The 121,896-nt window shown below is 47.2% G+C and overlaps 1 protein-coding gene across 6 annotated transcripts; it reads left to right on the forward strand.

Moving 5' to 3' along the window:
* Positions 1-58,190: 58,190 nt before the first annotated feature.
* On the forward strand, positions 58,191-110,687 carry HNF1B (HNF1 homeobox B). Of its 6 annotated transcripts, none has more exons than XM_082859986.1 (9): positions 58,191-58,552; positions 63,149-63,348; positions 68,012-68,276; positions 69,735-69,970; positions 89,368-89,528; positions 94,454-94,589; positions 98,243-98,437; positions 100,876-100,994; positions 109,861-109,993. In XM_082859986.1, exons 1-9 carry the CDS (start codon positions 58,209-58,211, stop codon positions 109,879-109,881), a joined length of 1,677 nt encoding a protein of 558 aa, XP_082716112.1. In that variant the 5' UTR covers positions 58,191-58,208; the 3' UTR covers positions 109,882-109,993. The 6 variants fall into 6 exon arrangements, with proteins under 6 accessions (XP_082716112.1, XP_082716113.1, XP_082716115.1 ...); XM_082859987.1 differs by having other exon boundaries at positions 94,457-94,589; XM_082859989.1 differs by having other exon boundaries at positions 68,090-68,276.
* Positions 110,688-121,896: the final 11,209 nt, after the last annotated feature.

Here is a 121,896-nt window from a genome sequence, read left to right on the forward strand (position 1 = left end):
TCCCATTCATGAGCACTCTTCCCCCATGACCTAATCACCTCCTAACGGCCCCACCTCTAAACACCATCAAACTGGGGGATTAGGTTTCAACATATGAATTTTGGGGAGACACAAACATTCAGACCATAGCACTTACCAAAATGGCTAAAATGAAAAAGCGAAATGATACCAAATGTGGGCAAGTGTGTGGAGTTTCTCAGGCTCTCATAGTCTGGGGTGGTTATGTATACTTATCAACCCCTTTGTAAATAGCCACTAAAGCTAAGCACATGCATATCCTTTGACTTAGCAATTTCACTCCTGGGTAAATACCCAGGGGAATTGTGTATATATGTCCTTTTGATGATGTTCATCAAAACATATTTACCAAAAGAATGCTCACAGCAGAACTATTAGTAATAGCCTAAAATGGGAAACTACCAAAATATCCCTCAACAGTAGAATGGATAAATAAACGGTGACATAGTCATAAAATGGAATACTATTTAGCAATAAAATGTGAAAATTAATAAAGGGAAACCTCACAAAAGTGGAGTCAGGAAGCCAGAAGGGGAGGCTTCACCTACATACCTCTCCACGTCAATACAGATCCCAAAGGGAAGGGGTGTATTTTGTATCTTCAGCAGGAAGTTGACACTAATTTACTACCACCAGCAGGAGAAGGAAAGATTTTCTCCTTGACTGGCAACAGCTCTGCCAGTGAGAGATTGTCACAGCCCAGCCAATGAAAAGCCATTATACTTTGAACTACCAGTTTCCTCCAATGGACTTTTTGTTTATAACAGACCCCTCCCAGCTTCCCCCTTTTCCTCTATAAAAGAGTTTCCTCTGCTTTATTGGACTTGCATGTGGTTTGCCATAGTTACATGTCCCAAACTGCAATTCTTTGCTGCTCTTGAATAAACCTGTTTTGCTGGTAAAATAACTAGCTGTTTTATTGTTTTACGTTAACAGAGAATAAATGAACTATTGTTATGTGTGAAACATGAATGAACCTCTTAAACATATACTTAGTAAAAGAAGCAATACACCAAAGATTTTACATTCTATGATTCCCTTTATAAAAAATTCAAAAACAGGCAAAATATATTAGTTATCATTGCTTTCTATTGGGGTGGGTGGATAGTAAGGGACTGGATAAAACTGGGAGAGGGCGCCGAGGGGATTCCTGGGATGCTGGTAATGTTTTAGCTTTTGATCTAGGTGCTGGTTACATAGCTGTATTCACTTTGTAAAAATTCACCAATCTGTACATTTATGATTTGTTCCGTTTCCTCTATATATGTTATATTTCAATTAAAACTTTGCTAAAGAATTGTTGTAGGGATTAGATAAGATAATAAATTAAAGAACTCAGTTCAGTGCCTATGACATGCACCCATTAATTTTTTTTTTAATTAGCAGTAATCTATTTATTTATTTATTTTGGCTGTGTTGGGTCTTCGTTGCTGTGCGCTCGCTTTCTCTAGTTGCAGTGAGCAGAGGCTACTCTTGGCTGCGGTGCGCGGGCTTCTCATTGCAGTGGCTTCTCTTGTTGCAGAGCACGGGCTATAGGCACACGGGCTTCAGTAGTTGTGGTGCACGGGCTCAGTAGTAGTGGCTCACGGTCTCTAGAGCTCAGGCTCAGTAGTTGTGGCGCATGGGCTTAGTTGCTCCGTGGCACGTAGGATCTTCCTGGACCAGGAATCGAACCCGTGTCCCCTGCATTGGCAGGCGGATTCTAACCACTGTGCCACCAGGGAAGTCCCCACCCATTAAATGTTAATTGTTAAATTTCATATATAAATAGTGACCAGTGACCATGATGAACCAAAGTGAGACACTCATTTAGCAGTACAGAAAGTAAAATTTTAAAAAATGGGCTCTACCCATTAAGATGGCCATAATCAAAAACAAATACAAACAAAGCTAGAAGATAAGTGTTGGCAAGGATATGGAGAAATTGTAAACCTTGTGCAGTGCTGGTGGGAATGTGAAATGGTGTAGCTACTGTGGAAAATGGATGGCAGTTCCTCAAAAAATCAAACATAAAATTAGCATATGATCCAGCAAGGCCACTTCAGAGTATACACTCAAAAGAATTGAAAGCTGGAACTTGAACAGATATTTGTACACTGAAGTTCAAAGCAGCATTATTCATAATACCCAAAAGGTGGAAACAACCCAGTATCCATCAACAGATGAATGGATAAACAAAATGTGGTAATACACACAGTGGAATATTATTCAGCCTTAAGAAGGAATGAAGATAACAAAAGAACAAATATTGTTACTAAAAAATAAAATCCTCTCCCCACTGCTCTGCAATATTATCTTTGTCATAACTTAGTAAATTAAGTGACCTATATGTGTTGGTCTGGTTTTAGACTATTCTATTATATTAGTCTATTTGTCTATCCTTGGGCCAAAATGCCACACTGTCTGAGTTACTGTAGATTTACAATCGGGCATGTTACATGGTAGTGTGATCCTTCCTGCTCTGTTCTTCTTCAAGATTGTCTTAGCTATTCTTGGCTCTTTGTATTCCATATATATTTCAGACTCACTCTGCTTATCAATTTCCATTTTAAAATGCTGGCTGGAATTCTGATTGGAATTGCATTGAATGTATTAATCAATGAGAGAATAGCAACCCTTTGAACTAGGAACTATTATTATCCCCATTATAGAGATGAGAAAACTGAGGTTTGGAGAGCTTAAGTAACTTGCCCAAGATCACATGGCCGGAATTTAAACTGAATGCTGCACTTTTCCATGTCTGACTTAAGAGCCTTCACATTGAACCATTCCTTCCAAGTAGACTGAAGTATTTCTACTACTTGTATCACCACACATATATTAAGCCTCTGAGGACAGAGATTGTATCATCCATGTTTGTATCTCCTTAGCTCCTAGACAGTGCCCAGGACTAAGAAACTGCTCAGTAAATATCTATTAAGTGATTTGTTAAATGAGTGAATAAGTAAGAGAGTGAATCACTAGCTTCTGAGAGCATAATTATATGCTGACAGCTAAATACATTTGTATTTGTCCCTTAGATACAAACATCTGAAATAAACAAATAAACATCAATCGAAGCAAATTTTTTTTGTTACATTTTAACCCCTGAGAGCCTGAGTCTTACCACAATAACTCAGATCCAATGTAGAATTTTATCCCTGAAGATGACATCAAAGGATAAGTGTTGGTTGGGAGCAGTCATGTTCCTTGACATTCACCTAACTGCCATTTGATTTCCTCTAAGCCTCTGTCCAACTTGTTCTCATTTTGATCCAACTGTTATGACTGAATTGGAATAACAGCTGCAGTGCCATATGATTGACGTTGCTAGGTACAAGGGGAGCTTGTTGGATTTGGACTGCTCTGCATCACTTCTCTTCCCTAACATCACCCTAGTTTCCTTTATTGGAATCATCTCTTCTGCACCAAGCGTAGTTTGGTGGGTCCTACCTACTCCTAGCTATGAGGTGAGCAGGTGACCCAAGCTTGACCGATCTGATGTTTTTTCCCTGGGATTGGAATTTTCAGCAGAGAGCAAATAAGCAGGGAATGGCTGCAGCACCATCTCCACCTTGGCCGGCACTGACTGGGCAGCTCCTCCGAGGGGGTCACTGCTGATGTTTCCCAGCCATGATTCCCAGTCTCCTTCAAATTTCTTTTCTGCTTAAGTTGGTTTGAGCTTCAACAAAAAGATTTCTAACTGATACAGAATCTAATGCCAGAAGTGGGATATTGCAAGGCTACAGGGAGATATTTGGGTGAAGGGAAAGAGTTGATATGAGAATTTAGTAATTCTTTTTTATGTCCATAGTAAACTATGTAACCCGTTGCCTATTAAGCCTTGAGATTCAGACTGTGTGCTTCCTGAGGCTTCAACGTTAAGAATACTGTAAGAAAATTTCAGATTTGGAGTGCTCTGATAACCTCTTCAGCAAGATCTTCCAAGAAAGATCAGATTAATCCACCCACAAGTAAAAGAGGGAATATCTCTAACTGTCGCTACTATCCATGGCATTAGCCAAAAGCAAATAAACCGGAATCCCATTAACTTTTAAAAAAATTTTTATTGAAATATAGTTGATTTACAATGTTGTGTTAGTTTCAGTGTACAAAAAAAGTGATTCAGTTAGACATATATATTCTTTTTTAGATTCTTTTCCATTTTAGGTCATTACAAGATATTGAATATAGTTCCCTGTGCTATACAGTAGATCCTTGTTGTTTATCTATTTTATATATAGTAGTGTGTATCTGTTAATGCCAAACTCCTAATTTATCCCTCCCCCGCCCCTTTCCCTTTGGTAACCATAAGTTTGTTTTCTATGTCTGTGAGTCTCTTTCTGTTTTGTAAGTAAGTTCATTTGTATCATTTTTTTAGATTCCACATGTAAGTGATATCATATGATATTTGTCTTTCCCTGGTTTACTTCACTTAGTATGTTGATCTCTAAGTCCATCCATGTTGCTGCAAATAACGTTATTTCATTCTTTTTTATGGCTGAGTAATATTCCATTGTGTATATATACCACATCTTCTTTATCCACTTATCTGTTGATGGATACTTAGGTTGCTTCCATTCTTGGCTATTGTAATAGTGCTGCAGTGAGTATTAGGGTGTGTGTATCTTTCCAAATTATGTTTTTCTCCAGATATATATGCCTAGGAGTGGGATTGCTGGATCATATGCTTACTCTATTTTTAGTTTTTTAAGGAAACTTCATACTGTTCTCCATAGTGGCTGCACCAATTTACATTCCCACCAACAGTGTAGGAGGGTTCCCTTTTCTCCACACCCTCTCCAGCATTTATTATTTGTAGACTTGATGATGGCCATTCTGACTGGTGTGAGGTGATATCTCATTGTAGTTTTGATTTGCATTTCTGTAATAATTAGCGATGTTGAGCATCTTTTCATGTGCCTGTTGGTCATCTGTATGTCTTCTTTGGAGAAATGTCTATTTAAATCTTCTGCGCATTTTTTGATTGGGTTGGGTTTGTTTGTTTGTTTGATATTGAGCTGTATGAGCTATTTGTACATTTTGGAAGTTAAAATCCCTTGTTAGTAACATGATTTGTAAATATTTTGTTCCATTCTGTAGGTTGTCTTTTCATTTTGTTAATGGTTTCCTTTGCTGTGCAAAGGCTTTTAAGTTTAATTAGGTCTGATTTCTTTATTTTTGTTTTTATTTCCATTACTCTAGGAAATATTGCTGCGATTTATGTCAAAGAGTGCTCTGTCTGTTTTCCTCTAGGAGTTTTATGGTATCTGGTCTTACATTTAGGTCTTTAATCCATTTTGAGTTTATTTTTGTATTTGGTGTTAGAGAATGTTCTAATTTCATTCTTTTAAGTGTAGCTGTCCAGTGTTCCCAGCACCACTTGTTGAAAAGACTGTCTTGTTTCCATTGTATATTCTTGCCTCCTTTGTCATAGATAAATTGACCATAAGTGTGTGGGTTTATTTCTGGGCTTTCTATCCTGTTCTATTGATCAATATGTCTGTTTTTGTGCCAGGACCATACTGTTTTGATGACTGTAGCTTTGTAGTATAGCCTGAAGTCAGGGAGCCTGATTCCTCCAGCTCCATTCTTCTTTCTCAAGATTGCTTTGGCTATTGGGGGTATTTTGTGTTTCCAAACAAATTTTAAAATTTTTTGTTCTAGTTCTGTAAAAAATGCCATTGGTAATTTGATAGGGATTGCATTGAATCTATAGATTGCCTTGGGTAGTACAGTCATTTTAACAATATTGAGTCTTCTAATCTAAGAACACAGTATATCTTTCCATCTGTTTATGTCATCTTCAATTTCTTTCATCACTGTCTTATAGTTTTCAGACTATTAACTTTTTAAGGGCATCATTTTGCCAAAGAAACCTCAAAGCTGGCCTACAGTGGTCTGTGAGAGTTATCTCCAGGCCCCCAAACTCACATCACAGGAAGAGAGCTGCTAAAACAGTGCAGCCCCCAGAAGAGGCATCCTCCATGATGTACGTGTCATATGGTCCATGAAGGACAATTCACGGAAGAGACAAGCAGGAGCCACAGAGGGCAAAGGGGAGCCTTCCAGAGGGAAGAACTGGGGAAGATATATACTTGCTGCTGGAGCAGGTCGTCCATGTAGTTTCTGGCAGAATATGACATGTACTATGTATGGACAGATGACCATTGAGAGTTGTTTCCTGTTCTTTTCTTTTCCAAATGAGAGTTTTTAACTGCAATTACCCTGTCTCTCTCCATTACAGTTTACTGAGTGCATAACAGTGATTAAATTTACCATTTAGCCTCAATGGACCACATATGACCAAAAGAGCTCCATTTACGAGGTTCTATTCCAGAGAACCAGACTGGGTAAAACTGTAGCTTGTCATTTTGGGAAAAGAGGTTGCCCGTGTTTATGTAGAGTGGGTATTTTTTTTTTTTTTTTTTTGCGGTACGCGGCCCTCTCACTGTTGTGGCCTCTCCCATTGCGGAGCACAGGCTCTGGATGTGCAGGCTCAGTGGCCATGGCTCACGGGCCCAGCCGCTCCGCGGCATGTGGGATCTTCCCTGACCAGGGCACGAACCCGTGTCCCCCGCATCGGCAGGCGGACTCTCAACCACTGCGCCACCAGGGAAGCCCGATAGTGGGTATTTTTGAAGGTATATTTATGGGGATATAGATGAGAGTGGATATTGAGTAGGTAAAGGGGATGGACTGTACTGGATAGATGTTGTTTATGCAACTCAGTATCTACTCACTTTTTTTCTGATAAAATAACTCCTTCATAAAGCAATTATACTCCAATAAAGATGTAAAACAAAAAAAAAAAAAAGGAAAAAACCTCCTTCAAATGTGGTTTGGTTGGCATCATGATCCTGCCCCCCACATCTAGAGACGGGCCTTGATCCTCTTCGGCCAGTGTGTCTTATCCCCTGGCTATATAAAGAGAGCCAATGAAATGTGATACCTATGCTAAGTCTGGAAAGAGAAGAGCCCCTCACTGTTCTCTCTCCATCTCTCTTCAACAGAAGTTACTGGAAAGAGGACCTGCCTTCCTCTGGATGGCATCTTAAGATGTGAGGCTTGTGGTCACTGGGGGAGATGGGGAGGAGCTGGCCCTTGGTGACATTGTTAGAATCTAATCTTCACCTGAATCAATCCTACCTCAGACCTTTTCAGTTATGAAAGTTGAGAAATAGCCCCATGTGGTTTAAACCAATTTGAGTTAGGTTCTCTGTCACTTGCAGTGTACGAAGTTCTATCAGGTACACTAGCTGGATTGGTGCTTTTATCTTTTAATAATAAAACCTGTTGTTTATCAAGAGCTTTATGGTTTACAAAGCATTTGCATAGACAGACCTCTTGATCTTGTCACCTCTCTTGTAGGGCAGTCAGACCTTACGGTATCATCCTCTTTTTACTAGATAAGGAAACTGGGATGAGATTCTACTTTGCCCAAAGACACCCAGCCAGAAATTAGAGGAGCTGGAGCTGGGACCCAGGTCTGACTCCAGGAAAAAGTTCCCCGTTGCAGCAGAGGTTGCTCAGAAGCCATCACAAAATGTAGCAAGTAAAACAAGATAGACAAGCACCCAACCCACCTGATTTCCTCTTCACCTCAAATTCTCCACAGCAGAGCCTGGATATCAGTTCCTGAGCCCCAGCACACTTGCTTCTGCGGGAGGGGAAATGACTCCATTTAAGATATCTCTGGTGCAGTCAAGCGGGAGGTCATTTTCCCTTGTGGTTTCATTGATTTTATGACAAGGGCGTCTGTGATCTTAGTTGGAAGTATTTATGCATCAAGGAGAGAAACTCGGGGGACTCGGTCGTGTCTGTAGGCCAGTCACTCCCAGGGACCTCCTTAATTTAGGGATTCCTCTCCCCCGGCCCCCCTTCCTCTCTCCATCTTCCTTTACACAGGGCAGGGCTGCGTGGGTGATGTATTTTTGAGACTGGAGCTCCAGAGCCCACGTGGAGGAGTAAATTACAAGTGAATGCACCTCCAGGATGGGGCAGCCTCCCTTGCCCTGGCGGCACTTCAAAGCTTCTTGAAAATTCTCCAAGGAGAACAGTCTTGGCGGGGCTTCGTGCAAACCTCTCATGGCTCTGCCGGACACCTGCGCAAGGATTCTCCGTGATATGCAGGCTTTCACCCATTTGTTTCTCAGGCATTTAGCCACGCCCCTTGGCAGAAGGAGGCACTGAGACACAGGGAGGCCGAGGCTGTAAACTGCAGATGTCCGTGCGGGATTCCGTCTGCCCATCTACAAACGGCCAGGATCGTGTCTTGTCTATCTTTGAATTCTCATCTCTAGCACAAATTATGGCAATAACTGGGACCCAGTACCTTTCTGTGGAAAGAGTGGACTATTTTGTTATCCTGGTCTTTATGCCAAGTTTGATTAAAGTCCAATTTGAATTTCCAATTCCATTAGGCCACAGAGAACAAAGAATTCAAGATGTTCATAGACATGGGGTAGTGTCCAAACTGGCTCCTCAGTAACTTCCAGACGTCCAAATAAAACACTTTACATTAGTAAAATTGCTTACAATTTACAAAGCCCCTTTACTTATATCCTGCCGTTAATCTCTACAACCCATGAGGCTGGCATAGCGATGCCCATCTCAGAGATGAGGAAACTGAGACACAGAGAGGTTGGGTAATTTGCCAAAGTCACACAGCTGGTAAGTGACAAAGTCAGGACTCAAACCCAGGTCTTTTCATTCTGAGTCCAGTGTTCTTTCCACTGCATCATAACAAGGGGTGTATTTTTGTCCCTGCCTTCTGAAGGTCCCTGGAGGGTCTACTGGAGAAGGAGGAAGATGAAATCAAGGATGAGAAGTCCCTGACTTCCTGGAGCAATGGAGAGGGAAGATGAGGGTTGTCTCCACACTTCTCCCATTTCCTGAGCACCTAGTACATGCCAGTCTTCCGGCTACACGCATACCTGCTTCTAGGGGAAGATTTACAGGGAAGCTAAAGCTTTAAGGCCCTCCCTTGTGCAGACCCCTCTAATGGCCCTGGGTCATGGGTGCCATCAGTTCACTACACAGGACACCTTGAGATACCCTGAGCTCCTCTGTAGAAGAAACGTGATAGAAGTTTTCCAAATTTGACAACAACCCAGAAGAAGTGCCTGATGTTACGAACAATGAGTTGTGAAGCTGAATAATAAAAACCAAATTTTAATCAGCCATGCTAAGGAAAGACTGAATTATCATTGTCTTCTGACTATATAAAATATTACAAAATCTTTGTCATGCTGAGGAGTGATCAAAAATGTGCAGTCAAAATGTAGGAAAGACAGGGTTTTTTAAAAAATTAATTTTATTGGAGTATAATTGCTTTACAGTGTTGTTAGTTTCTACTGTACAGCAAAGTGAATCAGTTATACATATACATGTATTCACTCTTTTTTTTTTAAGATTCTTTTCCCATATGGGCCATGCAGAGTATTGAGTAGAGTTCCCTGTGCTATACAGTAGGTACTCATTAGTTATCTATTTTATATATGGTGGTGTGTATATGTCAATCCCGATCTCCCAATTTATGCCTCGCCGCCTTTTCCCCTGGAAACCATAAGTTTGTTTTTTACATCTGTGACTCTATTTCTGTTTTGTAAATAAGTTCACTTGTACCCCTTTTTTTAGATTCCACATATAAGCAATATCATGATATTTGTCTTTCTGTGTATGACTTACTTTACTCAGTATGACAATCTCTAAGTCCATACACGTTGCTGCAAATGGCAATATTTTGTTATTTTTTATTGCTTAGTAATATCCCATTATATATATGTACCACATCATCTTTATCCATTCCTCTGTTGATGGACATTTAGGTTGCTTCCATGTCCTGGCTATTGTAAATAGTGCTGCAATGAACATTGGGGTGCATGTGTCTTTTTGAATTATGGTTTTCTCTGGGTATATGCCCAGTAGTGGGATTGATGGGTCATATGGTAGTTCTATTTTTAGTTTTTTAAGGAACCTCCATACTGTTCTCCATAGTGGCTGTATCAATTTACATTCCTACCAACAGTGCAAGAGGGTTCCCTTTTCTCCACACCTTCTCCAGCATTTCTTGTTTGTAGATTATTTAATGATGGCCATTCTGACCAGTGTATGGTGGTACCTCATTGTAGTATTGATTTGCATTTCTCTAATGATTAGTGATGTCGAGCATCTTTTCATGTGTTTGTTGGCAATCTGTATATCTTCTATGCAGAAATGTCTATTTAGGTCTTCGGCCCAGTTTTTGGATTTGGGTTGTTTGTTCTTTTGATATTGAGCTGCATGAGCATGATACAAAATTAATACACAGAAATCTCTTGCATTCCTATACACTAACAATGAAAGGAGGTATTTTAAAGAGTATGTTTAGGTAGTTAAATTTTTTAATTGTCATTTTTTTCTGGGTTTTTTGGTATTTATCAGCTTTTAAAATGTGGGGGTTTTTGGTCATTTCTAATTCTACGTAAATGTTCATTTTGTACCTAACTTCTGATTGTAATTTTGCACTCTCTTTTCTTAAAAGGGCCCTGTCAATTCATAAAAGCATGGTGCCCAGTACAATTTGGATCTGTCCCTTCATAGGTCATCTCATTTCATTATCATAGTAACTCAGTGAAAGAATTACTATTGTTATCTTCATTTTACAGATAAAGAAACTAAGGGTTTAGAGATGATAATTTTGCCCCAGATCCCACAAACTGGAAAGAAGCAAAGCCTTGTATCAGACTCAGATTTGACTTGAAGCCTGTGCTTTTCCTACTATGTTACTACCAGAACCAACGTTTGTGGGAATTCCTCCATGGTCCAGCCCTTTAATGTTTGGGAAAACAGTGGTTTTTAACTGTGTACACAAATCCTTTGATATTCTTCCCTCCCTAATTCCCCTCCCCTTGAGTGGGGCTGGACTTCGTGACTTTCTTCCAACAAATAGAATATGGAGGAAATGATGGTGCATGATTGGGTCTTAAAAGGCACTGTGGCTTCCCTCTTGCTTTCTCTCTCTTGGATCACTCACTTTGGGGGAAGCTAATTATGCCAGGCAGCCTTACGAAGAGATGTTATGCTGAGGAACTTAGGCCTCTAGCCAACAGCCACATGGTCCTGAAAGCAGACCCTCTGGCCCTGGTCAAGCCTTCAGATGATGCAGCCCTGCCAACATCTTGACTGCAATTTCATGAGACACCCTGACCCATAGAACGAGCGCTGCAGCCTCAGGAATCCAACCTCGGAGCCAAACATCCCCAATCCTGATGGGCCCTTACACTCACCCACAAGGTGCAGAAATAGGCTGTGCCATGTTCTCTGTGACCAGAAACTCGATCTGTACGCAGTGGGCCAATTCCAGCAGGTCTGAGGACACCAGAAAAACAGCAAAAGACACTTGGTCTGAGGGAAAGGGACGCACACAGAGGCTTGGGGCAGCCACTGCATGTGTCCTGAGGGGAACTGCCATGCCTGGGTTACTCTTGCATGTGGACAAACCACAGGGCTCTGCACAGGCAAACAGGCTTGACAGTGACTTGGAGATGTGGGAACTGTTCTATGCAGTGGCTGGGATTCATTGAGGGGTCGAGAGCCTGACAAAAACGAGGGACTTTATGGGAAGGATGCCAAGATGAGGCTTGCAGCCTTGTCCTGTGGCCCCATTTGAAACAGTCTTCTCTCTGCCCTCCCATTTCCTCAACGTCAAGGCAGGCAGGCTGCATCTTCCTTTGCAGGGTCTCCAGGGCCAGGCTTGCCAATACTCAGCAGAGTGGAAAGTGCCCCCAGGGGATCAGTTTTGTTTTTCCTCTGTGAGGTGAGCTCTTCTGATTTGAAACTAGTAAATTTCCTTGCTCATTTAAAAAAAAAAAAATCTGCAGACACTCCCTTGGGCTGACAAGTCCACCTGATTTGTCATTGGCATTTAGGGATTATCTGGGACATTTAGAGAATTTTTGTTTGTCTGGGACTGAGAGGGTTTCCCGGGCTATGAAGATTTCAGTGTTAAAACTCATACAATCTGGGCAAAGAAGACAGTTTGTCACCTATTGGCAGTTAGATAAGTGTGAAGCCAGGTAAATACAGATAGGTTTTTTTAAAATAAAAAATTAATGATAATATCTAACACTCACCTTCAGGAGAGCATATCTTTTTTATTTATTTATTTAATTTATTTATTTTTGGCTACATTGGGTCTTCGTTGCTGTGCGCAGACTTCCTCTAGTTGTGGCGAGCGGGGGCTACTCTTCATTGTGGTGTGCGGGCTTCTCGTTGTGTTGGCTTCTCTTGTTGCGGAGCATGGGCTCTATGTGTGTGGGCTTCAGTAGTTGTGGCACGCGGGCTTAGTTGTGGAATCTTCCTGGACCAGGGCTGGAACCTGTGTCCCCTGCATTAGCAGGTGGATTCTTAACCACTGTGCCACCAGAGAAGCCCAGGAGAGCATATCTTAACAAGAAATAAAACCCTTGGTACTGAATTTCTTCAGGAAAGTTCAGCGCTCTTTTGGGGGGGAAGGACAGAGTTCTGTTTCCTAGACTTGACCTCTTTGCCTTAAAGTTCTGTTAGCAGCACATGCAGACGATAACTCACCTGGAGGACCGTGCTTTTTCTAGAAAGACAAGTACGGTGAGAGGTAGGTTGCTCTGTGAGTAGACATACCTGCGAGGGAGAAAGCTGTTTAATTGAGATGGTAGCAGGGCTCTCCGAGGGACACCTGACTTTCACAGGCTTGCGTTCTTCTTGAATATGATTATCAGGCTACAAAATTCATTGTGCAAGAAAAATAACTTTTTTTTAAGCACTTAGCTTCATTTCCATTAGGAGTATTAGAAGTCTCCATTGTACTGTGATGGTGGGAACTTGATCTTAGCCAATTCTGGAGTCCTACTCTTTTCTTCAAGGTTGTGTATAAGTTCAGGGTGGCATTGGGGGTGAGGGTGGGGTGCTAAGGTGCAGGGCAAGGGTGGGGCAGTGGCGTCTGTTACTGAGAGCAAATACTCCTCGAGCCCTTGTGCTACACTAGACCCTAAGTGCTTCAGATGCATTCTCTCTGTTCATCTCAGATCAGCATTGATCTGCACTATTTTTATCCCCATTTTACACATGAGGCACAGAGAGGGGAAGAGACTTACGCCAGGATGGCATGACTAGTAAAAGGCAGAGCTGAGGTTTGAAACCCAGCAGACTGATTTTAGAGGCAGCCCACCCAAGGGCATCCGTTTAACGAATGTTTATGGATCGCTGTTACCTGACCCAGGCCCTCAGGATGGAACAGTAAGCAAAGCAAACAGAGCCCCCTGCCCTCGAGGAGCCCCCATCCCGGCCTCTGTAACCACTGCCTCTTTTCAGCAGCCATGAGACATCCACTCCTCACTTGGTCCTGGGGGAGCATTTCCCCCGGTTCCCACTCTAGAGGGCTCTGGGTCCAGCGACCCTCTTTTTCCTTCCACACTTCTCCTAGGAAGACAGACACTCGCTCTGCTCTGTACACTGTGCTGGCCAGAGGGACCCTTGCAGGGCTAAGACTTCTTCCAACTGCTCTCGAGCCCAGGGCACCGTTGCTCCCGCCACGTCAGTGCCCAGGGAATGCCTGCACAGGAGCCATCAGGCACATCTAACTTGCACACCAGCCACTTCTGGTCCGGGGCCTAATGCCCAGGACCCGCTGGATATCTGGCTCAGGTGGGCACAGGGGCTAGTGCTCCACTTCCCAGGGGGTCCATACCTGCCTCTTTCCCCCTCCCCCTCTCCTCTTCCCGGCAGGCAGGAAACTGGCTCTAACTCACCCGCTTTATTCCATGTCCTGAGTTATTTCACAGCCACGGATTTTGAGTTTCAAAAACTAAGGCCTTCTCTGCTCACTCCAGAAAAGCCCTTCCCTCCAACCGGACGTGTGTGGCTGATTCCAAGAGGCACAGGGTCAAGCGAGGAATAACTGCGATATCAGGTGGACAAAATCAGTGTTGATACCGCAGCATAGCAGCCTGTCCTCATCTCGACGTCTCAGGCCCCGAAAACAAGCACTATTCATGTATTATTAATGTTCACGGTACTTCTTTGGCATACACCCCTCTCTGTGCCTCGGTTTACTCACTTGTAAAGTAGATAAATAATAATAGTACTCACCTCGAAGATGGTTGGGAAGATTAAAATGAGTTCAAAGGTTTCAAGTGCTCAGAACAATTTCTGGCCAAGTGTGGGTGCCATGTTAGCCGTTATCATCATCGTGATAATTTCGTGTCCTTTTTGTCTTTCCCTTTACATATATGCCAAGGTAAGGACAATGTTTTAAAAGTTTAGTTCTGGGCTTCCCTGGTGGCGCAGTGGTTGAGAGTCCGCCTGCCGATGCAGGGGACACGGGTTCGTGCCCTGGTCTGGGAAGATCCCACATGCCGCGGAGCGGCTGGGCCCGTGAGCCATGGCCGCTGAGCTTGCGCGTCTGGAGCCTGTGCTCCGCAACGGGAGAGGCCACAACAGTGAGAGGCCCGCGTACCGTACCGCAAAAAAACCCAAAAAGTTTAGTTCTGTATCCTCAGCACACACCAGGGTCTGGCACATAGTAGGTATTCAGTATATATTGAATTTTAATTGAATGAACAAACTGTTGTATCTCATTCTCTGTCTCAAAAAAAGCAGATTCGATGCAGTAAAGTCACTTGACTTCTCCCCACACTCCATCCTCTCCCATTCCTTTCAGAAGATGATGTTCCTTAGAATGTCAGAGCTGGAAAGGACCTGGGAGGTCGTGTGGTCTAACCTCAATTTACAGAGAAGGGTTATGAGCCCCTGGAAGGGGAAGTGAGGTGCCTGTGGTTACCTGGTTATAATGCAGCAAAGGAAGGATCTGCAATCCAGCAGACAGGGGCAGTTTCCTCACTTCTTTTGCACCGCCATTCACCGAGAAACAAAGCTCATCCCTTCCTTGTACTCATCACTCACTGACGACACTTCACAAATACTCCAGGCTCCGGGGTGGGAATAGTACAGACCATGATGCTAGATAGATCAGGGTTCAGACCCCAGTTCCCCCACTCAGTGGTTGTGTGCCCTTGGATAAATGAAGCCTCACTTTACTTGCTTATAAAATGGGGACAATAAACCAGAGTCTGCAGGAGTTTCGCGGGGATTAGATGAAGGAATGTGTGACTTTCTAGCACAAAGTAGACATGCTTGTCTCCTCCCCGCCTCCCCCACCCTCCTGCTTTGGTAGCAAAGCAGAGAAATAGAAGACAGGACCAGGACCCTTATTCTCCAGGAGATGATAATCCAAGATATAACTGAACATCTTTCTAAGGATGAAGCAGCTTGAGCAGAGATGTGCTGAAGGGAATGTCACTGGAGAGGGAAAGTGAACTGGGGAGGTTTTATGGAAGAGGCAATCCCAGTTTTGAAGGAGAGAAAGCAGATAGATCCTCACCAGGGTGGATGGAGCACGAAGCTTTTCCGAAGGGCTTTTTAGAGGCCCGCTCCCCCCAAAAAAGTAGCTTCCCCCCCTCTATCCCCCTCTCCCAGCTTGGCTTATTCGTGGCGCTTACACCACTGACACACACTTGTCTTTCTATAATTGTTTCTCCAACGAGAATGTCTGCTCCACAGTGTTCAGTGCTATAGCTCCCCTTCCTAGAACAATGTCTGGCACATAAGAGTTGTCCAGAAAATATTTGTTGAACGAATAAGGCGTGACAAGGTGCAAAGGTAGAAACTGGGTTATCTTGGGAAGAAAGGGATAGTCTGACTAAGGAGAGAGTCTATGTTTAAAATATTGAGGAATGCAGTGGATAGGGCTAAGGTACAAAGGCTGAGATTTGATCCTTTCCAACAGCAGAGAGAAGAGCTCAGCTGTGGAGCTGGTGCGGTGGCTTCCCTCTCCAGAAGGCCCACATTCCTGACCTTTGGCCCCTTTTACTCTCATACCAGCCGGTGAAGCTTGAGAGACAACCTCCACCCACCCAAGACTCCAGGTGCCTTTAGGTCAGCCCTTTACACAGGGACCATCTGTAGTCACAAGTCATTCTCAATTGCATTTGACTCTGGTGAGTGTTGGTCCAAAGAGAGTGAAGTGTTAGAAAAATCGGACCCTCAGAGCCCACAAAGAACTTGGTTGAATCACCAAGCATCTTGTTTGTGTTAGAGGGTGAAGTAACCTCTAGGATCCTTCATCCATAAAACTGTCTGCAGTATTGAAAACATGCTGCAGAAAAACTCCCTGGTGACCAGGAATGTCCCTTCCAACGTGGGACGGGACTGGATTCTGAAAACCTGAACGACCACTAGGGTTGCCTAGGATTGCCTAGGGTTGCTTCTGTCCAGTAGGGGGCGCCATTGGTACAAATTGTGTCAGCTACACATTGACTCCATTATTCTGATTACGGTCTGGCTGTGTTTACAGCTTTGCAGACACTTGGCCCTGGTTTTTAACACTGAATAGGGGACAGGTGTGCCAGGAGAAGAATGTAGCTTTGCTCAAACACTGAAGGATAACGCTTTCCTGGTTGGCACCCTATTGACTGTAACTAGTTCTCTTCCTACAAAAACTTTTTTGTGGTTTCCAGTTCTCACCATGTCAGATTGGCTTTTCTCCTAAAGAGGTTATTTATGTGACTTATCCCAAGGATCAATGTTTGGTGTCCCCAGAATCACTGTATTAGAGGAATGTGGAGCTGTCTGAATTGAGGGAACCCAAGCGCCATCCACTGGCTTGAGGAAAATCTAGATGAAGTAGGGTCAAGCCCAAGAGATGAACTTACCAGGACTGCAAGGGCGGTTATTTTGGAAAACTGCTCTTGGGTTCCCCTGTAAGCGATACACAGTCATTTGAAGAAGAAAGCTTCACCCTAGAAATCCCAAAGAGGGGTGCACGAGAACTTCCGAATGCCAGATATCGTGTGGGTGTTTACCCCCTTAGGCATGGAGTGGTAGATTTGCATCTCTGGAAGCTCTGGGCTCACAGAATAAGAGATGAATAAAGGGTGCCCTCCTTACCTCCAACCCTTCACCCCTTTCTAAGCAACAAGCCCCCACGGCTGGCTCAGCTCCACCAGATCCTGCTTGGGCCACCTTGGGATGCCCAAGTAACTACATGGGTCAGGAAAGCACCAAGACTCTTGGGAACATGCAGATACTCTGATCTTTTCTGGAGTCTCGGACCTTCGCTGTCCCCGACAAGCTGGCTTCTGGTTCTTCTAGCAAAGGAGGGCAGTGAATTCCCCAAAAGTTCCGGTGCTCCTCGTGGCTTGAGGACTTTGAGATCAGGCATCCAGGCTGACTCGGTGTCTTAGGACGGCCAGGAAGTCCCTTCTGGCCCCTCAACTCCCTCACCCTCCCTCCACTCAACTCCAGCAGATGGAGGTACCAGAGAGAGGCTGGGAAACAAAGGTGGCTTTCACCCAGACCCAGCTGAGAGGGGATGACCGTGGCGGGGTCTGCAGCCCCGAAGCAGGGTGCCGTCCTGTGACTCTGAGCTCAAAAATGTGTGAAATTTCTTTTTGCTGGGTATTCTACATCAAGCGGAACCTGTTCTCAGAGAAACATTCCATTTCACAGACCCTAATGGCTTTCCTCTGTGCCGATGCATTAATGAGGCTCCGGCTCGTTCTAATCAGAAGGAAGCCATGCAGATAATTGCCTGAATTTTTAATTCAGGGTTATGATAGGGGAATCAAAGTCACACTGCAGTTGCTGAGGCTGCCTCTTGTTCCAGGCCATTGACTTTTGCAATTTTCTTTGATTTCCCCCCTCCGTCTCTTTCTCCCCCACCCCCACTTTCTCTCTGTCTCTCTGTCTCTCTCTCTCTCACTCTTTCTCTCTCTCTCTCTCTCTTGCTGAGACTTGGTGGAGACTGACAGTTTCGGGATGGGGCAGGGTTGGAGGAATAGGGGCAGCCTTGGGGTCTCCTACACAGTCTTTCTTTTTCCTCCTTCTCTTTTTAACCACCCCCGCCCTGCCATGAAAGGGTGGATGCTGCCTGCACCTGTCACCCCAGGGCTGGTTCTAGAAGAGTGCCCGGCACTGGCCTCCCCACTCAGGGTCTCTGTGCCCATAAGCCAAGACAGGAAATTTGCCCCAGGAGAGGATCTCCTTTGGCTGTTTACCTCTCATTTCATATCAGTTCCTTGGGGCAAGGGAGAGAAACGGAAAGGCCAAGGGGAAAGAAATCAGGTGATCAGGGCAGCTCAGTGACTTGCTCTAGATGTGCTGGGACCCAGGGCAGGTGGGAAGCTGGAGGAATCCAAGCCTGGGTCTTTCCTGAATTAACTCACGTAACAATCACTGAGTGCTAGAATTCTGAAGAACTTACAGATCTCTGAGAACTTATAGGTGGTGGAAAGAGGTACATGCAAACTGGTTGGATTGTATGCCACCAACCAGCAAGGACCAAGAGGCTGGTAGAGAAGGAGGCTCCCTGACGTTGGGCAGTCTTCCCAGAGTATCCGGGACCTTGGAGTGATAGAGAATTTGCTAGGGTGAGACAGCCTTTCTGGCTCAACTCCAACCAGGCAAGCTGGCTTTTCCAGGAGAGTGACTATTCCTACAAGGAACGTTTCTTCTCCCAGCATCCTCCAGGGCTGACTATACAACACTACCAGCAAATGTTTTCACTGGAAACCAGGAGTCAGCAGAGTGACTCTGTCCCTTCCAGACAGGGCTACTGAATCCCTGGGTACTGGTCACATGGCCTTAAGAGCAGAATTTATTTCCACATCTCTGTTTCTGTATAGGTTCAGTATTCTTGAGAGAGAGAGAGAGAGAGAGAGAGAGAGAGAGAGAGAGAGAGAGAGAGAGAGAGGGAGCGGAAATGTCTGCACCATGACTGAGCATCTTCTAGGTAACAAGGCCCTTTTGCCATTATTCCATTTAATCCGGACAAGTGCCTTGTGAAGAAAAGATGACTGCCTCTACTTTGCAGATCAGGAAAATCAGATTCACCAGAAAGAAACAAAAATTTTGCCAACACCTGCACCTCACCCTCCAGTGGAAGTTTTCTTCTGTGGAATCTTCTGTTCTCTTTAAAGTTGTGTTCTCAAGGTTTGGTAATGCTACTACTAACAGTCTTTTCAACTGCAGGCTGCAGGCTTTCAGAAATTATAAGCAGCAGTTAGCTTTATTATGCTGGTGGAATTTGCCCTCTATGGGGCTTTTGTTTCCTCAATAAAATGTCACCTCATGCTTGAAGAGCACCCCTCTCCCATGCGTGCCCAAGCAACCTTCAGTATGCCCTGCTGTCATCCAAACACTAAAGGAGAAAGAGGAGAAGACTCATCTCCATCCCATTTAGACCAGTGGACCTCATCTTGGCTCTATGATGTTTTAAGACACCACAGAACATCTCAAGAGATGTTCGTGAACCTCTGTTGAACTCTTTATGCAAAATCACTCTTCATTTCTTTTAATTAAAAAAAAAAAGGCATGTGCTTTGGAATACCTTTATGCAGAGTTAGGGTCTCATTTATTCAACCATTCAGCAAACATTTAATGAGCACCTACCACTTGCCATGCTGTGCCAAGCACCAAGGGTGCTAAGATAAAAGACTGAGTCCTGCCCGAGGGTGCTGAGATAAAAGACTGAGGTCACAGTTTATCGGGGTAGATGGATGAGTAAAGACTTACCATGCAGGGTAAGGGCTGAGGTAGAGGCAAGTACGATATATTGTGAACATTGACAGGGATCCTGAAATCAAGCTAACAACATGATGGGTAAACTCCAACAAAATTGAGAGGAACAGCAAGAGCCCTTATTCCTGAGCCCAGGGTATAGATCCAGTCAGGAACAAAAGACCCCATTCTAAACTTGGGTCCCTTCCCATCTCAAGAGCCATCTTTCCTTAGCTCCCTGGAGACCCGGACTGCTCCCCAGGTCCTGTGCATTCCAGCTCCAGCCCTGTGAATTTGGAGTTAATGATTAAACTGGGCATCGGTGCCGTGGCTTCCTTGGGGTGAGTTGGGCTGCTCAGCTCTGGAAACTGCCAAGCTCCTGGCTCTACCCCAGCCCAGGATAGGCCAGAGACACAGCCAGCACCCATACCCAAAGGCAGCTCTTTTTCAAAGTCGGCTGGCGTCTCAGTGACATGCAGTCCCCAAACCTCCTGCTACACATCTAAGACACCGTGGTACAGTAGAAAGGGGGTGTATGAGGAGGTGGGAGTCTTGGGTCCAAATCCTGGTTCTGTTACTAATCAGCTGGGTGACCTTGGGATAGTCTCTTTACCTTTTCTGAGGTTCAGTTTCCTCATCCATAACAAAAGAAGGTTGGACCAGAACGTGCCATGCTCTCTCATACTTCTGTGCCTTGGCATATGCTGTTACCTTTGCCTGGTACACCCCTCCTATCCCCTGTGCCTTCTTACTCATCCTTCAGGATGCAGCTGAAGGGTCACCATCTTCAGGAAATCTTCGCCAACCCTCTCCCTAAAGGCTGAGTTAGGTGCCCCTCCTTTTAGCCCCACAGCACTCTGTGTTCCCCTTTATCGTAACACTTAGTCCATTGTTATTATTGCTTCATTTGTCCCCACACCCACACCCACCAGACTGTGAGCTTCTTGAAGACAGAAGCTGTAGTTTATCTATTTTCATATCACCAGTGCATAGAACAGTGCCTGGCATCAAGTGTGTGTTCAGAAATTTTAAGTTTCATCCAATTAGAGTCATTATGATTACCGATATTTGTGAACTTATTTCTACCATTTTGTTTTGTGTTTTCTTTTGATCTTTTTTTTTTTTTTTTTTTTGCATTCTACCAAATTGACTATATTTTCTTTTGTTTGGTTTGGAAGTTTTGTATTTTATTTCCATTCTTTTGGTAGGAACCTTTAAAATTTTAACATAAATTCTTCTCTTACTGACTATAAAGTTAACCAGTATCTCCCCCAATAGAAAAACTTTAGAATACTTTACTTTGTTCTTCCTAAATCCTGTACCTTGCTATTTTAGTTTCATTTTATTTTTAAACTCACTCAAATTACTTTTAAAAAATTTTACAGCCGATGATTATTTAGATATAGCAGTATGCTTACATGTATACTTTATTTTTGCTCATATTGCTTCTTGCAATACCACTCCTTCTATCTGGACTCAGTCCTCTTCTTCTTGAAGTGCATCCTTTAGTAGTCCTTTCAGTGAGGGTTTGTGATGATAAACTCTGTCTTTGCCTGAAAATATCATTATTTTGCCATCTCTCTCAAACAATACTTCAGCTGGTTATAAATTTCTACACCAATGGTTATTCTTCCTTTGCTCTTTGAAGATTATTTCCACTGTGTTCTGGTACCTTTGGTGGCTGATGAGAGATCTTGTTTCAGTCTAACTGACATTCCTGTATAGGAAATGTGTTTGTATTTATCTCTGGTAGCTTTTAACATTTTTATGTTCTGTTTTGTTTTGGTCTGTATTATTTTCACAGCTTCATTATGCTGATGTGCCTAAGTGTATAGTTGCTTTTACTTATCCTGCATGGGACTCAGTATACTCCCTTAACCCAAGGACTCATATCTTTTTTTCAAATTTGGAAGCCAGTGTCTCTCTAAATATTGCCATTTCTACATTTTCTCTAGACTCTCTTTTAGAATCTCTATTAAGAGTATGTTGGACCTTCTCATTCTATATTTCATGTCTCTTAACCTCCTTCCATAACATACATCTCTTTACTTATCCATTTTTCATTTTGGGTAACTTCTTTAGATCCATATTTAATATCACTGATTTTCTTTTCATTTGTAGCTGTTCTATCATCTAGCCAATCCATTAAGTTTTTGGTTTCAATGACCTATATTTTTCATTTTTAAAAATTCAACTTTTTCAGATATCCTGATTATTTCTTAGTATCCCATTCTTAGCCTTTTACCTCTTTAAATTTTTTTTTTTTTTTTTTTCGGTACGCAGGCCTCTCACTGCTGTGGCCCCTCCCGTTGCGGAGCACAGGCTCCGGACGCGCAGGCTCAGCGGCCATGGCTCACGGGCCCAGCCGCTCCGTGGCATGTGGGATCCTCCCGGATCGGGGCACGAACCCACGTCCCCCGCATCGGCAGGCGGACTCTCAACCACTGCGCCACCAGGGAAGCCCTTACCTCTTTAAATATTTTAAACACACACATTTTATAATCTTTTCAGAATGTTCTATTATTGATAGTTTTGTGGATACAAATGCTCCTACTTACTGTCTCTGTTAACTCTCACTCATGTTGCTTTGGTTCCTTGTGTAATTTGTAAGTTTTTATCATGGGCTCTTTTTCAGCAGAAATTATCTTTTGTGAAGTCTCACATAGGCCTCTTGTAGGGCCCTAGTGGTTGTACTGGTTTGAACTGGTTCTTACACTGCCCCACCTGGATATTATAGATTCAAACTCCACACTGACATATGACACAGGCTTTGGTTTACAATTTCTCATGAGTGTCTATTCTTCCATCCAGAGTCCCAGGTGGGTATTAAGATTCCTTGTAAATTCCCTAGGCTGGTGAGCAGCTCTCCAGTTCCCATTCGTATACAGGGGAGCCCTTAGAATTCACCCCACTTCCTCACCTCTCCTTATCCTCAGGGTTTCTTTTCTATGCCTTCACTTAATATTGAAACTTAGACTCTCCAGAACCTAAAACCTATCTCTGAATCTGAGACCCTGGTCAAGCATCCTGGTCTCGGTGCCCACTTGCTACTCTAGCTTTGAACCCTTCTCTTTATTTATTTCTTACAAGCTCAACAATGTATTTGGGGAAAAAAATTTTTTTGTTCTACTTAATCCAGATTTTCTATGAATTTGTAGAGAAGCAAGCCCATGTCAGTCAGTCTGTCTCATTAACCAGATGTCTCCAGAAATTTCTTTATGATGAATGAATGAATGATATCCAAGATTCCAGGTTATAAAGTCTGTAGTTTTAAATGTACTCAAGGGCTTCCCTGGTGGCGCAGTGGTTGAGAGTCAGCCTGCCGATGCAGGGGATGTGGGTTCGTGCCCCGATCCGGGAGGATCCCACATGCCACGGAGCGGCTGGGCCCGTGAGCCATGGCCGCTGAGCCTATGCATCCGGAGCCTGTTCCCCGCAACGGGAGAGGCCACAACAGTGAGAGGCCCGCGTACTGCAAAAAAAATAAATAAATAAAAGTAAATAAATAAATAAATGTACTCAAAGGAGAAACTTGACATCAGAAATAGAAATCCAAGAACCTTGTCTATCTTTCCTCTCTCTTTCTATGGAAATAGACACAGGGTCCAGTGACTCCAGAGGATACATGTTTTAACCCGTAAACCAAAGTTCTATCTCAGTTATATTTGGTGACAATGAACAGAAAATATGCCTAGCTTCTTTGTTATTTAAAATGGAAGCAATTCTATTGACCCAACTGTGGAATATTAGAAGAGCTAAAGAATTGTTCTAAAGAGCTTTCTGTGTATTGAGATTTATTCCCATCAATGCTAACAGTCAAATGTCAAGGCACATCACTGATAAGCTCTTCTTCATGGGCATTAGAAATGCACAAGGCTTATTGGAAGAAGACTGAAACATGGTCCTCAGAAAATTCCCACTCAAGCCTGAGCAACTAAAGGAAATACTTTCTACAGTCTGCCTTTCTAGAATGAAGACAGGATAATAACTTGCTACACTGCAGGATTTTGTTCACACTGCCTTGAAACCACCCAAGAGAAGACTGTGTTCCTCCATCCCAAAGGTGTGTTCGTCTTGCCCATGAAAATCATTGCAGTTCAGTTCAGTCCTATAAATGTTTATCGAGCTCTCACTGTGGCTCACACACTGTGCTACACCCTGGGGACACAGAGAAAAATAGGACGAGGCCCCTGATCTCTAAATCTCACAGTCTGGGTGATATTGAACATGGATGGGAAATAGAAACTTTTCTGTGGTTTTTTCTTATTTTTCTTTTTATTTTCATTTATTCTCCTACTTAGAATCTTTGACATTCCTCCTAAACAATTCCCCTTCCTCCTGAACAGTGGCAGCAGCGTTTGTGGACCTTACTTCACAGCAGCTTGTAAAGTGTGAGGTGTCTCAACCAGCCCTTCCACATCAAATTCATTTTTCCTTTGAAGCCACAGAAGGGCAGAATTGTAGAACGAGCTAGCAGGAGCCTCCTCTTTCTCTGAAGCCCAGAGCCCCTTCTCTGTACTTCTCTCGGGACACCTGCCACTTTTCACCCTGTATTATCACTACTTGCATATTTGTCTCATCTCCATCACTGGAATCGAAACCTCTTGAGGGCAAGGCTCATGCCTGGTTCATCTTATAGTTCTGTGAAGTTCTGCTTAAAACATTGCTTTTGTCTGATTTGATCTAGTCCAAAGGCTGTTGAGGCCCAAGTCTGTTAAACTGCTTGCTAAAAATTGCACACCAGTGGGGGAATTCCCTGGTGGTCCAGTGGTTAAGATTCCACAGCACTTCCAGTGCAGGGGGCACGGGTTTGATATCTGGTTAGGGAACTAGGATCCCGCATGCCACACAGCATGCGCCAGCCATTAAGAAAAAAAAAAAAAAACACCAAGAGAGTGGCAAAGAGAGTGACAGCAACACCATGTCATCATTATACACTCAGCAAACACCTGTTCTCTAATTCAGTGCTTCTCAGACTTTAATGCACCAGAAATCACTCAGGGAGATTTTTTAAACGCAGGTCCTAATTAAGGAGGTCTAGCGTGGGGCCTGAGGTTCTGCTTTTTTTTTTTTTTTTCCCTTCTTTTTTGCGCTTCGCGAGCCTCTCACTGTTGTGGCCTCTCCCGTTGTGGAGCACAGGCTCCGGACGCGCAGGCTCAGCGGCCATGGCTCACGGGCCCAGCCGCTCCGCGGCATGTGGGATCTTCCTGGGCCGGGGCACGAACCCGCGTCCCCTGCATCGGCAGGTGGACTCTCAACCACTGTGCCATCAGGGAAGCCCATGAGGTTCTGCATTTTTAACAGACTCCCCAGTGACGCCAGTGCTGCTGGTCCACAGACTACCACTGACTAGCAAAGGTCTAATGCAAGACAGATACTGTGCTATGGACACAGGCCATGTGGGTTGGTGGTAAGAGGTTGGAAAAGAGCAACAAAGTTTAAAAAAGAAAGACCCAGACTGTCAAAGCTTAGAGCTCAAAGGCTACAGGAAAATACAGACAGGAAATATGTGTGGTTATGGTGAAAGTCTGTTCATAGTATCCTAGGTGACGGGAGAAGGAAGAACCAACTATTTCCCTGGGTTAACCACAGGAAACGTCAATGTATTTCCTTGCAGGGCAGTCACTTCCCTCTCTAGTGACTAATGCCAACAATATTTTTTTTCTGAGTCTTCAAGCATAAGTGTACCAAGGCAGCCTCCTTCAGGCATGCATACTCATGGGCCCAGGGACCCCATCCTCTCCAGTACCCCCAGTGCTGCTGCAGTACTGGGGCCATAACTAGACCAGATGGGCCATTAACCAGATGGTTAATCAGATTATATTGACCCAGACTTCAGCCTCTCTGGGTCATCTGAGCCCACCTGGTTTTGAGAAACCATCCTAGACAGGCTGTGAACGCCTGACTTCTTAGTATGATGGTAGGAAGAGGGGGGAATTGTGACAATAAAGGGTGGCCATCTGCCTATTCGTTTTCATATGTGTGTAGCTGGCGTTGTTCTAGAGTGAGAGGCCCTTAACTCTGCTACTCTGACTCCATGAACCTGCTGGGGTTTTTTTCTTAAAGAAGGAAAAACACAAAAGCAAAAAAAAAAACCTTGTTCCAGTAATAATCTCATTTACATTTAATTACATTGCCCTGGGCATTTTTCTTTCACTGGCAATGATTGTGGCCAATAAACAGTGTCTAGGGCCCTCAGGCCATAATCACTTCCTGCAAGAGAAACTGAGATGGGGTCCCCTGAGCCAGCCCAGAGCTGCATGGGTACCCAGAGTCTGTCCCGTTCCCCATGGGGATGGGCATGCCAAATCTGACAGCAAGTTCTCCAAAGGGTTCTTTGAAATAGGCTGGGAAAGAGAAAAAAGATGAGGAAGTAAGTTCCTCGAAGGGGCCACCCAAGTGTTGTTGCCAAGAAAGATGTAAAGGGCCCAGCTCTCCAATTCTGTGTATTTAATCCTTTCTTTCTTAAAGATTAACAGGGGAAAGGGAGCTAAACTGAGCAGAATGCCTCAAAGTCCACAGACCCCAAGCACATGTTCAGAGGCAGAGCACAAGGATGGTGGCAAGCCTCAACATTAGCATGGGATGGGAGTGGGGTAGCTCTTTCCAGGACACTGGAATTTTGGAGAGGGAGGGGCCTGAGCAGTTGCCTAAATCAGCCCCTTTGTTTAAAAATGGGGAAACCAAGGCCCAGTCAGGGGAAGAGTTGCCCCAAATCACTATGCAAATACCCCTAGGGTATTTTATAGTTTGTTTGTTTGAATAAATTTATTTATTTATTTATTTTTGGCTGCATTGGATCTTCTTGCTGCACACAGGCTTTCTCTAGTTGCAGCGAGCAAGGGCTACTCTTCTTTGTGGTGTGCGGGCTTCTTATTGCGGTGGCTTCTTTTGTTGCAGAGCATGGGCTCTAGACGCGCTAGCTTCAGTAGTTGTGGCACGTGTGCTCAGTAGTTGTGGCTCACGGGCTCTAGGGTGCAGGCTCAGTCATTGTGGCGCACGCGCTTAGTTGTTCCGTGGCCTGTGGGATCTTCCCGGACCAGGGATCGAACCCGTGTTCCCTTCATTGGCAAGTGGATTCTTTTTTTTTTTTTTTTGCGGTACGTGGGCCTCTCACTGTTGTGGCCTCTCCCGTTACGGAGCACAGGCTCCGGACGCGCAGGCTCAGCGACCACAGCTCACGGGCCCAGCCGCTCCGCAGCATGTGGGATCTTCCCAGACCGGGGCACGAACCCACGTCCCCTACATCGGCAGGTGGACTCTCAACCACTGCGCCACCAGGAAAGTCCCCCTCTAGGGTATCTTATTTTATTATTATTTCCCCCCCCAGGGTATTTTAAATGAATTTATTAAAATATAGGGATAAGTTCTTTTATTAAAATTCCCTTGGCCTATTGTCATAGAGAACTTCAGAACTGACTTATGAAAACTCAAAAGCTGTAAAGCAAACTCAACCATCCTTAACTTTCTTCTTGATATTATTAGGATTCTCTGGATTCACTTGGGGGAAAAAAAAGCATGAAATTCATGAAAAATATATGTGACCATGTGAGTCAGGGGTGGGAAAACTACAGCCCCCTGTTTTGAATACCCATGCATTGAGAATGGTTTGTACATTTTTGAATGGTTGAAAAGAAAACAAACAAAAAATTACATTTCATGACATGCGAAAATTATATGAGATTCAAATTTCAGTGTCGATAAGTAAAATCTTGTTGGTACACAGCCACATTAGTTTGTTTACATATTAACCATGGCCACTTTTATACTACAATGGCTGAGTCCAGCAGTTGGACAGACTATATGGTACTCAGAGCCAAAAGTATTTACCATCTTGCCCTTTACAGAAAAAGCTTGCAGGCCCTTCACGTAGAGAATAAAGGTTTGGAGTAGGATGTTGGAAGTGATCCCAGGCTTTGCCATGTAAAGCTAGAAATTTCCAAGGGGGGGTGGGGGCGAGACACATCACTCATGAAGAAAATTCTCTACAGGCTTACAGGGGACCATGTGTGGAGAGGGCAAGGATTAATTCCCTGTGCGGAGAGAGTCAGAACCATGTCTTTGTGAGCTATCTCTGTCACTTCTGGGCCTTCCATGCATTCAGCAACCTACATTAGCCCTGAATGTCCCTCCATTAGAGCCTTTGGTGGTCCCCTCCACATGTCCCTTTAAGACCACTGCAGTTCCTGTGTAGGTGTCACAGGTATACCTACAATCTGAGACCCTGTGTCTGCTATAGGTATAGTCAGAGATTAGAAATAAAGGTATCCAAATCAGGAACCTGTACTTTGATCTGGTATTAACAGTGTCAGAAAATACGATGAATGAAAAAGCCTCTAGAATTTCCTCCTCTGACTCCCTTGGGAAGACTTAGAGACAGCTACCTCTGAGCCCCTTTGAACCTTGAGCAGCATTTAGCATCATACTGCAATTAATATATTGTGTTTTAAGTACTTATTTGTGTATCTGTCTCCAGGAAGACAGGGGCCTGATCTTTTCACCTCTGGATCCCCCAGGACCTAGGAACAAATGTGGCACATAGTAGTGTATAAGTTTGCTAGAGCTTTTAACAAAATATCCCTGAGTGGCTTAAGCAACAGAAATTTATTTTCTCACAGTTCTGGAGGCTGGAAGTCCAAGATCAAGATATCAGCAGGTTTGGTTTCTCCTGAGGCCTCCCTCCTTGACTTGTAGATGGCCACCTTCTCACTATGTCTTCACAAGGCCTTTTCTCTGTATGTGTATACCCCTGGTTTCTCTTCGTCATCTTAAAAGGACACCAATTATACTGGATTAGGGCTCCACTCTTATGACCTCATTTAATTTTAATTATCTCTTTAAAGTTCATATCTCCAATTACAGTCCTATTGGGTGTTAGAACTTCAGCATGTGAATTTGAGGGGGACATAATTCAGTCCACAACACTGAGTGCCTAATAAGTGGGGTTTTTTTGGGGGGGACGGGGGAAGAAGGAAAGAAGGATGGATCCTATGCGCTAAAATATTTACAAATGGCAGAGCATGTTACAAATGTAAATACTTTACTGTCAGGCAGTAGAGTAAACCATCCCCCTCTTTAACTTCCCCTCTCCTCCTGAAACTAACTCACGAGCCACCAGACATTAATTCCGTTGAGTTTCAGGCAGCAGACATGAGAAAGGGGCCTTTGCTATTCTGGTTTCCCCATGGGTATTGACCTCAAAGCCAAAGACTCTCCGGCCCTATGCAGTCACCTTAGGTCCTCAGGGCAGTAAGATACATGTTTTACATTATCATCTGATGTGTATACTTCACAAAACAATGCCATTACTCTGCCATACAATCAGATTCTTTTAAAATTAACTGCTTTTGGGCTTCCCTGGTGGCGCAGTGGTTGAGAGTCCGCCTGCCGATGCAGGGGACATGGGTGCGTGCCCCGGTCTGGGAGGATCCCACATGCTACGGAGCAGCTGGGCCCGTGAGCCATGGCCACTGAGCCTGCGCGTCCCGAGCCTGTGCTCCGCAACGGGAGAGGCCACAACAGTGAGAGGCCCACGTACCACAAAAAAAATAAAATAAAATAACTGCTTTCTGTTTGTGAACCAATAAATTGATTTTATAACCCATTAAATGGGTCAGGACCCATGGTTTGAAAAATCTTGCTCTATTCCTTCAAATGAAAGCAGAGAAGCACCCCTTCCCTTTTTTCTCCCAGTTATTAGCCTCCCCTATTAAACTTAACATTTTACAGAAGAGTTCTACAGACGTTGTCTCATTTGATTTTACAGCAACCCTGAGAAGTACATTTTATGGCCCAGATGAAACTGACAGAAATATGAGTTAATTATGCCCAAGGTCATTCAGCCAGAATTCTATTGGGATTTGAACCCATGTTCTCTGACTCATATTCAAAACAGTTTTTGTTTTTTTGTTTTTCTGGTTTTTTGTGTTACACGGGCCTCTCACTGTTGCGGCCTCTCCCGTTGCGGAGCACAGGCTCCGGAAGCGCAGGCTCAGCGGCCATGGCTCACGGGCCCAGCCGCTCTGCGGCATGTGGGATCTTCCCGGACCGGGGCACGAACCCGTGTCCCTTGCATCGGCAGGCGGGCTCTCAACCACTGCGCCACCAGGGAAGCCCAAAACACTTTTATATATCATGCTGAGTAGTTTTATTTTTGTAAAAAGCAGGAAATTTTGCCCGTTTTTCTCATTCGCATTTTTATTTTAATGTCATAATTGACTGTTCTGACCTTACTTTTTCAAAAATTAATTAATTAATTTTATTTATTTATTTTTGGCTGTGCTGGGTCTTCCTTGCTGCATGCGTGCTTTCTCTAGTTGCGGCGAACGGGGGCTACTCTTCGTTGCAGTGCATGGGCTTCTTATTGCGTTGGCTTCTCTTGTTGAGGAGCACGGGCTCTAGGCGCGTGGGCTTCAGTAGCTGTGGTGCAAGGGCTCAGTAGTTGTGGCTCACGGGCTTCGTTGCTCCGCGGCATGTGGGAACTTCCCGGACCAGGGCTTGAACCCTTGTCGCCTGCACTGGCAGGAGGATTCTTAACCACTGCGCCACCAGGGAAGCCCTGACCTTACTTTCTAATACTAGAAAGTTTTAAACCTTGGGGTAATTTGATTCCTGGTTAGATTAAAGTAGTCTCAAAAATTTTATAACACCTGAGTAAAATTTTTTTCTGGTTATTAAAAAAATAGAAATAAATTATATAAAATTTGGTAAAATATAGAAAAGTTGAAAAAATAAAATCATTCAAAATCTGAATACCCAGAAAAAAATCATTATAGGCACTTTGGATATTTCCTTCCAGTTTTTGTTTTTCCTCTACACAGCCATGTTTTTAGTACTTAGTTGATGTCATACTTGATTTTATTAACTGAACATTATCCCAGAAGTCTTTTTCCATGTTCTTTCAAACTCATATTTTTAATGGCCCCCAAAACATTGCATGATGTGAATATGCCACAGTTTGCTTAACCATCCCCTCGTGTTGGACATTAGGTTTGTTTCCAGTTATCACCTTTGTAAATCAAACTTAAGAAAAGGAATAATGACCTTAGTACTTTTCATTGCCCAAGTGTTTTTCCTGGGTCAATTCCAACATTTTCTAAATCTTTTTTGGAAATAAGGGCTAGATGGAGACCTTCAATATTACCTAGTTCAGTGTCTTCAATTTAAAGGTGTGAATTCTTGCAGCAGTTCCCATGGGGCTGTAGAACATTATAGGTGGATGATGGACAGGTCAGAGTCAAGGAAACCATGCCCTTGAACTTAGGAATTCAGATCATCTTAACACTTAGAAATGAAAAATAATTTTATTCATTTATTTGGCCGCACTGCACCGGCATGTGGGATCTTAGTTCCCCCACCAGGGATCGAACCCACGCCCCCTGCACTGGAAGCACAGAGTCTTAACCACTGGACCACCAGGGAAGTCCCAGAAATGAAAAATAATTTAAGGAGACTCTGGTCGAAGGGCTATATTCCCACCAGTCACCTGTAACATGGCCCCCACAGCAGGGAGTCTCCATGGAAGGAAGCATCAGAATTTGGGGAAGAGGAAGTGATTGCCCCAAATTACACTATAGGTAATGAGAGAACAGGGCCCTGAACCCGGATCAAACAATTCTGAACTCAGTGCTCTCTCCACCCCACTGAAGAGGTATAGTGTTAAGTCATAAAGCATAAATGAAAATATCATAGCACTGACCTTCCCACCCCACAAATGGGAAAACAGTATTTGTGCACTGAGGTTTACAGTCTAGCTAAGTTGGAATATAAAAACCAGCAAAGCAATAGCTCCAATGTATTATAAAAATCAAGAATAGATAAATGGAGCAATTTCTATTTAACAGGTTAATTAACTCCCCATGGAAAGAACTAGAGATGCAGCAATTAGAGGAAGAGAGTTAACCATAAAGGCAAGATTTAAGCAGAAATTTTGTTTAGGCTTTACGCCAGAAATATATTTGGTAAGAGTCACGTTTTAATATCAAAGACTTGAGCCCTACTGGAGTACCTGCTTTAACAAACACCCAGAAAATAAATATCTGCCTTTGGTTGGTCTGTAACTATGCCCAGCCTAACTTCCACGACCTCCACACTGCCTTGCCAACTGCTGGCTTCCAGCACAAAAGTTTCACTAACTGCTGCATCTTGGTTCCTAAAGAACCTGCCTATTGTTGAGCTACATTACTAACGTTACTAGTCCCCGCACCTTCCTTTGCTGCTAGCTTTGCATCAAATGCAGGTTACACTGCCAACTCTGTGAATTGGTATCAGCTTTCTAGAAGGCAAACTGACATTGCATATCAAAAGCCACAAAGATGTCTGTACCCTTGGGCCAAATAAAAGAAAAGTCAAAAGGAAAAGAAAATTTATTAAAGATGTCCATCGTGGTGTTGCTTAGAGCTATCCAACAACAGGTGAACCACGGCACATCTCTATTAAGAGCTACCATTTGTTGAAGCAGTTCTCTGATAGGTCTGGATATGCTTCAAAACCTCACAGCAGCTCTGTCACAGATGTGGAAACCAAGGCTCGGAGCACTAGGCAGTCACGAAATGGCTAGTATGGCAGAACCAAGGCTTGAACCAAAGACTTTATTCCACTCATCCCTAGGATTGCTTAGGACCAAGACACTGGAGCGAGCGAGTGAGTCTCAGGAATGAAGCTGGACACCACAGCCTCCGCGATGAGTGTGAAGATGTTGCAGCAAATGCAGAAGAATCCCTCCTGAAAGGACATTAAGAGACCAGAGAAGGACTGCAAATTAAACCCACAGCTTGATTATAAAGTTCATAAAGTTATGTGAAAAACTGAAAGCAGTCTCAGAGGAAACTAGCTGGGCTCGCATTTGGGGGAGGAAATGGGTGCATGCTTTATTCTATTTATATGTCCTGAAATGTTATGCCAGAGTCTTAACAGCAAGCCTTAAAAAAAAAAAAGAAAAACCTGCCTCGGCCACTGGCCACTGACTGGAGATTTATAAATCACGTGGGTGTTTTTCTCTGTCGCCTACCTTTGAGTAACTTCTCCACCCTGCCAGTTCTCTCGGTTTCATAATGCCTGCACCTTGTTGAAACCACAACCTCCCCTCTGGGGATTGCTGAGCACTCAGCAGGGAATCACGCGGAGGGCTTTTTCAGTAGAGGTGAGAGGATATTGGAATATGACATCACTATTCAAATAGTGAAGGAGAGAGGGAGAGCACCAAACACACTCACATGCCAAGGAGAAAACCAGTGGGCTTTTATGGCTCTGTTTATGGGAAGCGCTCCACCGGCTGAAAGGTCAGGAGCTGACGTGTCCAATGGCACTGGAGCATTACATGAAATTGCAAAAATAGAACCTTATAAAAATTCATAAGCTCATGAAGCACCCACTTGACTCATGGGTCAGGGGTATGGTGGCCAGGATGTTGTCAGGCTCTGGAAAAAAGGAAGCAGAGTCGCTGCATCCTGAGGACTTAGCACTGTCCTACAACCTTCTAGTAAAAGAATGCTGATAACTAGTGATACTCACTGGCTGCTTACCATATACATGCATTTGCTGGAGCTCCTCTTGTATTAACTGATTTAATCCTATGGTTACTACTGGTTTACCTTGTACTTTACAGATGAGCAAACTGAGGCTTAAAGAGGTTAAAAAAAACCTTGCCCAGCTGAGATTCAAGCCCAGGTCTGCCTGACAGCAACCGCTGTTCTCTGTAGCCTCTCACTATGCCACACTGCCCGATGGCCTTGACCTCTTCCTGTCAATGACCCTGTGTGGCACCAGGTACTGCCTCCTTCATATGGAAGACACTGCCATTCCTTTAGATCACAGGAAACACTGCCTCAGACCCCCTCCCCTGAGCTATCAGATCTGAGTGAGAAAGTTCACTGAGCTTCCTGCCTTTTCAGTAAAAGAAAGAGGCAATGTGTCCTATGATGGAAAGAGTGTGGCCTTTGGAACGAAATGGATCCAGGTTTGCATGCTGACTCCCCCATTCAGTAACTTGAATTCAAGTGACTGAACGTCTGTAAGCCTCCATGTTCTCATCTGTGAAGTGGGGGCCCACTCACAAGTGGTTAGGATTGGAGTCCAGTCCAGTGCCTGGCCGGGGATGGGAGTATTTTCACCTGGTTAGTAATCTGTCCCTTACTGATTCTACAGGAACCTCTACTGTCTCAGGGGCCCCTCTTCAGTGAAACTGCTAGGAGAGAAGAGTTGGTTACTATCCTCAATAATAAGGCAGCAATCACCTGGCATGCACCTCCAGGCTTCTACCTTTGGCCCCTTCCTTTCCCTTCACAAACTTTGCCTGATCCATCCACCAGTGGAATTTCTCTTTCCTTTGATGGGAGTTCTCTCCCTTTCAGCTCTCTATTCCCCATTTGTTGATTTATCTGTTATCTATGATTTATCTATTAAGATAAACGTCTTAAGACGTTTATCTTAATCTTCACTGTGATGTCCTCTTCATCTTGATGGTCTTATTTTACCTATCTTTCCCAACCCACCAGCATCTATGTGCCTTGCCAGTCCACACTGTCCTTTGCGTACCCTGGAGTCTGTACAGAGAAAATTCCACTAGGGTATGGGCTGCAAGGGCAGTGACTATATCTCCTTTCCTCACCTTCTTATCCCCCATGGCCTGAGCACTGTACCTGGCATACAGTAGGTGCTCAATAATTGTGTGATAAATGAGTGAATGAATGAATGAAAGAATGAATGATTAACGTGTAGTCTGTATGGCCTGAGTGGAGAGTGAGTCATTCTGCAGACGTTTGCAGAGGACCTGTTGTTGGCTGTGGGAGGAGAGTCACAGACAGAAGGTCTCTTAGGCTCCCTGGGAGTCAGGGTAGATTATGTGCAGCTTCTCTGTTATGTGTTTTATATACATCCTCTCATTTAATCCTCAAAAGAACTCTATACGTGTCAGTGAAAGCCCCATTTTACAGATAAGACTAACTTGCCTGTTACCCAGCTAAGTGGGGCGTCTAACCCAGGCCGCCCTGACTCCAAAGCCAATGTCACCTCCTTACATGGCAGACCACTGAGCATAGGGGTTAAGTGCATGGGCTCTGAAAGTCAGACAATTTGGATTCAGAGCCTGACTCGACTCTTAGCAGCAGTGGAAATTCTGACAACTCATGGGTCTCTTCAAGGCTTAGTTAGCTTATCTGTAAAATAGGGATGGGAGTATTTCCCACCTCAAGGATTGTTGTGAGAATGGAATGAGACAATTTAAGTAAAATACCATGAGCCAAGCACACAGCAAGTCGTTTGCGGCAGCAGCAGCAGCCGTAGCAGGGGCAATAGTAGTAATTGTAGTAGTAGTGGAGGTACTAATGGTGGTAGTAGTGGTAGTGATGGCAGTAGGAGGAGGAGTAGTGGTGGTGCTGGTATTAATAGTGGTTGTAGCTATAGCAACTAGTGATAGTGGTAGTAGTAGCAGTGCTAACAGAGACAATAGTGATAGTATAGTAGTAATAGTAATAGTGGCAGTAGCTGTAGTGGTGATAGTGGTAGTAGTGGTAGTACTAATAGTGGTAGTAACAGCAGTGGTAGTAGTAGTAGCAGTCATGGTAGTAGTAATGGTAATAGTAGTAATGGTGATAGTAGTAGTGGCAGTAGTAGTAGTAGGGGTAGTGGTAGCAGAAGTAGTAGTGGTGGTGGTGGTGGTGGTAGCAGTAGTAGTAGTAGTAATGCTGATAGTAGTGGTAATGGTGATAGTAGTAGTAGTAGTAATATCAGGGTGATTTTAATTTCAGTGTACCCAGAAGCCAAGGCAGTAATTTGAGGAGGTCAAATGGGTTTGTCAACTTGGTGTACTTCCACATTAACCTGGAGACTGAGTGAGTACAGGAGTGGGAGAGGGTGGAATTGAAACCCAGCACCTAGGGACTTCCCTGGTGGTCCAGTGGTTAAGACTCTGTGCTTCCACCGCAGGGAGTGTGGGTTTGATCCCTGGTCGGGGAACCGAAAACCCACATGCCGCGCACGGCTCAGCCAAAAAACAATAAAGAAAGAAAGAAACCCAGCACCTAAACACTGGAGGCCCTGAGAATGGAATAGGAGAGCTGCAGTTCCCAGGCACAACCATAGAGGGGAGCAGTGACTCAGGACCCACAGTGTCTGAACCCCCCAGGGAAACACACGTGGGTTAGGAACAGAGACCATTTTAGAGACAATTTTATTCCTAGCATTTAAGGCAGACTTCACGAGAGCAAGCCTGCACAGAGGAAAGCAGGAAGGGCAGGGGCAAAGCGGGAACACAGCAGGAGGGGTGATGTTCCACCTGACAGGTAACACTGGGACAGTGTTCGCTCGCGCCCCTCACTGCCAGCTGGGGTGGAAGCAAGGGGGCCCCAGGTTATGAGCAGTTCCCATTTCTTTCTCACTCGTCTGGACCCTAATATGGGAGTTTGAGAACCAGTGGTGTGGAAAGACATGGTGGCCAGAGGATGAGGAGAGGGTTTAAAAGGTCTCAGAGTCATATTTAAAGAAGCCACACACACAGAGAGGCGTAAAGTATGTGCTGAAGGCTGAGTACTTGCTGTGGGTGTCAACACCAACCGAGAAGGTGGCTTTGGAGCAAGATGGATCTGGGTTCAAATTCTAGCTTCATCCCGGAGCTATGAGACCTCAGACGAGGGGGGTAACATTAGTACTAAACTGGTAGTGTTGCTGTACAGATTAGATGAGACAATGTCTGTAAGGTGCAGATGGTAACTCCAGTGACTGCTCAGAGAAAGGCAGCTATTATTATTACTATGATTACTATTCCATAAGCACAATGATAGAGAAATTGCTTTTACGTCCACTCCCCCAGTCCTATCAGTTATGTGGTCTTACGTGGGAACTGTCTTATATTTCGCTCAATTTGTGTCACGTGTGACAGAACTGACTTCTGGACAAGATTTCCAGGCCCTGAGGGTAAGAATAAAAACACACATATCTCTCTTGACTATTGCCCAATTCTGAGTATAATTCTGCACATAGAGTATTTGGGTGATCAGTGAACTCATCTATTGGTCAGTTGTGAAACTGATAGCTTACAAGTTTTCCACCATGGCATCTAACAAGGCATTCCAACAATCGTCTGTAAGCATCTGCTGTATGCCCAGAATACTGGGGTAGTCCACTCTGGGGAGACTGTCCTAGGTGTCCTTCTTTCCTCATTGCTAAGCGATGGCTCTGGGGGGTCCATTGTAACTCCTTCCCCTGTTGTGACCAAACCGACCCCACTTCTGGACAGAAACACTGACATGGAACAGAAGGGACAGTACAAGAGACTAACTTGGTCCAGTGAATTTAGGCATTTGTTTTTCAAGTTCAAGACCATTTCTTCGGGGACTAGACAGAATTGATGTATCAGTTACTCTGACACTGAAGGACAGAAAGAACTGCAAGTCCTGCTTACATAAACTCAGGAGAACCCAAAGGGGCAAAGGTCCATTTTAAATATCCTCCTCGGCCTCACTGCTCTTTCTGCCTTACTGGTCTCTGTTTCATCATCTGGAAAATGAGGGTATGAGACCAGCTGGTCACCAAGGTCATTTGAGGACCCTGGACGTGGCTCCATGTGGAGCCTGAAGGTAGCAGAATTCTGGCTCCTCTCCAGTTATGAACTCCCCGTGTGACCAGGACCCAGAGTCATCCTCTCTGCCCCCCAGCTTCTACATGGGCAAATGACCTCTAAGGTTGCTCTAGGGACCATTCCAGCTGGGTCTCTGATGTCACTTCTAAGGTTCTTCCCAGCCCTGCCTTCTCTGCTGCCACCCCTGACTCCACACTGTGGGGGAGCTTGAGTAGGGAGTTTCACTTCTCCCTCTTTCTCTCACTGCTGGGTAATTTCATAATGACACACCCCCTCCAGAGCCAGTCTGGGGCACTTCAGGTAGATGGAGGCAAATACAACTGTCCCTTGATGTCTGTTTCCTCATTCACAAAATGGTAGCACATGCTTCATTTTCAATCGGCAATGTTACCCTGATAGAAACTTTGAATGGCAACTCCATCATTCAATATCTCAAGCAGAAACTTGCATAACTGACTCCTTTTTCACAAATTACAAAATGAATAGCCTTGCCTCTCCTCCTGTGCGCCTGCCCTCTCTTCCTTCCAGAAACACAGGGGCTCTTTCGAGGGCATTTACCCCTTTAGAGAGGGGGGAAAAAGATGGGTATTAATATGAGCTTTCTTTCTCTCCCTGATTCACCCTCATGTCATTGCTGGCTGAACATTTCCCATACGACCAGGCACATTTGAATAATTAATATTCAATAAGCTGAATGGTTGACCTTCAGCAGCTGAGTGACTCCTAAAAATGAGAGTGTTGTAGGAGAAGGCAGCATCTCATGGAGGAGTCTAGGACGGCACCTGAGTCCATGTCCCTTGTTAAAGTCACAGAACGTGGATTAGGTCAGAAACTCCCTTGACTGCGGCGCGTCACCCAAGTCTCTTCGGAGAGCTTCTTGGGTAGGAGCTGGGCTCAGGTGAAGAGGCAGTGATAAATGAACCATACCTTGGAAGTGGCCATGTGACTGAGATAAAAATGATCTGCTCTGCAGATCATGAAAAGATGAGACCCAGCAGGGCTGAAATTCAAACACCAGGGGAATTCCATTCATTCATTCAAAAAACACTTATTGGGAACCAATAAGTGCCAGGCATTGTTCTAGATTCTGGGATTATGGCAGTGAATGAACCAGACCGTGCTGCCCCCCACCCCCAAAATAGAAGCCCTGCCTTGCTGGGGCTTATAGCTAGTTGAGGAAACAGACAATAAACAGAATTAAGTTGTTCAATACGTAGGTTGTCAGGTGATGATTAATGCTTTGAAGAAGAAGAGAAAAGGCAAGGGAATAGGGCTCAAGAATATCAAGCAGGGGGTGGGCTACAGTTTTAATAAAGGTGGGCAGGAAAAACCTCACGGAGAAGATGACAAATTAGTAGAGACTTGAGGGAGATATCTGGGGAGAAGTGCCCCAGGGCAGGGAAACAGCAAGTGCAAAGGCCCTGAGGCAGGAATGTGTCTGGTGGGTTCCAGGAACAGCAAGGAGGCCCTATGGCTGGAGTCAAGTACCTCACAGCAGGCTTTTGCTCTGAGTGAGATGGGACACCACCAGGATATTTACAAGCAGAGAAGAACACGATCTGACTTTAGATTTAACAAAATCCCTCTGGCTGTTCTGTAGAGAATAGACTCTAGGGAGCAAGGGCAGAAGCAGAGGGACAAGATTAGGCAATAGGAAAGATGCCTGGGGTGACTGAGAGGATGTTGATGGAGGTGCCAAGAAGTGGTCAGATTCTGGGTTTATTTTGAAGGAAGATCCAGCAGGGTTTGCTGAAGGGTTAGATACAGGTATAAGCGAAAGGGATGCCTCCTTGTTTGGAGGCACAAGGAGGTAGAAAGATGGGTTTGTCATTTACAGAATTGGGAGAGACTGCAGGAAAAGCAGGTTTGAGGAAGGAAATAGGAAGCTGTGTATAAACAGTAGGAAGGGGGAGATACACGTGGCATGCCTGCCCCACCTGAAGGGGGTGGTTCAAAAAATCTTACAAAAGCAAGTCAGCCAGAGAATGCTGCACAAGCAATGTTGCAAGGTGGGGAAAGTTCTGGTTTTCTGAGTCAGAACACCTGGTTTCGAGTCCCGTATTTGCCCCTCTCTAGCCGAGGGATTTGGGGCATGTTACTTACGCTCTCTATGCTTGAATCTGCTTACCTTCAAAATTTGCAGAGATATGTATACACATGCGCACGCGTGTGTGTGTGCACGCACACACACACACACACACACACACATATATATGTAAAATGCAAAATATTACTTTGTAAAATGCAAAATATTACACCCAAAGCTAGAGGTACAGGGCTAGGAGACCAGACTCTGGAACCACAAAGAACTGGATGTGAAGCCTCTTACTATAAATAAGAGGTTGGGCTAGTTTCTCAACCTCTTAAAAGCCTTGGTTTCCTCGTGTGTAAAGTGGAGATGACACAGCCTACCTTACAAGATTGTCATGAGGATTCTTGAGATAAAAATGTTAAAGCATCTAGCAAAGAGCTTGGTACACAGTAGGTGCTCAATAAATTATGGCCATTATTACACATAAATGTAACTGTTATTATAGGTCTACTTATTTATATGTTGGCCTTCTGAGTGTGTGGTCACCTGTACAAAAATTCAGGGTGGCCAGACAATATTATTTCAGGGAAACAGACAATATTATTTCAACATGCATTGTAATATATTAATAAATAATTTATTATGTGCCTGTGGCCACCCTGTGTATACTCTCTGAGATTGTGAGCTTCCAGGAAACTGCTGGGAGCTGAGAAATAATAAAAGAGGTTAAACATCCAGTCAAAACTTCTTGAGACAAAGGATCTTATCTTATTTTTCTTTGTATCCGCCACTGCCGGACTGGTCCAATGACTACACCGAAGAGGTACTTTATAGAGAGGTAGGATCAAACAAAGGGATCTTAGAGCTCATTTTGCTCAATCATCTCCTTTTAAAATTAAGAAAATCAGAACCCAGAGAGGGCCAGTGACTTGCCAAAGTGGCCCAGCAAGTGAGTAGCAGATCGAGGGCTGGTGTTCAGTGTTCCTGACTGTGAGGTCAATGGCTTTCCACTGTACCTCTCATAAATGTGGAATGATCAAATCCAGCGGTGGCTAAATCAGGGGCATCTCATGACGTGAACCCACATAAGTCTCTTCAGTGGGCTCATTCAGTCTGACAAAGATTCAGAGGGTTTCCTCGTAGGGACAATAGGACGGAGCAGGGGTTCTGGAATGGTCCTCTGAGCCTCCTGGATTTCTCTGGGGCCGGCAGTATTTGCACTGGCCTAGACATTTTCCACCAAACCTCCCCGCAAATATTTGAAGGCCTTGATACAATGCCACACAAATAACCGTATCTAAAGCTCTCCCGTGTAAACAGCCTCGAGTCCTTAGTCAGCAGTGACCACAGGAAAAAAGCAAAACCAAAACTTAGATCCTTGAAATCGTTTTCAAAAGGTAAACCTCAAAGACCACCTAAAAGGTGACACATCTTTGTTGTGGTTAAAGTCACAAATGTTATTTACACTATTCATTGAAAACTGGGAGAGGAGTGTGTGTGTGTATGTTTTCCGTGATACAGAAGAAATTCCCTGTGGTAGCAAATGCTGTTTTAAAAAGTAACTTTTAAACTTCAAAAAAACATCTGCCTCTCATTGTATCCCAGGCATTGCATGTACCACATGTTAATAACCCCTATCTGATAGGGATAGGGGAAAGACTTTAGAATTAGATTAAATGGAAAAAAACATGTTCTGTTCTGGACTTATGAGATGGTTCCTGTAACAAGTTTCCCATCTTTGGCAGAGGGAAGAAAAGTGCTTTTCCCTCACACATTAGCAAGTCTGGCAATAGCAGTAAAGAAGCTTTGGACAGGGAGATGGGAAGAAAGTCACATGAAATCTCAGTAATAGTAGTTAAAGTTTAGACCAAAGAAGCCACAGTGGTAACCACATATTAGAAGTCCCAGGACCATTGCCTAGCCTGACTACCTACCAGTTACCATCTGTCACTCCCTGACCTTCAAATAGTCTTCCTACAATCATCCTTACTTCTGCTCTACCTTCAAACGTTGTAAACTAAGAATCCTAGTTCATCTACTTTGTTTATCTCAGCTGATCATGGATTCGTCAGATCAACTACTCAATTGTCATCAGAAGCCAGGGACAAAATAACCATAATGTAGTATTATTGACAATAAGAGCAACCAACATTTACTGAAGGCTCAGTCTGTGACAACACTGTGCATTCTCTAATCTTCACCAAAACTATGAATTTACACTATGTTATCTCCATTTTTACCCATGTAGAACCTAGGTCCTAACTAGTACATTATTCTAATTTAAATACATGAAGACTCTTTTTAAATGATTGGTAGCATTTCCAGATTATACAAGTCTTAAAAGATTGTATGATCTTAGTTAGTAACTTGCATGTTTCTTCCCATCACTGATACTTGATTGGGAGTAATTCATAAGCCATAACTAGGATCATACTATAAAAATGTTTGAAACCTTTTCCTCATTTAATATATTGAAATCTCTTTAAATAAATAAAGATTTCAAAGTGTCAACAGCAGCTGCGATTAAGGAAAATTGCACTTTCTCATTTTGCTTTAATTTTTTACAATGACTATATATTACTGAGAACAAAAAACAAGAAAGTTACTTTCATTTTTAAAAAATAAAAAAAGATTTTGGTACTGCACAGGCCTGTGTGGCAGGAAACTGACACAAATTCATTGTCACAAAAAGTCAGAAATAATCATTTGCATCAGCTTAGCACTTTATGGTTTGAAAAGCACTTTTGCATACTATATCCCTTTAATCCTCACAGTAATCCTATATGATACGAAATATGATGCCCACTTTCTGGGCAAGGAAACTGAGGCTTGCAAAGTTTATAGTATGTATGACTCAAGGTTATATGTTCCTATAAGGTAGAACTTGAACTTGGGCATCTTGACTCCAAGTGTTTCACGTAATCCACTACCCCAAGTATCTTCCTAAAATTACCAATCCACGTGCTCCGGGTCCTAAATATTTTCTGAATTCTGCTCTATCACCTCTTCTTAAAGTTTACATTTTGAGTTTTCACTCCAGGGATCTACTGTTTTGAAAAGGATATCTGTATTGTAACAGCTGCTCTCAATTGCTAGAAAGACAAAGATAACTTGTTCCTAGCTAGACCCTCTGCAGAAAGATGAAACACGTGTTGCAAGTATGCGCATGCCACCTCCTAGAAGGTCCTCCCTCCCCTCCCTGGCTGCAGACTTCCCTGAACCCTGATTGATCGCAGAGCCCAGGTCAAGGAAGAAACTTCCAGAGAACAACAACCACACTCAGCCCTCACCGTATGTTTCCCACGTGCCAAGCTTCTGCCACTTTCCTTTTTATTAAGTCCCAATAATAATAGTGTACCCATTTTCAGATGCAGAAACTGAGATCTAGAGAGGTTAAGTCACTAGCCCCTGGTGTCAGTCGGTAAGGGATGGAATGGAAATTCAGACCCAGCAATCTGTCCCACTGCCGTGGGCTTCCAACGGAAAAGAAGGAACCAGGGATCCTGTTTTGGTTTTTTAAAGTACAACACACACACACACACACACACACACACACACACACACACACACACACAGCTGTGTGGGCATACAGGAAGGAAACAGATAAACTGAGTAGCAAATGCTTAGAGAAAGAGGCAGTTGGGGATAGGGAAGCAGGTAGTAAATAGGTGAGAAAGGAGACACTTTACTTTATCCAGTTTTGATCATTTTAATTTTTTGTAAAGTTTGTTAGGTTTTTTAAAATTGTAGTAAAACAAACATAAAATTTACCATCTTAATCATTCTTAAATGTACACTTCAGTGGTATTAAGCGCAGTCACAGTGTGGTGCAACCATCACCACTATCTTTCTCTAGAACTTTTCTCATCTGGCAAAACCGAAACTCTGCACCCATTAAACAATAACTCCCCATTCCCCACTCCCCCTGCCCGTCAACCATCACTCTACTTTCTCTTATATAAATTTGATTGTTCTCAGTATCTCATGTAAGTGGAATCGTACAGTATTTGTCCTTTTGTGACTGACTTCTTTCACTTAGCATAATGTCCTCAAGGTTCATCCATGTTGTAGCATTTGCTGGAGTTTCCTTCCTTTCTTAAAGCTGAAAAATATTCCACTGTCTGTAGAGATCACATTTTGCTTATCCATCTGTGGACACTTGAGTTGCTGTGGACACTTGGGTTGTGGACACTTGGGCTGCTTCCACACCTGAGCTATTGTGAATAGTGCTGCTGTGAACATTTGTGTGCAAATATCCCTGCTTTCAGTTCTTTGGGGTATGTACCAAAAAGTGGAATTGCTGGATCATGGTGATGTTTATTAGTTTTGTAACTTAGAACACAAAAGCTTTTTGAAGTGAATACTCCCATAGATTAGAAAAATGTTTAATAATGAGACATGGGAGACAATGGTGAAAATGACATGCTTCAGGATCAGTGGGGTTGTCGTGGGCACCAGGAACACCTGTCGGGCGGTGCCATTCCTGAGGGCACGGTCAGTTTGGCAGCCTAATCCTCCATCCCAGCCCGTGCCCAGCACCATACCTGTCTTCTTGTAGGTGGTCAGTATAGATGCTCTAAATCCCATTGCCCTCGAGGGATGACTTCACCAGAGCATCTGGGCAAGTGGCAGATCTCGAAGGAAACAAAAGGACTGCTTGGAAAAGGTGCCCCCATGACAGTGGAGGACAGGACTTTGCCACCTGCTTCCTCACTGTGTGACCTTGGGCGCTTAACTTCTTGAGCCTCAGTCTCCTCAGTTTACCTGAAGACGTTACACACCTTGAATCATCACAGGATTATCATGAAAATTCACCATTCATTTATTCATCCATTCAACAAATATCACATGCCTGCTGGCCCAGGGTTAGATCAAATTTGAAATAGGGACATTTCTTTCAACAAACAATGCTTGAGTTTTCCTCTTGAATAATTTTGTATAGTATTTTTGTATTCTTTTGTTTTATATTCTCTAATTAGTTCTACATTGAAGCACCCTAGTCTCATTCCTTTTTTTTTTTCCTAAACTTTTATTGTGGTAAAGCATACATAACTTAAAATTTACAATCTTAATCATTTTTTTAGTTGTTATAAAATATATGCCAGATTCCCTGTGTTGTACAATATTCTTATTATTAATTTATACCTAATAGTTTGTTCCTCAATCCCCTACCTATTTAGTGCCCCTCCCCCCTTCCCTCTCTCCACCGGTAACCACTAGTTTGTTCTCTGTATCAGTGAATCTGCTTCTTTTTTGTTACATTCACTAGTTTGTTGTTGTATGTTTTAGATCTGTTCCTTTGTTTTTAAAGCAAGTCTCTAAAAAGAAAAAAAAAGTGCTCAGGTTTCTCTAAGAGCTGCAAACGTGGCTTTCTTCCAACGTCTCTATAACCCAGAGGATTGTCTCCCATGACTTACAGGAGAGAACACGTGGGTCAGGAACTTCTGGGAAACTGTAGGTCCCTCTGCTCTCTGAAGAGCTTGCCGGCTTTTCTAATCCATAATGGTCACCTCCAGCTGCAAGGAGAGGTTAATGAGCTGTGCGGGACAGTGATGGGAAACGGTCAGCCTCTACATCACTCCTGACACCACTGCTAAGCGAGGGCCACGGAGGGGAACTAGCCATAGGGTGAGAGAGGTGGACCAGAAAACAATATCCACTTCATTAGCCGGTGATTCTGAATGCGTGGAAAGAGGCCAAGGTCCAGCCTACAGACTGTGACGGAACACTCTCACAACGCTGTGAGGTCTGGGCAAAGGCCGGCAGGGAGAATGCACACTGCCTCAGTTCAGGGGAATCTTGGGGACATTTCCCCTTACTCTTTGCCTCTCTCTCTGTCCCTTTCTCTCTTTCTCCCTCTCTCTCACCCTTTCTCCCTTCCTATCTTTCATCTCTTTTTCCTTCCTTCTTTCCTTCCCTTTTATCTTTCTTCCTTTCCTTTTAAAATTTTATTAATCTTATCTCTTTTTCTCATTATTCCCCTTTTCTTTTCTTCCTTTTTTCCTTTCTCTCATCCTACACCTCCAATCAATTTCCTCTTTTTTCCAAATCTTAATTCCGGAGAGGCAGATATCTGCTGACCTGTAGCCAGTTTCCTGCTTATCAAAAAATAAAATAAGATGGACTGCTTTCATACGTTAGAGCACGGGTCCCAAAGGGGAGTGTGCAAGGTGATATATTGTGGGTACAGGATGAAAATACTGGATCTGACTTTTACATTTATGTTAACTCCATGGCCTTTTAATTTTCGTCTTTGGTTTATTATTTTTTTTATTTATTTTCATCTTTGGTTTATAATGAGCATGAAATATCGGTACAGTAGCACATGTGGTAAGTTAGTTACTTAATAGAAATAATGGTATTGAGGGGCTTAAACTTTTTTCCTTTTTAACTGAGAGGAGAAATTGGGGGAAACATTTACAGATTACAGTTTTATAGAAAAGACCCTTAAAATTTAATAATACCTGTTTCAGCACATCCCTATGTACAGTCAGTGCCTTGACTACACTCAGAGGGGGGCTTCCAGGCACACACAGGGCCTGAGCTGTGAGGAGGGCTGAGGCTTGACATCCCGAGAAGTAGCTGTCACCAGACCACATGGAGTCTGAGTCTCAGCCCTATGTCACTGATTTGGAAAGTCTTCCCTGGGAAGACTCCTCACTTACAAGTGTCCCCCTACTCCCTTTCACCTTCCCCGCCCTATGATTTTTCTCCATGGCACCCTGTCACCCGACATACGATATACTCCCTCGTTCATTGGTTTGGTTGTCTGTCCCCAGCCCTCGCTGCAGTGAAAGCTCTGTGAAGACAGGGCCTTCGTCTGTTTCGTTTGCTGCTGTATCTCCAGTATCGAGAATCGTGCCTGACACAGATAAGTACTCAATGAGCCAAGAAACCAAGGGCTGCAAATGACTGAGTTAGGGGCTTCCCTGGTGGCGCAGTGGTTGAGAATCCGCCTGCCAATGCAGGGGACACGGGTTCGAGCCCTGGTCTGGGAAGATCCCACATGCCGCGGAGCAACTGGGCCCGTGAGCCACAACTACTGAGCCTGCGCGTCTGGAGCCTGTGCTCCACAACAAGAGAGGCCGCGACAGTGAGAGGGCTGCGCACCGTGATGAAGAGTGGCCCCCGCTTGCCACAACTAGAGAAAGCCCTCGCACAGAAACGAAGACCCAACACAGCCAAAAATAAATTAATTAATTAAAAAAAAAAAGAATAATGTTAAAAAAAAAAAAAATGACTGAGTTAGACCAAACATGGCTTAAGGGGATTCCTTGGAAATGGGGTCACTGGATCTTCTCTTTTTTCTTTTTTTGAAAAATGGCATTTTATTTTTTTTTAATATTTATTTATTTATTTGGCTGCTTTCAGTCTTAGTTGCCACACACAGGATCTTCGTTGCCGCGTGTGGGATGTTTAGTTGCGGCATGTGGGATCTAGTTCCCTGACCAGGGATCAAACCCAGGCCCCCTGCATTGGGAGCACAGAGTTTTATCCACTGGACCACCAGGGAAGTCCCTGGATCTTCTCTTTTTTATCCTTTGCCTTCCAAAGGCTAATTTCATTGCCACCGTGATGCTTAATTATGCTGAGTTAAAATACCCTCTGACTCCCTGGCCTGACTGAACTTCTTGAGGGTAGGAATTGTATCTTTAACATCTGTAAATCCCAAGCATGTCACATATGGTAAATGCTTAATAGATGTTTGTTGAATGAATGAGTAAGTGAGTGTCTTCTGGGCCTTGGACATGCAGAAAGATGGAGGGAGCACCGAGCACATGGAGTTACTAAGCAAGCACTTACAGAGTGCCTGTGGCCTGCTGTGTACTGTTCTAAGCACCACTGAGCAAAACAGAAAATGTGGAAAGTTTATTTCCTGTGCTGTAGAGATTTACAATCCACTTAGGGGAGAGAAAACATACAATCGCATAATGATTTAGAATAGCTATAAGTGGATTCGTGCTTCCAACAGACACAAAATAATAGGTTAAAATGTGATCAGGTAGGTTTGTAGGCCCTGCCAGCCGGTCCCGCCCGTGAATATTGAGGACCTACTCTGTGCCGACGCTGCATGTGGTCCTGAAAACACAAAGATTAATGAACATGCGGCCCTGCTTTGGAGGGGCTTCTGGTCTAGACAGATGGTGAGGTCATTTCAACAACACGGGCAAAGAGCTGGGGCAGAGATGAGCACAGAGGATGCTGGGAGCAGAAAGGAAGAACAAATAGCCTGGGTTTCTCAAGCTCGGCCCTACTGACACTTTGGACCAGATCTTTCTCTGTTCTCTGGGGAATATCCTGTGCATTGTAGGACCTTTAGCAGCATCCCTGGCCTCTACCCACTGGATGCTGTAACCACCCCCAGCCATGACGACACACAGTGTCTCCAGACGTTAGGAGCAACTACATAAGTTGTGAGGCCCAGTGTAAAATGAAAATGTGAGGCTCCCTTATTCAAAAACCAGGAAAAGAAGTGTCATTAAAGATCTAAAATACAAAGATTTTTCATTTCTTTTGTGGTCTATCCTCCCTCTCTTGTTTTCTCTCCCTCTCTCTCTCTTCCTCTCCCTGTTTTAAAATTTTCTATTTAATGCTGCATTCCCTGGGGAATGGAGATACTAACAGGGTTAGTGTCTGGGGACCCCGCCCTGTGATTCAGTACACACATGGGCACCCAGCCCACCAGCTGCCAGTTTCCCCCTTGACCAGCCACTGGACCAATGCATTGTGCCCCAGCTGAGGGCATGGAAGTCAGGTCAGGCATCTCCCCTTCCCAGGGCTGCTGCTCCAACCCATGGCAGACAGACACTTCCAGCTTGGATCGGGGATGGCCACCGTCATGTCCCTGAGATGCCATGGGACTCCAGCACCCTATCCCAAGCTCCCTGTGCCCACACCAGACCCCTTAAGGGTGCAGAGGGCAGCAGTGGTGGCTGGATGGGAGTTAGGGAGAAACAGGCCTGGCGGGGCCAGGAGCTGGAGCCCCAAACCCACCCCAGAAAGTCAAGGAGGCAGCGGGAGGCGGGGCCTCTTGAGCTGAGGGGCCAAGCCCCCCACGCATGCTCCATTTTCCCATCAGGCTGCCCTGATGAACAAAAGTGCAAAAATAAATTATTAAGAATTCAAGATGGCAACTACAGAGCATTAAACTCCAAGCGCACCCATGAAGCTAGTCCCGCCAGTCATTGGCAAGTCTCCCCAAGGGGCCAAACCACCCTCAGCTGAGAACCTCTGAGCTCAACCTGGGGTTGAGTGGGGCCTTCCTAAGGGGAGTTGAACCCTCAGCTGATCCCAGAAGGTCACAGGGGAAAATAATTATTAGAAGGGACAGAAGTAATCAGGAAAGAGTCCTGTAGCTCATGAATTTTAAACCAAGTTTTCAGGGAAGTGTGTAGAATCTGGTTTGGCTGGAAGGCACCCTTCCAGGTAGAGGAAACGGCAGGTGAGAAGGTACAGAAGTGGAAATTAACAAGGTACTGGCAGGGTAAGGGGGTTGAGGATGGGGGTGTCTCAATCTTACTCTGATTATTTCTGAACTTTCCCTTTGCTCCACTGTGGCTTCTGGTAAGATGCTGGACTTCTTGGCCTCCTCCTGTGTGCTGTGTGGTGCCTGGCCCCTCCTGAGGCCCCGGGGGATGGATGCTTGGGTGGAGGCACCATTAGCATCTTTGAAGAGGCTCCTTCTATGGCAACCCTCCTCGGTGCCCTGGTTTCTATCCCCTCTGCTCCTGCCCCACTACAGACCATCACTCACCTGCCTGGAGAAGGGCAAAGGCTCCCTGAAGGGAATCCATCGGGGAACACACAGGGCAGCGTTCTCCCTAGGTGTGTCACTTTGGACGATAATAATCATCACAGCTAAGAATTATCGAGAGCTATTGACAGCTACTCCTTTTCTAAGCGCTTTACATGTGTTGACTCATTTACTCTTTACAGCTTCCCCGTTGGGTAGATGTCATCTCTATCCCCATTTTAAAGATGGGAACACTGAGGCACGGGGAGGTTTAGGAATCTGCCCGTGGGCACACAGTTTGTGAGTTGTGAACTCAGAATCTGAATCCTGGCACTCTGGCTCCAGAGCCTCATATTTAATTAGTTCACTCAATTAATTGTCTTATCTGTAAAATGGAGGTAATGAGAGTAACCTCAGATAATTGTGACGATTATACGGTACAATAGTGGAAATCATTTAGCACAGTGAGGTAGGCACTTAATAAATAGCAGTACTACTGTTGTTGTTATAAGCATTCTAAACAAGAAATTATCAATAAATAACGGCGCGCACACACACACACACACACACCCCCCTTTGAAAACTTTCCAAGACTCCTCATTGCCTAAGGAGAGAAGTTCAGAGTCCCAGGCCTGGCATCCAATGTTTGCTCATGATCAGCCCTGAGCTAACTTCCCAGCATCATCATGAGCAAGATCCCTCCATGGTCCAGACACCTCAGCTTGCCCTCTGCCCCCATCACCTCCTCACCTACTTTCATGCCTCCAAGCCTCTGCTCAATGCTTTTTTCTGCCTGAAATGTTCTCTGAGTTCTTGTTGTCAAAATTCTACTTACCCTTCAAGGCATCTGAGCCCCCATAGAACGTGGCTGGTTCCGCTGCTATTATTAGCACATGCTTCTAATTATTTATTGTGCCAGGCGATTTACATATATTATCTTTCCTGCCAAATTCTACACTGTTTTCCTTTTTACCACTGAAGAAATTGACATTCAGAGTGGGAAGTTGCCCAAGGTCACATCTAGGAAGCAGCAGAGACGGGTCGCAAACCCAGATCGTCCTGACTCCAGGTCCCACACTGAGTCCCCTGTCATTTCCGCCTCTCGCCAGGAACAGAAAATGTTTGAAGCCAGACAGCACTAAATCTCAATGTAAATCTTGAGCTTTCTGAGCATAAATTAAGAAAACTACAAGTAGAATAATAGTACTGTCTCATGGGGCTGTTATGAATAAATGAGACGCTTTATGTGAAGCAGTCAGCACCGCGCTTATTGTAAAGGCTGCTCCATCCTGTCTAGCAATAGAAGTGAGTGTGTATGTGTCTATCTCTCCCCCTCCAAAACCAGCTCCTTCAGAGCAGGAATTAAATCACATTCATCCCAGCAGTGCTAGACACCTACCGCAGTGCCTAGCACCCAGTAGGTGCTCAGTAAATGTTTGCTGCTTTGTCTCAGCAGCCCTGCACGCTCTTCACCCCCAGGGCTGGGAGCAGGGTCTGTGTCTAGTCACCAGAGCATTAAAGAAGACCTTGGTCCTCCCTTACCTGAGGCCCAGGGGCCACTCTCACGCCCAAGTGCATGTCACAGACGGCACTCCTGACCAGACAGCACTAAGCAGAGCAGGGGCGGGTCCACCATAAGAGGAGAGGAGATGCAGGTGGGGAGGCACAGGGTGACACCAAGTGGGCAATGGTTCCTAACTCGTGGAGTGGACCCAATTTCTTTCCTGGCATCTTTCCAGCTATCCATTCCTTGAGCATGACCTTGGGACTAGAATTGGGGTATATTATTTTGTCTAATTCTTAGATATTGTATCTGTTCCTGGGCTGTGCCTTGTACTAATCTTGTTATTGTACAAACACAATATTGTAGAGAGGACAGTGGAGTACAGCTTCAGAAGACTTGGGTCAGTAGAGGGTGGTTCTGGGGCTTCCCTGGTGGCACAGTGGTTAAGAATCCGCCTGCCAATGCAGGGGACATGGGTTCGACCCCTGGTCCGGGAAGATCCCACATGCCACAGAGCAACTCAGCCCGGGCGCCACAACTACTGAGCCTGCGCTCTAGAGCCCATGAGCCACAACTACTGAAGCCCACGTGCCGCAACTACTGAAGCCCACGCACCTAGAGACCGTGCTCCGCAACAAGAGAAGCCACCACAATGAGAAGCCTGCGCACCACAACGAAGAGTAGACCCCGCTCACGGCAACTGGAGAAAGCCTGTGCGCAGCAACGAAGACCCAACGCAGCCAAAAATAAAATTAAATAAATAAATAAGTTTATTTTTTTATTTTTTGTGGTACGCGGGCCTCTCACTGTTGTGGCCTCTCCCGTTGCGGAGCACAGGCTCCGGACGCGCAGGCTCAGCGGCCATGGCTCACGGGCCCAGCCGCTCCGCGGCATGTGGGATCTTCCCAGACCGGGGCACGAACCCGTGTCCCCTGCATCGGCAGGCGGACTCTCAACCACTGTGCCACCAGGGAAGCCCAATAAGTTTATTTTTAAAAAAATAGAGGGTGGTTCTGGAATCTTCAGTGGGTCCTTTTTCCTTTCTGAATCTCAGTTTCCTCGTCTGTGAAATGTGAATACTAACGCCTGCCTTGCCTTCTTTGCAAGATTATTCTGAGGATCAAACGAGGAGGAAGCTCTTTGCACATCATAAAATGCTGTGCAAATGTTATAGCTTTTTACGTGGTTGGTATGTCCTCAGACAGGAAAGAAGACTTTGATCTCTCTCTCTCTCTGTCTCTCTCTGTCTCTCTCTCTCTCTCTGTCTCTCTCTCACACACACACACACACACACACACACACACGCACACACAGAGACACATGCACACAATCACGAGATTTCTCTGCACTGAGACTGTTCAGGGTGCTTCTATATGCTCCCCCTTCTCTTTGGGTTTGGAAGATGCAAAAGAGCCAGAAGGAAGGCACTTAATATGGAATTAGGGGTCTTCAGTTCAAGGCCAAGGTCCACTCCTTAACTGTTTGTGGGTCCTTGGGCCAATCCTTACGCTTTTAGAGCCTCTATTTCATCATCATTAAAGCGGGGCTGACGCTGCCCAGCTCACAGGTTTGTGGGAGGTATACAGGGGAGAGTATAGCAAAGACACCTCGCTAACACTTCTTTGAATGTTAATCCGAAAGCAGAGCCCAGGAAATCTTAGTAAAGAGTATGGCTTTTCTTTCTTTTCTGAACACTAGCCTGGCCCGTATCGTTGATTCAATAAACACTTATGGAGCCCCTGGTGTATGCTGGGCCCCTGCCAATCTCACTTTTCGTGTGTGTAGTAGTAGAAGGGCTAGATTATTGCTCCAGAGTGAAGGCTGTCTATGCCAGGTGTAGTATTTATTAGTTTAATATCATACTAGGTCTCTCATTTTTAATTTAATCTTTTACAAGCTCCTGGGAACACCCTATTTCTAAAACTGAACCGGCAGAAGGAGGTAGGTTGTTGAATCAAAATGAGAGAAATCTCCTCTACCCTTAGGAGTTTTCCTGGCAAAGATCATCTGATAGCAGCTTGTTTGGGAAATAAAAGCACAGAGCTGGAAGGGATTTCTAGAAAGGAAGTTGAGGGCTGGGGTGGTAGTACTTGAGATCTTCCTGTATCCATTTGTCACAAGCTTGTAGCTATCCCTGAAGGGCTTCACAGGTAGTACACACCCAGTGGTGTTTGTCAGTGAACTTACACCAGAAGTCTTGCCTTTAGGAGGAGGGAAGGAAGGGAGGCGGCAGGGAGCCCGTGAGCCGTGTGCTATGATTGAGAAAGCACTTGATTTGAAACCAAGTCCAGCTTGTGCCAGCCCCCCTACAAGGTGTTTTGCTGCGTTATCTAATTTAATCCTTCCAATAACCCTAGGAGGTAGAAATTCCATTATTATCACCATTGACGCATGGTGATAATATAAAGACTCAAATTAAGTAACTTGCCCAAAGCCACACCCACAAACAACTGCTCTATTTGACTCCAAAGCCAGGATCTCCCCAGTGCCCTGTGCTAATATTGATATCTCTTGGGAAAGTCATTTCTCCTCCCTGAATCTGCTTCTTCATCCCAACGATGAAGAAGTGAAGTGAGATGCCCCTCAGGTCTCTTTCAGGTATATGGATCTCTACCTACACCGGTGCTTTATCCAAGGGTTGACAAACGGTGGCCCACAGGCCAAATCCAGCCACGCAGCTGTTTTTAAAAATGGTTTTATTGGCACACAGCCATACGAATCATTTACGTATTGTCTGTGAGAGCAGAGTTGAGTACTTGTGACAGAGTATAAGCCCACAAAGCCTACAATACTATCTAGCCCTTCGTAAAAAAAGTTTGCCCACCCCTGGAATATGCTGGTCTATAAGTTTCAATGGTGATAAACTACACATGGAGAATGGGAAAGAATGTACAGGGCCACACATCAACTGTAAACAGAGGGGGCAGTAAGGAGGTGGCTGCCAATGTTTACACTTTGGAATTGCTTATTTACTTTTTACTAAGTTATCATTTACAGCAACATGCACAAATCCTAAATGTGTAGCCTGATGATGTATCCACCATTCTGATCAAGATATAGAACTTTTTCAGCACCCCAGAAAGCTCCCTCATTACCCATCCCTGTGAATACATCCCCCAATAACCTCAAATTTACCCTCTATCACCATGGATTAGTTTTTCCTGCTTTTTAACTTCCTATAAATGGAATCACACAGTGTATACCCTTTTGTGTCTGGGAAAGGTATTTAAACTACAACTTCATTGCTGACAACTTGGAAAATTAAGAAGTATAAATAAGGACACAAAAATCACCCTTAGGGCTTCCCTGGTGGCCCAGTAGTTGAGAGTCCGCCTGCCGATGCAGGGGACACGGGTTCGTGCCCCGGTCCGGGAAGATCCCACATGCCGCGGAGTGGCTGGGCCCGTGAGCCACGGCCACTGAGCCTGTGCGTTCAGAGCCTGTGCTCCACAACGGAACAGGCCACAGCAGTGAGAGGGGCCCACGTACCACACACACACACAAAAATCACCCTTAATGGCATCATGCAGGGATGATCACTTTTTCATTTATTCAACAAGGGTTTCACTGAGCATCTCTTATGGATCAGGCACCTCTCCGGGCATTGAGGACTAAGGCATGAGATGGTCCCTGCCTTCTTGGAGCTTACTGTCTGTGGTGTCTTTTCTCACAGGCTAGTCAACAGTCCCATGTCTGGCACTACCCAGAGTTCTGGCCTGAGCTCATGGATCATCAGCCCAAAGGCCTGGCAATGGACACCCTGGTAATTCCGGAATTTCAAATCATAGAAAAGTTAGGGAACTTAAATGGTCATCCAGACCAACCGGCCATTTTTCAAAAGCAGAATCAGAAAAGGTGCCCAGCCGAGCCTTTGGAGGTGAAGAGTTATCCCGGAAAGAGTGTTGTATCCAGAGCTGGAAACTCAGGCTCTAACACCACAGCCTAAAACGTTCTCTAGGCTGCAACACTGCTCTCTAACAGTAAGACTCCCAGCCTCCTTCAGACTAGGATAGGGCAGTATTCATGTTTTCCTCTAGAGACGATTTCATTTTGAGGCCTTCTAGAGACTCTCCCGAATCAATGTGAAAGCCTTGGAGAGTAGAGCAGCAGAGAACGGAGGGGACCAGGCTCTCCCTGCTATAAGCAAATCAGGGTAAGCCTGGAAAGTAGGGGGAAGATTGTGTGCACAAGAGCAGGAAAGAAATATCCTTTATGCCGTGAAGTTACAGGAGAGACTGAGTCCATGGCAGTCACACTTGCCATTCTGTGAAACTTCCAAGATGGTGGCCAGAAAACCTTTATACAGTAATGAGCCATCTGGATTTTAACTTATCTTGGATCAGGGACCACATTTCCCATAGAAAATCTTGGGATTTGAGCAGCGAATTCATTGTTTGAGTAGAAGAACCTAATGCGGTCTCTTCGAATTCAGTAACCCTTAAAAGAACAAGCTGGGAATAAAAGAGACCAAAGAGATCGGCCGCCTCTCTTCTTGGCGTGTTTTCATGATGTGCTGCCTCTTTCTAAACATGTGATATCCAGGAACCTGCATCTACTAACTCATTTAATCTCCACAAAAACACAGTCGAGTATTATCATTATTTTCCACCTAAGGAAACTGAGGCTCAGAAGGATTATATAGTGTGCCCAAGTGGCACAGCTGGCTAAGCAGATTGGAGAACCCAAATTTAGGTCTGTTTGACTCCAACATCTGCTCTCTATTCTCTGCCGTGGAATCACAGCAGAATTCCCCCTTTTAACTTCCCATCTCCCAAAGCAGTGAAACTGGAGCCCTTCCTCTTTCATCCTAAAGCCCTGCTCAAGAGTCCTGAGCCCTTCCATTAACTTATTACGGTAGCTCCAAGCCACCTCCTTAAAATGTCCTATGTCTTCTTTTCCCATTTCTTTAAAATGGGGCTACTATATCAGCCCGTCACTACTTTATCCTGCGTGAAGCATAAACAAGGGTTTTTCAGCTGTACTCTGGCTTCCTCTGTTTAGGGGAAGCTTAACCAAAGGGTTTATTGCGATAGCTCATTTGGTTAGCATTTGTGACCCACATCCTTAAAAAGAGAAGTGGGATACTTACACTTTTCTTTTTAAATTTCCTATGAAGGGGTAGATATTGGATCTGCTCACAGATCCATAGTTGCAGTTACTTGGTTGGTGAGCACCCACATTGCATCAGGTGGTATATACAAGGTAGATCTGGACAGGAGGGTTACAGGAAGTTGCTGGATATTAATAGCCAGATTATCTGGACACGCATAGGAAGTTTCCCTGTACTCTGTGCAACTTCCTGTACATTCCCATAGTTGGCTTGGGGGTAGGGGGAAGAATGGGTTTTCTGACACCTGAATTTTGAGAGGTAAGGAAGCTTGAGAGTCGGACGGGGCACACAGCAGTTGGAACTACAAATCAAAGCTTTGTTGTTAAAAGGGAAGTGATGGCTGGTTTTTTAATGGGTTTTCCAGCTAAACACAGAAACTGATCTTCATTACACTTGACTGCTTCTATCCTGATAGTCAGTGAGAGACAGAGAAAAAGCGATTGTTCTCCAGGGACATTTACTCTGAACACTTCATTATCCCTGTTGAGGGGAGCTGGGTTGGCAGAAAGTGTTCTCCCATTGGGCTGAATTGTGAGGGGCAAGGATCTGCCGTATGTCACAACAAACTAGAAGACAATAAGGTGAAATGAAGAGCCCTCGTTTCTATGAACTTATTACCCCTTTCTCCGGGAAAGACACTGAGATGGTGTAAAGGTCCCCCAGAGCTCTGTGCATACAACCACCCCTTTCTCATGGGTGGCCCAGGCGAGTGGAGCAGTCCCCGTATTTAAGAGGCAGCCTAGCTCCTTAGCAGCCTGACATCTGGAGTTTCAGCCCTCACACACCTGGGAGATTTGATCCGGAAACAAGCAGACAGGGCTGCAGACCCTCCCCACCCCAACCCGTGCTGAAATTACCCCTTCCTCCTAATTGTCTTTTAAAGGTGGGAAGGGAGGAGAATTTGCTTAGAAGCTCCTTTGCAAATTCCCTGCTCATTCTGAATCTCCCGGTCCCTCCAACCCCAGCACTGGATCTGCCTGATTCTGAGAATCCTAAACCTCCAGAGGGGCTAGATTTTACTACTGGAAACTGGCTTCCTACCTTCCCGGAAGGAAAAGCGTGAACACTATTGTTAGACCACGGGGTTTCACAGGTGGTCTCATTCATTGCGTACAATGCCCCATCCCCTGCACTTTAGGTTTCAGTATTGCACAGATGATGAACCTGAGGCCTAGAGAGGGGAAGGGGTTGTTCTCTGCCCCAGGAACTATGGGACTGTGAGCGATGGATCCTAAAAAGCCCCTGTTCTTCTGCAGGTCCAGTCCAGCCTGTAGGTCTGGGTGCGACTCCTGCATCCTTCCTTCCCCTGGGCGCCTCAGGGAGAGGCAGGCGAAACTCCAATAGTGCTGAAAGGTTCCCGGCTTCCTTCCTGGGCCAGGCCGGCGTGGAAAAATACTTCTTTCCCCCGGCGGCTTAGTCCGCGCCTTCCCAACTTGGCGTGGGAGACGCCTGCCAGGGCCACCTTGACCTTGCCTCTGCAGAACACCGCCCCTGGCCCCGGGAACCGCTGTGTCCTGGAGCTGCGAATAAACCAGAAATCAGTGGGCCCAGAGAACGTGCAGCTCCAACTGTCCATCCAGCTGCAGGCCAAGCTTTGCTTTCACTGCCAGAAAGGAGGCCCAGCAATCCTAGTTTTGCCCCGAAAGCGGAGGCGCTTTGATAGTCCTGGTTTAAACCGGGGAACCCAGTGGCCCAGGCGTCCAGCTTTCCGCGGCTCGGCCAGGCTGGGTGCTGGTGCAGCCCCGCTGCTGGCTACTCCCTCTGGTCATAAATTAGTCGGTGCCTCCTCCCAAGTGTTCTCCGGACCTCCTTCCCGCTGGCCTACGCTCTCGGGCCGGCAGTTGTGCAAATCCAAACCGCTAGACCCAGCTGGTGAGGGCCTGGGGTCCGCAGAGCGGTAACTCAGGTAGAAGTAAATGGGACCACCGCCCCCGCAATCCACACTCACCCCACCTAATACGCCCCATTTCCCCCAGGTCTCCGCGTCCATTCCCCTGCGGTCAGTTTATCCTCCGCCCGCCTGGCCCTCCCGGCCCATCGCCTGCGTCGGTTGGGACGCGTCGGAGGGTCTCTGCTCTTCGCATCCTCCTCCATCTCCTTCTTCCAAGAGCGCCCCAGCTTCCTCCAGCTCTCACCTGAACCCCCGAAGCGCAGTTTCTTCTTCTCTCCGGACTAAAACCGGACCCGCAGCCAGTGGAAAAGTCCCGGAGCCTTCCACACTAGGCTGCAAGCTACTTGTTTAACAAGTCCAAAGGTCAGCTAAAGTTTGGCTGATAAACAGAACCAGGACAAGAATCTCTTCGGCCCCCTGGCGTGAGTACAATGGACCCTGGCAGCCCCGCTCCCGGCCCGGGTCTCTTGCTCTCCCCGTCTGCCCCTCACGCTCTCCCTCTCTCGGTTTTCCCCCCTCCCCACGACCATTTGCATCGGGCCGAAAGCCGGGCCCTCCCCGCTAATTTGCATATCTTATATGGCCTAATGGTGGCGATCATGGCAAGTTAGAAGTTTTCTGACTCCTCTCGGAGGAGACTCCGGACCCCGGGGAGTAACAGGTGTTTGGAGGCTGAAGGGTGGGGGGGTTCCTGGACTTGGGGTTCGCTTGTGAAACTCCCCTCCACCCTCCTCTCTCGCACCCACCCACCCCCTCACCCCCTCACCCCCTTCTTTTTCTGTCCTTGGAAAATGGTGTCCAAGCTCACGTCGCTCCAGCAAGAACTCCTGAGCGCCTTGCTGAGCTCCGGGGTCACCAAGGAGGTGCTGGTCCAGGCCTTGGAGGAGTTGCTGCCATCCCCGAGTTTCGGGGTGAAGCTGGAGACGCTGCCCCTGTCCCCTGGGAGCGGGGCCGAGCCGGACACCAAGCCGGTCTTCCATACTCTCACGAACGGCCACGCCAAGGGCCGTCTGTCCGGGGACGAGGGCTCCGAGGACGGGGACGACTATGACACCCCTCCCATCCTCAAGGAGCTGCAAGCCCTCAACACCGAGGAGGCGGCGGAGCAGCGGGCAGAGGTGGACCGGATGCTCAGGTAGGCGCGGACCGAGGTGCGGAGTGTGCGCCCGAGCCCCTTGAGCCCCCGGCCTTGTGCCTGAGCGACACTGCGCGCGACCGCTCTTGCCAAGCCTGGTTCCCACCAGAGAAGTCCCCCGGGGGGCGCTCCGCTTCTCTCCCAACACCTGGAACCCTCCAAGTCCCTCAACTGGACGGCCCGAGCCCCGAGGCTTCAGGAACGCCTGCCCAGGCCAGCGCCCGGGACCCGCGGGGCCCTCCCGGCCGGGCTGGGGCTCGGCCTGGGAGAACCCGAGCTGCGGGGCCCTTTGCCCGGAGGTTTGCCCACGCGGCGGAAGGTGCGAGTGGGCGCAGTGAAACCGCTGCGATTCCCAGGAGACCAGGCTCGGGCCCGCATCAGCCCCAGGCCAAGCCTTTCTCCGAGGTGCCAACTCCGCGGTCCGGGGAAACGCCGCCGGCCTGGGACACGGCGTCGTGCCGCTCTTGGCAGAGGGACAGGCGGCACCCGGGCCGGGATCTGGGGGGCGACTTATCTGGAGTGCGCTCCCATTTACAGCGCCCGTGCAAGACCCCAGGGCTATCCGGAATCCCCAAAGCCCGTTTAGATTCGCGAAAGGAAATGTTTGCACGTTGTCAGGTTAGGGTGGATCCTCAAGCGGCAAAAGAAACCACGTCACTAAGCAAGCGAGGGGAAAATGCGGCCAAGACCCCAGTTCGCAGCGGATTTGGTGGGAGAAAGGAGGGCGTTTCCGGATCTCGCCGCCGACACCCCGGCGTCCCTGGGGAATCCGAGCAGGCTGGCGGGAGGTCTATCTCCCGGCCCCGGGTCTTTTGCTAAAACTCCCCGAGCGGCCCAGGGCTTTGACAGCTGGTTACTAATTATCCAAGGAGCCGAGCGGTCCCCTTAGACCTCACGTCGCTCCCGGTCACTCTGCTTTAGGACCAAGCCCCTCGCTTGGCCTCGGACCCTTCAGAGCCGCGGTCCCTAGACAGGGCCAGGACCAAAGTCGCGCCAGGGACTCGGGCAGCCTCGGTCACCCGTCCGCAGTGACAGTTTGGGATGGGATATGACCTTGCATTTGAATTTGCTACCTGGGGACCCAGCGGCTTACTCTCTAGCAAAACAGTCAGGGGAATTTCTAGATTTTTTTTACTTCCGGAAATTATGTTGCTACAGTTCTGAGGTTTGAGGTTCTTCCCTCGCGGTTTCGCCCGTGGCGGCGGTTTCTCCCCAGCCGGGGTTAGGGTGCAGGAAGGTGAGAGGGGTCTGAAGAGGAGCGGCTGGGGCGCCAGGGCGGCCCGGAGGTTGACCCGGGCCCGGCGGACCGACCGATCTCCCGCCGCCCACCGGCGGGCCCACCCCCACCCCGGCCCCGGTACCTAGGCCCATCTGCCTGGCCGCAGGCGCCCGCCTTCCAGCTGGGATTTGGAAGGACGTGGGAAGCCCGAGGCGACCTGGGGCGCCCCTCGGCACCCAGCCCCACGCCGGTCTGGACGCGGCAGAGATGTAATATAAACTGCAGCACGTGGAGTTCGGGTGTTATTAATTTATTTCTATAAATCATCAACAGAAAGATACACAAAAAGTCGTGATTAGGTTGAACGGAGAGGCGGGTTATTCATTGGTGAAGTTGTAAACGCGGCGGCTTCGAGGGGGAAGGAAAGCAGAACGCGGACGCGGGGCCGCTCGCTGCTGCCCGAGCACACGCACCGCGCTGCCGGGCCCTCCCAGCCGAGCCCCCGCGCCGCCCGGAGACCCGGCGCCAGACCCGGGCTGCCCCAGGGCCGCCGACGCCGCAGGCCCGGCGGGCAGAGAGCCAGGCCCGGCCCGGAGCCCTGGACCTCAGCGCTCTTCGCTGAGCAGAGCCCCCGGCTCCAGGGGGCGGGGAGCGAGACTAGGGGGCCCGAGACCCCCGCTGAGGCGGGGGAACGCAGGACAGACCCCAAGGTTTCGCTCCCTTTCCCCAGCGGTTGCTGCCTTCCCTCCCCCAACTTCGGGAGTGGCCAGACTTGATTAAAGTAATTTTTCAAGAAATCGCTAGCGATCCCCAGGTCACTGCACAGTCGGCTGCTGACCGCCAGACGCACGCACTCCCTTTTTGGCCCACCTCTCTCCCCTAAGGCGGAAAGAAAAGAACGGGGCAAGTCACTCTGGGGAGCGCCCGGCCGCTCTTTCCATCTCCTGGAAGAGAAAGGCGAGAAAAGCAGGCCGGGGGCTGCGCGCTGCCGGGTCCCCGGCCCCAGCTCTAGGCTGGCGCGCGGTGGAAAGTTGGAAAGTTGGTTGCTCCCAAGAGGCCGGGCTTGAGGCTTCTTAAAGAAGAATCACAGCGATCTGAGACGGGGTCCAGGACCTCTCTGCTTGTGGGCGGCCGAGGCATTGTTTGGAAAGGAGCGTGCTGGGCTGGCCAGGCGGGCGCCGAGGTCGGGCGCTTGACACCTGCGTCCTGAGCACAATGCCCGGGCGCGCTTCTCCCGTTTTGTGTGTTTATCGGGGTTGGGAACCCCTGATCACGGGCTGTATTTTCAAATTTCAAAACGTAACCGACTCTCGGGGCTCTATCCGGTGAATGCATGAGAATTCTGTGGTCAGTGCTGTAAAGGTGTAACTACGCCATCTTATCCCCAACTCTGGTCCTTCAATGCGTGCTGAAAGATTTGCTATGGTTTATAAGGTCTTACTGGTTTGGTTTTTTTTTTTAAACCTTCCCAATTGTTAAACTAATTCACTCTTAACAACGGAATCATTCGCTTTTAGAACATTACACAATTTCAGTTAGGTTTCTTAGACACACGAAATAAATACAAGTAAAAAAATATTAAGCAAAACTAAAAAAGTCAAAGAATCTGTCGAAGCAGCATTAACTTTTAAAATCCAAATACTTTTTCTAACTTTTGAAGCTATTGTTTGTATCCGTTGAAGGTGTTTTTCTACCCTGAAAATATCTGTGGAAATATTCACCAGAAATAAGATTTTAAATGAGCTCTGATGTTTACACGGGTATGTGCAAAATGTTACATTACTTTCCTCTTACTCAAGGTGAATTCTCCATGCTTGAAACTGGGACGCAGTTCCTCATTTTTTGTTCCTGTTGTTAGTTCATTATTTTGTGTTACATGGAAGTACCTTTATAAATACTTGAGAAATATATTAAGCTATATGTAATTAATCTTTTGTTTGTATTTCTCAAAACATGTCTATCAAAGCCTGTGTTTTCATAAATTTAATATTAAAGGCTTGCTAAAATGATCACAATTTTTCAAATGCTTACAAAAATCTCAGTTTAATTACTGGATTTTTAAAACTTCATTACACAAACATAACTTTAGTTGACATGTTATAGATACCATTTAGAAATAAATCGGTTATTTCATTTGCAACACTGTAAACGTTGCTTTTCAGCATTGTGTTTTATTACCTCTGAAACTACTTTTTCCCTTCACTTTTTTTCATGTTCTGTCAGGCTATTATATACATCAACATACAGTAAAGGGATGCTGGGTTTTTTTTAAGTTAAATATGTAGCTGCATTAAACAAATACTATATGTGGATGTATAGTTTCTTGAATATTTTTGTTCTATACTGTGCACTGTTTTCTTAATTTCTGTTTTCAATTATATCTCTCACTTTTAAGTCACCTATTCAATAAGCAAGAAAAGATATTGGCAAAGTTGAAAACATTTGGAATCAATTCAAAGGCACTAATACAGTGTTCTAAAGAAGCTTTTTGCACTACCTGTGTTTATGAGAAATGTAAGCTCTTATCCCAAGCTTAAAATTTATGAGAAAGATTAACTTCCAGACACTCTTACCCTGTCAGAGGAGAAATGTAAGAATACAGGAAAACATGGCATTTGGAATCATTCATATCTTATTCAGAAATTGAAATTATTCTCCCTCCTTTTGGGCTTATTTGAGAGGCGGGGCTGTGAAGATTTTTTTTTTTTTTTTTTAACTTTACTGGCCTCACCTCAGTGCAGTGATTCTTCAGCCCCAGGGAGGAACATCATTTCTTAAAACTTTTCTGAAACTCTGAAAACTGTTTAACATTTGGCTAAGAAGTCCTCCTTGCTTCTCAGGAGGTGGACACAAAAATTTTACTCCTGTTTTAGAAGACAAGAAACGGAGACACCCATTCTGAAGGAAAATAATGGGGGGGCAGTCCAGGTGAATTTAGAGATTCTGCCCTCTGTCATTGTCGGATCAGCCAGCCCAGCCCCAAGCTAATGGCACCTGCACTGTCCAGTGGGCCTCTTGCCTTTGTTTAAGTCTCTCACATTCCAGAAAAGTGAAGGAAAGCAAGATAAAGCAGGAACTTCTCTTTCTGCTTCCCCAGAGACAGTGCTGGGGTGCTTTCCCATTCCTGAAGCAGGGAAATCATCTTTCTCTTTGCCCTCCTAATCTCAGATGAAAGGGATGGAGTACACTATATAGGAGCTTTCATCTCCTCTTTTGTTTAGGTTCTATTTTGGCCTCTCCCCAGGATGTAACTGGGACAGGAGGAGAAACAGGGGAAGGTCAGAGTTTTCCACAGAGTTTAGGTAAAACCTCTAGAAAGAGGGTATTTCTCCCCGACCTCTTCTACCAGCATCCTAACCATCTGCTTATCTGTCTAGCGAGGACCCTTGGAGGGCTGCCAAAATGATCAAGGGCTACATGCAGCAACATAACATCCCCCAGAGGGAGGTGGTCGATGTCACCGGCCTGAACCAGTCACACCTCTCCCAGCATCTCAACAAGGGCACCCCTATGAAGACCCAGAAGCGCGCCGCCCTGTACACCTGGTACGTCCGAAAGCAACGGGAGATCCTCCGACGTAAGTGCTTTCATCCTGCCTCTGCCTCAACCAGGAGTGACCTTTGCCCTAACTCTGACCCCTGTGGAATGCCTCAGTTTCCTCTTCATCAACAAGGTCTGCGTAGCGCTTGGCAAATATAAGGAAGCTGGCATGTGGATTTGGCCTTCAGCGCTGCTGTACAATGGGTCGACTTATATCATTTTCTTCTCCCACGATCCCCTAGTACCCAGCCAGTTGCTTTGACAAGCCCTTCAGTGTGTGCAGTGCACCTTGAATATTTTGGTCCCTGCTTCCAACATCTTTCTCTTTGAAAGCGAGTAGGTAACAGTGGAGTATCGTCCCCAAAGTAAGCCAAGCATCTCCCCTTGATACCTGACCATGGGTCAGTTTCCAAGGAAGACATTTAGTAGCAAGCAATAACATTGATCACTATTATCGTTATTTTCCTCCTCTCTGAAAAGAGTATAAAAATTAGAAGGCATTTGTATATATAGATATATTCAGAACCCGATCCTGTTATTTGGGGGGGTTGGGTAGGGGGGTGCAACTGAGTTCTGAAGCAACTTAAAATGCTTGCTCACATTTACCAAAATCGGTGGAGTTTTGAGACCCCCCAGCCGGTGAGCCTATCGGAAGGAGGAAGAAGTTGCTTCTGGCTAAAGCAGGACACACTAAAAGCATCTGCATTTGCAACTCTGACCCATGAATTCTTGTCATTCCCATTGTCATTCCCCAATTTCCTTTTGGTCCCAAGATTTCTTCTACCCAATAACACAAAGATTTTTGTTTTGAAGTCTAGGGAAGTTTGAACTGCCTTTCAATGATAAGAGTATCAGTGACCTACTGTTTTTACTTTAGGAAGGTATACTTTTACATTACACTTTGATTATTTCGATCCAGCCCTTTTTCTAGGAAAAATTTATATGAGCTTTCACTCCTCCCACACACTATCCTCTGGGCGGTGGGCTTCTCTGTCAAGTTATGAGTTTCTACCACTTTCTGGGCTGGGTTTTTCCCCTCTCACTGGAGGCCTACTTTTTAAAATCACTCTTGTTTTCTGTCACACACTGACCTGAAGTGATTGTTTCAGTATTTATTGTCTCAATGTCTGTGGGCTGGAAAGGACTTCAAGGTGGAGGGAAAGGGTTTAAGGGTTCATCTCTTATTGTCGTGGTTTGCTCTTTTGTTGGAAGCATTAGATGGGTAGGTTAGAAGAAGCAAAGTGAGAGCTCTTTGCTACTGAGGGGAAGAGGCCCCTTTTAAACTCTGGGGTGATCCACCATCCATGGTGACTAGGTCTTTAAGAATTTGTGTGTCTGACATGAAGCAACTCCCTGTAATTCCTGGAAAGCCTAAGAAAAATTTTTCAGGAGCCATAGTCTCCAAAGGCCAGAGAACCCTTGGGACACGGCCTCCCTCCAATACAAGCCTCAGGCAGCATCTCCAGTTTGAGCTTCCTCTCTGCGTGCCATGGGATTTCCCTCAGAAAGGAGGAGGACAGCCGGAAGCTTCTAAAGAGACAAAAGTCCCCAAAAGTTTCTCAAGATGCTTGAGAATGACATTTTGCAAAAATGTATGACAGTCTCTGCAAAGGATTTTAAAATTATTATTATTGTTTTAAAGTCCCATGAGACATAAAGCTTACGAAGCATCCCTTCATTCTGTAAATATTATATGAGCACCTATGAGGTGCCAAGCACTTGCTGGGCTGTGAGATACACACGTCCTTTTCTCCAGGGATTTACAAGCTAATGAGGGAGATGAGATGTTTGAAAAAATAATGACAGCTGCTTTCTAAGAGTTGTTATAAAAGTATACACAAGGGGCAGCAGAGGAATTGCTAAATTGCCTAGAGACATCACGGAGGGCTTCCTAGAGGAGGCGACATTTCAACCAATTCTTAAAGGATGAATATAAGACATGCACGCATGGGATAAAATATAGGACGTGAGATGAATAAAAGAGGGACACAAGTGAACGTCGCAAGTGGTGAGAGTGGGGAAGATAAAAAAAGATGACACGTGGTAAATTTTCTTGAGAAACTAAAAATAATAAATGGTAATATTCATGAACCCATCTATGCAGATAGAATCTCCTTGTCCAGGCTGGCTCCTGAGCCTGTAAAGAGGTTGCCAAAGCCAACTGCTTCAAGTTAATTTTTATGGGCAATGAACATTTTCTGTGCCCCTCCCCCAGTTAATCTGGAAGGAAGTGGGGGAGAGTTGGTGGTGGATGGAGGACATGGGGGAGTCTAGTTCTTCAAAACAGGCAGCCAGCAGCCAGAGGCAGCCCCCACAGCGTGGGCAACTGCGGGCATGTCTCGCACCCACCACAGGCAGAACTTCAGGAGTCAGTTCAGTTACCTCCACCCGAGGCCGATTGGAAGGTTTTGTGGGTGTGTTGTTTGGGTTTTGTTTCAAGCGAGAGGTGACGCATATGGTGCATCCCCATGCATATGCATGTGATGCAATGGTTATGAGTTTAGCGCCTACAGGTTGGGTTCACGTCCTGGCTCCCACCCCAAGCCCATGAAACTTTAACTGGTCTGAACCTTAATTTCTTCATCTGTAAAATGGGGATAACAATACTTCTTGCACAGAGAGGTGTGAGAATTAGATGAAGGGATACATTTGGAGGATTTTGTATAATACCTCACTGTAGAAATGGTTCAGTAAATGTTCCCTGTGACGACATCTGTTCACATCCAATGAGGAACCTCATACTGATCCTGGGCCCTTGGGATCACCCATACTGGCTTTGGCTGTTATTCATGGTAACTCCACAGGGCCACAGGGAGGAGAGGAGTCACTGAGACAGACACCCACTGAGCAGGGGACTTCCTTCTCCCACTAGGATCCTCCCCACAGTCACTGTACTTAGATGGCTGCTATGAAGACCAAATAATACAGGACGTGTAAAAGCACTTTGAAAAGTGTAACTTCCGTAGGAACTTGGGTGATCGTCATTATCATCGCCGTTATCCTGACTAGGGGCAGATGTTCTAAAAGACTATTTAGTGCCTGTAGGTCTTCACCCAGTCCCATTCCACAGGCGGGAAAGCTGAGGGACCAGGAATTAAGGAACTTGGTTGGGGCCCTACATTATTTCATTGAGTCAGTAACTTCCTGCCAGTAAATTTGACAGAGACATTCTCAGGTATCTAAAGGGACTGTTGGGAACCAGTGAAAACAGAGCCCTAAGTGGCCTGAGAATCATCCAAAGTGGGCGGGGCCCAAATCAAAGGTCCCAGTGACACGTTCAGTCCATCTACCTGGGAGACAGCTCGTTAACTTGGCCGATCGGCAACTGGTTAAACAAAGGCCAACACCACCTGCGTCTGGGGTACAGGCTTGTTAGGGGCCCACTGCTCCTTGTGATGGACCAAAATGGAAGTGGATCCTTAGATGGTAGTGAGTTTCGCATTGCTGGAGGTGGATGGGCTGGAAGGCCACGTGGTAGGGTGTTGTGGACGGGATTCAAGCACTAAGTAGTGGCCTGACTTTGGACCTTGAGGATTTTCTGAGACCTGTGGGGATGACTCCAGGAAACAAGAAAGAAAAACATCAAGGTCCAGAACCCAGGGACCAGGAGTTAGGAGATGAATCTGTTACGTGTCCTTGTTCAGCAGGGTCCTTGGCCTCTATGCTTGTTCATCTGTAAAATGGAATTAATCACCCTGATGAACCCTTTTTCACGCACATGTGAGGAAGAGGACAACGAGGCTGCCTCTTCCATGAGTAAATATCAAATCTCATTGCAACCATAAAGGCTAGGAAATCACCACCAGGCGAACTGCCGTCTTCCATTCATTCATTCAACCAAAATATATTGAGGGTCACAGTGTGCCTGGGTCCTGGGAATTGGACTGACAAGGGGCATCATGCCATCTATATTTACCTTTCTCCAACTCATTAAATGCCACTCCCAGGAAGGTCCTGTGTTTGCTATCCTGCATTTCCCATCTTTCAAATGTGAGGGCAGGTCTGTAAGACCTTTCCCTCTTGGGCTGTTTCCCTCCTAAATGGACCCCTGGACACACACACACACACACACACACACACACACACACACACACCATTGCCTCCGAAATGATCTGAGCTCTAAAGAGCTTCTTCTCTTTCCAACACAAAGGTCCAGTTATATTTATTTCAAAGCAGTAGTCAAAAGATTTGGGGTTTGGGGTTTTTCAAAGAGCATAACATTATAATGTTGATCCCTAGGAATTATGAGGAGAGCGGTGGGGGGAGCTATTTTCAGCCTCTAAACACTTTGTCTAAGTGCAGATTGTACTTTTGAGCATTTTTTCCCCTAGACCTGAGACTTGATGGAGTTCAGCTCCTTGACATCAAAACACAAGAGTTCAGGATTCAGAGTGTTGCTTCATGTCTGAGAGCCAGTGAGCCAATGAAATAATAATAATAATAAATTGTCCCGCAAACAATGGTCGGCCACGTTTGAGCTCCTCCAGAGAAAGGAAAGGGGTGGCTTTGGTGGGGCCATCAGAAGTGGGCAGTGGGGGGCCTGAGCCGAGCCTACCCCCTGCGCCCCCATCCGCAGTAACAGCAGATCCCAAAGCTCAGGGGAGAGGAATAAAGGTGTTTGTTTCCGTTGGTCTATCTGTCTGTGTGTCTGCTGAGTGAAGGCTACAGACCCTATCAAATCTACTCCTTTCTCTTTTCAGAATTCAACCAGACAGTCCAGAGTTCTGGAAATTTGACAGACAAAAGCAGTCAGGATCAGCTGCTGTTTCTCTTTCCAGAGTTCAGTCAACAGAGCCAGGGGCCTGGGCAGTCCGATGACGCCTGCTCTGAGCCCACCAACAAGAAGATGCGTCGCAACCGGTTCAAATGGGGGCCCGCATCCCAGCAAATCTTGTACCAGGCCTACGACCGGCAAAAGAACCCCAGCAAGGAAGAGAGGGAGGCCTTAGTGGAGGAGTGCAACAGGTAACACCACCAGAAGCTCACCCGAGCAGGCAGGCAAGCACATGGACCCGAGCTCCATCCCCTCAGTCCTGGAATGTTGAGACATTAGTTATCCAGATAAGGGGCCAAGTCACGGTTTCCCAAAGTATGTTCCACAGAACCCTCATTTCAAGCCATTAATAAATCAGTTTGAGAAGCATCATTCTGCATACTTCCTCTTAGGGAGTTACGACATACATTAATATTTTAAAGGCTGCTCTGAGAAGTCCTGCAGTCAAGAAACCCACTTCACTTTGCTGAATTGGTTGTTAACCATGGGAGGTCTCTCTGTGGTATACCCCTATGAACTATATTATCCCAGAGAATGCTGGAGAATGCTGGTCTAAAATATAATGCCAATGAAGGGAGAATCATGTGTTTGACCTCCCTTACAGACCAGGGAAAAGCTATCCCTTAGCCACAGACTGGCTTTGGCCTTGACCAAATGTTACACACATTGGTTCAAAGGAAACTTAGCAGGAGAGCAAGAATTACTCAGATCTTCCCTCCACTCTGCCCACACTGATCAGAGTCCTTTGTGTAGAGTTCATTTGTTCTTAATGACATGGAATTTTAAAGAAAACTATTAGAAATCCTCAAGATATCTTTTTGCTTCATTCCTGCCCCATCCGCCCTGACTCCAACCTTGACTTTTAAAAAATCTGCTCTTTGCTCTGGTTAAGACCTCTCTCTGGGCTGGACTGGCTCTGGCAGTGGGAGGATACAGCCAGGGAGGTCAGGCTGGGGAGTGGGGAGGCGAAACGATCCGCCCATACATGTCACAGTGTCCTCAGCTGTGCTCTGGCCCCCTGCTGATGAGAAGGACCCCCCAGTATCCACTGGTGTCTAAGAATCTCTCTCACGCCTGGCACTGGGGTTTCATCAGCAGTTGATAAAACTAGAGACCAGCCGTCTTTTGCGTGGCTTCATTTATACCTCACCTAGCCTGCCCCTTGGAGGGGGTTCTGCTGTGTGAATAAGGAATCTCGCTTCCCTGGTACCTGTGTGGGATGTCCAAACCCCAGAAGACCAGAAGTCGTTTCAGGGTGCTTTGGAAGGGCTTAGGCAGAGCCGGGAGCTTGCCTTTTGTAGGGTGGGAAGAATAACCACATCAGGAGGAGTCAGGAGGCCCACCTGGACCTTCTCCCTGAGCTGCCTGCCCCACGGCTTCCTCTCTTTTTCGGGAGCCACACCAGAGGCTGCACCCCTGACTCCCGGGGCAGCGAGCCTGCTCCATACCTGTGTTCCGCCCCACTCCTGCCGTCTCATCAGATAGCTACACAGGCTGGCCTTTTCTCAGGACAGGCTTTCCCCCACTCTATCCGTGGCCTCTTCGCCCTCCTTGCCAAGGCCCCCTGTGATTGTGCGTCTGGGGCAAGACGCCGGCGGGCCGGCCCCGGGCCGCCCTTGCTCACCACCTCCCCTCCCTCCCGTTCTCAGGGCGGAATGTTTGCAGCGGGGTGTCTCCCCCTCCAAGGCCCACGGCCTGGGCTCCAACCTGGTCACTGAGGTCCGCGTCTACAACTGGTTCGCAAACCGCAGGAAGGAGGAGGCATTCCGGCAGAAGCTGGCCATGGACGCCTACAGCTCCAGCCAGACGCACGGCCTGAACCCGCTGCTCTCCCACGGCTCCCCGCCCCACCAGCCCAGCACCTCCCCTCCCAACAAGCTGCCAGGTAAGCCGGGCCCCAACGCCTCGGCGACCAGACCCTCCGGCTTCTCCCCACGGCTCTCAGGGTGTCTCAGAGGAGGCAGTGCTTTTGGATGGTCCTAGGGCTGGCCTCCTCCTGCTGCTGGAATATTCTCGTGAGAAGAGCGTGTGGCTCTAGTTGGGTTTGCTCTAACTCCTCGCTCGGCCTCCTGGGAGCCCTCCGCCCGCCTCGTTCTGCTGCAGGCTCCTCTCTCCTGCCCTTGCGGCTGCTGACTCAGCGGGTCAGGGCCGCCACCGGATGAGACGGAGCAGGCTGCCTCGCGGGTGTGCCCGGTCCACGCCGCAGGCAGAGGGGTCGCCCCTCCGCCTCATCCAGGTGCACCCCCAGGGCTCTGTGCAGCTGCAGCGGGAGGAGCCCAGGGCCCTCTGGGGAAGGGCCACTCTGCTTGCTGGCGTCTGTGCTCCGCCAGAGCTAGGGCGGGGCGGGTCACTTGGAATCTTGGCGGTGATGAGTTGGCCAAAATTGGTTGAGTACCTGTGTGTGCTGCCGTGTGCCAGGCCCCCGGCCGGGATTAGGTGCCTCTGCTCTGGGCTGTGGGCTTGTCAGGATGGAATCCTACACCTTCCTGGTGGGAAAGCACCCCCCTAGGCTGAGGGCTGCCTCGGGCATAGGCTGGGGATGGGATGAGTACGTCTTCCCCTGGGGCTTCGTCCTCCCAGGAAAGCCGGCTTCCCGGAGTGGATGTGTTTACTGAGGTCAGTTTGGTGCCTGTGTAGACAGACTGCGGCACAGCCTGCTGCCTGCTCTGGGGAAGGGTTTGCAGAAGGAGAGCCGAGCACCATTTCTAACTCGGGGGACGGCTCTGAAACTGCTCATCCCCTCCCCTGCTGGTTGCCCTTCTGATGGGAGAGGCCTGAGACCTGGGCGCTGACCTAAGTGCTGGGGGCACAGGCTCAGAGCCAGCAGCTGGGCCGTCTCCAAGCATCTGTTCCACACTGCACCCCATCCGCCCAGCATGACTCCTTCAAGTGTCTCTGGGAGCCTGCTACTGTCCAGCGCGAAGCCTGGGGGGCCAGGGAGGGGAGCTTCTCTGGGTCCCGTTGCCACGGAAGGGGAGGGCTCAGCCACACAAGAAGAAAGTTGGGGTCACTCTTGAGAGGGAGACAAACCTCCAGATGAACACTGGCCTGACACTGGCAAAGTAACTACCCCTGTGCAGTAGTAATCCCTGGATCTGGAGCGGGGAGCTCCCGGGGGGCGTGGCTGGGGTTAGGGGCGTTACTGAGAAGACAATGGCTATTGTGCTGGGACCTGTGATCTCCACACCAAAGTCAGGGAGCCTGCAAGCCAAACAAAGGCCCGGCAGCTTTCTGACAAGCTGGGGTTGTGGTGAGGTCACCAGGCGGTTGTTGGCTTAGGCATTCTGTATGGTGACAGGAGACCCAGAGAGGCGGGGCTGGAGGGGCTGGAGCAGGTACTAGGGACAGGGCAGGGGTCGGGCGGGAAACACGGCCCTGAGACACCACCGAGCCCTCTGAGGAGGCGTATCCCACTGGAAGTGGATTCTCTAGGGTCCCTGGAAGTCGCAACCTTTTTATAAATCAGTGAATATTAGAACCGGGAGGAACTTGGAAGAAGGAAACTGAGGCCCAGAAAGAGGTAGTGACTTTGCAGAGTTCCACAGGGCGACGGTAGCAAAACAAGGGCTAGAACCCAGGCCTGCCGATTCCCACCCTGTACTTTCCCGCAGCACAGACAGGCGCTGAGTCTGGGCACCACGTTGGTGATGAGTAAGACACGCACGTGTCTCTGCCCCTGGGGGCTTATGGTCTAGTTGGGAAGACCTCCTGCTGGCGTAGAGTCCCTAGAACTGGCTGGGGATCAAGGTTATCTTTGGGGAGTTTGTGCGTCTTTCTAGCTATTTATGGAGCAATAATTATGGGCCACTGTGTATTTTCAGTGGCTACCTTCCCTTCTCCCTTAATTTTCATTCAGGGTTCATCAAAATAGTCCAGGGACTGATTCTCTGGACTTAGTTGTGAATCCTGATTCTAACCTGGTTCTAATTCCCATAACTGCAGTGTGGTCAATTCACGTAACTTCTCTGAGTCTGAGTTTCCTGTCTGTAAAATGGAGATATAGTACCTACCTCATAGGGGCCATGTGAGAATTAAATGAGAGAGTGTGTAAACACCGTCTTTCCCCATAAACCATAACTACTATTATCATTATTATTATCACAGAAGGCTAAACAAGCGGCGGTGGAAAGAGTGACGGGCAGTAGAAATCTATTTCCTTTTCAATTTCATACACGGGCGTTGTTCCTAAGAGGCAGTGAGGTGTGTTCTGGGGCTGGGGTGCAAATGCCGGGATCAGGCCCTGGCCCCCTTGCAGACTGCTGGTGGAGGCAGCACATGGGTTGTGACAGGCTCCTAGGGAGTGCACCCAGGGCCAGCCTGACGGCAGGGAAGGTTTGATCTGAACTTCTCACGATATATTTCCCATCACGGTCCCTACAACCAAGGTATGGTCTCTAACCAAGCCCCAAACCTACCTGGATGCAGAAAAGGGCTCTGCGGTGGCCGAGGAGAAACCAACAACCTGAGTCAGCACTAGCAGCCCCTAAGGCTGAGCTGGGGAGATGAGGTCCCCACCCCCTCCCCGCTTTCCCCTCCAAACACCAGTCTCTGAGCCAGGAGGACAGGAGGCACCTTTGAGACAAATCTTTCCCTTGACCCCTCTTCCTGGAGAGGAGAGCATCCCTTCTGTACCTGAGCCCCTTCCCTCCCGGCCACGCTTACGGTGCTGTGGCCCACTTGCCCACGGTGACCACAGTGTGACCCTGGTCCTGGAATGTCCAGCACAATAGGAGTGGCAGAAGGAGCCCTTTGCCTCTGTCAGCAGAGGCTGATTGGTTACAAGGTGCCCTACAAACACACGGTCAGCAGAATCAGCTGTTTCCAGCGTCGCCCCTCCCGCCTTTACAATCACACGCCAGCATGCAGCCCCGGGTTGTCATGGCTTTGTCTTCCTCATGCATGCTTAATTGACAATTAAGTTGAGTCTTTGAACCAGCCTGGCTGCCTCTGATGGGGCTTCATCTTTCCAGTGAGTGTCACAGGGGCACCCTTTGTTTGCTCTTCTTGGGGGCCTGGAGTTACTGTAGCAGGCTGCGGGCAGCCATTTATCTTCAGCCAGGAAGGCCTTTATCTGTACCCCCCATCCCAGCTCTCGCCAGCAGGAGCTGTCCCTGGTTATAGGCCCTGTGACAGCCTATTCTGAGGCCATTGAGCAGGCCCGGAGTGATGGCCCCGACCTCCATTCTGGAGCGGAATCAAGAGAAAGGCCCCCCAAAGGTCAGAGAGCAGGGCTGTGGCCAGGAAGCAGACTGGTTGGAGACTGGTGCCTGTATTGATCAGCCCGAGGAGGAGGAAGTTGGCGTGGGATGGAAGCTGGGCTAGCCTTGGCCCAAGCCCTGGGATCGGCTGCACGATCTGCGGTGGCCTTGCGTACTGCCCCCTTTGCTCCAGTCTGTGGCAAACTCGCCTGGTCGCCTCCAGCAAACTCACCTGGCCGCCTTGCGACAGCAAGAGAGGGGCAGAGGTCTTCATCAGCCTTCATTCACCCCACACCTAATGTCCTCCCTCTTGTATCATCTTTCGAGAAGGAGATAGAGGCTCATTCTCCTAGTAAGAAAGTGAGGCCCAGAGGCGAGAACAAGCCCCACCAGGGTAACCTTTGGATGTCCTGAGCCACGCAGCCTCTTTACCCAAGTAGAGGAGACGTTTATTTCTGTGGCTGCTTTCTCCTCACTCCCTTCAGATTCTACTCCTGCCTCTCCAAGCCCAGGGGCTGCGATTGCCCCCATGGTCAGATCAGAGCTTGAGGACCTGAGAATCCAGCCTCCTGCCTCCCCCCGAGCCCCTCTTACATCTCCTCCTAACTTGCCTGCAGAAATCAAATCCTGGGTCTTAGACAAACCAGACTCTGGGCCAGGATATCATGTGGTCGCTGTGGTTTTCCCTGACACTGAAACCTGCAGAACCCAAGGAAATCTCAAAAGTGCCCAGTGGCGGGGTCGTGAGTAAATCTGAACAATGAGAACAGCTAGTGCTGATCGAGCGCTTCCTGGGTACCAGGCCCTGGGCTGAGTACATGCGTCATCTTATTTAATCCTCACAACTTTGTAGGGTAGACACCATCCATAACCTTACCCCTTATTTTACAATCAAGGAAGGTGAGATATTTCGTATGTCAGTAATTTGCCCAAGTTCATATAGTTTGTAAGTGGCAGGGACAGGTTTTGAGCTGTTACACACTGACTTTCACTTTGCTTTATGCAGATGCCAAGGACTTTCAGGCATGGAAATCAACACACACACACACACACACACACACACACACACACACACACACACAATCCTCCCACAGTTCCTTCTTCTCCTATATTCTTACTGTTCCCCTCTGAATGACAAAGGGGCTTTGCGAGGTGGGTTAAGGGTGGGGTCTCCCAGTCTGGCTAGTTTGCTGCTTCCGCCTCCCTCTCAGCCTCCCCCCACCCCGCCACCAACTGTTGCCCCTGACCAAGGTGGATTCTGTGCCCTGCCCAGGGAAGAAATCAAAGCCCCCTCTTTCACAACTCCATCCCCATCTGGGTGGGGATTTGAACTGCCCTTGCAGTCGGCACCGTCTGGGGCACTAAATGCCTTAACAACTTAATGGGGCTTCTGAGACAGTGCAGGCACCTCAGCTCACCTCTGGAGCCCCGCCCACTCCCTGGGCAGCAGACGAGTGGAGGGGGTTTATGAGGGCAGTTGTAAAAATATTCATCTCCGCAGCAAAGATCCCCACAGTAAATAAGCCCCATTGTCCCTAAGTAGTAGGTTCTTTGAGTTCAGAAGAGAAACAGATCCTGCCTTGAGTCATCTGCTATTGTAGAAAACACATTTATACTGATGTGGAGTTCCGTGGCGGCCACGGCTCCAATGTTCTCCTTGTAGGGCCTTTATCTGACTGCCATTTTATCTGTTGAATTCGAAGGTCATTTTATCTTGCGGGTACCACCCCATCGGCTGCCACTAGATTGGGCAAGACAATCAGGATACTAATGAGCTTAAGAGGCCCAGCCTTCAGAGCATTCTGCTGGCAGCCTCCCCCTGATAGCGGACCAACCCTGGTCTGCATACAAAGAACCCCGGCTGCCCGGGCTGGTGGGACTCCAGCCTCCTCACAAAGGGGCCAAGGAGATACCGGTGTTCTATCACTGAAGGCAGCCCTACCTGCGTGCCTAATCCCCCTGAAGGACCCTTAGAGAATTCAAGGACTCCTTGATGCCTCCTGTCCGATCCGAGGAGGAAGGAAGCTGCCCGCAAGCACATTGCCCCAGCCCGCAAGTTATGGGAGAAGTGTCCTTGGAGTCTGTTTGTTGAAGGTTTGATGGAAACTGACAAGAACTGGGAGAGAATTAAGCAGAGGGAGAGAGGCAGAGAGCTATGCAAGGGTCTATGAAGCTAACTGCTGGCCGGGAAGCCACAAGATCAAACACAAACGGGGAGAGGGGAAAAAAATATGTATATATGAAACATAAAAATAAATATATATGAAACATATACATATATGAAACCTAGCCCCAAAATAAAGTCAAATACATTCAATCCTGGTTATCATCCTAGCTGTGCATAAGAACTGTAGTACAGGGGATGGCAAACTTTCTGTAAAGAGCAAGATAGTGACTATTTTAGGCTTTTCAGGCCATACTGTCTCAGTCGCAGCTACTCAGCTCTGCCTTTGGAGAACACACCAGCCATGGACCGTATGTGAACGAATGCACGTGGCTGTCTTCTAGTAAACTTCATTGATGGGGATTGAAATTTGAATTTCCTATGATTTTTGCATATCACAAAATATTCTTTTTTTATTTTTAAAAACTATTTAAAAATGTGAAAACCATTCTGAGCTCGTGGGTCATACAAAAACAGGCTGCTTGGCCTGCAGCTCACAGTTTGCTGACCCGTGCTCTAGGACAACGGTTCCTAAATCTCGCCACGTCTTAGAATCAACTGGGAGACTTCCAAAAATCCCAGTGCCTGGGCTGTACCATAGACGCCTGACCGTCAACAATACCGACATTTAATATATGCTAAAGATACTCTGGAGAAATGCTGTTATAAATCCAAGTGGGCGTAGCGACAAAGTCATGGGTATGGAGGTCGACATGAATCCCAACCTCAGCTTGGCCACTGATCAGCTGTGTGACTCTGGACTCTGAGCCTCAGTTTCTCAGTGCATAAAATGGAGACACCCGCTCATGCAGATGTGGGAAGGATTAAATGAGATAACATATGCAAAGCACCCCAGATGTGGCAGGCTCTCATAAATGGTACCTATTACCATACCTTGCGGAGCCCAGTGGTTTGGGTTTCTTTTTCCTCTTTCCCTCTGTTCCTCTTATAGGTTTATTTCAACCTCAATTTTGAGACAATTTGAGTAGGTCTACTAGATACTCATCTTGGTGTTTGCAGTAGACTCAGGCTGGCTTCTTGTAGTAACTTAGTCTCAGGCAGGCTCTCATGCTTCCAGGAAGGACGGCTCTGTGACATCCAGAAGGCATTTACAAGTGCCATGTCCAGCGCCACAGGCTTTCAGTGCAAAGACACTAAACAGTGAGAGAAAGCTGGGAGGAACCGTGGATGGTGGAGGGGATGGCAGGTCATGACCGTGTAGCAAGGTCAGGTACGTAAGATGACCCTGAATTTCCTGTACCTAATAAGGCATTTCTCTCCTTTAATGAAAGGAGGTGTGAGTACCCCTGCTCGTCGGTAGTTAGCCCTGGGAACCTGCCACTTAGAGAAGGTATGGTACTTTCCTGGTGGAGGCCAAATCTGAGAAGCTTCATGACCTTTGTTCTTGGAAGGAAGCTCCCCCAAACTTCACGCAAAAGAGCAGGAAGAAGGGGTGGGGTAGACACGATTCCCGCAGTGAACGCAGGAAACCTCAGATGCTCCTGAGGGCTGATTTTCTGGAAGCGACATTCCTGTACCTGAGAGCAGGCATCTGCTTAAGATACCTCCCCAGTACCCTCTGTTCTGGCTTCAGCAGCCCCGTCCAAAGCACACCTGTGTGAGTTCAGCCACGGAGGAGCTGACCAGCGAGGCTCAGTCTCTCTAGTGCTCTCAGGAAGTCAAGACATTTCTCAGGACGTGTATACTGCATGTCCCTCCCAAGCTGGAGACACACCATGCATGCAGACGATCTTGAGCATTTAATGACTTTCCCAAGGGAAATCCACATCCCCCAGGCGAGCTGGTCACAGGCAGTCCATTGCCAGGACCGCACTCAGATGGGTGTGTCTGGGTAGCAAGGTGTAGCACCCCAAGCAGGCTTGGGCTTGAATTGTGGTTCTGTCCCTGTCTGGCAGTGTGGCCTCAAACAAGTTACTTAGCCTCTTTGAGCCTCAGTTCCTTCATCCATAAAGTAGGGATCGTAATTCCTATCTCCTTCAGACTACGGAGGGTCTTAAAGGTGGTAAAGTGCACCCGGTGCCCCACACAGTGCCTGACCCAGAAGGGGTTACTAGGTTGACTCAGGAACCCTCAGGGCGTCCAGAGAGAGGAAGAGCTTTGGTTCTCCCTGGGTTCTTGACAGGGCTGTGGTTTGCAGTTTCACCCTGGAAGAGTTACCCTTTTTATGAACCCTGCTTTTCATTTGAGACATCAGGATCAGTGAAACCCAAGTATTGACAAGATCTGCGGTTCTCAGGTCTCCTTCCCAGGCCACATGTAAGGCATCTGGGGAGTTTATTAAAAGTACCCATGTCTCCCCCATCCACACCTTTTAGAATCAGGATTTGGAACAAGGGGTCAGGCATGGGAAGTTTCAACAAACTCCCTAAGAGATGTGGATATACAATCAGGGCTGGACATCATAGGCTAGATGAGAGAAGGCTAGAGTCTCAAGGGGTTGGCGACAGTCGTGAGGGTCCCCTGCTGAAGTAGAAGAGATGAGGCAGCTGGGCTGAGGGCCCCAGACTCGGATCCAGGAGCCCTGAGGCACTGAGGGGCAGGGGTGACCTTGGGCAAATCACTTAATTTCTCCGGGCGTCTGGCAAATGAGACCTTTCAGCTCTGGCCTTTCAGCTCTGACAGGTTATTATTTGGACACTGGGGCCCAGGGCTCTGCTGTTTGAAGTAGCAGAGGGAGCTTTGCCATTGTGATACTTTATTGTTAAGCTCATCATCTGTCTCTCTCCCTCCTGGTCTCCCTCACTCCCTCACTTCTTCCCCATTTCAGGAACTGTGTGCCTTCCACCTTTATTAGGGACCATTAGAGCTTTACAGCACCAGCAGATTGGGTGGGGCCAGTCACAATAAACAGATTTAAAATGGGTATAAACGAGGCACCTATAACTGCTGGAGGTTAACACTTTCGGGGCCTTTGAGTGGCAGCCTGACTGCCCAGGCCTGCCCACCACAGGGTGCCTCTCTCCAGTCGGCACCTGTTGGATCAGTCTGGCAACGAAGTCCAGTGAGTCCTTGCTCAGCAAGGATGGGAAACCTCTCAACAGCATCTCCCATTTGGAGAACATCAGTTTGCATGGTGAGCACAAAATAGGTGCTTAATTTATCTCAAGGTGTCTTACGGAAGGAAACAGAAATGAGCCTTCTCCTCCGTCGTCTTGAGAATCCCACTGCCAGGTAGAGCATAGGGTTTGCATCCCTACCTGTCAAAGACAGAGAAAAAAAACCAAGAAAGTCTTATTCTCACCATGAAAAAGGTAGTCCCTGAAGTCTCTACAAATCCAGCTCCCTATGACTTTTTTTTTTTTTGGCTTTTTTCACCACTGAGTCTCTAGCCCAAAGCCCTGTACCTGGCACGTGGTAGACCTTTCATACATTTGTGGAATGACAACCTCTCTTGTAGAGGGCTTCCTGTCCAAAAGCTTCATGCATAAATCCCCTGCTTTATAAGTGTGTTATTCACTTTCAAGCTGAGCATGGAATTCGTTTCATTCTACATAACGTATGTGCATATTATTATGTAAAGCATATTCTCCCCTTTCTAGAAACAAGTCATTCAGTTCCACCTCCCTGAATACTGCTTAACTAAAGTATACAGTTCACCAAAAAGTCCCTCAGCGTTAAATGCTACCAGGAGGTTTTCAAGGAACATGTTATTATTTTTTCTGCCTTGTGTTCTACTCATTTAGCTTCTCCTTGTTTAGTGTATTAGCTGAGTTTAGATTATCGTTCAGTTCAGTTCTACTAGATTACTTCCTTTTTTAGAAAAAGTTTTTATTGGAGTATGGTTGATTTACAATGTTGTGTTAGTTTCAGGTGTACAGCAAAGTGAGTCAGTTATATATACACATATATCCACTCTTTTTAGATTCTTTTCCTATATAGGCCATTATGGAGTATTGAGTAGAGTTCCCTGTGCTATACAGTAGGTCCTTATTAGTTATCTATTCTATATAGTACTGTGTATATGTCAATCCCAATCTCCCAATTTATCCCTCCTCTCCCTCCCTTACCCCCTGGTGACCATAAGTTTGTCTTCTACCTAAGTTTTGTCTCTTATCTGTTTTGTAGATAAGTTCATTTGTACCCTTTCTTTAGATTCCACACCTAAGTGATATCATATGATATTTGTCCTTCTCTGTCTGCCTTACTTCACTCTAGATTACTTCCTTTTATAATCTCTTACCAGCATCCCTTGGGCAAGCAAAGAGCAAGAATTACTCTTCCTGAGTTTCTATTGAGCAACTGAGAACTAGAAAAGGGATTGGACTTATTGCAAATCAGTCATTTGGAGAAACGGGAAGGAAACTCCCCAGCTCTGGGCTGCCACCAGGTCTCTGGGGGGACCCCTAAGCACGTTACTGGTGCTCCTGGTCAATGGAAGCCAGTGGTCATCCACCTTCCAAGGTATCAGTGCCCAACACCTGCTGCTCCCTGCGGCCAGCATCCCTAAGCCTGCCGGGTGATCAGTGGCTATCTGTCATGCTGATGGTGATGATGATGATGATAATGATGCTGGAGCTGCCCTCCACGACGGTGATGAAGAGGCTGAGGTGTGGCCGGGCAAGCGCCCGTAATGAGCTCTGACACTTGCCGGAACTCCAAGGATCTTCTCCCCGGGTACCACTTCCCAGTAGGGTCCTGCTGATGAATAGGTCGCAGTGGAAAACCTCTCTCTTCTAAGGCAATTTTATTAGCCCTTCAGTCACAATACAGATGTCTGTTTATGGGACCTCACTTTTATGTGGACACCCAGTGGCTCAGTCTGCTGATGACTTTATGGCCTCCCCCGTTCCCCAGACCCACTAGGAGCGTCGTCATTCTCCTCGTCAGCCAGGCCTAGGGGCCTTTGTTGCAGCCGCATTCCCCCTGCCTGCAAAGGCAGCCCCTCAGAAAAGACACCCCAGGAGCCAGACGGTGGCAGGGCTGTGTCTGCCTGCACAGACTTTCAGCCTAACGATGTCCATCATTAACCCTTCTTAGTTTCACCCTAGATTCCTTTGGAGAAAGGCGTTTGAGTTACTCAGGTTGCCACAGTAAATCCCCAGCAATTGATCCTACTGACCCCCAAATAAACCCAAGGGGCCTAAAACTGGGTTCTGACACGGCAAGTCTAAATTTGGGGCTCCCACCAGCAGCCCAAACCCTTTAGAAATGGTCAGCCCATCAGGACCCTAGGTAACAGGTATGTTCTTAGGCCTCAAGATGTAGGGAATGGGTAGGTCCTTGCAGGCATCCCACGGGCCCTTTGCACTCTGGATAAAGCACTGTCCAAGGTGTCCGGTGTGGAAAGGAAGAGCTGCGACGTCATACTTACTCCTCAGCACCCCCACCTCGTACCTTCCAACATGAAGTTGCTGAAATGCATCCATGCTATCTCTTCATTTTGATTAGATGTTAATCTCTCTTTCCCCTCTCTCCGTCTCTGCTACTCCTCCTTAAAAATACCTGCCTCCCGTCAACCTCAGAAAACCCGGGGGATCAGCGAATAAATTATACCATTGTCACTTCTCCACTGCTCAGTCAGAGTTGAAGTGCAGGCCATTCATTCATTCATTCATCACATGCTCTTATCGAGGGGGCAGAGCATAGTCTGTACAAGGTGCTGAGGAAGGAGATCATGGAGAAGACAGATGAGGTCCTGCCCTCACTGGGCTTACATTCCAGTGAGAGATGCCGCCAAGAAAACAAATGAAATCATTTCAAACTATTAGTGCATCACGATGGGAGGCTCAGGATATGTGGAGTCAATGCAGGGCTATCGGGGAAGAGCGAGAGGGGCCAGCTTCGGGATACTACTGCTTCGCTGGGAGACGCTTAGCAAGAGATGGTGGAAATGACTTCTTCCTCTCTGAACCTCAGTGTTCCACTCTGTCAAATGGGCATCTGGGACACGTTGAGAAGCAGACTGTGTAAAACACTTACAGAGGTGAGGCCCTCTCAGGTACTCGAGGGTTGGCTGGGTTTCTTTCACGTGTAGCAGCATCTCCCGGATGAAGTGTTCATCGCAAACCCTCTCTTGTTTGCCTGCAGAAACCAGCTCTCTGCTAAGGAGCAGGCATGGTAGCCGAGATGGGCTTAGCGGGAAGGACAGGCAGCCCTTTCTACCTCCCCACGTGTGCCATTTTTTCAGGTGCACATTCATTTCTGTTCTCAGCCGAGATGCTTTTGATGGAAGCCTTTGTCTTTTCTTGGTTACATTTGCTTTGATTTTTATAAGAAAACCAGTTTGTGGGCTTCCCTCAAGTATCACTCAACTTTCACTCCTTGAGTTCAAGAGTGTTTACCGTCCCCGCAGGCCTGTCTGTGTTTCTCCTCTTATGAATTGGGCTCCTAACTAAGCCACCTCGGGTAGAAAGAGATCTGGAATTGAAACCAGCCCCATGTTTAAACTGCTTTCATCTTGCTTCAGATTTTTCCTCCCAGACTTTCAGATTTTTAATCTCCTCAACTCTTGGCAAACATTCATCTTTATCCTCAGAGAGAAGGAAATATTAATAAGAACCGGCAATAGTCCTGTGTGACCAATGAGGAAACTGAGGCAGCAGTGCCAGCTTATTTGAAAGCTTTCATTTTTGGAGTTCCCAGTTTCACGCTGGGGGAATTGTTCACATTCTTTTATCCTAAATGAGTATCTTAAGAAGTTCACTAGACTGAATCACATGCGTCTCTGCCTCTCTCCTCAAGAAAGTGACTCGTTTTGGGGAAAAGGGGGAGTGGGTTTATAAGGATGCAGTGCTGGACCCATCAAGACTGGCCTAATTCCTCCTGGTGCCCCTACCCCCAAACCTCTGTTTTGGCTTCATAAGAAAGACAGCTCTGTCTACTTATAATTGATGGACACGGTTGTTTCCTTTTTGGAAGAGCTTTCTCCTCTGCACTCTCCCTCCTGCCTGATTTTAAATTCCCAGTTTCCAGACCCAACAGTGCTGGGCTGCACTCTGCGTGAGGTTAGGAACACAGGGGAAGAATGTGTGTGACAGAGCCCTGGCCGGTTGAGTAATGTTTACTCTGTTGGTGGCTGGGACGCTCACTCGAGCTGGCAGCGGTCCACCAGCCAGAGGAACATTCCTGCATTATCAGGGATGGGAGATTGGCTTTGAAATGTCAAGAGTGAAAGGCAGCCCACCAGATTCTGGGTGCAGCTCACAGACCCCAGTGAAAGGGACCCCCAGGCTTCAGGCTCAAAGGCCACGTGAGGTCAAGCTGAGCCTCCCACTGCCCAGGAGACCCCCACCTCCCTCTTTGCTTCTTTCTAAAAGAGCAATTCTGGTCATGCTTTCTGGGCTGACGCTGCTGTTCTGTTTGCCCAGCATTTTCTTTCTCAGGAGAACCCAGTGCTTCTCTAACCTTATTTTATTCATTCATTATTCTGGCTTCCGAGGAAGGGAGATCTGTATGCCCATTTTACAGATAAAAATGCCAAGGCCCAGAAGTTGACTGGCCCAGAATCATCAGAGAGTCAAAGCAGAGAGATGAGAGAGTATGAATTTAAAGTGGCTGGACACTGGTGCCCAGTTGATTTCTGGAGTTGTGGAATTGGGGTCTCAGCTGGTTGTTTGTTTTTTTTTTAGCCGCACCACATGGCTTGCGGGATCTTAGCTCACCAACCAGGGAATGAACCTGGGCCACGGCAGTGAAAGCACCAAGTCCTAACCACTGGACCGCCAGGGAACTCCCTCAGCTGTTTTTTTTAAACCATTTTTTAAAATTGAAGTGTAGTTAATTTACAATGTTGTGTTAGTTTCAGGTGTACAGCAAAGTGATTCGGTTATACATATATATTCTTTTTCAGATTCTTTTCCCTTATAAGTTATTACAAAATATTGAGTATAGTTCCCTGTGCTATACAATAGGTCCTTGTTGTTTATCTCTTTTATATATAGTAGTGTGTATTTTTTTAAAAATATTTATTTATTTATTTGGCTGCACCGGGTCTCAGATGCGGCACATGGGATCTTCATTGCCTCGTGCGGGATTTTTAGTTGCGGCACGCGAACTCTTAGTTGCGGCATGTGGGATCTAGTTCCCTGACCAGGGATCCAACCCGGGCCCCCTGCATTGGAAATGTGGAGTCTTAGCCACTGGACCACCAGGGAAGTCCCATAATAGTGTGTATATGTTAATCCCAAACTCCTAAACTGATTTTTGAAGCTCGTAGAGAGCCGGATTAGATATCCAAGGCTCTATGGGGTAGTCCAAGCCCCTGAAGCACAGGTTTATGAAAAGTTTCTGTAGTTAATTACACCCTGGACAGCTCCTCTCTGGGATCCTCCTGGGAGGCAGTTGCTTCCACCTTTGAACACATGGGCAAAGTCAGTCCTATAGAACCCAACATACCCATCATAAAAACCACCGTGCTTTGCAAGGTCACACAATAAAAACCACAGGGCTTATGGGAAAAAAATGGGGTTAAGGGCACAAGACTCAAAAGCTTTGTCGTTGACACCTTTTAAAAAAGATAAGAATCTAATAAAAACATTAGCAGAGTTTTACACCTGTTAAATGCCTAAGAAATACATAAACACTGTACAACAATAAATATGGCTCTTTACCTTGAAAAAGGCCTAAAGTTTGCCCATTGAAGTGAGCATCGGAAGGGCTGCAGCTGGTGAGTTATTGTGAGGTGGGGGACGGATGTGGCTTACAGTACATGCAGTGAACTAATGGTAGCTGGTAGATGTTTGAAGAGTGTGAGAGAGAGAGAGTGTGTGTGTGTGTGTGTGTGTGTGTGTGTGTGTGTGTGTGTGTGTGCATTTAGTGTATTCCTATGTGAATGGATAAACAAGTTCCTACTGTATAGCACAGGGAACTATATTCAATATCCTGGGATAAACCATAATGGAAAAGAATATAAAGAAGAATGTATATATGTGTATAAATGAACCACTTTGCTGTACAGCAGAAACTAACACAATGCTGTAAATCAACTATACTTCAATTTTTTAAAAAACAAAAAAACAAACAAACAAAAAAGCAATTGTAGTTATTCCTATGTGGCTCCATTCAGCTGGGTGCAGATTTCTGAATCCCTCAAATATGAAATTCATGTTGTACTCAAGTTATTCCCTAATATATCAATAGAATTGGAACCAATCCACACTGTTAATACCAATATGACCGCAGAACTGACTGTATTTTCTCCTTCTGCCAGAAGGGATGCTCCCTTGTTCTCTGGGGCAAGGATCCTCAAAGCACCTGAGGGCTTATTCCCTCATTCAATGAATATTCACACATCAGCCCCTCTGCTAGGCTCTGAGGATGCGCTAATGAGTAAAAAGCCATCTCTTTAAGAGGGAGAGAGAAGGAAACATATCCTCAGGGCATTTTAGTGCAGGGCGACCAGCTCCTGCTGTAAGAGTCTCTACTGTATGTTAAATACAAAGGATGGAACAGATAACTACCAGGATGAATCAAAGAGAGCTTCACAGAAGAGGTGACATTTAGCCCTTTTAAATGATGGGACATAGAGAAGAAGGGAAGAGCTCTCCAGGCACAGGGAACAGCATAAGCAAAGGCACAGAGGCAGGAGATGGCAGGGTCTGGCTGAGGAGTGGCAGGGCTCTGACATGGCTGTATGGGATGTGGTGACAGATGATACCAATAAGGCAGACTGGAGTCACAACAGCCCAATTCTGCCATTGAGGTGTTGGGGCTTTTCCAGAAGGCAGTGAGGAGCAGCATTAGGTTTCCAAAGAGTGCAGTGACATGGTGCAATTTTGTTCTAGAAAGAAATCCCAGCCTGCAGTAGTGTGAAGAGTGCCCTGGATTGGGTGCTGTTACAGGAAGGCAGCGTATGGAGTGGCCGGCTTCTGGAACCGTAAGCTTCCTTCATGTTTTGTCACTTCTGACCAGTCATGTTGGATAGAAACCAAATGATTTGTCTCTGTCCCACATGCTGTCAGGAGTTCAGAAATGGCGTCATCACCCATGGTGCTGAGGCCTGGGAACAGGTGAGAGTAGACATCTCCTCTCCAAGGCCTCAGGGCTGTCTCTAGATTCCAGCTAAGATGCCTTTGCTGCTGGACATACTTGCTGTGGTTCTTAGGGCTGCTGATAGGATGTGGCCAATTAGTGACTTGAGCCAGGAAGTGAGTGGAAAGTACATGACCACCTTCTGGCTTTGTCACTTCTCCTGCGGGACCTCTGTGGCTATTAGCCTGGCATCTTCGGTCAGTCACTATTAAACCAGAGCCCTTGTCGTATGTTCATTTTCAGAGCCTGCAATGGTGAAGGGAGAAGGGAAGATGCCATTCCACTTCTTACAGGCTCCCTGCCACAATGCCTGGCACAGGATAGGTGCTCAATGAAGTTTTGTGAACTCACCCTTCCTAAAAATGTCTTTTAAACAAAGACAATCCCCAAATAGGAGGAACAGATGTGTCTCGAGTAACTGTTGTGTGCCAAGCGTGGCCTGGGTAATTTCACGCCCATAACTCATCCAATGACCAAAGGGATGGAAATCATTAATAATAAAGAAACTGAAGCTCAGGGAGGTTAAGTAATTCCCCCAAGGTCACACAGCTATTATGTGGTAGAGCCAGGATTTAAACCCATGTCACCTGGCACCAGAGCTTATTCTACTTTGGTTCTCCTTTCAAGCGCTCTTCTGAGTTTGTGAAATACACAAGGACCTGGCCTCTCCTTCCTCTAACGAGAACACCGATTTCTGGTCTCGTCGGCAGAGATCTTGTGATACACCCTCCACCTCCGCACCCCCTTTTAAGGCGGCTGGCTGATTACAGCCACCCTCTCAGGAGCCTGAGTGATTGCCAAATTCCTGGTGAGAGGAGTGTCAGTGGGAAAAGCTGCAGGTGCACCTGGAGCGGATGAGCAGCCTCGTGCCCAGCTCTCACCACACTCTGTTGAGAGTAGTGTGGTGATGATCGCCCCCTCCCCACAGTAGGCACTCCTCTGGCTGAGAGATGAGGGAGCTAGAGCTCCCCCAATACACTGATGGCAGAGCTGAGTTCAAAACAGGGCTCCCTTAATCCCCAGCCAGATGCTATCTCTCAACCAGAGGTCCTTCAAGGGAGGTGCAGAGGTCTAGGCCCATCTGTCTTTGAAGAGAGCAGCTCCATCATTATATTTCTCATATAATGAAGTTCCGCTGGGGGAGAAAACAAGGTTTACAAAGCACAGCAGCCTTGGGCTATGCTGCCGGGATTCTAACAAATGGCTCTTGCCTCCCTCCTGCCAGGCTCCCTTGTGAAGAAGGCTTTTGTTTCCTGCGGATATCTTTGGTTAATTATTTTTAAATAAATAATTATGTAGCCTGGGGTAGGGGAGAAGTCTCCCCACGACCCGTATTAGATCACCAGAGGACTGGCCCTCTTCCTTCAGCCAAATTAAATAGGCGAAAACGAGCGTCTGTTTGACTTGAGACTGAATCAATGATGGGGACAAGCTGGGAGGTGAAAACACACCTGACTCCCAGCGTTATCACTGCTCTCTCAGGAGCAGAGCATCTTGGGGAGGTAAATAGCTGGTCAGGGAGTCAGAGGAAGCAGGAGAAAAACAGGGTGAAGTCCAGTTTCTCCAAAAGGAAAGAACAAGAGGGCCAGGGGCCAGGCCTCCCTCCCAAGTTGCTTCCAGGACAAAGCATCAGTGGTTGCAGCAGAGTTGGATTCTTTGGAAATGATTCTCCGTGGAAAGGTAATTCCATTCAGTACTTAGAACCTACTGTTCATTGTCCAGAATTCTAGAGTCTCAGGGCAAATATCTTGGGCTCCATCCCTACACCAGCTCCCTTCCTGCAGCATCGCTAGCGGTGTTTGCCGTTTATCTGGCATTCTGCTGAGAGCTTTATAGATGTTATCTCTAATCCAAACTAGCCCTATTAAGGAAGCGTCCTCTTCACTTTATGAGAGGAAACAGCCACAGAGGGAGAGAGTGATTTTTCCCAAGATCACGCATCTGTTAAGAGCAAAGTCAGGATTGGAACCCGAGTTTGTCCAGCTCCAGAGCACACAATCTTCCCGTTAGCCCTCCTTGTTAGAAAATCCTTCGTTTAATTGATCTGAAATCTGTCTCCCCCTTTCCTACTGGACCCAGCTGCCTTCTGAGCTCACAAGTTCCAGATCTCTCTTCTCCTAAATAAGCATCTTGCTGGGAACCTGGTGGCAAATATGAGTGGAGAAAAAGGACCTAATTTAACCAACGGGATGGAGTAGAGGGTGGTAAAGAGGAGACCTAGGGGCTACAGGTAGGTGCAGAGGAAGACAGACAGGACTGGGCAGGCAGTGTGGGCTTGGAGACGTGGAAGTCTTTCTTCCTCTTAGTTTCATGGTTCCTGTTCACCACCACCACCAAAATATAGTGCTCCAGACCTATCCCTACCAAACTCCAGTGCCAGCCGTCTGCCAACACCCCCACCCCCAGCAGCCCCTTGAATCCAAAGATGGGGAAACAACCAATAGAAGAAGCCCACAGAGCATGCATCAAGCCACTTCATAGTCAAACAAGCTGCTCCTGAAGGTTAGAACCCTGCCCTAGCGTTTGTTTGTTTTCTCCCCAGCCCTCTTAAGCTCTAGGTCATATCAGCCTTGGGGAACGTCCTTTGCACAATTCAAGGAAAACCAGCTTGGATCTCCTCTTGGCAAGCTTTGTCTTCGCGAATAAGAGGCTGCTGGTTAGGGCAGCTTGCCTGGCTCCCGGGGGTGCGGAGGGGGACTTCTGTAGGCTCCTCGAGCAGGTGGGGCTCCAGGTGGGGCAGGAGGCAGGGCAGGGGGCAAGCGGACCGACAGAACTCGGATATTGATACAGTGATGTTTGATCCTGGGGAACTGGGCAAAAGGGAAAACGAAGGAGAAGTTGGTCCTCCTCTCCAAATAACTCCATGCCTAAGGCATTTGGTCTCCATCCCTTGCAGGTAGGAACAGGGTCCCCCGAACCTTTCTGTCCAATCCAAAGCATAAACCAGAACACTGTCTTTCTCAGCTTTGAGCTGAGGGTGAGATGCCCCAGCTACCCCTGGCTTCGTCTTTGGCTGTTTCACGGGCACATCAAGCAGGACTTGGACTCTGCACACTGGGCCCAGGTTCTCTTCCCCCTTCAGCTCCCTTCAGCCGCCTGGTCTCTGCCCAGCACTGTCCCTTTCCTGAGCACAGACCTGCGCTTTGGTTCCCGAGCGAGAGGGAGGGTCAGAGCAGTGACGTTGCACACATGCTTGGTTCTCCCCTCCCTTGCAGACCAAACTGCAGTGGTTTACTAGGCATCCGCCTCCTGCCTGTGCTTGCTGCCCGCCCCACCTCCTAGCAGACACGCCTTCCCCTGGGCCCTGGAAGTCAGCCAAATGGGACCCCACCAAAGGAATGTGAGTTCCAGAACCGAAGACTCCTAGCTTCAGCCCCATCCTGACCCTGCTCCGCCTGTGTCCCCCTGGCCTCTTGGGCTTGGCCAAAATGGTGGTGCACAGAGTCTGGTGCATTTTGTTGTGGCCCTTATAAGGGTTGCTGGGCCAGTCCCTCTCTGTAAAATCCATCAACTCATGCTTTGAAGCCCTACTTGGCCAAGCGATGCCAGGGAAACATTTCTAGAAGGCATTTTGAAGAACAAAAGAAATACGCCAGCCAGAAAGAGGAGCCCCTAAATCCTAAACGAACTATGCTGAAGCAACAAGAATCAGAATCCATTCATTTGTTCATTCGTTCGTTCATTCATTTGGCAGGTATTTATTGAGTGGCTACCGAGGGAATACAGCCATGAACAAAACAAAACAGATAAAAACATCCTGCCCTCATGGAGATTACATTCTAGAATTCAAGCAGAGGCCATGCAACCTCTACCCTAGAGAAAGACAGCGGATAGAAGGCAGCTTTTCTTCCTTGTCATCCACCCTAGAAAACAAGCGTTCTCGGGTCAGGTGGCACTAATATTCGCTGTTGGGTCTGCCTTGTTTTGCAGGAGTGCGCTACAGCCAGCAGGGAAACAATGAGGTCACTTCCTCCTCAACAATCAGTCACCATGGCAACAGCGCCATGGTGACTAGCCAGTCTGTTTTACAGCAAGTCTCTCCAGCCAGCCTGGACCCGGGCCACAATCTCCTCTCACCTGATGGTAAAATGGTGAGTACACCTGGGCCATTGTAGCTCTGGAGCTGATAAGATAAGAGGCAAAACAAACACAACTTCTCACAAGGCCTGCCTCAAACAATGAACCATTGTAGCCCCACAGGGGAAAATGGGGGCCGTCCAGAGTTGGAACGGAAAGGTAGAGCCGGTGACCCAGCCTTTGGCGGGTGGAAGAGGTGTTCGGTTTGAACCCAGCCAATAAATCTGACAGAGCCCTGCTCTCGTTTTATTGATTGAATGCCTCATAAAGGAGCAAAGCGGGTGGGACACTGTTTGTTTTGGGGTTGCCAGTGACATTTGAGTTGATAAAATGCTCATTCATCCCCCCCAACCCAGGGCCTCCAAAGCCAGTTTTTTAACCCAGAGAGCACCTCACTTTGAAACAAGCCCCCTCTCCCTCTTCACACACCCCTGGTCCTGACAAGGAGGGTAGTTAAGTCAGGATTGAGTGGATGGCGGGAGGTGGGGAAGCTTCTGGCACGGGGGTTTTGAAGGACACTGGACGGCAGTGAAGATCATAGCACAAAATGGCAGGTGGGGTGGGGCGGTGCTTGCAGGGTGAGTGGGAAACACCAACTTTGAAGTTACAGTGACCCGGGTTCAAATCCCAGCTCGGCATTTAATAGCTGTGTAGCCTTGGGCAGGTTCTAGCTCTTTCTTTCTCATCTATAAAAAGTAATAACACTAGGGTTGTTGGCGGAACAAAGGTGATAACACGAGAGGCACGGTGTTGGGGACGGTAAATATTCAATGAACGACAATGCGGTTGTTGTTAGGTGAATGTCAGTATTATTCTCCCTAAATGAAGTTGTCTATACCCATAACTACAGCCCAGCCCCAGATGTCAGTTGAGCAGCCCCGCCCGGTGAGGAATAGACTAGTTGATGTTGAATTTTCGACGTTCTAATCCTCAAGCAACACAAGTGCAGCAGGGGAGGGCGGCTTCCAAGAGAACACAGCATGACGACACTAGGAAGGGTAGAACGTGGAAAACTTGATTCTTTGGGTCATGCTCTGTGTTTCACAGGAGGGAGGAGCCGTGGGTTCCTGGCTTCCAAGCTCAAGGTGGAGCCGTATGCCTTCCTTCAAGGTGTCTGACCTAGAGGCGGGGGTGGGGGGGGGGTTGGGGGGGTGGGGGGTGGCGGGCAGGGAGCCGATGCCATTCTAGACCTTGACGTGTGTGCCGTGTAGGCAACACAGGAATGGTGAGTCACAGGTGACTGAGTCCCCAGCTCCCTGGAGGAAAAAACAAAGTGTAATATCCGAGGGGAGCGCCAGGCCTGGCCAACTCTAGTTTGGGGACTTGAGCTGATCAATCCCTGGTAGTGGTCTCTGCAAAAGGAAACGAAAGATGCTCCTAGGGGAGCCCTTTTGCAGCCCCCTTGCCCACCTCTCATCCCTTAAGCTTCTTCTTTGGCTGCCTTGTGAGACCCAAATAAGTTAAAGGATTGCCCAGACTTCCCTGGAGGAGGGGGGCGGGGCTTGCGGGAGAGATCTTGACTTCCCAGCGGAGGAAACAGGTCTCCTCTCCTATTGCTTGAAGGTCCTTGGGGTTTCCCTGTGAGCCCTCCCTCCCTTCCTCGTAAGAAGCAAACTGCCTCACCCAGGCCGGGGCGCTCCAAAGGCAGCCGCAGGAGACGCTTTTTTCTTCCTCTTGTGCTCGGCAGCGCCCTAATGAGCAGTATGTTATTGGATTGATGATTGACCAAGACAGCACACCTCAACGTTAGCAAACACCTGGAAGCTTGTTTGCAGGGACCAGCTTTCCTCTAGTTTCCAACACCCTGGCTCATATGTTATGTCACTATCACTGGATGCCCAAATTCAAGAGTCTGTTTTCCGTTAATATATAACGAGCCCATCACAGATCCTGGTCCACCAAAGACAGGAGTGGAGTATGGTTTAAAATAACGCAGCAAGGGAACTAGTGTGTCCATGTCGTGGGTTCTGTTGTTTATCAGCCATAGGACGGACGTTGCTTAACTTCAGTTTCCTCATCTGGAAAATGGGGGATAACAATGCCTGCATCACCAGGGTGGTGTAAGGCTTGCCTGTAACTCTGCCGTTTTGGGGATAAGACCCATCCAGGGAATGACAGTCTTCGTGTGCTGACCTGTGGTAGGATGTGCATTTGAAATCTTCCCACAGGGATTGGTTTTGGAAATAATGGTGATCCCTTTGAGCTTTCTTTTGTTCTATTTGGCCCCCACCCCATGCCCAAATGGCATGCGTCCACAAAGAGCTGGCCAGGTTTCAGATTGCAGTCTGTGTCTGTTGAACCTTGTGTTTTAGAAAAGCCCATGCTGGATACTTCCACAGTATCAAAGCAGTAGAGCTTAATAGTGAAAAGCTCAGGCCTGGAGGCAGATCGCCTGCTCTTCATGGCCACTGTACCACTTGGGCACATTTCTTAACTTCTCCAAACTTCCGTCGTCTTGTCTGCAAAGGAGAGTTAATAGTACCAACCTTGTAGATGGTAGGTGTGTGAAGCACAAAGCAAAGGACTGCAAAAGGCAGCGTTGATACCATTCAAACTCTCTGGATTATCCTGTGAGGATCATGACAGATATTCTTGGCAGCTCCCTGGCTTCCATCAGTCCTGAAGGCAAATAGAAGATGATGGTTGCGTTTTAGAGTGGGAAGGAGCTTGACCAAGGTGCCCCCCAAAATAGTAAGTAAGTGGATGGGACTTAAAGCCCAGCAGCACTGGGTTTGAATCCTGGCTTCCTCGCTTACTAGTCAGGTGACACAGAGCTGCTCTCTCAACTGTTCTGAGGCTCACTTTCTTTCTCTTTTTTTAAAAATTTTTATTGAAATATAGTTGATTTACAATGTTGTGTTAGTTTCAGATGTACAGCAAAGTGATTCAGTTATACATACATAAATATATATTTTTTCGCATTCTCTTCCATTGTAGGTTATTACAAGACATTGAGAGAGGCTCAGTTTCTTAATCTGTACCATAGAGCAATAATCATAACACCTTCCCTACGTGTGCCATTAACTATCGAGAACAATCAGTGAAAGCACTTTACAAGCACGAAAACCGTACACATTTAAATTGTTTTTATCATTAGCACCCACGTTTCTCCTTCACCGTTAAAACCAGACATTGAAATGGCAGAGATTACTGTCACTCCATTGATTTTCTCCAAAGGACTGCATTACTCAGGGCAAGTCTGAAGGCAGGTCACTGACTTTTTTTTTTTTTTTTTTTTTAATGACTCTGACATTTTGAAAAACAAGTCCAGCAAACAAGCTGGTTCTCTCTTGTTTGATGTGGTCAGAATTCCTTCTTGGTCATGTGACCCCTAACTCATGTCTTGATGCTCATTTTAAAAACACAAACAAACCTGTTTGTTTTTTTCTTTCTTTCTTTTTCAAATTCACCTTGGAAGCTATGGGGTTGATCAGAAGGGCAGGCAAGAGAGAGTGTCTTCCCCCCTGGGTGCTGGTGTGAGACCTATAGTCTAAGGAGCTCTGGGTCACAAGGGAAGGAAGAAGGAGAGGGCGACTCAAACATCTGATGTATGTATCCCAACCCTAACCCACCTGTCAGCATTCCTGATGCCATCAAGAATGTCTGAGTTATTTCAGAGTGAGGGGGGACAGTCCTTTCTTAGTAATACTTCTAAAAATTATTTTAAAACTATAAATAGTAAGCTACTTTATCATGAATAAAAGTTTGTTGTGTGTATGTGTGTGTAAAACTGAAAACTCCTTATAATTAATGGGGAAACATTGGAAGCATTTCTGATAATACAGAATCAAAGTAAGTACATCTATTACCTCTGTTACTGGTTAATACTACTGGGAAAATTCTAACCAATGCAATATGACATGTAGACGTATTAGCACTAGCAAGGAAGAGACCCAATTAGCATTATAGGCCTGTGATGCCGTTATATATACACTTGGGAAAATGAAGAAAATCGATAAGGAAAAGACACTATTAGGAATAAATAGAAGGACTCAGAGTGGCCTTGGACAAAAATACACAAAACTCAGTAGGTTTCTCTTACTAATCTGTCATTAAAATATAATGGTGAAACAGAGTAGGGGTACCTGGAGCCAAGCCTCATTCAGTAGCTTTGTCATTACAATAGTAGCTTCCTGCCCAAAAAAAAAAAAATTTTTTTTTAAATGTACAGTAGAGATTTGGGAAAAGTAGAGAAGCCCAATCATGGCTGATCTCCCCCAGAAAAACCTTAGTAATAATTATCGGATAAAAGTCCTCTGTAAAAAGTAAGAACTTGAATCAGACAGAACTTGAGTCAGACAGACTTGGGTTTGAACACAAGCGTTACCATTTACTAGTTGTCAGATCTCAGGCAACATGCACAACTACTCTGAGCCTCAGTTTTGTCATCCGTGAAATGGAAATGGCAGAAGTATCTGCCTCGTGGCTCTAGTGAGGTTTGTGAGTTAATGCATGAGCAGTGCTTCCTAGAACCTGTACTCAGTGAAAGCTTCCCTGTGCTCCTGCCTGGGCCCTAATCTGCTACGCTAGGCAATCCCAGGGCATTTCTTCAGCTACTATTTTTAGCAATCACATGTCTTTAGCACCAATAGTATAGAGGGCATAGAGCAGAACAGAGGATACTTTCAACGTGAGCCAGAGACAATCATATAATACACATGGGCTGAGGAATCTCTAAGGCAAGCTAGTAATTCAAAGGTAGTCAACAAACAGGCACATGAGGGAAGGGATTATGGTCAGTATTACTTACCACTCCATCCTCTGTACCTAGAACGGTGCCTATCCCTCACTTGGTGCTTAATAATTGTTCCTGAATGGATGAATGAATGAATGAACCAGTGAATTAGCCGCGCCAAGGAATTGCTGAGCCACGTCCTTTTGGACACTGCTCTTTGCAACCCTGATTCTACTCACGCTGCTCTTGTTTTTTTCTCTCCAGCAGATCTCAGTCTCAGGAGGAGGTTTGCCCCCGGTCAGCACCTTGACGAATATCCACAGCCTGTCCCACCACAATCCCCAGCAATCTCAAAACCTCATCATGACCCCCCTCTCTGGAGTCATGGCCATTGCACAAAGTAAGCTCTGTTCTTGGTCAGAAAACTTGGGGGCAGGGAGAAGCAGCATGGGAAATGAGTCAACCTGATTTTAAAAAAACAAAAACAGAAGAACTAAAGAAGATCCCCTTAAAACTCACCCAACACTTGTAGGTTTGATTCAACTCGTTTCGTTCCTTATTTCTCTCCTCAACAAGATTTGGATTGTTTAGCCTAAAATAAGAGAAAATTATGGAACGGAGTTGAATCTTGGTCACAGCTCACCAGCTGTGCATTGTGGGTCAAATCATTGAAGCTTTATGAGGGTCAGTCTCCTCATCTGTAAAATGGGTTGGCAATCCAATGACCGTGTGTGTAGACATGCCTGTAAATCGATAAAGCATGAGTATGTATAATATTGTAGCTTATACTTTTGTCTGGTGTTCATTCCTATCCCTAAGTATGTGGTGGGTTTTCCAGGAGGTTGGGCAGTGTTGATGTTTCTTTGTGTTGGCCAAGATGAAGCAAGACATGAGGGGCTTCCTTCTTAAAGGGGAATTTTGTGTGGTCGAACGAGACCTCCTTGGCCCACGGTGAAAACATACTGAGAAGGGACTCTGCAGGAAAGTGTCACAGCATCTCTGAGCCTTGACAGATTTAAGGAGAAATAGGTTGTGGATGCCCAGGACTGAAGACAGGGAGAGGGGTCAGGTCCTTCCAGCCCCAGCAGCTCGTATCCCACAGAGAGTCCATCCCCATCCATCACAGATGGGCCATTTCAGGGCACAGGAAGGCTGACACGGCTGTGCCAGTGGATGTCTCTCTCAGAGTAATAATGTTGATGTGTATTCAGCATATTTCAGCCTTACGGTAACAGCTCAGGCCAAGTCTTCCTTGTGACCCAGGGAAGCATCCCTGAGAAGTCTCGGGAAAGATCTAAGGGCAGTACATTGCTTATCTTTCTTTCACCCTGGGGATCGCCTCTCTTCCTAAACCATCTCTAGTCAGGGTAGCAACTCAGATCACTTCTGAAGAGAAGGACTTGTGCTCTCCTTGAGGGCAAAACAGGGCTAGGCCCCTAGAAGACACAGGAGTTTACTGAATAAATCAGCGTGGCTCTCTCCGTCCTCAGCAGCTGGGAGATTGATGCCCTCCCCATTGAGTTCTGTAAAGCGAAGTGGGAAAGGAGAAGCCTTTAGCAGACTCACAAAATAAAGTATTTAAAATTTGCTGCCTTTTCACGGGGCCCTCTCCAGCAATATGGTAACCACGCTAACACCAGGGTTTGAGAATGAGATAGGATAACTGAAACCAGCTTGCTTACCTTCTAGAAGATTTGAAAAGGCCTACGGATAAGATATCCCACCTATATTTTTACAACCAAAATGATACACAAACTGTCCCACTTACCTTCTCTCTTCACACGTCCAGCTGTGGCTGACACACACAGTTATATATTTTCTTAGGCACTATCGGAATTAAAATTTTCCCTGGAGCTATTACATATTTTTCTGTTTTGTTCCTCCTAATTTTTCTCACCCATACTTCTCTACCTTCTTACAATAATCTTAATCTCCTACTGCAGACAGCCAACACCAGAGTACGTTGACCTTAGAAGGTGTGTGTGTGTGTGTGTGTGTGTGTGTGTGTGTGTGTGTGTGTGTGTACTTGAAGCACGATGAGGGTCACCAGAAAACGTGGCTGAGATGCAGTGGTCCTACCCCATGGAGTGTCAGGATGAAGAATCAGTTACGAGTCCAAACTTGTACTGCTCTCCACACGACAGGCCAATAAACCGAGAGATGAGTTTTGGGGCAAGGAATAGCCAACTCCTGTCCTGTTGAGTATGTGGGCCCTGCCTGGCGACTGCAGAGGCCCAAGGAGAATGTGATAACAGATTACCCAGCAGTGCCAATTCCTCATTCTCTACTCACCTACTGGACTGGATAACATGCTTCTTAAGCAGGAATCAGTGCCCAGAAAACAGATGGAAAGGCCAAGAGTCACACTTCGCAGGAGCTCGAATGACATCAGTGGCTCTCCATCCTGGAATTGAGGCACATCAGGGTCACAGACTGTGTTGAAAATAAAATTCCTGGGCCTCACCTCTAAAGTGTCTGACTCATTAAGTCATGGGTGAGGCCGAGGAATGTATATTTCTTAAAGTGCTCCCCAGGATGATTCTAAAACACAGGCAGGTTGCAGAAGTATGCCCTCCACTGTCATCCACTCTAGACAGCATAATTTGCTTTTCTGGGCAGAGATTTCCCAAAAAGAGCAGTGGCAGTGGGCTCGGGGAGACAACAGCAAATCCATGGGGCTTCCTCGGGTACTGAGACCTTACCTAGAAGGTAGGAAGGGGAAACAGGAGATCATGGTATCGGGTGAGACACTGCCTAGAGGAGAAGCCGAACCCCTGGGGAATTGGAGATAGCACTATTTTGAGCGCTCAGAGGACCCCACCTCCCCAGGCCCAGCCAGGAGAGCCAGGAGGGGGCTTATTCCTCTTCCCTTCTGCTCATGGGTCTCACCCTTTAGGTTTCTGATAACAGTATCAGCTGGGTTCTGAGCAGGCCATCGTTGAGGTCTTTGTGCTATCTCCACGGAGGACTGCCTCCTCCTGTGAACCTGCTTATGGAACCCTCTCCGTCTCAGGAAAGGCTCTCTAGGTGTCTTTTCCACATTTGCCTAAAAGAGACCTTTCTCTGGGATTCCTCCTTCATCGCATTCTTCCCCCCACTTCCCAGAAAGCAAGGTCAAAGGAACCTTGGCAGTTCCAGGAAAGAGGTCGGGGTGTCTTTCCCCTGATCCTCACATCCCCACTCCCACCCTGCCTCAGGTGCCTTCCCCAGAGTCCCGCCCAGGGAGACGATGGAGGGTGGGTACCAGGGACCTGATCTTTGCAGTGCTGGCCCCAGTTCTAAAGAGACCTTAGGATACAGACACAGTACAGAACCACGGAGGCCCTCGTCCTTCCAGAACAGAAAGCAACACCTACTGGAACTGCCAACCTTCAACTTACTACTTACTCCTTCCGATACCTGGTCCTTTTGAGGCCAGCAGCCCTGTGCTGCCAGATAAGATATACCCTTTTCATAGACTGATTGAGTTGCAGTGTTTTATCCCCTCTCTGTTCCAGGCAAGAGAATGAGCATCTGACCTCTTTCGGGTTTTGCACAGCCCGCTAAATGAGGGGCTTCAGGCTCCATACCTCCAGGACTGCAGAGGGGGTTTTGCTTTTTATCCAAATGCGGGTCCCTGAACACTCCTGCCCCCTGCTGGACAGATATATCTGGGCAGTAATCTGCACCTTGGTGTGGATGCCTTTAACCCTGCTCCCTCAGAGCCAGGCATGGATGGAGCAGGCAAGCACAGGGCCCTGCAACCTCAAGGGAGCTAAGTTTGGGAGGTCACAGGACAACTTTGGGAGACTCTCAGGTCTCCGTCAGATCTGTTGAAAGCCCATTTGCATCCACAACTCGCTGTGGAATTTGAGCAAGTCAACTTAAGCTCTCTAAGCCTCAGTTTTTTGGTCTATAAAATGGGTCTATAAAATTGCTTTCTGTGCAGTCTCTTACGTAACAGGCTCAGCCCAGTGCCTGGCAAATAGCAGGGCCTCCGTTGATGACCATTCACATCTGTTCACCTGTCCTCCTCCCTGAAGCCATCTCTAATCTTCCCTCTTGTTCACACAGGCCTCAACTCCTCCCAAGCTCAGAGCGTCCCTGTCATCAACAGCGTGGCCGGCAGCCTGGCAGCCCTGCAGCCCGTCCAGTTCTCCCAGCAGCTGCACAGCTCTCACCAGCAGCCCCTCATGCAGCAGAGCCCGGGCAGCCACATGGCCCAGCAGCCCTTCATGGCCGCTGTGACGCAGCTGCAGAACTCACACAGTAAGGACACGGGCAAGTCGGGGAGGGAGCCCAAAGGGACCTCAGCAGCCGAGCTCTTCCCTCTGTGGGTCCGAAGCTTCTTGGAAGCTTATTGGTCTGGTCACTTTTCCCTACCTGTGATCAACAAAGCCAATATCTCAAGCATAACTCTTATGCGGTGCTGTGCCTTTTCTGGTCCTCTTCTCTACCCCCAGGATTCCTGGGGGAAGATTTGATGAAGACAATTAAGGCCTATATGGAAAGGGGAGCTGGAGACAGAGAGTAAGGGTAGCTTAGATGTGGAACGAACTCATGCCCCCTTTCCCACCCTGGCCCCCGTGGAAGAGACCCCCAGTCAAGCACAGCCCCTTTTCCCAACGAGCCTCAACTTAGCCTTTTCAGTTCAAAGTTCCAGGCAGCTGTTACCAAATGATCAGACTTGGCATATAATTTGCCTCCTATTTGCCTTCTCTGAAACTGAAAAATCTTCCAGAGTCCCCACACCCTCCAATTTCCACACCCCAAACATCTCCAATCAAGAACCATGAACATGGGCAGAAAATACCGCCTACACATCATCCTGCACAAGGAATATTAGAGTTTCTGCCCACCACACAGAGGCTGCTTCCCACCTCCAACTTCTACACCTACCCCAAGTCTACCTTTCAACCATTTAGTTCCCACCCACCCCCATCCCCCGTGTCTCTCCCCCTACCCCCTCCTGAGCCCCAGACCCCCAGTCCTCTGGCCACGTCAGGCCGTAGTCCCTGGCCTCTGAGTTTGGGGAGAAATCATGGAAAGGATGGCTTCCCTGCTTCAAGCACAGTTACCACAGGGACACCAGGGACGTCTGTGGAATAGAGTGATAGGCTTAGGGTCAGACAGACCTAGCTGTCTGATTAAATCCTGGCTCTGAGCCTTACCAGCTAGGGAGCCATTGTTAAGTTCCCTAGCTACTCTCCGCTTCAGTTTCATCCTCGTAAAATGGAAATAGTGTGCATGTAGAGTGATTAGGAAAATGAAACAAAAATAGGTATGAACTGTGTTTGGTAAGCGTTAAAGAGTTGTAAAAATGCAAGTGATTATTTATCAAGGAACTCCTTAATAGAAGGAGGCAGGGATGGGAAAGAGGATTTCAGTTTCTCCTCCGGCTGCCTCAGGCAGAGCTGTGGGTCTGAGGGAGACCAGCCAAGTTCAGCCTTCTTCTACGCTCGGGGCTCTATTCCCAGGCCTGCGGAGCTGGTTTCTAAGTACCATCTCACATTCCAATCACATTTTCAAGGCTTTAAAAAAATCTCCCACAGCCTGTAGCGGAGTCTGGGACCACAGGGGTACCACTTCCCTTCCGTCCAGGGCCAGTATGCTCCCCACTTGCCCCCACCCCTCACCTGGACAGGATTCCTCCGTGGCGAGGCCCGGGTATGACAGTCGGAGAGTGGTCACCAGTGACCTGTGGACTGCCATGGCCCAGCTGGCCTGGCTGGCTCTGAAGAGATAGCTCACGGTTGCCCCAGGCCAGGAAATAACCAGCCTCCCTCCAAGGGAAGGGCAGGCTGAGGCGTCGGGCTGTGACCTTCACCCCCATTCCCAACTGGAGGACTCCTTGGTAGAACACGCTGGTCCCTCCCTCAAGGCCAGACATCCACATGCTTTCTGGGTTGGTCACGTGACCTGGAATTTCCGTGACTCTTATGGACGAACTAGCGTGAGTCAAAGGTTCCAGACGTGGTGGACACATGCTAGAAAAACAAAAAGTGAGCCATGTGCTCCTGGAGGCTTTCTTGGTATCTAGTCTCATTTTGTCCATCAGCCTTCATCTCTGTGTGATGTCATAAGGCATTCTAGCGCAAACTGGAACAGCCCAGAATTATACAAGTAATGACATCCGTGTCCATTTACAATTACTAATTAATCTACAGTTGCTAGCACGAGACCTGGTACTTGAGTCACGGCAGAAACGGTAGGCAAACAGGCCAGCTCCTTCATTTTGCCAGCTATTTAGAACTTTTTTTTGCCCTAAGTTCTCAGATGTACCACATATGCCTAAGGATCACTTGTTGATGCCCAGAAGTCTAATACTCTGTTGAAAGTCAGGGGGAAAGAAGTGCTCCCACCCCAGAAGTGTCAGCCACCACTGCACACCAGGCACTGTGCAAAGCTGCTGATCTATTTGGTATGAAGTGCTTTAAACACAAGCTCTTCTAATCCTATATCATTCCCATTTTAGAGGTGAGGAAACTGAGGCTAACTGAGTTGATTAAGGAGCCAGGATTTAAACGCATGGCCGTTCTTTCTATCACATCGCACTGCCTTGCCAGACATAACCACCACCACCACCTTCCTTTTATCTGCCTGGGGAAGCAGGAGCAGTGGTGTGGGCTGGAGGTGGCGGGGGTCTGTAGCGATGCTCACGCCTGTGTGATCTACACCTTGATTTTGTCTTCACTCTGTCTCTCTAGTGTATGCACACAAGCAGGAACCCCCCCAGTATTCCCACACCTCCCGGTTTCCATCGGCAATGGTGGTCACAGATACCAGCAGCATCAGTACGCTCACCAACATGTCTTCCAGTAAACAGGTAATGCCGGCAAGAAGATGTGGGGGGAGGGGAGGGATGACTATGGCTACTCATGTGCAGAGAGTGCGGCAAGTGTGGACTCAGCCACAAGCGTGATCCTTCTGAGGCTCCCCTGGTACTTGCTAAAGGAATCCCTGAGGTCACAGGGCAAAGAAGATGGGCCACAGCCTGAAGGGGAGGGACTTACTGCTCCCCCCAGCATCCCTGACAAGAGCGCTAGAGTACTGAAGTTTTATAAGTTGCTAGAGACTGGATTACACAGAGCCTGTAGGCACTGCGATTGAGTATCTCCAATGCATTGATCAGTGAGCCACAGCAAAGGTATTTCCAAGGAGGGCTCAGAAAGTCAGACCCCCTGCGGTGTTCCCTGCTTTGCAAGAAGGATCCCTGAGGATTTCCCACCAATAGAGAAAGTGACCAGTGAGTCCTCAGGCTGATTCACCCAGTCCAGGACCCATGTTTGACCCCCAACGCTGTAAGCTCTAGAGAATGATGCAATTCTGCCAACCCGTGGGGACTCCCCAGTAGACAGCCTGGCCTTGCCAGGGACCTGCATTTACTTGGTGTTTTACAGAGAAACTTAGAATCAACTTCCTGGTGCACTGAAAGTGGGGAATCCAGAGGCTTAGTCACCATGTCAGTTGATGACTAATGCCCACCTCCACATAGAGGGGATGGGGAGTCAAGATGACCCACGCTGAGGCTGCAGCTTGGACAGCTGGACTGGAATGAGATGCCGAGAGTTAGAGAACAGGACAAGATGTCTGCACACAGGTCACAATTCCAGAGGAACACAATAGGACCTTTTAGTAGCTGGGGTCTGTGCAGTGTGGGAACTGTTTGGCCTTTATTGATTGCTAGATAAGTAGGTGGCAACCTTGAACTTCATGTCAGATGCTCTCGGCAGGGTTTGGTCCTGTTGACGGTCTTTTTTTCCCTCAAATCCCACCTCATCCAGCGCCATGTGTTTCTGAGCAAGTTCTTCACGGGCTCAGCCTTCTCTGTTCTTCCTTTGCCCCCATCTCCTCCTGGTCCACCAGCGTCAGACAGGTGGGTTCAATTCCTGGCTTTGCCACTTGCTTGGTGACCTTGACCTCGGTGAGCCTTCACTTTCTTCATCTCTAAAACAAGTCATAACATCTGCTTGTTCTGAGGATTTGATGATGTCGTGTAGATTAAGCGCCTGGCACATCTTGGTTGCTGAATACAACTCAGGCATCCAGGCTCTGGAATTGGGGGTGTTGGGGAGGGAGAGGTGTGTGGGACCTGCTTTGCTACCCTTCTCTCACCCATTGGAAGATGAAAGGACAGCCCCCATCGCCCTGCCCTTCGACTCCCATGTGATTTCCCACTCTTTGTAGCAAGCAGGGAAAACATTTATCTGTGCTCACAAATCTCAGTCAGGGGGGCAGCCAGGCGCAGCAGCCTTGCTTGGGAATACCTTCCCCTTTGAAAGGTTTATCAATCCATCTGCCGCTTGGTCAGCCCTAGATGGGGCTGTGATTAATGATTCCTGTCTTTCCCAAGTTGACTTTGATGCTTGCTTGTTGAAACAAGCCCTCTGAATTCAGGAAATGGTCTCTTAATCAAAATGCTTCGAGATGCTCTCTGAGACTCTGCACCGGCCCCCAGCCGGCTTCTCCCCTCCACCGGACAGAGTGGCCAGCCGACCTTGAAGCCGCATGGACGGCCCTCTAGAACTACTGTGAAGTTGTTTCCGAGTCCCTGGACCTTTCAGGAGTCTATGATGGACTCACTTCTAGGATGATGATAACATTTAGTAAGGATAAAGCTTCATATAGCACTTTATAGTTTACACTGATACTTCTCATGAATATTATCTCACCATTTTCTTTTTTACCAAAACCTCCTAAGAAGTACAAAGAAATGAACTGAGGCTCAGAGATGCAGGGTCACCTGCCCAAAGTCACACAGATGATATTCTGGAGCCAAACTTCTGGACTTTGGTCTTTTTCTAAATCCTGGACTCTTTCCACTTAAATAATACTTGTCTTCCAATACCCATCTTTAAAACACCCGTGGTAATCGCTGCTCTTGTGGTCTTTACCGGTCAGGAACATGAGTAAAAATTAAGCCCACATACTGTATTCCAGTCAGGAAACTTTCTTCCTGCAAACTACAGGAGAAGAGGAAATAGGAAAGACAGAATGAAGTAAAAAGAGGGTAAAGATGCTGTCTCCTGGCAGCAGAAGGAACCCAAGGTGAAGGAAAGTTGTACAAACTCTGTTCCAAAGGCAAAGGGTCAGAAGTGAGTTCTGGAAGAGAATTGGTGGCAATTCTGCTTTTTTGTTGTTTTAAAGTAGTATTTTCCAAAAAGAGTTTCAAGGCTATTGCTAGGAACCAGGGGCCCATGGCATGAGGAGAAGATTCCATGGTCAAATTTGTTGGGGAAACAGCTGGGCTAAACAGAAATCCCACAGGGCAGGGCATCTCAGAATCTTTCCTGTGCTGATGTGGGCAGTGAATAGAGACCCATCCTGGGCAATGCTGCTTTAGAGACATCGTAGAATGCTAGGAAAAGCCAACAGGCCTGAGCCAATCCCAGCTCCTTCACCCCTGCTACACAACCTTGGGCAGTTAATTCATGGCTGTGAGAGGAAGTTTCTTCATCTCTAAAGGGGAGAATCCCACCTCCCTCTTACAGAATATTCAAAGTGTCTGAAGACCATGCATAGTACAGAGTCACGTGCTCGAAGTGATAGCTTCCTCCCTGTTCCTACCCCCTTTCTGTCTGTGATCCTTTAGGAGACACCTTCCATTATTAGCTCCTTCAATATTTAACTCACTGCTTGGTCTGCATGTGATCAAAGGAGGTTCTGACAATAACATTTCTCAGGGTTAGGACCGTCTCTCGAGCGCATCCTGCCTCTTGGGCCCAGGCTCCAGATCCCTGCTTCCCATTCTCCTGCTGGCACAAGGATGCCCTCTCACCCATCTCCCAGGAGAGAAGCAAATAGTTCAGGGCCTCAAAGCACCCAAGCCCTTTGTGTGTAGCCAAATGCCTGGGCTTTAGTAGATGTTCAGTAAATATGAATGAATGAATGAATTCAGATCTAGCATTTTTTGACTGCCTCCCGTTTGCCACACAGCACTCCAGGTGCTTGTCCATCTTAATTTCCTGGCTAATCCTCCCACCCATCCTGCGAGGTAGAAATTTGTATGCCTGATTTATAGAGCAAAACCCTGAACTTCAAAGATGGGGAAGAATCTGCCCACACTCACATGATGGTAAATCTGGAGTTGGAGTTCCAGACTTCGGTTCTTCTCACTCCACATCCATTAAACAACACTCACCTTCTAAGATCCATTTTTCTAACATTTAATTTTTTTTTTTTTTTTTTTGCCTGCGCCATGCCACACGGCATGCGGGGATCTTCCCCAACCAGGGATCGAACCCGTGCCCCCTGTGTTGGGAGCATGGGGTCTTAACCACTGGACTGCTAGAGAAGTCCTAAGATCCATTTTTAAAGTACTCATAGACATGACCCAAGGTTATGCCAGTACAAGGCTAAAGCCAGCGTTTGACCTTGAAACTGTCTGATCCCAGTGTTTTCCGCTGTCAAGACAGACATGCCCCAGGGCCTCGTGGATCATGTTTCGGGAACCTCAGGCTGGAACTTTCTTGCTGGGAATCCTCTGTCCTTTCCAGAGCTTATGCCCCATCCCCCCCTTCTCAACCCTTGGGTGCTGGAGAGTTACCACCTAAGTGGGTCTCTGCCTGAGCCTCCTGCAAAACGACAGCCTGCCAGCCTGGAAACCAGACCACAGCCAGCACCAGCCTTGGCTAGAACGAGTGTGGGCGGGCTGTGAGCACCCCCCCTATTTCCACAACTTCTCTACCCCCCGCTCCACTTCCTAGTGTACGTAGAGAGAGGTCAGGAGAGGACCCCCGGAGCAGTCACCGTCAGGGGTGCTGACGAGAAGGAGGTGGGCAGCCTCATCGTCATAAATGCCCTGCAGCTGCCCCCCACCCTCCCAACCTTCCCCACTGGCAGTGTGGGCTGATGAAGAGCCGACGTGGGTGCGAGGCAGACCCGGGCTCAAGATTCTACCACTGTCTACCTGTGTGACCAAAGGGAAAAGTCTAGCGTCTCTGAACTTCAGTTTCCTCACCTTTAATATGAAGATAACGATTCCTCCTTCATGGGATCATTGAAAGGACAAAACACAATAAAACTTGTAAAACACTCAGCTCAGCGCTTGGCTGGAAACACCCGGTCCGTGGCAGCTGGGTCAATCTTGGCTTTCCCTGATGGTAACCTTGAGTGTCTCTCGAGCTTAGGAAGGAGGATTTTAAATGGCAAAGGGCATTTATTTCTCCCTGGTGTCCCACTCAAGATAAAAGGCAGTCATCTTTCTTTTTTTTTAATTTTACAATTCGTTTAATGGCAACGGGTAATCATCAAATTAGCAATGGTTATCTTCAAAAGTTATTACACTAGCTGTGCTACCATTTCTCAAGGTTGATCGGATACCTAGAGTCACAGACATTTCCCACATAAGATTCATCATATAAATCAGACTTGGTTTATCACCAGCATTTATAAAACCAGACCTAGGTCTGGGGACACATGCATGGTCTTAATATAGCGAATGTTTAGCCTGCCCTGATTATTACAAAATCAGAACAGCGAGAATATTCGCAGAAAAGGCAGTAATCTTACGTAGTGGGTAAGAGCACAGAATTTTCTGTTCTGAGACCCTGGGCACGTCACTTAAAATCTCTGTACGCCTCAGTTCCCTCATCTACAAAACTGGAAGTATAATCTTTACTTGTAATTAATAGAGCTATAATTAATCTAACTTAATAATAATCTGTACTCACTGTCTCTACTTCCTCACCCCCAGTTCTCTTTTCTTTCTTTTCTTTTAACGGAGGTATAGTTGGCTTACAATATTCTATAAGTTTCAACATAGCGCTTCACAATTTTTAAAGGTTATACTCCATTATAGTTATTATAAAATAATGGCTGTATTCCAATATCTGTGCTGTACAACAGATCCTTGTGGCTTATTTATTTTATTCATAGTAGTTTGTACCTCTTAATTTCTTTTCTTTTTCCACCCACCTTCCCTCTCCCCACTGGTAACCACTGGTCTGTTCTCTATAATCTGTGAATCTGTTACTTTTTTTATTATATTCACTCATTTGTAGTATTTTTTAGATTCCACATATAAGTGATATCATACAGTATTTGTCTTTCGCTGTCTGACTTCTTTCACTAAGCATAATACCCTCCAAATCCATCCATGTTGCTGCAAATGGTGAAAATTCATTCTTTTTGATGGCTGAGGAGTACTCCATTGTATATATACCCCCCCGCATTGTATATATACCCCCCCGCATTGTATATATACCCCCCCCCGCATTGTATATATACCCCCCGGCATTGTATATATACCCCCCCCACATTGTATATATACCTCTCTTGAGAACATTTCAGTCTGGCTTTTGTCCCCACGTTCCTGAAACCCCTCTTGGCCAGCTCACTAATACCTCCTTGTCACCAAATCCAGTGGTTATCTCTCAAGCTCTATCTCTGACACAGCCAATCACTCCCTTCTTTTTTCACTTGGATTTTAGGACATTACCCATTCCTGGTTCTCCTCCTATGACACTGGCCACTCCCCTTTCCTTGGCTGGCAACTCGTCTTTGCGACATTTACTTGTCAAAGGGCACTGGGACTCATTCTTTGGCCTCTTCTCTTCCATGTTTGTCCCTGGGCAATCTCCAGTCCCAGGGCTTTGGATCAAGTGGACACAAAGATGGATCCTATCATTCTGTCTCCAGTACAGACCTCTCCCCTGAGGGTCCATTCACAAACCTGTTGCGTCTTTGGCACATACAGATGCATACCTAACATACCTGACAAGCTCTCAAAGTGAACCTGCAGCTCTTCATTTTGTCCCAATTCCTCCTGACCCAAATTGCTTCCTCCTTGGGCTTCTCCATTTCCAAACATGATACCAGTTCTTCCAGTGAGATTCCTGAGGGTACCCTTGATCATTTCATACCCCGCATCCCACATCCAGTCCATCAATAAGTTCTGCTAGGGGTCCTTCAAAATGCATCCTCAGTCTGACCGCTTCTCACCACCCCATCAGTCTTTCGCTCCTGCAGCAGCCCCTAACTTCCCACTTCCAGTCTTGCCCCACAGGGGTGGGTGTGCTTTGTTCACCACACAGCAGCCAGAGTGATCTCTGGAAAAGGGAAATCCATCATGTCGCTCCCCTGTCAAAATGCTCCACTAGCTTCCCGTTGCAACCAGACTGAAACAGGGACCTCCAAGGCCCTCTGTGGTCAGACCACGGCCCTTTCTCCCTCTGTCACTCAGCCTCAGCTGAACCAGAGCTGAAGCAATCCCACCACAGGACTTCTGCTTCTGCGGTATCTTCTGCCTGGAATAGTCTTTAATGCATATCTTCACCTGCATTCATTTCATTCAGTTCAAACATCACCACCTCAAAGAGTGGGGGGCTCACCTTCCGACCCCCCTCCCTAATTTATTGCCTCTTCCCTCCAGTCACTGAAACCCCTTGCCGTGCTTAATGTTCTAGAGTGTTCATCCCCTCCTAAACTTTTATGTTATGCATTTTGTTTTACTCATTCATTGTTCAAAACCCTCACTAGAATGTAATCTCAGTGGGGATGGGGACAGGGTCTTGTTCACAACTGCGCACACACCCAGTGCCTAAGAAAGGGCTAAGCATATGCAAGGACCTCCAAACCGTGTGAAATGAATGAATTACCTACCTCAGAGGCCTGACGTGAGCATTCAATGCCATGATGCGTGTCAAGCCCTTACTTAGCGGTGCAGCCCGGCACACAGTAGGACCTCAATAAATGTCAGCTCTTCCCCATTACGGATCAAATCTTCTTAGGGTGAGGACGTCCTTAACAGTCCCCCAGCCACTACACCCTCCAGACGAGGGCTCTGTAGTCACTCAGAGGTCCTCGGGCAAGGCCCCCGCGCCGCTGGGTGAGCCAGGCCTCCGTTCTGAGGGAGCACAGTGCACCCCTTATCAGATGTTTGTGTTTAGACTCTGAAGGGGGCAAATAACCCTAGTTCCTTTGACAACATTTAGGGCTCTGCCACCATTTTATTATGTGAGCAAACATTTGATAGCTGGGGAGCCCATCCCTAATGACAGGTCATAGAATCTTGCTGGCGTCTCCTTATCTGCTCTTGGTGTTTGCTCTTCTATTGAAACCTGCAAGGTCACAAGCCATTTTCTCTCTCCTCCACCTGAAATCTGAAAATTGGAAAAAGGCTGATAGTGGGGAGTAAAGAAACTCGAGAGTGGGGGTGGGTGGGGGAAGGAAGAGGAGGCAAAGGGTATCAGAGGACCCTGACCAGGGCCTCAAGAATGAAGAAGGGCCAGTAAGCCGTCTCCTCCCACGGACGCACAGCTCAGTCCCGCTCCGAGGAGCTCTGGAGGGGACACCCCGGGCAGCCCAGTGTTACCAAGGACAGTTACACCAAGCACCGTGCGGAGTACTGCACACAGAGCAGCCCCTCTGATCCCCCAACGACCTTCATCTTATAGGTGGAGAAACCGAGGCTCAGAGAAAGGAGATTGACCAAGAAGAAAGCTAGTAGAAGGCTCCTAGCCTCCGCATAATAGAAAGAACGCGGGCTGGGGGGTCTCCCAGAACTGGTTTGAATCCCCACACTCTCCTAGGTCTGAAACCTTGGACAATCCACGGACTCTCTTTGACCTTGTTTTCCTCACCTGTAAAATGGACATAATGGCAGCCTCATACAAGGCTATGGCTGGGAGCACTGATTAATGAGATAACAGTGGGATAATGTGCCTTTAATAGTAGCGGGAGGTGTGCGTGTATGCGCGCGCGCATGCACGCGTGTGTGTTGGGTGAGGTCTTGAGAAAATAAGCCGCGAAGCCAAAGGGCAGAACCTTCCCCTGAGATGACAACAAAGGGGAAAGAGAAGGAGGAGACAGAGAGAGGAGAAAAGGGACTCCCTGGAAGGCAAGGGCGAGCAGTGGTGTTCCAAGACAGCTGAGATGAGCAAGGCCCAGGGCTCTGGGAGCAGAGGCTGCCTCGGATGGGGGTCTGGCTCCTCTCAAAGGCTCCTCCATGCTGGGTAGGTCTCCTGCCCCGACGCACCGGGAAGCCTGGCGTCAGAGGCCTTCAGCCCTTAGATCCTGGTCCTCTGAGCTCTTGTCCTGACGGTAACAAATGTTGTAGAAAGCACTTTGCAATTCCCCATGCTTCTTCCCTGATGGATCGTTTGTGAGTACGTGGTGATTTTCTCATGCGCTTTATGGCCTCGTGGCTCAAAATATATCAGCAGCATCCGCCCAAGCTGGGAGCTGATTAGAAATGCAGGTTCTTAGGCCTACCGCAGGTCCACTGAATCAGAATCTATCAGTACATTTTAACAGGATCTCTGCTACTCACGGGTCCATTACAGTTTGGGAAGGGGTCTAGGGGAACCCCTGCTCTTAGAGGACTTAGGAAGGGATCCTTATTTCCGCCAGAAGCAAGAGCTCCCCATCCAGCTGCCATTGCCACCAAACTGAGCAGTTTATTTGTAAACTCACAGGAAGAGGAGCCCAACTTCAGGATAAAGGTCGGCGAGTTATGACTATTTCAAGGTCGGCGGCAATTCACTTCTCTCTTCTGAAGTAGCCAGGGAAGCCGGCACCTAGGTCTTCCTAAAGGGAGCGTGTTTCAGGCTCAGCGGGCACGGGGTCCCCAGGCCTCCAGCCTCAGCTCTTTGCTGACTGAGTTGGGTCTCAGCTCCCCCAGAGAAGCCAGACTAATGGCCCAGGTCCCAGCAGATGTACACAGCTGAGCCGTCTCTCCTCTCTCTCTGCAGTGTCCTCTCCAAGCCTGGTGATGCCCACACATCACTTACTTTGTGCACAGCAACAAGGACCCTATTTTCCACACCATCACCCTCCAGGCAGCTGTCGCGGAAAAGCGCAGTGACCTGACAAGCAGCACCTGCGAGAGGTCCCTGCTCACCTGACGTCCTGCCAGCGCCTCGGACAATCCGCTCTGAGAGGCGCGGCCCGGAGCCCAGCTTCCCTTCTATGCAGTATTGTCACGATGCCTCTCCCAAGACGTCAAGCTCTCCCGTCCGGTCTGTCCTAAAGGCGGGAGATGAGAAACCGAGGAAGAGGAAGAGAGAAAGCCGGAGCGTCTACATTATGCTCCTTCATCGAACAAACTGATGTGAAAACTTGAATCTGTTACTGAAGTGAGGCGAGGAGGACACGTGCTATTGAACTGAGCCAAACGCACTGTAAATATCAGCAGCTCCCTCCCCCGCCCCCCTCCCGGCTGATCTGGAAATTTCTTTTAAAGAAGTAAATTTGTCCAATGGGTGTAAACTATAAACTACTGTAATTAAGTGCAATTTCCCCTCTACTTCCTCTCCCCTCTGCCCTGTGTATAATACTAAAGTGTCTATCCGTTTTCTTCGTAAAGGTCAGAGTTGAATTTTCAAAGTGATTTGCCCACTCTGTCTTCCCCCACGGAGAAGTATCTAAGGTGGAAGTGAAGCCCCTGCCCCCTTCCTCGGGCCCGGGCACACACAGGGACTGTGTATTTTGGACGGTCTGCTAGCTCACTCCAATCTCCTGATGTTAAGACACACCTCTGGATCCCTGGAAGGGCTGAGCATAGTGTCAGAGTAACGTCCTCGCTTCCGGTGGGGTTGGGGGATCAGCCAGTACCTCCCCAGGAAACCCCAAGACAGGGACACTGGCTGTTTGATAGCACAAAGAAAAGTTGCCCTTTCCGAAAACCTCCCATTAAAACAATTTATTTTGTCACTGCCCAGAGTCTCATATTTCTGTCTGTCTCTGACTCTTCCCCTGCCACGGTTCCTCCAAGAACCCCCGGCCCCTGGTCTCCTTGGAGTTTTCCACTTACTCCACCAGGCTCGCCGCTGCATGCCCCAGTGTCTTCAGGCCGGCTTTACCGCTAAGGTAAGAAAAGGCTGTCCAGTCAGACTCCAATACCTTTGTCTTTCTGCGACTCACAGAAGTAGACATGGAGCCAACTCTTGGTGACTGTTGGTCACAGGAACAGAGAAAAAGTAGGAAAAGTGGAATCCCCGTGGGTAACATTTTCAACCTCCTTTTAAGCGTTAACTCCAGCTCTCCTCCCTTCCGTAGGGCTGTTAGTCAGGAGAATGGCTCTTCTTTCCCAGGCAGGAAGGCGAAAAGCCAAAAGAGGCCTGAACACTGCCAGCAGGGACTTTGCCACAGATGATCCAGTGTTGACTCCAGGAAGAAGGAGGCTGGACCTGTCCTCTTTGCCGTCTCCTCTTACGTGCAGCGTAGACCTACCAGCATGTGGTTTCTGGCTTCTAGACAGAGCAGTTCCCAAGCTGGGTGTAAGCAAGGGCATCATGCCAACGAGGCCCCAAGCAACAGGTTTTTCAAAATCTCAGTGTAGTGGAAGACGTAATTCTTAGTGAGCCGGGCAAATGTACTGAGTGCCCGGGGCAGGGATGGGTAGGTTTGGAAACGCTGACCTCCTTTGGCTCCTGGCTCCCCCAGACGATGTAATTTGGGCTAAAGTGGTCAAGAGAAAATTCATGGTTGGGTTGAAAAGGACTGGGGCCAAGGCCGAGCACCATGTATCAAGAGAGGCCAAGATTGGCTGTCTCTGGTTGAGATGTCCTGCTGGTTGACTCCTGTGAGTTCCAGGAAGAGGAAGGGAGTATAGGTCTCGAGCTCAGGCCTCAACTGAAGCCCTGTGTTTGGACTCACGTTGTTTCTGGGACAGCCAGTATCTGCATTTGACGGATTTTAGCTCTTGTGTTATTGCAATAACCCTGAGAATCCAGAAGGTCTTAACCATCCAAGAGGCCATCTGGGAGTTGGGGGGTGGGCAGGTAGGGGGAAATCTCTAGGGAGTCTTCTTTACCAAACCCTACGTGATCCAAGACTTGTAGAAGGTGACCCTGACAGCTGAGAACACCTCCCTTCTAAATCAAATCTCCCTTCCCACTGGCCCTAAGAGGGGCAAGGAGGCTCACGGTGTGTGCATTCAGGCGGGCATTACCCACTCTGAAGATTCATTTGCAACTAAAACCTCCCCATACCTTCCTCCAGCATGTTATGGACCAACATTTCCGGGGTCTCTCTTTACACCCTGAGCCTAGGCTAACAGGCAGATGGTTCTGTTTTTACCATGATCTGCCTCCGTCTTCTAGGGTGAGATCTGAGGAAGGCAGATTTCATTTTCACACCCGTGGATAAGAAATGAAATCGGTAATGAAAACCTGCCTTAAAATGGATTGACTTGTCCATGCCAAACAGTGGATCATCTCCCCACAAAGGCAGAAATAACTGGAGTGTTAGCTACTGGATTCAGGTGGATAAGAACACAGTGTAGACAGCCAGGGAACTGAGCTTTTGGGTTGGGGGCAGGTCTTTTTTTTTTTTCCTTTTGCGGTACGCGGACCTCTCACTGTTGTGGCCTCTCCCGTTGCAGAGCACAGGCTCCGGACGCGCAGGCTCAGCGGCCATGGCTCACGGGCCCAGCCGCTCCGCGGTATGTGGGATCTTCCCGGACCGGAGCACGAACCCGTGTCCTCTGCCTCGGCAGGCGGACTCTCAACCACTGCGCCACCAGGGAAGCCCCGGGGGGCAGGTCTTTGATATTCATTTTGGAGCCAGAATGCCTTGATTAGAATTCCAACTTCACCACTGAACCCCGTGCTCATTGTCTGCCTATATAACATTGGGCGATAGTAGTACCTACTGTACACAGTTGTTGAGTGATTGAGTTCATATATGTTAAACGCTTAGACGTGGGCCTGGTACGTTGTGCGAGCGTGTGTGTTAGCATCCTCTCATCCCAGAGTGCCTCCTCATGCAGTCTTCTGGACTTGGTTGATCTTTCCAGACACCCTCATCACCAGTGTGACGCTTGGTAAAGAAAACTGCCAATCGCTGGTGAAATGATTTTGCTCATGTCTATGGTATATGACCAATCAAGCAGTGAACCGAGGATGAGTCAGGGAGGAGAGGTCTGAGCAGAACGGAAAGGCTTGTCTGGGGAGTCTGTGTCCTTAGGGAAAGAAGAAGGTAAAATGTGGTGATGGGGCTTCCCTGGTGGCGCAGTTGTTGAGAGTCCACCTGCCGATGCAGGGGACACGGGTTCGTGCCCGGGTCCGGGAAGATCCCACATGCCGCGGAGCGGCTGGGCCCGTGAGCCATGGCCGCTGAGCCTGCGCGTCCAGAGCCTGTGCTCCGCAACGGGAGAGGCCACAACAGTGAGAGGCCCACGTACCGCAAAAAAAAAAAAAAAAAAAAATGTGATGATGAGTGGGAGGACCACAGAGAGCCAGGTGGCTGGGACTAAAGGTGGCTTCATGTCCCTAAAGGTTGGGGAGGGGGCGGTCATGGAGGAGGAATACAGAGAGCGAGGAAGGGGGTGGGTCAGGAAGAGGCAGGAGTGAACTTCTTCCCAAGCACAATCAGAGCTGATGTGTCCCCTTTGAATGAGGAAGTAATTCAAATAAATGCCATTGAAATCTGTTCTGGAAAATAAGCGATTGCCAGTAATGGACCACATAGTGGCATATAACAAATCCATGTTTTTTAATACTTTAAACACATCCCAGTTGTATCAAACAGACTGAATATTCACGAGAAGTTGCAATCAGCTAAACCAAATGCCTATAAAGCCCCTCCCTGTCTCCCTCCCTCCCTTTCTTTCCCTGTCTCTGTCTCTCTTTCGTACAGAGGTCATTCCAGCTGGGCAAATACTAGATTGTCAGCCAAGATTTATAACATGACAGTATTTTATAAATGAATCTTTGGGGCATGCAGGGCTTCTCACACACCTGGATGACCATTTTTTTCCTGGTGTATATAAAATGGTATCTGCATGTATATAGAGGAAATACTTTCTAAGGAAGAATGAGCAGAACAAACATGAGGGGAGACAACATCAAAAGCAGGAATCCTCAGAGCAGGTTTCGTGCAGTCTGCATATGTATAAATATGTTTATTCCAACAGATCACCCGAAATTTCTTCTCCATTTCCACACATTTAATTTTCTCAATAGATACACACTGTTATAGTCCCCAAAGGCAGGTTTCCTTCCTGTGGCCAACTGTCCAGACATCCTTAGTAAACCAATTATATTAAATGATTCCCAATTAATTATGAAAGAGATAAAAAGATAAAGCTAGTATTTTTTTTTTTTTTTTTTTGGCTTTGCTGCACGGCATGCAAGATCTGAATTCCCTGACCAGGGATTGAACCTGTGCCCCCTGCAGTGGAAGCGTGGAGTCTTAACGACTGGACTGCCAGGGAAGTCCAAAGCTAGTTTTCAAAAGACAAAAAAAAAAAAATCGCACTCTAAGGAAAGCATGCCTGATTTCCTGAGCCAAAAGGCCTTAGCCTTCTGTATATCCCTTTGCTTTTGGAAATATCATCTAGTCCAAAATAATATTTCCCATTTATTTATTCAAGAAATACTGACACCTACTGTGTGCCAGGCACCATGGTTCTAGACACTGAAGATACATCAGTGAATCAAATAGACAAAAATCCTTGCCCTCGTGAGCTTTACATTCTGGTTAAGGAGGTGGGTAGTAAATGTGTGAATGTGTGTATGTGCACGTCAGATGATTTTTTTAAATCTATGAAAAATTCGGCAGGGAGGCTCGAGTAGCTATAGAGTGGAGTGAGCGGGAGTGTGGGAGTCAGGGTGTGAGCAGAGTGCAGGGAGGTGATGACAGATGACAGGGACCTTGTCACCATTGTAAGGACTGCTATAAGCTACTGGAAGGACTTTTTATTCTGAGGGAGCTAGAGGCCATCAGAAAGTTGTGAGCAGAGCAGGGGCAAGATCTGGCTTACGCTTTAACAGAATCCCTCTAAGTGCTGAGTTGTAGGGAGGCGCCAAAAGTGACGGCAAAGAGACCATCAGGAAGCGATGCATCATCAGAGCCTGAGACCAGGGGGTGGGGGTGGAGGTGATGAGAGGCTGTCTGATCGTGGATGTGGTTTTAAAGGGAGAGGATTTGAAGGCACGAGGGTTTTCTGATAGTTTAGATGTGGCATCAAAGAGGATTCCAAGGTCTGAGGCCTGGACAAATCAGGAAATAGAAATTGATGTTATAGAAAATGGAAAACAATATTACCTGGGCAAAGACTCTTATCTCAGGCATCTTGTAAAGTGGTACTTTAGGAAGCATCTGGGTAGTATGTCATGCTGTGATGTCTGCTGTTATCATGTCCCTGATATGATGTCAGGACTCTCCAGGTGGCAGTAACCTGACATTTGATCATTCATCCAACAAGTGTTTATTGAGTGCTTACTATGTGCTACATACACTTCTAGGTATGGAAAGAAAAGCAGTTTAAAAAATGTTACTCTTCCCATGGAGTTTACATTCAACTGGGAGGGAGCCAACAATAACGAAATAAACAAATATACAGTATGCCGGGTATTGATTGACAGGCAATGGAAAGAAACACAAAGCCAAGAGAGGGGATGGGAGCTGGGAAGGAGGTGGATTCATTTTTGTAGGGGGATCCCCTTGCTTTCCAAGGTGGGATTTCTTGGGGGCATCCTGACTAAAAAGAGAATGCATTTCTTTTTTTTTTTTAAATTGAAGTATAGTTGACTTACAATGTTGTGTTAATTTCTACTGTACAGCAAAGTGATTCAGTTATACTTATATATACATTCTTCTTTTGTATTCTTTTCCATTACGACTTATCATCAGATACTGAGTATAGTTCTCTGTGCTATACAGTAGGGCCTTGTTGTTTATCCGTTCTATATATAAAAGCTTACATCTGCTAATCCCAACCTCCCACTCCATCCCTCCCCCAACCCCCTCCCCCTTGACAACCAGAAGTCTATTCTCTATGTCTATGAGTCTGTTTCTGTTTCGTAGATAGGTTCATTTGTGTCATATTTTAGGTTCCATATTTGAGTGTACCATATGGTATTTGTATTTCTCTTTCTGACTTACTTCACTTAGTATGATAATCTCTAGTTGCATCCATGTTGCTGCAAATGGCATTATTTCATTCTTTTTATATCTGAGCAGTATTCCGTTGTATATATGTACCACATCTTCTTTATCCATTTGTCTGTCGATGGACATTTAGGTTGTTTCCATGCCTTGGCTACTGTTTATAGTGCTGCTATGAACGTAGGGGTGCACGTATCTTTTTGGATTAGAGTTTTGTCTGGATATGTGCTCAAGAGTGGGATTGCTGGGTCATATGGTAATTCTATTTTTAGTTTTAAAAGAGAGTGTATTTCTGAATCACCTACACTGGTGGTCAAAGACTTGTTCTCCCTGCTGCCTCCTTCTGTAGAAGACTGTATTAGTTTCCCGTGGCTGCTATAAGAAATTTCCACAAGCTCCGTGGCTTAAAACACCAGAAATACATACTCTCACAGTTCTGGGGGCCAGAAGTCCAAAGTCAGTATCACTGAGCCCAAGCCAGGGGTCAGCAGGGCCACACTCCCTCCGCAGGTTATAGGGGAGAATCTGCTCCTTGCATCCTCCAGCTCCTGGTGGCTTCCAGGTTCCCTAGCTTGTGGCCACATCACTCCAATCCCTGCCTTCCTGGTGTCATTGCCTTCTCTCCTGTGTCAAATCTCCCTCTTCTTCCTCCTCGTAAGGATCCATGTCATTGCATTTAGGGCCCAGCCAGATTATCCAGGGCATTCTTCCTTCATCACATCTGCAAAGTCTCTTTCCTTTTAAGATAATGGTTGACAGCTTCCAAGGATTCAGACCTGCTATCTTTGGGGGTCGTTATGCAGCCTAATACAGACTTTACCACAAACCCAGAAAAGAGAACTGAAGGGGATAGTTTCTTTGGCATAACTTTTTCAATGATAATTCATGATTATTTGTGTAAAACAGTTGCCTTGCCCGGGAAACACAGATGATAACGAGAAAGAGGCTTGTTTCTTCATCTTTATGAAATCTACTCTCTATGGGAGCCACACTTTGGAAAAGCTTGAATCAATAAGTAAATGAAAAACTTAAACGTGGTGCTCACGTTTGTATCATGGAAGCAAAACAACGGGCTGCAACTGTAGTGACGGTTAACCATTCATCCACCCCTTTGTTCACCTGGTAAATATTTACTGCTGCCATACAGAGTCATGGTGAGGAGCTCAGGCTGGGGGGAGTCAGGCAAATCGAAGTTCAAATCCTGGCTCTACCACTTACTAGCTGTGTGATCTTGGGAAGGCTACTTAACCTCTCTGAGCCTGTTTCCTTCTCTGAAAATGGGGCTGTTGTAAGGATTAAATGAGATACAAGGTGGATCAAGTCCTTCACCAGGTACATGAGAAAGTGTGCACTAAATATTAGTTATTTGCGTCCAGTGTTTTCGGACTATGTGAGAGAGAACATGATGGGCCCCATCCCCGCCATCACTGAGTGCCTGCCCCCAACTGGAGTGTAAGTTCTATGAGAGCAGGGACCTGGGAGTTTTATTCACTGTTTTGTCCCCAGCATCTAGTACCTGGTACATATTAGGCACTCAGTAAATATTTTTTGAGTGAATGCATGTGTGTATGTGTGTCATGGAGTTTACTAGTTTTGCAACTGGAAAATGACCCCAGTGTGCACCTGCTACCACCACCCTCAGCACCTCTGTCTGGGGCCTCCCAAGCTTCAAAGGAAGGAGCAAGTCACTGTTATATCTGCTATAAATGGGGACAAGGAGAAAGGAAAGAGATGAAAATGGAGGTCCTAGGTATCGCCTTATGGCTAGTGCAGTACTAGGGTTACATAGACCAGCTTGGAACCCATTCTGGCTTCTGAGCTGGCCCTCAGAAAGGAAAACCAACAACAAAAACAATCCGCTTCTGTCTATCTGTGAATCTGATCTTTATACCCCGTCTGCAAATATTCCTATCACCCATAGAAACATAACCAAATTGCAGACTTCTCCAGGACAGGAGCCCTAGGTTATGTCTGTCTTTACTGGCCTAACCCAGAGCTTCATCCCTTTGACTATATCCATTGTGCATTTTCCATATGCAAAGCATCTAAGTGTGGTAGAGAGACACATAATAGATGCCCATTCACTCATTTATTCAACAACCCTCTTTTGCACACTGACTTGAGCCAGGCACAGGGGTGGGTGCTGGGGATTCCAAGATGCCTTGAAGGAGTTCCCAGCCTGGCCAGGGAGACAGAAAATTTTGCAAGTTATTGACATGAATGTGCTGTGTTGGTGTTAGAAGGTAGAGTGGTAGGACAGTGGAGGAAATTCTGTCTGGGTGGAAGTCAGAGAAGTTTCCTCGGAGGACACTTGAACTGCATCACAAAGAATGAATGTCAGGGGACTTCCCTGGTGGCGCAGTGGTTAAGAATCCACCTGCCAATGCAGGGGACACGGGTTCAAGCCCTGGTCTGGGAAGATCCCACATGCCGCGGAGCAGCTAAGCCCGTGCGCCACAACTACTGAGCCTGCGTGCCACAACTACTGAAGCCCGCACGCCTAGAGCCCGTGCTCCACAACAAGAGAAGCCACCGCAGTGAGAAGCCTGCGCACCGCAATGAAGAGTAGCCCCTGCTCGACACAACTAGAGAAAGCCCGCATGCAGCAACAAAGACCCAACGCAGCCAAATAAATAAATAAATAAAATAGAAAGAATGAATGTCAGTTCACCAGGCAGATGGGGGAGGGGGTGGGGAGAAAACATTCCAGGCTGAGGACCCATAAAATGCAAAGTGAATGTCCAAATCAGTTCCAATGTAGTTTCAGCCCAAATCTTCTGTCCTCTGCGTGCCTGAGACCCCCCGCCTGAACTTCTCTTGCCCCGGCTCTGCAAATCGTGATCTGACACAGTGAAACATGTTCTCCAGGCTGCAGGGTCCTCAGGTCAAGGTAATGGGTCACTAGCCAGCCAGTGCCTCTGAGGAGTGAACCAGGGCCTGAGAATCAAATATGTGGGCCCCCCATTTCAGATGAGCAGAGGTAAGGCATGGCGTAAGGCATGTGATGTTTACGTTCAGAAACTGCAAAGCCACTAGCTTGCAGAGTGTCATTACGTCTGCAGGTGGAGGGTAATTTTCCTGTTACTCAAGGACTCCTGATCGGGGCTCTGATTGGTCTCTGGGGAATTGTTTTATGACCCAGAGCCAGGCAGCAGATAGATAGGAGATGTGGTTTGCTGGGCAGAAATTTACAAGGCAGGAAATTGCTTCACTGGACACAACCATTCATAAGAAACACCTCTGGGAAAAGGAGCCCAGGCTCCCGGCAGGTCTGCCCCCGGCCGATGTTTACATCAGCAACAACCCGTGTTCCTGGTTACACAATGTGGCAGCGTCACTTGGAGTGGGGGATCTTTGCCCCTTGGAAGAATAAACACATTCCTCACTCGCAGAGGAATTAGCAGACCTCACAAGACTTTTCAGTGGCTCTCCTGGAGGTCTTAATGTCATAAGAAGGTGACTCTACACATGATTAGCTCTACAATCTAACTTACTCCAGATTCGGTTGCGTTTTCTTTTACATGGCAGTACAGGCTAAGATGAAGATACTCCAGCACTGAAGGGTGGAAATGGTGACAGTCCAGGCAGTTGCCAAAGCCACACTAGGTTTCTTAGGAACAATCCAGGGGTTTAGGGGTCATTGGTCAGTCTTTGGGGAGGAGGGGACAGGGCTGTGGGTTGTTTAGATACATTCCAAAGCCCACATTTCCATTGTCCCACCAGCTCTTAGCTGCGTTCTAGAGTCCAGATCTTTCAGAACGAGAGCCATCAGATCTGCACAGGTCATGGGGAGGAAAGATAAAGGGCTGTGGCCAGAGTCTCCAGAACCATGGGGGTCTGTCTGGCAAGTTACTAGAGGCTCCAGCCCAGCAATGTTCAGTAGAAGCAAGAGCCACGCCTGGGCCCTACGCCCCCGGCCCCCGCCACCCCCCCCACACCCCATAAACCCCATCGCAGTCCTGGCCCAGCCAGGGGATATTCCACAGGCTGCTTCCCCTCTCCAAGGCCTCGGGTTCTGCATCTGTGACGTGGGGGAGAGCCTGGTGCCAGTGCACGTTGCTGCTCGAATGTGAGGATTATGTGAAACCATGAATTTCCTCACTCTCAGGCGTGTTTGCACACTTAGTGCATTGTCTCTGGGGCAGTTGGGCAGGTCAGGGGACTCGGAGGGGAATTTCATTCTATGTGTTTTTAACCTTCCTATGAGGAGTTGCAGGCAATTCGCCATGACCCCGACTTAGTTCCGGACCTACTCACTGTGTCCTTGTGCTATTGGGCATGACATCCGAGGCAGGAGGGGTCAATGGCGGAAGGCCCTGGGCTTGCCCCATCTGAGCTCGTTCTGTTTGCTTCCTGGAGACCATTTCTTTAATTTTGTCTTCCCCTAGCAAGTTCTAAGGCGGCCCAGACCATGTTACTCTTGTTCACCACTGTACCTCCAGTACCTTGTGTAGCGCCTGGTGCATAGTAGATGCTCTATAAAGACTCGTTGAATGAATAAGCAAATGCATGAGTGAATAAGTGAATCGGTGGTACTTCTTTTAAAAGTTGAAATCCATTGATAGAGTGAATCCATAACAAACTCACTACGGACTTCAGATCACCTAACTTCCGCGTCATCATGTCAGCAGACAGCCTTGATTCCTAGTTTCCTTGTACAGGTGGAGCGGTTGTGTCAGGGAAAGCAAAGCCTACCAAGGCCATTGCAAGGACCATCCTAGCCGAGGACCCTTTAAATAATTGATTCATTAAGTATCCATTTTAGTAGTTATTTCCAACCCACCTCAGGATCTCATACTTACTGCCCTGCTCATTCTCTGTGAAAGAGGCTGCAAAAAGGTTTACAGCCATTGCCCCTAGACATTTGAAGAATAGGGTTACTGGCCACCTGATCTCCAAATTCTGCTAGAGGCAGCAGGATAAACCCAGAGGTGAAGGGATGATCCCACAGGGTCAGACTGGAGGAACGTGTGGACAGGGCGGCACAGGACAGACCTAGAGGAGTGTTTGGGGATCAAGGTCATGGGCCATGCAAGTATGTTATGGGCCCACTTTGGGTTGGAACATGTGTATGGGCCTGATGTCCTAAGAGGCATGCTTCTTCTCAAAGTGGGGTACAGGGCAATGAGTCAGGGGGTCCAAGAAGCCACAGGAAAGGTAGTTTGTCTTCCCGGAGCATCCATTTTATTCAGAGATAAGTAATTTTAACTGCATTTTTATATCAAAGCAAATTGATAGGTCGTGGTAGAAAATACAAATTTTACATGCATTTTTAAGATCAAATATGGGTCTTCAAAGAAATGTCCTGTTTGCAGTGATCTGAAACCCCAGGCTCCTTGAGAAATGTGAAATTCACTCTTCCCTGCCACATGGCAATTGAGTAGAACAGTTTCAGAAGCACTGGCTTAAAAGAGCCAAGCAGAAAATGCCACCCAGTGACAGTGCCTCTACTGTCCACGCACGCTGCTAGACCCCCAGTCCATGCATTGAAGGTCCCCTTGATGAGACAGTGGCCTTGGTACAGCAATGGCCGCTCACATTATCTGGCCCCCCCGGGACCCCAAGAGATCAACTTGCTGTCCTTCTTCTCCCAGGTTCTTGGAGATATAAGAGGAGGAGTTACAACCCTGCTGTCATTTTCTGTATTCCTGGTGGCCAGCACAGATGTGCTGAGCTGTGTTGGGATGGCCCGAACTCCAGACAGGTGCCTCCGTCTCCTCCCTTCCTTCCTCCTGAGGGCAGTGACAGCTCTGGCCTCAAATCCCTGGGGAGCCCAAACCAAACAACACGGGCACAGCTAAAAAGTGTGGCTCCGGTTGGAGTCCCCGTGGGGACACGTTTCACTTCCATGGTTCCCAGGCCTGAATGGTTGAGAAATCCTTCCCAAGTAGAGA

The sequence above is a fragment of the Leucopleurus acutus genome, assembly GCF_964270905.1.
Source record: "Leucopleurus acutus genome assembly, chromosome: 19".
NCBI lineage: Eukaryota > Metazoa > Chordata > Mammalia > Artiodactyla > Delphinidae > Leucopleurus > Leucopleurus acutus.

Bases quoted from the DNA above. Each gene is read 5' to 3' on its own strand.
- HNF1B (XM_082859986.1), top strand. From the start codon at position 58,209: ATGGTGTCCAAGCTCACGTCGCTCCAGCAAGAACTCCTGAGCGCCTTG. The intron at 63,349-68,011 runs GTAAGTGCTTTC...TTCTCTTTTCAG, and splicing joins GCAACGGGAGATCCTCCGAC to AATTCAACCAGACAGTCCAG. The intron at 94,590-98,242 runs GTAAGCTCTGTT...TTGTTCACACAG, and splicing joins AGTCATGGCCATTGCACAAA to GCCTCAACTCCTCCCAAGCT.